This window comes from Salvelinus alpinus, chromosome 23 (genome assembly GCF_045679555.1).
Source record: "Salvelinus alpinus chromosome 23, SLU_Salpinus.1, whole genome shotgun sequence".
Taxonomy (NCBI): domain Eukaryota; kingdom Metazoa; phylum Chordata; class Actinopteri; order Salmoniformes; family Salmonidae; genus Salvelinus; species Salvelinus alpinus.
Genome location: NC_092108.1, coordinates 16493636 through 16637161, shown reverse-complemented (window position 1 = coordinate 16637161; position 143526 = coordinate 16493636). Strand labels below are relative to the sequence as shown.

General features: G+C 44.5%; 6 protein-coding genes and 1 pseudogene across 16 annotated transcripts; 3 read left to right on the top strand and 4 right to left on the bottom strand.

Annotated features, from left to right (window-relative positions):
* Positions 1–23820: 23820 nt before the first annotated feature.
* Positions 23821–52705, bottom strand: LOC139550360 (methionine aminopeptidase 1D, mitochondrial-like). 4 transcript variants are annotated; one of them, XR_011670009.1, is made up of 10 exons: positions 34763–35021; positions 33611–33771; positions 33060–33209; positions 32677–32868; positions 32420–32583; positions 32236–32333; positions 31922–31969; positions 31152–31230; positions 30900–31054; positions 23821–27490 (listed from the first exon to the last, which is right to left on the bottom strand). XR_011670009.1 is itself a non-coding variant. In XM_071361221.1 (9 exons), the coding sequence occupies exons 4-9, from the start codon at positions 32860–32862 to the stop codon at positions 30955–30957; spliced, it is 675 nt and encodes a 224-aa protein (XP_071217322.1). In that variant the 5' UTR covers positions 32863–32868; positions 33060–33209; positions 33611–33771; positions 52643–52705; the 3' UTR covers positions 30735–30954. The 4 variants fall into 4 exon arrangements, 2 of the variants coding, with proteins under 2 accessions (XP_071217322.1, XP_071217321.1); XR_011670010.1 differs by lacking the exon at positions 23821–27490 and adding an exon at positions 29973–30609; XM_071361221.1 differs by lacking the exons at positions 23821–27490; positions 34763–35021 and adding an exon at positions 52643–52705 and having other exon boundaries at positions 30735–31054.
* LOC139551397 (homeobox protein Dlx2b-like) lies at positions 27696–30288 on the top strand (annotated as a pseudogene).
* A 915-nt stretch (positions 52706–53620) lies between the features above and the next one.
* Positions 53621–78592, top strand: slc25a12 (solute carrier family 25 member 12). Its single transcript, XM_071361202.1, has 18 exons — positions 53621–53854; positions 54626–54679; positions 57922–58067; positions 60242–60357; positions 60849–60988; positions 61082–61228; positions 61319–61457; positions 62097–62190; positions 62331–62415; positions 67292–67376; positions 68001–68159; positions 71779–71831; positions 71985–72065; positions 76396–76536; positions 76638–76776; positions 76892–77050; positions 77158–77248; positions 77329–78592. Exons 1-18 carry the CDS (start codon positions 53843–53845, stop codon positions 77546–77548), a joined length of 2061 nt encoding a protein of 686 aa, XP_071217303.1. The 5' UTR covers positions 53621–53842; the 3' UTR covers positions 77549–78592.
* On the bottom strand, positions 77993–96512 carry LOC139550353 (dynein, cytoplasmic 1, intermediate chain 2a-like). Of its 7 annotated transcripts, none has more exons than XM_071361204.1 (17): positions 96303–96512; positions 89629–89749; positions 89291–89420; positions 88633–88762; positions 87224–87286; positions 85481–85605; positions 85125–85208; positions 84874–85036; positions 84084–84183; positions 83358–83483; positions 82977–83123; positions 82606–82719; positions 82385–82518; positions 81857–82001; positions 81635–81775; positions 81288–81413; positions 77993–81184 (listed from the first exon to the last, which is right to left on the bottom strand). In XM_071361204.1, exons 2-17 carry the CDS (start codon positions 89746–89748, stop codon positions 81071–81073), a joined length of 1962 nt encoding a protein of 653 aa, XP_071217305.1. In that variant the 5' UTR covers position 89749; positions 96303–96512; the 3' UTR covers positions 77993–81070. The 7 variants fall into 7 exon arrangements, with proteins under 7 accessions (XP_071217305.1, XP_071217304.1, XP_071217308.1 ...); XM_071361203.1 differs by lacking the exon at positions 96303–96512 and adding an exon at positions 91251–91507; XM_071361207.1 differs by lacking the exon at positions 96303–96512 and adding an exon at positions 91251–91506 and having other exon boundaries at positions 88633–88687.
* A 175-nt stretch (positions 96513–96687) lies between these two features.
* On the top strand, positions 96688–116181 carry LOC139550351 (serine/threonine-protein kinase tousled-like 1-B). 2 transcript variants are annotated; one of them, XM_071361200.1, is made up of 22 exons: positions 96688–97009; positions 99732–99847; positions 100062–100130; positions 100485–100523; positions 100649–100724; positions 103433–103476; positions 105095–105196; positions 105292–105378; positions 105486–105578; positions 107629–107739; positions 107830–107966; positions 108229–108423; positions 108550–108616; positions 108722–108819; positions 110810–110891; positions 111001–111092; positions 111187–111276; positions 111970–112139; positions 112482–112617; positions 112725–112836; positions 113707–113814; positions 113960–116181. In XM_071361200.1, exons 1-22 carry the CDS (start codon positions 96883–96885, stop codon positions 114107–114109), a joined length of 2301 nt encoding a protein of 766 aa, XP_071217301.1. In that variant the 5' UTR covers positions 96688–96882; the 3' UTR covers positions 114110–116181. The 2 variants fall into 2 exon arrangements, with proteins under 2 accessions (XP_071217301.1, XP_071217302.1); XM_071361201.1 differs by lacking the exon at positions 100485–100523.
* LOC139550354 (tubulin-folding cofactor B-like) lies at positions 115653–129685 on the bottom strand. Its single transcript, XM_071361210.1, has 6 exons — positions 129375–129685; positions 129153–129226; positions 128875–129038; positions 128579–128730; positions 117227–117318; positions 115653–117060 (listed from the first exon to the last, which is right to left on the bottom strand). The coding sequence occupies exons 1-6, from the start codon at positions 129415–129417 to the stop codon at positions 116836–116838; spliced, it is 750 nt and encodes a 249-aa protein (XP_071217311.1). The 5' UTR covers positions 129418–129685; the 3' UTR covers positions 115653–116835.
* A 1458-nt stretch (positions 129686–131143) lies between these two features.
* Positions 131144–139553, bottom strand: gorasp2 (golgi reassembly stacking protein 2). Its single transcript, XM_071361199.1, has 10 exons — positions 139365–139553; positions 138478–138558; positions 138113–138316; positions 137696–137782; positions 137455–137585; positions 137234–137369; positions 134604–134727; positions 132560–132646; positions 132351–132446; positions 131144–132180 (listed from the first exon to the last, which is right to left on the bottom strand). The coding sequence occupies exons 1-10, from the start codon at positions 139425–139427 to the stop codon at positions 131897–131899; spliced, it is 1293 nt and encodes a 430-aa protein (XP_071217300.1). The 5' UTR covers positions 139428–139553; the 3' UTR covers positions 131144–131896.
* Between the last annotated feature and the right edge of the window lie 3973 nt (positions 139554–143526).

Genomic DNA, 143526 nt, shown 5'->3' with positions numbered 1-143526 from the left:
CTGTACAGACCATTACAGTACAGACCCTTACAGTACAGACCTTTACAGTACAGACCTTTACAGTACAGACACTTACAGTACAGACCCTTACAGTACAGACCCTTACTGTACAGACACTTACAGTACAGACCCTTACAGTACAGACCCTTACTGTACAGACCCTTACAGTACAGACCCTTACTGTACAGACCCTTACTGTACAGACACTTACAGTACAGACACTTACTGTACAGACACTTACTGTACAGACCTTTACAGTACAGACCTTTACAGTACAGACACTTACAGTACAGACACTTACAGTACAGACCCTTACTGTACAGACCCTTACAGTACAGACCCTTACAGTACAGACCCTTACTGTACAGACCCTTACAGTACAGACCCTTACTGTACAGACCCTTACTGTACAGACACTTACAGTACAGACACTTACTGTACAGACACTTACTGTACAGACCTTTACAGTACAGACCTTTACAGTACAGACACTTACAGTACAGACACTTACAGTACAGACCCTTACTGTACAGACCCTTACAGTACAGACCCTTACTGTACAGACCCTTACTGTACAGACCCTTATTGTACAGACCTTTACAGTACAGACCTTTACAGTAGACACTTACTGTACAGACCATTACAGTACAGACCCTTACAGTACAGACCCTTACAGTACAGACCCTTACAGTACAGACCTTTACAGTACAGACCTTTACAGTACAGACCCTTACAGTACAGACCTTTACAGTACAGACCTTTACAGTACAGACACTTAGTGTACAGACGCTTACAGTACAGAACTTATTACTGTACAGGCTAGGTTGGGTTGGGCCGTGTTGGGCTAGGTCGGGCTGGGTTGGGCCGGGTTGGATTGGGCTAGGTTGGGCCGGGTCGGGCTGGGTTGGACCGGGCTGGTTTGGGTTGGGTCGAGTTGTGTTGGACTATGTTGAGTCGGGCTGGTTTGGGTTGGGTCGAGTTGTGTTGGACTATGTTGAGTCGGGCTGGTTTGGGTTGGGTCGAGTTGATAGTATTTCATAAAAACAGATCATTCTCAGGTCTGATGTGCCAGGTGGGCCAGGTATGTGGGGTGTAAGCGCGTGTGGGTGAGTCTATATCTCTGCTGAACTGAGAGAAATCTCACTGAGGAGGATTGTAGTAGTGAGAGCAGCGAGAGAGGGACGAAGAACTCAAATCACTAGCAGGTGATTTATGGACGTCAGACACCCCAAACTGTCACTCTCTCTCTCTCTCTCTCTAACGATGAGTTCTCGAGGAAGATTTACTCCTTTTAATCTCTCTAGTGACACTCATCAGTCATCTCTCATCAGTCATCTCTCATCAGTCCATCCTGTCTGGCAGTAGAGAGAAAGGGAGGGGCAGTGACAGCTAGAATGCATTCCCTAAGGGGATGTACACTGAGAGAGGTGGTACTCAGCACACACACACACACACACACACACACACACACACACACACACACACACACACACACACACACACACACACACACACTTAAAAGCATGAAAACATGCACTCACACACATTTGCCAAAGTACACAGTGTCTCCATTCCTCTCCACAACTTCCAATCTTCTGTTCGTCCCTCCCATCATATCATGGGAGTTCATCCCCCTCTCGCTCTGCCTTTCGCTGATAGTGAAGGTCACACATAAACACACCCATGGCCTTTAAGTTTGTATATTTGTATTGTTTCAAATGGCTCCTTTTTCATATTTCCATATATCCATATTCATCTTTTCAGTCTGATTTTCTTAGAGACAATTCATAAGCTAGGCATTTCTCAAAACTACTGTTTGTGTGTTCTGTAATAAATGGCATTACTATATTGTGCCACACTGATTCCATTCAAGATGATATGGAATTTACATTGACATTCATTTTCAAATAACTAGATAAGTCAACCACATATCTCATAGTAACTAAAATGTTCCTCAATAAAGTAGTTATCAGGGCAGGAGGGGGGTTATCAGTAGTTATCAGGGCGGGAGGGGGGTTATCAGTAGTTATCAGTAGTTATCAGGGCAGGAGGGGGGTTATCAGTAGTTATCAAGGTGGGAGGGGGGTTAACAGTAGTTATCAGGGCAGGAGGGGGGTTATCAGTAGTTATCAGGGTGGGAGGGGGGTTAACAGTAGTTATGAGTAGTTATCAGGGTGGGAGGTGGGTTATCAGGGTGGGAGGTGGGTTATCAGGGTGGGAGGTGGGTTATCCGTAGTTATCAGTAATTATCAGGGCGGGAGGTGGGTTTTCTGAGGTTTTCTATATCTGTTCTATTAATTCTGTTTCAATACTCTGTCCGCTCCCTCATCCTCGATGGCTGCTGTGTGTGTGTGAGGAGTGAAAACAGCCCCTGAGGCACATTCCACGCACACACCTTCACAAGCCAGCCCCAGCTCTGAGTGCACTTACCTGCAGTGCCACAAAGACAAGAGCTGTGTGTTGTCAGGGTGTGTCTGTATGAAACAGTACAAAGAAACAGCTGGAGGGCACCATTTTAACACAGTGAGTTGTTTCAACATCACATAAAGACAAACAGGTTTTAACACAGAGAGCAGGGTCACACACATACTCTGCCAATCTACAGATGTAGGATCTTAATTTGAGCAGGTTTTCTACAGCAGGAAAATAATCCTGCAGCAACAGGAAATGTGAATTATTATGTAGATTATAATTAATTAAAATTTTTGTAGGGGTTGATACATTTTTCGTTATGGCAAATCAAGTCTGAAATTTCAAAGTGGAAATTTCAAACTTTAGAAGCCTTTTAAAAACTCTAATATACTGCTTTCAAATACCCTTCACTTTATGGTATTTTGCCTGCATACGCATTTTCTACGTCCTGTGCGCATGCAGGCATGCTGGCCGGTAAGGAGTGGAAGTAGTGTTGTGCAGATGTGGGTGGGCCTCTATTTGAATAAATTCATTGAATTTACACCATCAAATGTATTTTCAAAACAATATAACGGCATATATCGTTTGAGTTTAATTATGTCATGTGTAAATGACTGAAATCAATAGTTCCTTATTTTGTTAATGAAGTTATTATTTTGTTCAAGACACACCTACCCCTATCACAGTCAACACACATATTTTTTGTAGTAAGAATATAATGAAACAGAATAAAACAGAATAAAATACAAATATTTTTCCCACACAATTTGCATCACGCAATGTGTGGAACTGCTGTCAAATAAAAAAGTGATATTTTGAAACAGAGGCCAAGGCAAGCCCATGTTCATTTTTTTGTTGTACTTTTCATCCCTTTATCTCCCCAATTGGTAGTTACAGTCTTGTCCCATTGCTGCAACTCCCGTACGGACTTGGGAGAGGCGAAGGTCGAGAGCCATGCATTCTCCAAAACACGACCCACCAAGTCGCTAGTGTGTGATGGGACAAGGACATCTAGGCTGGGCAAACCCTCCCCTAACCTGGACGACGCTGGGCCAATTGTGTGCCGCCTCATGGGTCTACCGGTCGCGGCCGGCTACAACACAGCCCGGTATCAAACCATGATCTGTAGTGACGCCACTCGGGAGAGACCATGCTTTTTTTTTCTTACCGTCACTCCTCTTTGTTGGGAGCAGCGGTAGGGTCTTATATCAAAGGTATCATCTTCATCATGATACCGATAGAAAATAACAGCTATCTATGTTTTCAAAAGCGTGTGAGTCTCGTGTTCATATTTCACAAACTCCGTAGGCTTTTGGAGTTGTCTATACATGATGGAGCAAAATAATAGGCTTTTGGTTGGGACTAGGCCTAGGCTACTGAGCAACTGCAAGTGAAAAGCAAATGATCCACTTGTTAAGCTACATAATATGCTGACAAAATGTTCTGAAAGCGCTAATAAATGAGCCAACTAGACAAGATGATCATGAGCAGCACTTAGGGCTGTTAAGGCCACACGAGTCATGAAGGTCACGAGTCATGACGGCAGTCAAAGTCCACGTGACCAATTAGTCACGGTAATTAGGCTTCTACGAGCTCTGATGCTGCTAATGGTCATTAGTAGCCTACCAAACTTGCTAACTGCCTGGTACTCAGCACTCTACTGTCCCTCTAATCACTCTGGCATCAATCAATTAAATGTATTTATAAAGCCCTTTTTACACCAGGAGATGTCACAACGTGCTATACAGAAACCCAGCCTAAAACCCCAAACAGCAAGCAATGCAGATGAGTTCATGGCCATTAAGGACAGATTTTTCTTCAAGATGTTCAAACGTTCATAGATGACCAGCAGGGTCAAATAATAATCACAGTGGTTGTAGAGGGTGCAACAGTTCATTACCTCAAGAGTAAATGTCAGTTTGTTTTTCATAGCCGAGCATTCAGAGGTCGAGACAGCAGGTGAGAGAGAGAGTTGAAAACAGCAGGTCCGGGATAAGGTAGCACGTACAGTGAACATGTAGGGTGCAATAGCCACAGGCAGAACAGTCAAAACTGGAGCAGCAGCACGACCAGGTGGACTGGGGACAGCCAGGAGTCATCAGGCCAGGTAGTCCTGAAGCATGGTCCTAGGGCTCAGGTCCTCTGGTTAGGGGAGGGAGAGAGGGAGAGAGAATTAGAGGGAGCATAATTAAATTCACAAAGGACACCAGATAAGACAGGAAAATTACACCAGATATAACAGACTGACCCTAGTCCCCCGGCACATAGACTATTGCAGCATAGATACTGGAGGCTGAGACAGGGGGGTGTCGGGGGACACTGTGGCATCGTCCCAGCAGTTTCACTGGCTGTTGAAGAGGTGGGACGCTAACGTCTCACGTACCCAAGAGAGGTTAAACAGTCCGTCTCCTTCCTAGGGTACCGCATTTCCACTTCAGGGGTGGAGATGGAGAGTGACCACATTTCAGCCGTGCGTAATTGGCCGACTTCCACCACGGTAAAGGAAGTGCAGCGGTTTTTAGGGTTTGCCAACTACTACCGGAGGTTTATCCAGGGTTTTGGTCAGGTAGCGGCTCCCATTACCTCACTGCTGAAGGGGGGACCGGCGCGTTTGCAGTGGTCGGCTGAGGCGGACAGGGCTTTTGGTCACCTGAGGGCTCTGTTTACCTCAGCTCCGGTGCTGGCTCATCCGGATCCCTCTTTGGCGTTCATAGTGGAGGTGGACGCGTCTGAGGCTGGGATAGGAGCCGTGCTCTCTCAGCGCTCGGGTACGCCACCAGAGCTCCGCCCCTGTGCCTTCTTTTCAAAGAAGCTCAGCCCGGCGGAACGAAACTATGACGTGGGGGACCGGGATCTGTTGGCTGTCGTCAGGGCTTTGAAGGCGTGGAGACATTGGCTTGAGGGGGCTAAACACCCTTTTCTCATCAGGACGGACCACCGCAATCTGGAGTACATCCGGGCGGCGAGGAGACTGAACCCTCGCCAGGCAAGGTGGGCCATGTTCTTTACCCGTTTTGTTTTCACCCTGTCCTCCAGACCAGGTTCCCAGAACGCAAAGGCAGACGCACTGTCCCGAAAGAATGACACAGAGGAGCGGTCCATGGATCCCACTCCCATACTCCCGGCCTCTTGTCTGGTGGAACCGGTAGTGTGGGAGCTGGACGCGGACATCGAGCGGGCGTTACGTACAGAGCCCAATCCCCTCCAGTGTCCAGCTGGGCGTCTGTACGTTCCGTTTGCTGTCCGCAACCGTTTGATCTATTGGGCCCACACGTCACCCTCCTCTGGTCATCGGGCATCGGTCGGACAGTGCGCTGTCTGTGGGAAGTACTGGTGGTCCACCTTGGCTAAGAACGTGAGGCTTTATGTTTCCTCCTGCTCGGTGTGCGCACAGTGCAAGGCCCCTAGGCACCTGCCCAGAGGGAAGTTACACTTTTCATTTTCCATTTGTTTTGTCTTTGTTTTCTACACACCTGGCTTCAATTCCCCCATTACATGTTCATTATTTAACCCTCTGGTTTCCCCCATGTTTGTGTGTGTGTTTGTTCAATTGTTTAGGCTGTTACTGACGGCTGGTATTTTGTTGCCGGGTTTTGTTATTACGCCCGTTTATTTGTTGGTACCGGTATTTTTCCCGCACCGTTGTATTGTGTTTATACTGGTGGTATCTTGTATTAAATACCTTGTCCACGCATATCAGCTCTCCTGCGCCTGACTCCTTTCACCAGTTACCCACAGCCTTGACAACATGTAATGGTCTTATTTAGCAAATAAGTGTTCAGTTTCAACTTAACCATGATCATATACAGTACCAGTCAAAGTTTGGACACACCTACTCATTCCAGAGTTGTTCTTTATTTTTACTATTTTCTACATTGTAGAATAATTGTAGAAGACATCAACACTATTAAATAACACATATAGAATCATGTAGTAACCAAAAAAGTGTTAAACAAATCAAAATATATTTTATATTTGAGATTCTTCAAAGTAGTCACCCTTTGCCTTGATGACAGCTTTGCAAACTCTTGGCATTCCCTGAACCAGCTTTACCTGGAATGCTTTTCCAACAATCTTGAAGGACTTCCCACATATGCTGAGCACTTGTTGGCTGCTTTTCTTTCACTCTGCAGTCCAACTCATCCCAAACCATCTAAATTGGGTTGAGTTCGGGTGATTGTGGAGGCCAGGTCATCTGATGCAGCACTCCATCACTCTCCTTCTTGGTCAAATAGCCCTTACACAACCTGGAGGTGTGTTGGGTCATTGTCCTGTTGAAAAACAAATGATAGTCAAAATGTGAATCTCCCTTCATGACATCCATGTTCTCTACTGTCACTATTCATATCCATGGTAACCAAACACAAACTTTTGGAAACTTTTATCATGTAATTTGCTTGTCGTGGTGGTAATGACACAATACTTAGAGACGACTGTATTTTGTTTATAAAAAGTAACAAATGGCTTATTGTAACGACGTGCGCTGAGAGTCGGGAAGCAAGTTCAGGGAGTGAGTGTTTTAATAAATAAATGGAACATAATACAAAACAAGAAACTCGTACAGCACACAGACATGAAACAGAAACAATGACGCCTGGCTCAAAATATGGAAGCGAAGCAGCAGGACAACAAACATCTCCCAGATGATCAATGAACAAGGTGACCTTCTTCGTCAACACCATGATCAGCTGGCTCAACTGGGGACGGCCATGGAAGAGTTTCTCCGCAGTCTACAACGTCTCAACAGCGGAGGATATTCTAGAGCCAGTCTACCCAACGAGTCAGCACACCAGCCCATTCAGCAACCCGCTCAGGTCAGCGATGCCCGTCTATCCCTCCTGGAGAAAAATGACGGGACACCATTCAAATGCCGTGGCTTCCTCCTTCAGTGCTCCCTCTATTTCGCACGTCAGATGGGAGCTCCCACCACCGAGAGTTGGTATTCTGTAACGACGTGCGTTGAGAGTCGGGAAGCACATTCAGGGAGTGAGTGTTTTAATAAATAAACGGAACATAATACAAAACAAGAAACCTGAACAGCACACAGACATGAAACAGAAACAATGACGCCTGGGGAAGGAACCAAAGGGAATGACATACAGTGGGGAGAACAAGTATTTGATACACTGCTGATTTTGCAGGTTTTCCTACTTACAAAGCATGTAGAGGTCTGTAATTTTTATCATAGGTACACTTCAACTGTGAGAGACGGAATCTAAAACAAAAATCCAGAAAATCACATTGTATGATTTTTAAGTAATTAATTTGCATTTTATTGCATGACATAAGTATTTGATACATCAGAAAAGCAGAACTTAATATTTGGTACAGAAACCTTTGTTTGCAATTACAGAGATCATACGTTTCCTGTAGTTCTTGACCAGGTTTGCACACACTGCAGCATTGATTTTGGCCCACTCCTCCATACAGACCTTCTCCAGATCCTTCAGGTTTCGGGGCTGTCGCTGGGCAATACGGACTTTCAGCTCCCTCCAAAGATTTTCTATTGGGTTCAGGTCTGGAGACTGGCTAGGCCACTCCAGGACCTTGAGATGCTTCTTACGAAGCCACTCCTTAGTTGCTCTGGCTGTGTGTTTCAGGTCGTTGACATGCTGGAAGACCCAGCCACGACCCATCTTCAATGCTCTTACTGAGGGAAAGAGGTTGTTGGCCAAGATCTCGCGATACATGGCCCCATCCATCCTCCCCTCAATACGGTGCAGTAGTCCTGTCCCCGTTGCAGAAAAGCATCCCCAAAGAATGATGTTTCCACCTCCATGCTTCACGGTTGGGATGGTGTTCTTGGGGTTGTACTCATCCTTCTTCTTCCTCCAAACACGGCGAGTGGAGTTTAGACCAAAAAGCTCTATTTTTGTCTCATCAGACCACATGACCTTCTTCCATTCCTCCTCTGGATCATCCAGATGGTCATTGACAAACTTCAGACGGGCCTGGACATGCGCTGGCTTGAGCAGGGGGACCTTGCGTGCTCTGCAGGATTTTAATCCATGACGGCGTAGTGTGTTACTAATGGTTTTCTTTGAGACTGTGGTCCCAGCTCTCTTCAGGTCATTGACCAGGTCCTGCCGTGTAGTTCTGGGCTGATCCCTCACCTGCCTCATGATCATTGATGCCCCACGAGGTGAGATCTTGCATGGAGCCCCAGACCAAGGGTGATTGACCGTCATCTTGAACTTCTTCCATTTTCTAATATCTGCGCCAACAGTTGTTGCCTTCTCACCAAGCTGCTTGCCTATTGTCCTGTAGCCCATCCCAGCCTTGTGCAGGTCTACAATTTTATCCCTGATGTCCTTACACAGCTCTCTGGTCTTGGCCATTGTGGAGAGGTTGGAGTCTGTTTGATTGAGTGTGTGGACAGGTGTCTTTTATACAGGTAACGAGTTCAAACAGGTGCAGTTAATACAGGTAATGAGTGGAGAACAGGAGGACTTCTTAAAGAAAAACTAACAGGTCTGTGAGAGCTGGAATTCTTACTGGTTGGTAGGTGATCAAATACTTATGTCATGCAATAAAATGCAAATTAATTACTTAAAAATCATACACTGTGATTTTCTGGATTTTTGTTTTAGATTCCGTCTCTCACAGTTGAAGTGTACCTATAATAAAAATTACAGACCTGTACATGCTTTGTAAGTAGGAAAACCTGCAAAATCGGCAGTGTATCAAATACTTGTTCTCCCCACTGTATATAGGGAAGGTAATCAGGGAAGTGATGGAGTCTACGTGAGTCTGACGACACGCAGGTGCGCGTAACGATGGTGACAGGTGTACCCATAATGAGCAGCCTGGTGACCTAGAGGCCAGAGAGGGAGCACATGTGACACTTATGCACATCTAATATATATATAGGTTCCATTTATTTGACTCATTTTTTAAACAAGTACATTAAATATTATTACTTTTGTAAGTGTAATACATAGCAGAAGGTCAAATGTCTGGGTGTGACACAGGACAAAAAACACGCAAAACAGTGAAATCCAGACATGAAATGCTTTAGAAAATACCATTTTTAAAAACATGTTGAAAGCTGAAAAGAAAAGTTTAAGGTTATTTTAGTCTCCACTTAATGGATGTGGGGGGAAAAAATCTAAATTTTACATAAAAATCTAACCCCGAGACATAAAAAGGTCCTTATTTGCAAAATCACACTCAAACAGGGGTTTAGATATTCAAATAAAATCAAATTTTGTTAGTCACATGCTCCGAATACAAGAGGTGTAGACCTTACAGTGAAATGCTTACTTACGAGCCCCTAACCAACAATGCAGTTAAAAAAAATACAGATAAGAATAAGAAATATAAGTAACAAGTAATTAAGGAGCAGCAGTAAAATAACAATGGCGAGACTATATGCAGGGGGGTACCGGTACAGAGCCAATGTGTGGGGGGACTGGTTAGTTGAGGTAATATTTACATGTAGGTAGAGTTATTAAAGTGACTATGCATAGATGGAAACAACAGAAAGTAGCAGCGGTGTAAAAGAGGGGGGGGGGGGCAATGCAAATAGTCTGGGTAGCCATTTGATTAGGTGTTCAGGAGTCTTATGGATTGGGGGTAGAAGCTGTTTAGAAGCCTCTTGGACCTAGACTTGGAGCTCCGGTACAGGTTGCTGTGCGGTAGCAGAGAGAACAGTCTATGACTAGGGTGGCTGGAGTCTTTGACAAGTTTTAGGGCCTTCCTCTGACACCGCCTGGTATAGAGGTCCTGGATGGCAGGAAGCTTAGCCCCAGTGATGTACTGGGCTGTTTGCACTACCCTTTGTAATGCCTTGCGGTCAGAGGCCGAGCAGTTCCCATACCAGGCAGTGATGCAACCAGTCAGGATGCTCTCGATGGTGCAGCTGTAGAACCTTTTGAGGATCTGACGACCCATGCCAAATCTTTTCAGTCTCCTGAGGGGGAATAGGTTTTGTCGTGCCCTCTTCACAACTGTCTTGCTGTGTTTGGACCATTCTAGTTTGTTGTTGATGTGGACACAAAGGAATTTGAAACTCTCAACCTGCTCCACTGCAGCCCCGTCGATGAGAATGGGGGAGTGCTCGGTCCTCCTTTTCCTGTAGTCCACAAGCAACTCCTTTGTCTTGATCACGTTGAAGGAGAGGTTGTTGTCCTGGCACCACACGGCCAGGTCTCTGACCTCCTCCCTATAGGCTGTCTCGTTGTTGCTGGTGATCACAACTGTTATGTCATCGGCAAACTTAATGATGGTGTTGGAGTCATGCCTGGCCATGCAGTAGTGGGTGAACAAGGAGTACAGGAGGGGACTGAGCACGCACCTCTGAGGGGCTCCAGTGTTGCGGATCAGCGTGGCAGATGTGTTGCTACCTACCCTGGGGGTGGTGAGGGTAGGTTTAGTCCCAGGATCCTTAGCTTAGTGATGAGCTTTGATGTACTATGGTGTTGAACGCTGATCTGTAGTCAATGAATAGCATTCTCACATAGGTGTTCCTTTTGTCCAGGTGGGAAAGGACAGTGTGGAGTGCAATAGAGATTGTATCATCTGTGGATCTGTCTGGGCGGTATGCAAATTGGAGTGGGTCTAGGGTTTCTGGGATGATGGTGTTGATGTGAGCCATTACCAGCCTTTCAAAGCACTTCATGGCTACGGACGTGAGTGCCACGGGTCTGTAGTCATTTAGGCAGGTTGCCTTCGTGTTCTTGGGCACAGGGACTATGGTGGTCTGCTTGAAGCATGTTGGTATTACAGACTCAATCAGGGACATGTTGAAAATGTCAGTGAAGACACCTGCCGAGTTGGTCAGCACATGCCCGGAGCACACGTCCTGGTAATCCATCTGGCCCCGCAGCATTTTGAATGTTGACCTGTTTAACTTCACTGCGCTACGGATCCCTTTTACGGGATCACTTTCCTAAACAACCGCTAGAATTGCAGGGCGCCAAATGCATAAATATGACAAAAAATATTTATAATCATGCAATCACAAGTGAAATATACCAAAACACAGCTTAGCTTGTTGTTAATCCACCTATCATGTCAGATTTTGAAAATATGCTTTACAACGAAAGAAATTTAAGCTTTTGTGAGTGTATCAATCAATGCTACAACAGGTAGCCCCAAATTAGCATGGTCACGAAAGTCAGAAAAGCAATAAAATGAATCGCTTACCTTTGATAATCTTCGGATGTTTGCAGTCACGAGACTCCCAGTTACACAATAAATGTTCTTTTTGTTCGATACATATTAGTTTTATAAAAAAAAAAACGCAATTTGGGTTGCGCGTTATGTTGAGAAAACCAAAGCCTTGTTCCGGTCCTGAAAGGAAGATGAAAATTCCCAAACGTATCAGATTAAAAAATATTACAAAAAATATTTATAATCATGCAATCACAAGTGAAATATACCAAAACACAGCTTAGCTTGTTAATCCACCTATTGTGTCAGATTTTGAAAATATACTTTACAGCGAAAGAAATCCAAGCTTTTGTGAGTGTAGCAATCAATGCTAGAACAGTTAGCCTTATATTAGCTTGGTTAGCTTGGTCACGAAAGTCAGAAAAGCAATAAAATTAATCGCTTACCTTTGATAATCTTCGGATGTTTGCACTCACGAGACTCCCAGTTACACAACAAATGTTATTTTTGTTCGATAAATATTACTTTTATCACAAAAAAAACGCCATTTGGGTTGCGCATTATGTTGAGAAAACCAAAGCCTTGTTCCGTTCGACAAATTCCAAAAAGTATCCGTAATGATCGTAGAAACATGTCAAATGTTTTTTATAATCAATCCTCAGGTTGTTTTTAACAAACATAATCGATAATATTTCAACCGGACCATAACCTATTCTTTAAAGGTCATACTCACGTCGGCTACGGAGAGCGTGATCACACAGTCGTCCGGAACAGCTGATGCAGTCATGCATGCCTCAGTGTTGCTTGCCTCAAAGCGAGCATAGAAGTGATTTAGCTCGTCTGGTAGGCTCGTGTCACTGGGCAGCTCCCGGCTGCGCTTCCCTTTGTAGTCTGTAATAGTTTGCAAGCCCTACCACATCTGACAAGTGTGGTCTTAGTGCCCGCATCTGATTGTGGTGGTAAATAAACAGCCACAAAAAGTATAGCTGAGAACTCTCTAGGCAAATACTGTGGCCTGCAATTTATCACAATATACTCTACTTCAGGCGAGCAAAATCTAGAGACTTCCTTAGATTTCGTGCACCAGCTGTTGTTTACAAATATGCACAGACCGCCTCCCCTCGTCTTACCGGAGTGTGCTGTTCTATCTTGCCGGTGCAGCGTGTATCCCGCTAGCTGAATATCCATGTCGTCATTCAGCCACGATTCCGTGAAACATAGGATATTACAGTTTTCGATGTCCCGTTGGTAGGATATTCGTGATCGTACCTCGTCTAGTTTATTGTCCAATGATTGCACGTTGGCGAGTATTATTGACGGTAACGGCAGCTTTCCTACTCGCCTTCTGCGGGTCCGAACGAGGCATCCGGCTCTTCTTCCTCTGCGTTGCTTCCTTTTGCGAATAATTGGGATGTCTGCCCTGTGGGGTGTTTGGAGAATATCGTGTGAGTCCTGCTTGCTGCTGCTGTTGTTGTTGTTGAAAAAAATCTTTGTCTAATCCGAGGTGAGTGATCGCTGTCCTGATATCTAGAAGCTCTTTTCTGCCGTAAGATATGGTTCTAAAAACATTATGTACAAAATAATTTCAAATATAGCGGGAAAAAAACACATAATAGCACAAATGGTTAGGAGACCGTAAAACGGCGGCCATCTCCTCCGACGCCATTTTCCATGTTGGCCCCTGAACGGGAGATGTGGAGACTGAAATGGTCCACCCACAGGGTGGTGAAGAAGGCGCAGCAGCGCCTCTTCAACCTCAGGAGGCTGAAGAAATTCGGCTTGTCACCAAAAACACTCAAACTTCTACAGATGCACAATCGAGAGCATCCTGTCGGGCTGTATCACCGCCTGGTACGGCAACTGCTCTGCCCACAACCTTAAGGCTCTCCAGAGGGTAGTAACGCATCACCGGGGGCAAACTACCTGCTCTCCAGGACACCTACACCACCCGATGTCACAGGAAGACCAAAAAGATCATCAAGGACAACAACCACCCGAGCCACTGCCTGTTCACCCCGCTTCATCCAGAAGGCGAGGTCAGTACAGGTGCATCAAAGCGGGGACCGAGAGACTGAAAAACAGCTTCTATCTCAAGGCCATCAGACTGTTAAACAGCCATCACTACTTGTTAGATATTACTGCATGGTCGGAACTAGAAGCACAAGCATTTCACTACACTCGCTTTAACATCTGCTAACCATGTGTATGTGACAAATAAATTTGATTTGATTTAGGAGCAATAGTAATGGCGCATTTTTGTATGCACTAACAGAGGCTAACTCCGTCATAGCTTGTTGGACAAAACCTATGGGGAAATCAACAAGGTTTGTTGGAGAGTTTTTGGATAAATGCCGAAAGTAAGGTCTGTGGTAAACACAGGCTTAGGAGATCCTGTATGTTTTGTTCTATGAGATAATCTCATCAGCTAACATCACTTTTTGTGAATTTTTAAGCATTTATGTCATCAAAACAAGTGAAAAGCTAATGATGAGCTAACATGTAAATAAATTGAATTACACATTTGACATTGAGCTAACAGGCTTAGCTTCCCTTATCAGATGGACCTAAAGTCTCCTCTGGACAACATCGTTCGTGAACCGATAAAACGAGCACCTTCCCGCTGAAGAGATATGGTTACAGCCTGGAGCAAAACAATATACCATCCTTGCGTTTTCGTTCGAGTTGGGAAGCAGAAAGCTAACTAATTTAACTAGCTTGCATAGTTGGCGTAGTGACGTGAAAAATGTTGCAACTAATGTTGTGGTTCCATTTCTTGGACAGTTAGCGAATCATTAGCAACTGACTTATTTTGAGCACATAAAGGCTTCATAATTCATAAAGATCATGTTAACTGACTAATATTATCTGATAGAACAAAATGTATAAGATCTCCTAAGCCGGTGTTAACCTCAGACCTTTTTTCACTGTACAGTGCATTCGGAAAGCATTCAGACCCCCTCACTTTTTCCACATTTTATTACGTTACAACCATTTTCTAAAATGGATGAAATCATAATTTTTGTTTTCATTTTTTTAATAAAAAATGAAATATCACATTTACATAAGTATTCAGACCCTTTACTCAGTACTTTGTTGAAGCAATTACAGCCTCGATTCTTCTTGGGTATGATGCTACAAGCTTGGCACACCTGTATTTGGAGAGTTTCTCCCATTCTACTCTGCAGATTCCCTGAAGATCTGTCAGATTGGATGGGGAGCGTTGCTGCACAGCTGTCTTCAGGTCTCTCCAGAGATGTTTGATCGGGTTCAAGTCCAGGCTCTGGCTGGGACACTCAAGGACATTGAGACTTGTCCCGAAGCCACTTCTGCATTGTCATGGCTGTGTGCTTTGGGTCGTGGTCTGGCTGGAAGGTGAACCTTCGCCCCAGTCTGAGGTCCTAAGCGCTCTGGAGCAGGTTTTCATCAAGGATCTCACTGTACTTTGCTCCATTCATATTTCCCTCGATCCTGACTAGCCTCCCAGTCCCTGCTGCTGAAAAACATCCCCACAGCATGATGCTGCCACCACCATGCTTCACCGTAGGGATAGTATTGGCCAGGTGATGAGCGGTGCCTGGTTTCCTCCAGACGTGACTCTTGGCATTCAGGCCAAAGTGTTCAATCATGGTTTCACGCAAAACTAAATGCTTCCCCAAGCTAGCTATCTAACATTTTTTATTAATTCTCAATTTTCCCATACTGCTAGCGCCAGTTCACTTGCTAGCTAACATTAGCTGAACGATAAGTATTGCCATTTAGCACAACAGCTAGCCAGCTACTCCACTGACTCTGGACATCTTACAGGCAGCCTCTTCATTCAAAAATTAATCCATTGTGATTTAATTATAATGTGGCTAGCTAAGCTAGTTATCTAGTTGTGGCCATCTGGTTAGTATCAACAAGGGCTTACTACCAATTTTAGCTAGCTAGCAACAACATTAGCACAGCTTGCTAGTTAGCTTATGTTAGTTACAGCAGGCACAAGCCAAACAAGCTACTGCCACATTGGGGTCTGGAGTATTTAAACAAAGCAAATCGGAGGTAGAACTGTTCAATGTGAACAACAAAAAGTTAACTGCCGACACTCTGGGCAGAGCTGCTAAGTAACTATCGGCAGTCAGATTTCTCGGTGTGTCTGACCCTTTGATTCACAGTAAGTCAACCAAACTAAGGCAGGATTCAGAGGTAACAGTTAGTGTGCTTTAGGTCTCAAGGGCGATCTCGTCACACCACAACAGGACTATGCTCGCTGCAAACAAGCCCCAAACACATCAGTGAGATCTACCCCCCCCCCTCCTGAGGGCTGAAATGTGACATTGTGTGTGTGTGTGTGTGTGTGTGTGTGTGTGTGTGTGTGTGTGTGTGTGTGTGTGTGTGTGTGTGTGTGTGTGTGTGTGTGTGTGTGTGTGTGTGTGTGTGTGTGTGTGTGTGTGTGTGTGTGTGTGTGTGTGTGTGTGTGTGTGTGTGTGTGTGTTGGGGGAATGTCCAGGTGTGGTCCTGCTGATCAATCCATCTAAGAACAGAGGACATGCAACAGGTAATCTGAATGAGGGAGAGCATGCAATATTCATTCCTCTACTGACAGATTCAGGTCATTGGTAGCTAGTGACTACAGATGTAGGATCTTAATTTGATCAGCCTGTTGCAGCAGGACTCGTAGTGTATTTGAGGTTTAAAAAGGCTTCTGAAGTTTGTAATGTTTAAAAAGGCTTCTGAAGCTAAAAAATGTATTCACATTTTCTGTTGCTGCATGATTATTTTCCTGCTGTAACAAACTGGCTCAAATTAAGATCCTACCTCTGTATGAGGGTGTGTTTGCATGTGTGTGCATGCATGATATGTGTTCCTCATCCACATACTTGCTATATCCCCCCCCTTACCCTAACCCATCTTAAATCTATCACTTTGCCAGGCATAAATCTTCTCTCAATCTCTAACCACACCCTGTAATAAACCCAGTCTCTTCTCTTAAGTAGTTTACAGTAACTAGGGTTGCAAAAATCCAGTAACTTTCCCCAAATGTCCTGGTTTTCCAGAAAACCTGGTTAGAAGATTCCCAGAATCAGGAGGGAATGAGCAGGAAATCCACAATCCTCCAGCCAGGATTTCTGGAAAACCTGGGAATTTCTGGAAGGTTACAGGATTTTTGTACCCTAACAGTAACTTACTTTCACTGAGTTGGTTTGCTTTAACAATGACAGTGCTCTCACTTCAAATGATCCTGTTAGGTTCTAATTCTCAGAGTAAAAACTCTACGGACACTATGAAAGCTTAACCAAGTTTATTCTTCCCAGAGGAACAATACAGCTGCATTGAACAAAGACATGTTCACACAAGCACTGATATTTAACCCTTTCTCCTATATACCTTCCTCCTACAGATAACCATTAACTTCTGGTGTAGCCCCTCTAAACCTAAGCACTCAATATTTCAATAGGATACCTGATAATTAACCCTATCCCAAGTTTAGGAGTTAGTACCCAGAATTCATCAGTCCAATGACAACGCATGTGGCCTGTATACACCCCTTAGAGACAGGCTCTTTGCAGGCTAAATGTTATGGGCAGCAACAGGAAACCTGATTCCTCTGGTCTCCTCTTTGTACACACACGCACGCACACACAGGCCACCCCCCCATGCTGTTAATGAACTGGACGTTCCCCTTGGCATGTGACTGTGCATGTGTGGGTGTTCTGACAGAGGGATGAGTGAGTGCGTATCTGGCGACTGTCAGACGCTCACACTTGCCTCAACCTGCCCACAGGTTCTGTACTCCCACAACATAGTCAGATCAAGGTGATGTGTCCTCATTACGGTATGTTCTGACTGGAAAGGAGAGGTTATCCCATCTGCAGACACACCCTACCTACAGCCTGTCTACAGCGCTCTCGCGCTTTCACTCACTCACTCACTCACTCACTCACTCACTCACTCACTCACTCACTCACACACACACACACACACACACACACACACACACACACACACACACACACACACACACACACACACACACACACACACACACACACACACACACACACACACACACACACACACACACACACACACACACACACACACACAGGTTCACATGTTTTTAATCAGTACCTGCCCACAGAACTCCCCCGGAATGTCCAGTAACTACGACGACCAACGATTCCATGGAGACCAAGGGCAGTCTCAGGTAAATGTGATATCACAGGATGACTAACACACACACTCAGACACACACTTCTGTCATGCACCATATACACAACTGTACTGAGAAGGTCTGATATATTTATTCATTATTTAACATTTGATGAGTGGAGAATTATCTTTCATTAGCGGTTTGAGATCATACAGACGGACGGGCAGACAGACATCCCCTCTAGTTGGGCATGCTAATCCTCAGGGGACGGTCACTCATAACGTTCCTATAATCTCCATTCCTCACACTCCGCCTACCTTGTGGGAGTGTGTGCGTTTGTGCATGTGTGCATACTGTATTTGTGTGTTACACCTAATCCCCCTTATCCTCATTTGGGAGAAAAGACCATAACTAATATAGTCCTAAATGCACAGTAACATTGGGCTGCCTTTCCACGTATCATGGAACAGCGCAGTGAATATCTGTTCTACTTGTTCCTAATTCTATAGCTGGTGACCCCTCCACATAGTGGGGACTGTGCACCTTTTCCTGCCTAGAGCAGCTGGGTATGAGACGGGGAACATCCTCTCTTAACCTATTTAATCCCAAATTTTTCCCAGACATGAAAATATCCAAATCAAGTGTCATTAGTAACCCTTTGAAGTAATCAATCATTATTTTTCGAAATTTTAATGGAAAAGTAGGTGAAAAAGTGTGTTTTATGGTCGGTCACAATTGTGACCCGTGGGATAATGTTACATATACTAAATTAACATATTTCTCCTATGCAGTTATCAAAGTTCTTATTTATCCCAGCCCAGTTATTAACACATTTAAAACTCTGTCACTGGCTGTCCCCAGCCCAGTTATTAACACATTTAAAACTCTGTCACTGGCTGTCCCCAGCCCAGTTATTAACACATTTAAAACTCTGTCACTGGCTGTCCCCAGCCCAGTTATTAACACATTTAAAACTCTGTCACTGGCTGGCCCCAGCCCAGTTATTAACACATTTAAAACTCTGTCACTGGCTGTCCCCAGCCCAGTTATTAACACATCTTAAACTCTGTCACTGGCTGTCCCCAGCCCAGTTATTAACACATTTAAAACTCTGTCACTGGCTGTCCCCAGCCTTGCCTCTAGAATGCCCCGTCACATTCTAGTGTGACTATTTTACACATCAAAAACCCTTATACAACACCGATATGAATACTAAGATCAAAGACAAAAAAACAACCATCAATGTATTTCAACATTGTTACTTTATTGTAACATTGTTACTTTAGTGCAACATGTATTGAAACATTAATATTGTAACTTTATTGTAACATTTGAACTTGTACTTTAGTGCAATACTCATTGTAACATTGTCATTGTGACATTTTAGTGCAACATTCACTAACAACTGTATAGCAGTCCTGTATTTCATTCCCACTGAACATAAAGGTAACATTTAGGATAGAGGTAGCCTGTAGAATATGCATTCAAGTAGAGGCCTACACTGAACAAAATACAATTATATATATAAAAGGCGCCACTGCACAATGAGTGCTTATATATACACTGCTCAAAAAAATAAAGGGAACACTTAAACAACACAATGTAACTCTAAGTCAATCACACTTCTGTGAAATCAAACTGTCCACTTAGGAAGCAACACTGATTGACAATAAATGTCACATGCTGTTGTGCAAATGGAATAGACAACAGGTGGAAATTATAGGCAATTAACAAGACACCCCCAATAAAGGAGTGGTTCTGCAGGTGGTGACCACAGACCACTTCTCAGTTCCTATGCTTCCTGGCTGATGTTTTGGTCACTTTTGAATGCTGGCGGTGCTTTCACTCTAGTGGTAGCATGAGACGGAGTCTACAACCCACACAAGTGGCTCAGGTAGTGCAGCTCATCCAGGATGGCACATCAATGCGAGCTGTGGCAAGAAGGTTTGCTGTGTCTGTCAGCATAGTGTCCAGAGCATGGAGGCGCTACCAGGAGACAGGCCAGTACATCAGGAGACGTGGAGGAGGCCGTAGGAGGGCAACAACCCAGCAGCAGGACCGCTACCTCCACCTTTGTGCAACGAGGAGCAGGGGGAGCACTGCCAGAGCCCTGCAAAATGACCTCCAGCAGGCCACAAATTTGCATGTGTCTGCTCAAACGGTCAGAAACAGACTCCATGAGGGTGGTATGAGGGCCCGAAATCCACAGGTGGGGGTTGTGCTTACAGCCCAACACCGTGCAGGACGTTTGGCATTTGCCAGAGAACACCAAGATTGGCAAATTCGCCACTGGCGCCCTGTGCTCTTCACAGATGAAAGCAGGTTCACACTGAGCACATGTGACAGACGTGACAGTCTGGAGACGCCGTGGAGAACGTTCTGTTGCCTGCAACATCCTCCAGCATGACCGGTTTGGCGGTGGGTCAGTCATGGTGTGGGGTGGCATTTCTTTGGGGGGCCGCACAGCCCTCCATGTGCTCGCCAGAGGTAGCCTGACTGCCATTAGGTACCGAGATGAGATCCTCAGACCCCTTGTGAGACCATATGCTGGTGCGGTTGGCCCTGGGTTCCTCCTAATGCAAGACAATGCTAGACCTCATGTGGCTGGAGTGTGTCAGCAGTTCCTGCAAGAGGAAGGCATTGATGCTATGGACTGGCCCGCCCGTTCCCCAGACCTGAATCCAATTGAGCACATCTGGGACATCATGTCTCGCTCCATCCACCAACGCCACGTTGCACCACAGACTGTCCAGGAGTTGGCGGATGCTTTAGTCCAGGTCTGGGAGGAGATCCCTCAGGAGACCATCCGCCACCTCATCAGGAGCATGCCCAGGCATTGTAGGGAGGTCATACAGGCACGTGGAGGCCACACACACTACTGAGCCTCATTTTGACTTGTTTTAAGGACATTACATCAAAGTTGGATCAGCCTGTAGTGTGGTTTTCCACTTTAATTTTGAGTGTGACTCCAAATCCAGACCTCCATGGGTTGATAAATTTGATTTCCATTGATAATTTTTTTGTGATTTTGTTGTCAGCACATTCAACTATGTAAAGAAAAAAGTATTTAATAAGAATATTTCATTCATTCAGATCTAGGGTGTGTTATTTTAGTGTTCCCTTTATTTTTTTGAGCAGTGTATATCTCATAGAGGTAGGCTTCATACCCAAGTGCAAGATTAGTTTGTGCATCACTATTTTAAACTGTGATCAGTTAGTCCTACTGTCATACAGTATGTCTTGAATCAATTGACCTTCTTTTCCAAAAACATTTCAGTCATTTTGATTGTCTTTTTCATCATCTTTTCTTTTCTTCCTAGAGTCCATTGTACTGCTTCTCCTCACCCTTTATCGACTTTTAAATTAAAATTTTATTGTCTTTTTCAGCCCTTTTTCATTCGCTCTTATCTCCTTTTCTACTGTCCGTGGTATATCTTGTAGCACTCAATGTGCAGTGGCGCTTTGCATTTCTCACATGCATAGGTAGTACGTTTATCACAATGACGACTTCTCTGGAACCGGTGCATCGTGTTGACTGGCCAGTGAGAAGCTTTGTCATATCTTGCCTGGTCTTCAACAGTAGCAGCCAGTAAAGATCTCCTTCCGTGGCTCAGTGGTTTCGTGCCAAACTTTTGCATATTTGGGCTGTATACTATGTGTTTTGGAATCACATCGGTGGCAGGCCTCTTCGATCGTTTGAACACTCAATCTTTATTTTTGACCACCTGCAGCTTTCCCTTGGCTCTTCTGACTGACCCCTATGGCTTGTAGAGGCCCTTGGCTCTTCTGACTGGACCCTCTGGCAGGTAGAGGCCCTTGGCTCTTCATTATCAACTATGGAGGGGGGTGGGGAAGGTTGTGGATGGGGGGGAGGGGCAGGGGTAGGTCATCATCACTGATAACGTTGTTCCTGTCATGATGTTTGCATAGGTTCAGCATATGCATTCAACAGCCTGGCTGGCAAATGGCCTGTCCATAGTCCATATCTGAACCATCGCTATCACCATCGCTCATTTTGAGGGATAACTGCAATGTTGCATGCCTTGTCTGGGCAGTCACCTAGATCCAACATATCCAGAACTTGACTCAAAGTGAAACTAAAAGAAAGAACAGAGTAGAAAGTTAGGTAAAACAAGAACTATGTATGTGTATAACTATGTGTATACCTAGATGCACTGTGCTATCTCGCCGGTCACTATTGTTTCCGTCAACATGTTTACTCATTCTATGACCACACTGAACAAAGTTGAGTAATTGCAAATGCATATATCAACACTACACACCTTAAAGATGATGTGTACCAAAAATCTTTGTCCTCTCTTTATGTTAACATACTTTACTAACCTTCTGTTTGGGAGCTTTGATGCAGCCATCCTCCTCTCATGGTGCAACCAGGAAGTAAACAGCTCTGGTCATGTGACAATTTACACTAAACATGTGACACTGCACATCTTTCATTGAGACCCTTTATTATTTCAATATTTGCTGGAAATGCGTTGATAGATCATTCAGTAAAAGTTTTAGAGCCTTATAACTGAAAACGTTTTTTACGTTCACAATAGGGATTAAATCCTCCCCGTCATATGGAGTTTACACACATTCCGTACCTGGCTCTGGCTCTGTCATATGGATCATATTGAGCTTAAGCATGCAGTATGCAGTATTCAGTATGCAGCATGCTGTATTCAGTATGCGGTACTTCATATGCAGTATTCCGTATTCAGTACACAGTAAGCAGTATGCACAGGGCTTGTGCGCAACTGTACATAGATTCCAGTGTGTGAAAAGAACATATGTTTACCCATACTACTGAGTGTGCAGGGGTCAGCGGCTAGGTCAAAACACAGTAGGACCAAAAGGTTTTTGGAATAGACAAAAATCACGCTTCTACCCATAACATACTAACTAGACTGTCATCCTAGAGGAATGATTCTTGGTCCACCTTGAGCAAACACTTCTTCACAGCATTGACTGACACACCCTAAAGTTATTGTGAATCTAAAAATGTGTGTGTGTGTGTGTGTGTGTGTGTGTGTGTGTGTGTGTGTGTGTGTGTGTGTGTGTGTGTGTGTGTGTGTGTGTGTGTGTGGTGAGAAAGAGAGAGACATTCCCTTGGTTTACAGCCCCCTGAGGCAGGGATGGAAAGGGACCAGAGACAACAGAGAAGAGAGCAGAGGATCTGTTCCAACATGCAGAGAGAAAATAAATTCCCTGAGCGCAATCCAAAGCCTCACCCTACCCCTCTCTACTCTGTAGTTACTCCTCCCTCCCTCTCCCAAACCTCACCCTACCCCTCTCTACTCTGTAGTTACTCCTCCCTCCCTCTCCCAAACCTCACCCTACCCCTCTCTACTCTGTAGTTACTCCTCCCTCTCCCTCCCAAAACCTCACCCTACCCCTCTCTACTCTGTAGTTACTCCTCCCTCCCTCTCCCTCCCAAAACCTCACCCTACCCCTCTCTACTCTGTAGTTACTCCTCCCTCCCTCCCTCTCCCAAACCTCACCCTACCCCTCTCTACTCTGTAGTTACTCCTCCCTCCCTCTCCCTCCCAAAACCTCACCCTACCCCTCTCTACTCTGTAGTTACTCCTCCCTCCCTCCCTCTCCAAAACCTCACCCTACCCCTCTCTACTCTGTAGTTACTCCTCCCTCCCTCCCTCTCCCAAACATCACCCTACCCCTCTCTACCCTGTAGTTACTCCTCCCTCCCTCCCTCTCCCTCCCAAAGCCTCACCCTACCCCTCTCTACCCTGTAGTTACTCCTCCCTCTCCCTCCCAAAACCACACCCCCCCCCCCCCCCCTTATTATTCTTATTCCACAACGTGTTGTGTTACAGGCTGAATTCAAAATAAAATTATTTTTGGGGGGGGATAGACATTTTTTTTAGACATTTGTGCAAATTTATTGAAAATGAAATGCAGAAATTTCTCGTTTACATACATTTTCATACCCAAGTCAATACTTTGTAAAAGCACCATTGGCGGTGATTACAGATTTGAGTCGTCTTGGGTCTGTACCAGCTTTGCACATCTGGATTTGGGGATTTTCTCCCATTCTTCCATTCTACAGATTTTCAAAAGGATTCTAGTCTGGGCTTTGGCTGGGACACTCAAGGACTATCACGTTCCTTTTCTTGTTATTTTTATTTTTTAATTGACACTTTTTGTCCCCAATTTTGTGGTATTCAATTGGTAGTTACAGTCTTGTCTCATCGCTGCAACTCCCGTACGGACTCGGGAGAGGCGAAGGTCGAGAGCCGCGCGTCCTCCGAAACACAATCCAACCAAGCTGCACTGCTTCTTGACACAATGCCCACTTAACCCGGAAGCCAGCCGCACCAATGTGTCGGAGGAAACACCGTACACCTGGCAACCGTGTTAGCATGCACTGCGCCTGGCGTGCGTGATGGGACGTGATGGGAGTGTGATGGGACAAGGACATCCCTACCGGCCAAACCCTCCCCTAACCCGGACAACGCTGGGCCAATTGTGCGCCGCCCCATGGCTCCCATGGAGCCTGGACTCGAACCCAGAATCTCTAGTGGCACAGCTAGCACTGTGATGCAGTGTCTTAGACTACTGTACCTAAGGACAGTTCCTTGGACTTCATGGTATAGTTTTTGCTCTGACATGCACTATCAACTGTGGGACCTTATATAGACAGGTGTGTTTCTTTCTAAATCATGTCCAATCATGTTGTAGTGATATCCCAAGAATGATCAAAGGATATTGGATACACCTGAGATCAATTTGGAGTGTCATAGCAAAAGGGTGAGAATACTTATGTAAATAAGTAAACATTTGCAAAAAAATTCTAAAAACATATTTTCACTTTGTTATCATGGGGTATTATGTGTAGATGGGTGAGAAAAAATATAATTAATACATTTAGAATTCAGGTTGTAACACAACAAAATGTGGAATAAGTCAAGGGGTCTGAATACTTTCTGAAGGCACTGTAAAACCACACCCTGTTATCTTATCCAAATTGAGATACAACACATTTCTGAGGAAACCAATTGCCCCAACCTGGTCTCAGGGGTAAACATAACATAGTAAATGTAAATCCGGGATACTCCAATTACTATGATATGTTACAATTTACAATTCATATGATATATTACGAATTGAAATTTGTTGTGGCTAATGCTAACGGTAGCTAGGTGCCTAACGTTAGCTAGGCTAGGGGTTAGGGGTTAAGGTTAGGAGTTAGGTTAAAGGGTTAAGGTTAGGGGAAGGGTTAGCTAACATGCTAAATATTGCAAAGTAGCTAAAAACTAGTAAGTAATTGCAAAGTTACTAATTAGCTAAAATGCTAAAGTTATCCGTGATGAGATTCGAACAAGCAATCTTTGGGTTGCTAGACATTTGCGTTATACGCCTAGCCATTCACCCTGACTTACCACCCTACTTTTCAAACACACCAAGAAAGTTGTGAAGGCACAACAACGCCTTTTCCCCCTCGGGAGACTGACAAAATTTGGCATGGGTCCCCAGATCCTCAAAAGGTTCTACAGCTGTACCATCGAGAGCATCCTGACCGGTCACATAAGGCAACTGTTCGGCATCCGACCATAAGGCACCACAGAGTGTAGTGCGTACGGCCCATCACTGGGACCAAGCTTCGTGCCGTACAGGATCTATATACTAGGCGGTGTCAGAGGAAGGCCCCAAAATATTGTCAGACTCCAGTCACCCAAGTCATAGACTGCCAAGTCTAGGTCCAAAAGGCACCATAACAGCCATAAGACTGCTAAACAATTAATCAAATGGCCACCCGGACTATTTGCATTGACACCCCCCTCGTTTGTTTTTACACTGCTGCTACTCGCTGTTTATTATCTATGCATAGTCACTTTACCCCTACCGACATGTAAAATCTCCTTAGCAAGGTGTCACTTAGATAAATCTGATCATCTGATCTATAAATCACCTAATTTACATTTTACTGAGCATGACCAAATCAATCAATGAAATGTATTTACATCAGTAGTTGTCGCAAAGTGCTTATACAGAAACCGAGCATAAAACCCTAGAGAGCAAACAATGCAGATGAAGAAGCATGGATCCCTACGACATTGAGATGAGTGAATCTGCACAGAGAGGACAAACGAGCAATATATCTACTTCCTTTGATCCTGCCATTCCCACAGGAAGAACACACCCTCGTGACTGGCACACTGGCACTAGGTACAAACACACCCAGGGGGCAAGGAGTTTCTCTCAAATGTTTAAGTCTGGCTACTATAGCCTCGAAGTGGAGTTATTTTACACAACACTGTACTATAGGGATACTATAAATATATTGTATGGATTGTCTATACCAGGTCAAAGCAAAACTTTCACATCACACCCAGTCAGCTCTCCTTTGATCAAATATTGAATAGGTAATTAATTTAAAAAAAGACTTAGTTACCAAATAAATACAAAAGGATGAAGAATGCACCAACTGCCTCTCAACTATTCCAGGAATTTGCCCTGCAAAAGATTCTTGGTGTTTCTTGATAACTGTAAACCTTGATTTGAAATGTCATTTTATGATTCATGATTTTATTCAGATACCATTAGCTGTTGAAGAAGCAGCAGCTGCTCTTCCTGGGGTCTACACAAAACATGAAATAATACTGAACACCAATAGACAAAAACAGCAACACAAATTTAAAAACTAAGAACAATACAACTAAAGTATCTAACGTTTCATAATTAGACCTTCCCATTGAGGTATCAGTGTGGCTTACATTACTTTGACAATGTAATAGCAGTAAATGTTATGTTTGTGTTTATCTTCCTCCTAAACAACACACTGTAGCAACAGCCAGAGCTGCGTTTGAACCAGCAACCATGCGGAAATATAGCTAGTGCACTACCACAAGTGCCATAAAGCTCCTGACATGTTGGTAAAGGGCCTTGGCTTATATGCATACAGGGATACTGTTATTACTAAGGCTACAGGCTGTACATAAATAGCAGTGCAAGGCCATCTAGTGGCCAAGTGGTTATCAAGTACAGTAAAATGCCCCCCATGACTCAACACTAATGTGAAGTAAAGGAAATGGAGGGGTCCATATTGATAGTCTTGATATGGACAGGTGATGATATATTCATGGTGCGCTTCAACTAGCCTGTGTTTTCAGATAAAGGCAGATGAAGGAGAGGAAGCAATTTCAGACTATTGAGACACAGCCTAGCCTATACCCCACTTGCAGCTGCTGCTGTGGTCTGAAGATCATGATTTATATTTACAGTGGAGTCGGAGGTAAGCCTTAATGCGTGGTGGGCACACATAGACAGTGTAAATATACCCTCAGTCATCTCAGTCAGCCTTAATGGTTGTTTTGCTCGCCTGTGTGGGTGAGCACTGGCGCCGTCGGTAATTATGAAGTGTGTAAGGTGGAGTAGACTATTGGTATGTGTCTGCCGGGTTGTAGCAACATCACACAAAGACCCCCAGATGGCGCCATAACCTCTCGCTGATCCGAAGGTGAGTGCGAGCTGAGAGCGCACTGAGGGCGAAACAAATATCCAAAAGCTTACAACATTCTTTGCAAGTGAAAAGGTTATACAAAATTAAAATAAACTACAAAATATATAAAACCTTTGTCATAATAATAGATTGTATAATAAGGGTATTGAATCATAACATGAAATGGTATTAAGGTGTACAAGGTGTCACACGAAGTCACAGTCAAGGGGATTTTTCTTTGGCTTCTTGCCCACCCATCAGTCTCCTGGTTCACGTCACACCAGACCGTCTCATCCAGAGGAGCAGACACCTGATGCTTCAGTCATTCCATGTCTTGAATATGAGAAGATGACACCACTCCAACATATCTAGGATATGGGGTAGAAACAGATAAACAGTTAATTTATTGACAACTCTCATAATAACAGTGGGCTATTTGATCATAATTTGCCACGTGTAGGCAATCATTGGAGACTTAGACAGTGGATCATTACCTTGGAGAACTACTTTTAGAATAGAATGGAATAGAAATATTATCCTAAAAGAGTCAATTTAGGCAGTTGTTTGCAGGTCTGCATAGCGTTATGGTGCCATAACTGGAGTTTTACAAACTGCTGACACAGCTATGCAATCAACTCAGACTACCTCGATTCACTACGCCATGCACGAATCACAGGAATCTCAAATCTTACCGATTTCAAGGGCTACAGGATGCAACTTCTTCCCTAACCAACCAACCGGACACTGCTCGGATCCGCCGCACGGCCAGCTGAAGTTTGACTCTCATTCTTTTCTGGAATATAATGGTAGTAACGGTCTCTACAGTCCCGGGATGTATGAGTTTGGGTTCCCCACCTCTTACGGTTGTTACGGATCTTATATGGGCTCTTCACCTCTCACTACGGACACAGGTGGGTAACATTATCACAGTATTTCCCTATTTGTTGATTCGAATGTGGCTGTGCCCTTGATCATTGAATGCCACTATTTGTCTGCTCCTAAGTGTGGACCGAGGTAAAAGTAGTTTGATATTGGATATTTGGTGGATAGTGTGTTTTATTTCATCAATAGCTATTGAACCAAGCGTGCCATGACTATGAAAATGTTATATTCTGAATCAGGGAAGGATAGACAAAAATCCACGGCTTTATACAAATAAAAAGTGGATTTTTCTCTATCCTCCCGATTCAGAATATATCATTTTCATAGTCATGGCACGCTTGGTGTAAGAGCTATTGAAGACCCCCCCCCCCAAAAAAAGTATAATCATTTGAATAAAAGAAAAAGCAGTGGATTTTTGTCCCTCCTCGCTGATGAAGAATACACTGAGTGTACAAAACATTAGGAGCACCTGCTCTTTCCATGACACAGACTGACCAGATGAATCCAGGTGAAAACTATAATCCCTTATTGATGTCACTTGTTAAATCCACTTTAATCAGTGTAGATGAAGGGGAAGAGACAGGTTGAAGAAGGATTTTTAAGCCTTGAGATAATGGAGACATGGATTGTGTGCGTGTGCCATTCAGAGGGTGAATGGGCAAGACAAAATATTTAAGTGCCTTTGAACAGGGTGTTTGCAGGCTCATCGGTTTGAGTGTGTCAACAACTGCAACGCTGCTGGGTTTTTCAAGCTCAACAGTTTCCTGTGTGTATCAAGAATGGTCCACCACCCAAAGGACATCCAGCGAACTTGACTCAAGTGTGGGAAGCATTGGAGTCAACATGGGCCAGCATCCCTATGGAACACTTTCTACACCTTGTAGTCCATGCCCTAACAAATTGAGGCTGGTCTGCGGGCAAAAGAGAGTGCCACATAATTTTCATAGTGATGGCATGCTTTGTGTAAGAGCCATTGAAGATTGAAAGCCAACCCCCCCCCCCCCAAAAAAAATCCCCATGGCATGCTTGGTCCAATAGCTATTGACGAGAGAAAACAGAATATCCAATATAATTTTTTTTTATCTTGGTAAAATGTGTATGTATCAATTATGTGCAGTTATGCAAATCCAAATGTGTACGCAAACGTGTAATACTCTCCTTTTATAAATAACCCATCATTTCCCTATCATTTGGTAATTTCTGTACTTTTCAGAAACATTCTGTTGGCTCTTTATGCCAGGTTTTGTTTTAATTATAGTACAGGATCCATTGTGTTAATCAATGATAGTCCTACTATTAATGGTCATACACATTTTCTCAGAGAAAGAGGAGAAGGAGCCAGAAGTCCGAATGGTAAAGGGAAAACCAAAGAAAGTCCGGAAGCCCAGAACCATCTACTCCAGCCTGCAGCTGTGCGCGCTCCAGTGCAGGTTCCGAACGAGGCAGTATCTGGCTCTACCTGAGCGTGCGGAGCTGGCCGCTTCACTGGGACTCACGCAGACACAGGTGCGCCATGTTCATTTTCTGACCATGATGGACTTCAATGATAATCATTTATGATTTAAAATAGTATTATTTTCATTATATGCTAAATGTATTTCATATGTACAGTAAGTGCATTGTATTGTATACAAGTGCACTACGCTTTCTGCCAAGAGGTCTGGAGTTGTAAGGCACTTGTCTGGAGGTAGCAGTGTGCTTGTATGACGGGAATTTCAAACACCATCTATACTTCCTCTCCCAGGTGAAGATTTGGTTCCAGAACCGTCGCTCAAAGTTGAAGAAGCTATGTAGAAACGGCCAGATGCCACCGGAACAGCCGGAGACCCCGTGTGACTCCCCTAGGTCCAGCAGCTCTCCTCAGGCTACAACGGTGCACTGGGCCCCCCATGGGATTACCGAGACAGGAGGCTCAAGCAATGAGCAGAACTGTATCCCTCCAAGCACCCCATCCTTTTACAGTAACTACTCTTGGTACTGAGCAACAGACTCTGTGGCACTCTCCCAGCAGAGTCCAGTACTATATCAGCCACAGAACCCTTCAGCTGATGTGGGTTCAATTTATTGATATACAGGACTAAAAATAATGAAAACCTGCTAATGGGAAAATCTATGTGTGGACTCTACTTTCACCTGGCAGGAATATGAGCAATTTTTATTTAGCAGATAAACAGTTTATGACCAGTTTATTTCAACGAATTCCTGTATGTTTGAGAATAACATTGATATTGAATATTGTGTAATAAATGTGCCATATTGTACATATGACAAGAATGTGGCCTAAGGAACTTAAAAGGCATCGCTTCAATAGAATTAGTGGAAATACCTAAAGCACGGTATCTAATTGGTCTAGAGGAAAAACGAAATAAGTTACTAACAATGTAGAGCTGGAGGTTGATGTGATTAGAGACTATTAGTAGGGCTGAATACGTCACGCAGCCAAACAACGCAGCATCAATAACATCAACTCATGACATAATCAGCCCAGCGGACTTACGATACTCTGCAAACCTTGCAGTCCTAACAACGTTAACACAAGATAATCTTATGATGCCGTCAGTCAGAGAGAAGAATGTGCTCCCCAGATTAGAATTCATTTGATTTCCTGAAACATAAAGTCAAATGTGTTATAGTAACATTGCAATGACCACATATTGTTTCCTAATATTTTGTCAGACAAAAAAGTGAAAGGTAAATTATGATATGCTAATGATTCAAAGACAGACACTGTTTCTAATTAAAAGTGAACTAAAGCTTTATTTAAATAATAAAATGTATTTTCTACACAGAAGTCCTACAAAATACTGCACTAGTGCAGTCTCATTTGAGTCAATATCAATGCCCAGTTTCTTAGTCTCTCTCTGGTGCTAACCCTGGGTCAGTTTGGGGTTTTACCTCTTCATAGATGTTGATGTGACTGGGGTGTGAACAGCTGATCTGAAAAGAGGGATTAGACTCCTATTGGCGATGGCTCATCCTCCTCGGGTAGTTTGGTGAGAATATCCACACCGTCAGTGGTGATGACTACTGTGTGTTCAAACTGGGCTGACCTGAACACACACACACATACAGGTTAAGCCGGGGTATCAGTGACACTTTGGGCTATAACCCTTTATGTCAGTCGTATGAAGGCTGTCAGTGGCCTACCTCTTGTCGTCTGCAGACACTGCTGTCCACTTGTCCTTCAAGATTCTGAACTCTGACGATCCTTCCATCAATATGGGCTCTGCATACACAGATTTAACATTAAAAGGATACTTCGGGATTTTGGCACAATGACTGGAAGTCTACGGGTATCTGCTAGCATGCTAGTAGATACCCATAGACTTCCCGTCATTGCGCTAACACGAGTTAGCATTGGCTCTACCTCTAACTTCCTTCATACTGGATGTAGAGACATAAAAACTGCATTCATGAGTTCATCTGACTCTGGGGAAGTAGATAAAGGGCCTCATTGGGGCAGCAGGTAGCCTAGTGGTTAAAGTGTTGGACTTGTAACCGAAAGGTTGCAAGATCGAATCCCCGAGCAGATAAGGTCAAATCTGCCTTTCTGCCCCTGAACAAGGCAGTTAACCCACTGTTCCTAGTCCGTCATTGAAAATAAGAATTTGTTCTTAACTGACTTGCCTAGTTAAATAAATAAAGGTGAAATAAGGCAAAATCCTGACGTATCCCTTTAACACACCTGCAGCTAGATACACACACTCCTATTCATCATAAGATGCAAAATTCATCATACTGGCTTTATGTCTGTATTTTGAAAGTTATATATCTTCAAACTTGACTGCTGACATGCTAAACATTTTGGAACTATATCAACATTGGACTAACTCCACCCTAAAACAAATACCAAAAGATTGTTTTAGGGTGGAGTTTTCCTTTAACATACACTGACAGACATAGGACATGTAACTGACCTATAGTGAAAGCCATCCCTTCATCCATGGTCATATCATTGGTATTAGCTGTCAGATAAATGAGAAAGTGATATTTAGGTCCAATATACTATAGGTAGGGTTGCAAAATTCCTGGATCTTTCAATAAATTCCCCAGTTATGCAGAAATCCGGGTTGGAGGAGTCTGGATTTCCTGCTTATTCCTACAACTGGGATTTCAGGAAAACCAGAGAGTTTATTAAAGGTTCCTGTAATTTTGCAACCCTAACTCTAGGTAATGGTGAATGAGTGGACCATATAAAACTGTAGGATTGCTGTGAGATACCAACTCTTACCATGGTGCCAGATCTCAGGATGGCAATGGAAGTAGGAGCCTATGCCATGCCCAATGAAGTCGGGACACACATGGAAACCATTGGAATGGGCTATTTCACTGTCGGAGGAAGAGAGGGCCAGTAGATTATACTAAACAACAAAGGGGTTGGTTGTGTGTGTGTGTGTGTGTGTGTGTGTGTGTACCTGATAGTGTTACCTATAACACACAGTGGAGCCCCAGGTTTACAGGCAGCAATGGCCTCATCTCTACACTTCCTGGCTGTCTTCACTAGCTTTAGCCCCACCTCGTCCACACAGCCAATCAGGAACGTCTCTGAAGTGTCACCATGGTAACCCTCCAGATAGACCTGATGAAGGGGTTGGGGGGGGGGGGGGGGGGGTAAGGAATGTGGAACAGTGAATCGTGCCCATGTGTGTATGTGAAGGGGGGTAAAACTCACAGTCACATCAACGTTGATAATGTCTCCATCTTGCAGTTGCCGGGTGTCAGGTATGCCATGGCAGATCACATTATTGACAGAGGTGCAGACTGATTTGGGGAAGCCCCCATATCTCAGTGGGGAGGGGTACGCGTTGTGACGAATCGTCTCCTGGTGGACGATGAAATCTATCTCGTCTGTCATCATGCCAATCTGGGGGTCAGAGGTAAAAGCTATGACGTTATTAACTTGTAATGTCAGCAAACAGACAGACACACTCTCTTACTCTCTATAACACACACACACACACACACACACACACACACACACACACACACACACACACACACACACACACACACACACACACACACACACACACACACACACACACCTACACCTACCTTGAGACTGCGTCCGGCCAGCAGCAGTATCTGTCTGGCTAGCTGGCAGGCTCTGGTCAGGCCCTGGATCTGCTCCTGGTCTTTGATCTCTATGTAGTCTGGCCAGTCTGGGACCTGACCACTGTTCACATAGTCAGGCCTCAGGATGTGCTATAGACAGACAGAGAAAGAGAGAGAGAGAGAGAGACAGAAAGGGAGAGCGAGGGAGAAAGAGAGAGGAGGGGGAAGAGTGAGATGGAGAAAGGGGGGGGGGGGGGAGAGGGCAGAGGACAGTCATTTTATTGTATCACAAGGGCTGTGTTTGAGAGCATCAAAACTGTGATATATCATGGGTCAATTGTGATTGACTGACTGATCTACAAATCATATTGAGTAGTTATTCATGATGCAAAGTGATTTGTAGATCAGTCAGTCTCGACTCGCCTTTCAAGTCAGCTGCAATGTTGAACGCGCCCAATGCATGAGGTAAGTGATCCATTGTAACTTGGGCAGTAACTGGCAGAGCGAGAAATGTGATGTATTGTGGGATATTGAGTACATACTGTACCTACCTTGGGCACTGAATAGGCTGGTCTGACGACAGCCGGACTGACTACACTGTGAGAGCTCTTCCACTTCCTCCAGAAGAACTGCCGGTGCTGCTGGGATTGGACACCCCAGGGTGAGCCACACCCCCACAGTCCACACACCCTCTGGAGGAAACCCCCCAATCCTGAAAAGAGACAGACACACATACAGATAATCAGACTGAAAAGGAAACGAAGCACCTAAATTGCCATTATGAAAATTGCTAAACAGTAGATCACTTTTTTACTTTAAACCCACACACACACACACACACACACACACACACACACAGCTCTCCTCTAGTACATGATCACCTAATAGTACTGCTTGTGGGTCTTTGTGGAGTATTCCAGTGGTACACTCCCACCAATTACAGAGCGAAGATAATATTATTAGCCAATAAGGATTAATGTAGTCAAAATATAACTATGACACGGCAGACATCTATATGGCTCTGGACTACAGACAGTCATTCCATTATAGACTCTCTGAGAGGGTTCTAATAGAAAGTAATATCTTTAAATATTAGCTCGTCCACTCATGGTTTGCCGGCAGCTTAACTAATTGATCAGTCACATGTGAAAATCAGGTGACTTTGACACTGATTGATTTGACTCAATATGACATGTAAAGGCCTATATTAATCAACTCAAAGCAAATTGAGACAACATTTGCAAACGTCAGCTTAGCCCATAAACTGATCTAAGGATAGTAAATCTGGTTTCCACCCTAATGGCAAAGGTTAGGATTGGGGGAAGAGTACTAATCCTAGATCTTTCGTCAAGGGCCACTTATACAAGGTGCAGACACGACAGGCGCCCCACGTTTGTTTACATCCGCAAAAGACAGCACCCACCTGACAGGCCGTCAAGCCTGCCAATCCCATAGGTCTAAAGTCTGTCCAAATGAGACATGTAGTTTTATTTCAATTACACAACTGTCAGTATAGATTACAGCTGTCAACCTCACGTTATGAAACACGCGTCCTCTGATCAGTGTAATAGTGCTTTTCAGAGGTTGTCATCTTTTAATTTGAAGTTCTATTAGAAGCATTGTTTTCATATCGCTCATTCGCCATCTTCGGATCAACATATGTTGGTGGTTATCTGATTATTGACTTATTCGCGAATTCTTACCTGCTCTTGATAGAAGTTTAGCACCACTGGGCGCCGCCATATTGTTTGTAGTGGATGATCACATTACATTGCGTCATGGATTGGATTTGCATAGATTCACTCAGAGCCATAAAATGATGTTCAAGACAAGCAAGCACACACAAATAGTTTTGGAGGGAAATGCCATAATTTAGTCCATCTCCCAGTCGAATGTATTGACCAATCAAATATTGAATGTCTTACGAGAGAAATACGATCTATTCCTTCTTCGAGGAGGAGGTTTAATGGCGGTTGGCATCCAACAAATGTTGCATTACCGCAACCTACTGGACTGGAGTAAAAGCCCCATATACCTTGCTTGAATTTTTATTTGATATTTTATAAGTAAAACAAATACCCTACCATCTAATACTACACTCACAAAAAAAAATTGTGGCCTACAGCCTGAAAGGATGGGATACCACCACTTAACACACCCTGTAACTCTTCTGATGTCAAATCTCGCACACACAAATACCTTGAATACATCTCTGCAGCTGCCACCACAACCTCTCTTTTCTGTGACTTACGCTCCATCCCTGCAGTACAGTTGATAACTATGCCAAAAATCCAATCTTGCTGAAACATATATCACTTGTTGGTTTATCCCTCTCTACCGGTACAGATCTACTACTCACACCACTCCTCTCGGGATCTCTCCCTCTTGACCCATCTTCCTGTACTTTCTTCACTGCCTCAGCATATGACATTTTCTGCATTACTCTAACCCTGGAAACCTCAACCTGCCTCTCTCGCAAGGGACATTTCTGATCCCAGGCCCCATGGGCACCCTTGCAATACCACTACTTTCCCCAATGCTACAAAATCCTTTGTCTCATGCCCTTCTGCACACTTCTCACACCTAGGAACCTCCCTCCTACACACTGCTGCCACGTGCCCATAAGTGTGACACCTGTAACAACGTAATGTATTCGGCACAAAGCTCATACAGGATAACTTATATATCCTAACATCACTTTGTTGGGCAAAGACTCAACATCAAAACTCAAAAGAACAGACAATGACTCTTCTGTTTCACCACTCACGCCACCCTGTCTGCGTCGCACCAAACGGCAAGCATCACAAACACCGTGAATCTTCCCCTTCAGTTGGTCAGCTTTCACATTTACACCTACCCCAGTGATCACTCCTTTCAATGGCACACTTTCCTTGACAGCAACACAATTAAAATCTCCTTCCCCCATTTGTTTAACACTGAGTTCCTGCACCCTCTGACCAGCAGAATCACAAACAATTATCACAAGATCTCTTCTGGTTACCCTCACCGATTCCACAGCACCCAACTCGGTTTTCACCCACCCTGAAACCACAAATGAATCAGCCAGAAGGCAAGGGTCCATTTTTTCCTAAAACTTCACTCCTACTGTCAGAGACTCATCTTTATCCTAACCCTTGTTGCATACCTCCGATAACTTCACTACACCTACCACCTCCGATAACTTCACCACACCTACCACCTCCGATACTTCACCACACCTACCACCTCCGATAACTTCACTACACCTACCACCTCCAATACTTCGCCCTCATTCACTTCCATTTCTCCTCCTGTCTTAAACTCACTCTGCTTACACTTTCTACCATTCTTCTTTAACAAGCCATCTCCCTTTTGTTCGCCATTTTGAACTAACTCAAGCTCACCCTCTTCCTCTCTCTCTCTCTTAGACCTCCTCTGCCTCTATTTTTTCCTCCACTCCTCCGTATTCCAAGTATAAGTCTACTGCATTTCTCCTGACATACTTCTTGTTCTTGCCTTGTCAAGGGACGCTATTTAACCAGCTGTCACGGGATGTAGCGCTCAACAGTGCATCCCACTTGTAAAGCCTACAATCTATTCCAGAGGCTCATCAGCTTTTTATAGAGTGCAAAAGCATGTTCCTTCGCTTACGGCCATACCAGCCTGAATACGCCCAATCTCGTCCGATGTCAGAAGCTTTACAGGGTCGGGCCTGGTAAATACTTGGATTGGAGACTGCCTGGGAATTCCAGGTGCTGTAAGGTTTTTGTCCAGTAGGGTGTACTGGTCTCGGGTATTATAAAGGAGCAACTGATGAGCCTTTTATTCATAACAGTAAAAATATTATGATGTTGGTCTGTCCTGCTGATGTCAAAACCAAAAATGATTGGTAATTTAGGCTAGAATTACCAGTGAGGATATCAATTTAGGGTTCAAACAGCAGGATCAACACCTCAGTATCAGGTCACCATGTGAGTGAAGAGGTTGGTGACCACCAATAGCAGGCCTACTTGTCACATATTGCTTTATCCTCTCTAGTGAGTTAACAAAAGTCGCCAACAAGCATTTTCTTTTTAAATGTTGTTTGTTGGGATTATTTCGCCTACACATAAATCACTTTTTCCCTAACATTTGACAGATAAAAATGAAAACTGTTCAGTAAAACAATAATTTTCACCCTTTATCATCATTCAGATAAATAAGATCCATTAAACTAACCCCCAAGGGCTTTCAACCACTATTAGACTACTACTACACAGGATCTTGGTCAGTATAGGCCTACAGAGGACAGTATTTCCCTCTATAGCAGTCAGCACAAACATTAGTTACAATTTGTAACACATAGACAAGACCAACTAGAAGTGTACAATGAGAATGTAGGACAACAACCCTGTTCTTCTCACTTACAGACACCTCGACAAGGTTAGAAAGACACCACTAGTTCTACTGAAAATATCTTTTTTTTCTACTGGCAATTACTCAAGTCAAATATTGGCCTCGCCTTCCAAAATCCTGTCTATTTTACTTACTTCCCCAGGCTTAGGAACTACTGAGAAAAGCTTTGGTTTCTGAGGATAGTCAAACATTAAACTGCATGCTGTGTAGCAGAAACATAATTTGTAAAGTGATCAACCAAAGAAAAAGCATCTCAGCTGTGCTCTTTTTGGATGTGTGTGTGTGTGTGTGTTTTTGACTGTTTGACCCTACAAACATTGCGTGAAGACCATTATCAACAATACTCTGGATGTTTGTCAGCAGGAAACCTGTATAGCCTTCTATTCTACAGTCTCTGCCAAGAGGTCTAGATCTAGAACTTTATGGCACAGGAGAGAGAGAGCGAGAAAGGGAGAGAGAGAGAGAGAGAGAGAGAGAGAGAGAGAGAGAGAGAGAGAGAGAGAGAGAGAGAGAGAGAGAGAGAGAGAGAGAGAGAGAGAGAGAGAGAGAGAGAGAGAGAGCGAGAGAGAGCGAGAGAGAGCGAGAGAGAGCGAGAGAGAGCGAGAGAGAGCGAGAGAGAGAGCGAGAGAGAGAGAGAGAGAGAGAGCGCGAGAGCGAGAGAGAGAGAGAGAGCGCGAGAGAGAGAGAGAGAGAGCGAGAGAGAGAGCGAGAAAGAGAGCGAGAGAAAGAGCGAGAGAGCGAGCGAGAGAGAGAGAGAGAGCGAGCGAGCGAGAGAGAGAGAGAGAGAGAGCGAGAGAGAGAGCAAAAGAGAGAGAGAGAGAGCGAGAGAGAGAGCGAGAGAGAGAGCGAGAGAGAGAGCGAGAGAGCGCGAGAGAGAGCGAGAGAGAGCGAGAGAGAGAGAGAGAGAGAGCGCAAGAAAGAGAAAGAGAGAGAGAAGGGCAGTAGCTACATATGAGGACATTGGAGTCTCAACTTACTGTTGAGAGTTATAACAGTAGAATACACAAGGTGCAATTTCGAACATGGTTGAACACAGCAGCTTTCCACTTATTATATGTCACTCAGTTAGCCCATGTCAGTAGTTAGTCTAGCCAGCTATCTAAACTTATAGTAATCATGTTTGAATTACCGACTGGGCACGCATGGCACATGCAGGAAATTCACTTTAAAACTCCCCCCCCCAAAAATGTCTGCTAACAGATCAATAAACTCAGACCCTAGCTATGGCCTTGAGAGAGAGAGATGGACTCAAATGGGAAATATATACAAGAAAATATACTTTTTCCCAAACACATAGTGTAGAAACTTTAATGTCCAAATAACCAGACCTTTTGTCTGAGGACCAACTAGGGTCACCCAGCCACATAATAATTCACACAGGCACAAACAACTTGAGAATACAGCAGGAAAGGGTGGCCACAGCAGGAAAGGGATTGATTGAAAAAGTTTCCTACTTTCCCCAATGCACAAGTGGTTATCTCCACCCTGCTACCATACAGCGGGTAAACGCAAGTATTTCCCGTGACCGTGCCTCAAAACCACAAGTTTACCTGGCCCACCACTCCACCCTGGACTTGAACAGCCTCTATGACCAGGTCCACCTCTACAAGGCAGCAGAGCGCACCTTCGCCAGGACCCTAAAGGACATCGCCCTCAACCACAGCCCCAACACTTCACACAGGAGCAACAGATCAACAAACACCCCGCCCAGACCAGCGAGACACTCTCCCAGACCTGCGGGACCCCCCCTAAGACCTACACATAGAGGACCCACGCCGAGAGGACCTAAAATACCAGTCAAAAGTTTGGACACAAAGTTTGGACAAAAACAAGGGGTTTTCTTTATTTTTACTATTTTCTACATTGTAGAATAATAGTGAAGACATCAAAACTATGAAATAACACATATGGAATCATGTAGTAACCCAAAAAGTGTTAAACAAATCAAAATGTATTTTATATTTCATATTATTCAAAGTAGCCACCCTTTGCCTTGATGACAGCTTTGCACACCCTTAGCATTCTCTCAACCAGCTTCATGAGGAAGCTCCTGGAATGCATTTCAATTAACAGGTGTGCCTTGTTAAAATAATTTATTTCCTTCTTAATCCGTTTGAGTCAATCAGTTGTGTTGTGACAAGGTAGGGGTGGTATACAGAAGATAGCCCTATTTGGTAAAAGATCAAGTCCATTTTACAGCAAGAACAGCTCAAATAAGCAAAGAGAAAACAACAGCCCATCATTACTTTAAGACATAAAGGTCAGTCAATACGGAACATTTCAAGAACTTTTAAAGTTTCTTCAAGTGCAGTCGCAAAAACCATCGAGGGGTGTGATGAAACTGGCTCTCATGAGGACCGCCACAGGAAAGGAAGACCCAGAGTTACCTCTGCTGCAGAGGATAAGTTCATTAGAGTCAACTCCACCTCAGATTGCAGCCCAAATAAATGCTTCACAGAGTTCAAGTAACAGACATATCTCAACATCAACTGTTCAGGGGATATTGTGTGAATCAGGCCTTCATGGTCGAATTGCTGCAAAGAAACCACTACTAAAGGACACCAATAATAAGAAGAGACTTGCTTGGGCCAAGAAACATGAACAATGGACATGTCCAATTTTGAGATTTTTGTTTCCAACAGCAGCGGTCTTTGCGAGATGCAGAGTAGGTGAACGGATTATCTCCGCATGTATGGTTCCCACCGTGAAGCATGGAAGAGGAGGTGTGATGGGGCTTTGCTGGTGACATTGTGATTTATTTAGAATTCAAGGCACACTTAACCAGCATGGCTACCACAGCATTCTGCATCGATACCATCCCATCTGGTTTGCGCTTAGTGGGACTATCATTTGTTCAACAGGACAGTGGCCCAACACACCACCAGGCTGTGTAAGGGCTATTTGACCAAGGAGGAGAGGGATGGAGTACTGCATCAGATGACCTGGTCTCCACAATCACCCGACTTCAACCCAATTGAGATGGTTTGGAATGAGTTGGACCGCAAACTGACGGAAAAGCAGCCAACAAGTGCTCAGCATGTGGGAACTCCTTCAAGACTGTTAGAAAAGCATTCCAGGTGAAGCTGGTTGAGAGAATGTCAAGAGTGTGCAAAGCTGTCATCAAGGCAAATGGTGGCTACTTTGAAGAATCTCAAATATAAAGTATTAGATTTGTTTAACACTTTTGGTTACTACATGATTCCATATGTGTTGTTGCATACAGTAGTTTTGATGTCTTCACTATTATTCTACAATGTAGAAAATAGTAAAAATAAAGAAAAACTCTTGAATGAGTAGGTGTCCAAACTTTTGACTGGTACTGTACATCCAGACCATAGCACCACATCCATACGTCCACCCCTGTTACGCACGCCTCTATGAAGAGGGAACGCAACACCCTGCTACAACTCAACTCTCTGTGAAGTGAAAGAGGTATGGGACTGTAGGTGTGAGAAAGGACGACAAAAGGCAGAATTGACCGTTTACTAGGATTTTATTCCTTTACACGGTAATATGGGGAAAAGGGGCTGGACAGAACCAAAGAAAGTAAATGTCAAAGCTCCCCCTCTCCTATCTAACCTGCCTACCCACTACTTACCTAACTTAGCACCACCTGGTGGACTAACCAAAATACAGGGGGTGGTCCACCCAGGTCTTACCTAGTGTGCCTAGACAGTGAATATACTACGGGTATATGTATGCCCACGGGCCTCTTGCCTAAGCACTCCCTAGGTGCCTTCCCCTTCCCCCCTGGCAACAAATGAAACAGAACATCAAACAATTACTCAAACTAAGAAACCAAGGACATCAAATAAGCTCTATCTGAGCAACAATCTCACACAGAACATACCAACTGCTCCCAGCAACAACTAACACAGTACATACCAACTGCTCCCAGCAACAACTAACACAGTACATACCAACTGCTCCCAGCAACAACTAACACAGTACATACCAACTGCTCCCAGCAACAACTAACACAGTACATACCAACTGCTCCCAGCAACAACTAACACAGTACATACCAACTGCTCCCAGCAACAACTAACACAGACCATACCAACTTCTCCCAGCAACAACTAACACAGTACATACCAAATCGCTTTCTGATAAACAACCAACACTATATATGACCCTCAGCCATGACCTCTCTAAATCACAATCAATATTTCTGCAATCTCCTCAGCCTGCCAATGATCTCAGCCTGCCAATGATCTCTCTCTCCTGAACAGAACACTGGCTTTTATAGCTTCATAAGGCATTGGTAATTAGAGACAGCTGCGTCTTGACGAGGGGGCGGGGTCAGCTCTCCAATCATCAATTGGGGCCGACCAATCAGCTGCTTGGGGAGAATTTCAGGAAGCCATCTCCTGAAACACACACACTCAAAAACAAACTACAACACAGAAACTGGGGAACGTAACAACCCCAAACAATCAATACCCCCACCCAAAGCAACCATGCCCACACCCCATAGGCCCCCTCAGCTCAGACCTTTGCCCCTCCTGCCCACCCCATGCCGCCCACTCCTGCAAAGAGGGCCTCAACATGAAAGTCACACATACGGCCAGGCCGTGAGCAGGTAAACAAGCCCAAACCCCACTCTTACACTAGCCCAAGCCAATGGCATGTACCAGATGCTCAGCAGGCTCTGCTCACACTTACTAGTCTGAGGCCGAACCACACAAAAACAACACTAGACACAATGGAACACATAGCTTTTACTATTGCATCCTGAAAAATACTAGGTCTGAGGTCATCTGCCTTCGGCCTAAAGAGCAGTAACCCAGACTTCATCAAATAAATTGGATATACAGACATTGTCATCCTACAAGAAACATGGTATAAATTAGATGGACCCACTGGTTGCCCTCTAGGTTACAGAGAGCTGGTAGTCCCATCCACCAAACTACCAGGTGTGAAACAGGGAAGCAACTCAGGGGGTATGCTAATTTGATATAGAGCAGACCTAACCCACTCTATTAAATTAGTCAAAACAGGAACATTTTACATCTGGCTATAAATGAATAAGGAAATTATCTCAATAGAGAAAAATGTCCTCATGTGTGCTACCTATATCCCCCAATAGAATCCCCATACTTTAACGATGACAGCTTCTCCATCCTAGAGGGGGAGATCAACCATTTCCAGGCCCAGGGACATGTACTAGAACAAGAACCTGACACACTCAGCACACATGGGGGTAAACACCTACCTGGAGGTGACAGCAGTCCCTCTCCCATATGCCCCGCTAGACACAACACATGACCCAAAAAAAGGGTCACAACTCCTGCAGCTCTGTCAGACGCTGGGTATGTACACAGTCAATGGTAGACTTCGAGGGGACTCCTACGGTAGGCACACCTATAGCTCATCTCTTGGCAGTAGTACTGTAGACTACTTTATCACTGACCTTAACCCAGAGTCTCTTAGAGCGTTCACAGTCAGTCCACTGACAGCCCTATCAGATCACAGCAAAATCACACTATTTGAACAGAACTGAGCTCAATCATGAGGCATCAAAGCCAAACAAACTGAATAATATTAAGAAGTGCTATAGATGGAAGGAAAGTAGTATGGAAATCTAGCAAAAACAATTATCCCTTCTAGACAATTTCTTGGACAAGTGAAGCTGTAATAGTGAAGGTGTAAACTTGACAGTAGAAAATCTTAACAGTATATTTGAGCTCTCAACGTACATATCAAATCTAAAAATGTCAAGCAGACAACCTAAGAAAATTGACAAAACTGACAAATCGTTTGATGAAGAATGCAAAAACCTAACAATGAAATTTAAAAACCTATTCAACCAAAAACATAGAGACCGAGAAAACCTGAGCCTACGCCTTCACTATGGTGAATCACTAAAACAATACAAAAATACCCTACGGAAAAAGATGGAACACCATGTCAGAAATCAGCTCAATGTAATTGAAGAACCCATAGAATCTAACCACTTCTGGGAAAATGTGAAAACTCTAAACAAACAACACGAAGAGTTATCTATCCAAAATGCAGATGTATGGATTAACCACGTCTCCAATCTTTTTGGTTCTATAACAAAGAACAGCAAAAACATAAATGATCAAATACAAGTCTTAGAATAAACTATTAAAGACCACCAGAACCTACTGGATTCTCCAATTACACTGAATGAACGACAGGACAAAATACAAACCCTCCAACCAAAAAAGGCCTGTGGGGTTGATGGTATCCTAAATGAAATTATAAAATATACACCCCACAAATTCCAATTGGCTATATGTAAACTCTTTAACATCATCCTCGACTCTGGCATATTCTCCAATATTTGGAACCAAAGATCACCCCAATCCACAAAAGTGGAGAGAAATTCGTCCCCAATAACTAACATGGGATATGCGTCAACAGCAACCTTGGGAAAATCCTCTGCATTATCATCAACAGCAGCCTCGTACATTTCCTCAGCGAAAACAATGTACTGAGTGTCACGATCGTCTAAGGTGGAAACAGTGGACCAAAGCGCAGTGTGGTGAGCGTACATACTTCTTTATTTTTAGATGTCGCCAACAAAACAATAAACATCAAACCAAAAACGTGACGCCAACGTAGTGCTCACAGGCAACTATACATGGACAACTACCCACAAATATAGGTGGGAAAAAGGCTACCTAAGTATGGTTCTCAATCAGAGACAACGATAGACAGCTGCCTCTGATTGAGAACCACACCCGGCCAAACACACAGAAATACCAATCATAGAAAAAAGGAACATAGAATGCCCACCCAAATCATACCCTGACCAAACCAAAATAGAGACATAAAAAGCTCTCTACGGTCAGGGCGTGACACTGAGCAACTGTCAAATTGGCTTTTTGCCAAATTAATGGTACGACAGACCACGTATTCACTCTGCACACCCTAATTGACAAACAAACCAAAACAAAGGCAAAGTCTTCTCATGCTTGTTGATTTCAAAAAAGCTTATGACTCAATTTGAGTCTGCTATACATGAGGGCCTGCTATACAAATTGATGGAAAGTGGTGTTAGGGGAACAACATACAACATTATAAAATCCATGTGCACAAACAAACAAGTGTGTGGTTAAAACTGGCAAAAAACACACACATTTCTTTCCACAGGGCCGGGGGGTGAGACAGGGATGCAGCTTAAGCCCCACCCTCTTCAACATATATATCAACAAATTGGCGAGGGCACTAGAACAGTCTGCAGCCCCCGGCCTCACTCTACTAGAATCTGAAGTCAAATGGCTACGGTTTGCTGAGGATCTGGTGCTTCTGTTCCCAACCAAGGAGGGCCTACAGCAGCACCTAGATCTTCTGCACAGATTCTGTCAGACCTGGGCCCTGACAGTAAATCTCAGTGAGACAAAAATAATGGTGTTCCAAATAAGGTCCAGTTGCCAGGACCACAAATAAAAATTCCATCTAGAGCACACAAAAAACTATAAATACCTCTGCCTAAACATCAGCGCCACAGGTAACTTCCACAAGCTGTGAACAATCTGAGAGACAAGGCAAGAAGGGCCTTCTATGCCATCAAAAGGAACATAAAATTAGACATACTAATTAGGATCTGCCTAAAAATACTTGAATCAGTTATAGAACCCATTGCCCTTTGTGGTTGTGAGGTCTGGGGTCTGCTCACCAACCAAGAATTAACAAAATGGGACAAACACCAAATTGAGACTCTGCATTTAGAATTCTGCAAAAATGTCCTCTGTGTACAACGTAAAACACCAAATAATGCATGCAGAGCAGAATTAGGCCGATACCCAATAATTATCAAAATCCATGAAAAAACTGTTAAATTCTACAACCACCTAAAAGGAAGCTATTCCCAAACCTTCCATAACAAAGCCATCACCTACAGAGAAATGAACCTGGAGAAAAGCCCCCTAAGCAAGCTGGTCCTGGGTTTAAATGTTTTATTTTTTATTTCACCTTTATTTAACCAGGTAGGCTAGTTGAGAACAAGTTCTCATTTGCAACTGCGACCTGGCCAAGATAAGCCAAAGCAGTTCGACACATACAACAGAGTTACACATGGAATAAGCAAACATACAATCAATAATACAGTAGAAAAATCTATATACAGCATGTGCAAATGAGGTAGGATAAGAGAGGTGAGGCAATAAACAGGCCATGGTGGCAAAGTAATTACAATAAAGCAATTGAACACTGGAATGGTAGGATGTGCAGAAGATGAATGTGCAAGTTGAGATACTGGGGTGCAAAGGAGCAAGATAAATAAATAAATACAGTATGGGGATGAGGAAGATTGGATGGGCTATTTACAGATGAGCTATGTACAGGTGCAGTGATCTGTGAGCTGCTCTGACAGCTGGTGCTTAAAGCTAATGAGGGAGGTAAGAGTCTCCATCTTCAGAGATTTTTGCAGTTCGTTCCAGTCATTGGCAGCAGAGAACTGGAAGGAGAGGCGGCCAAAGGAAGAATTGGCTTTGGGGGTGACCAGTGAGATATACCTGCTGGAGCGCGTGCTACGGGTGGGTGCTGCTATGGTGACCAGTGAGCTGAGATAAGGCGGGGCTTTACCTAGCAAAGACTTATAGATGACCTGGAGCCAGTGGGTTTGGCGACGAGTATGAAGCGAGGGCCAGCCAACGAGATCATACAGGTCGCAGTGGTGGATAGTATAGGGGGCTTTGGTGACAAAACGGATGGCACTGTGATAGACTGCATCCAATTTGTTGAGTAGAGTGTTGGAGGCTATTTTGTAAATGACATCACCGAAGTCACGGATCGGTAGGATGGTCAGTTTTACGGGGGCATGTTTGGCAGCCTGAGTGAAGGATGCTTTGTTGCGAAATAGGAAGCTGATTCTAGATTTAATTTTGGATTGGAGATGCTTAATGTGAGTCTGGAAGGAGAGTTTACAGTCTAACCAGACACCTAGGTGTTTGTAGTTGTCCACATATTCTAAGTCAGAACCGTCCAGAGTAGTGATGCTGGACGGTTGGGCAGGTGCGGGCAGCGATCGGTTGAAGAGCATACATTTAGTTTTACTTGCGTTTAAGAGCAGTTGGAGGCCACGGAAGGAGAGTTGTATGGCATTGAAGCTCATCTGGAGGTTAGTTAACACAATGTCCAACGAAGGGCCAGAGGTATACAGAATGGTGTCGTCTGCGTAGAGGTGGATCAAAGAATCACCAGCAGCGAGAGAAACATCATTGATGTATACAGAGAAGAGAGTCGGCCAGAGAATTGAACCCTGTGGCACCCCCATAGAGACTGCCAGAGGTCCGGACAACAGGCCCTTCGATTTGACACACTGAACTATATCGGAGAAGTAGTTGGTGAACCAAGCGAGGCAATAATTTGAGAAACCAAGGCTGTTGAGTCTGCCAATAAGAATGTGGTGATTGACATAGTCAAAAGCCTTAGCCAGGTCGATGAATACGGCTGCACAGTAATGTCTCTTATCGATGGCGGTTATGATATCGTTAGGACCTTGAGCGTGGCTGAGGTGCACCCATGACCAGCTCTGAAACCAGATTGCATAGCGGAGAAGGTACGGTGAGATTCGAAATGGTCGGTAATCTGTTTGTTAACTTGGCTTTCAAAGACCTTAGAAAGGCAGGGTAGAATAGATATAGGTCTGTAGCAGTTAGAGTCTAGAGTGTCTCCCCCTTTGAAGAGGGGGATGACCGTGGCAGCTTTCCAATCTATGGGAATCTCAGACGATACGAAAGAGAGGTTGAACAGGCTAGTAATAGGGGTTGCAATAATTTCTGCAGATAATTTTAGAAAGCGAGGGTCAGATTGTCTAGCCCGGCTGATTTGTAGAGGTCCAGATTTTGCAGCTCTTTCAGAACATCAGCTATCTGGATTTGGGTGAAGGACAAGTGGGGGTGGTTTGGGCGAGTTGCTGTGGGGAGCGCAGGGCTGCTGACCGGGGTAGGGGTAGCCAGGTGGAAAGCATGGCCAGCCGTAGAAAAATGCTTATTGAAATTCTCAATTATTGTGGATTTATCGGTAGTGACAGTGTTTCCTAGCCTCAGTGCAGTGGGCAGCTGGGAGGAGGTGCTCTTATTCCCCATAGACTTTACAGTGTCCCAGAACCTTTTTGAGTTTGTACTACAGGATGCAAATTTCTGTTTGAAAAAGCTAGCCTTAGCTTTCCTAACTGCCTGTATATATTGGTTCCTAACTTCCCTAAAAAGTTGCATATCACGGGGGCTATTCGATGGTAATGCAGAACGACACAGGATGTTTTTGTGCTGGTCAAGGGCAGACAGGTCTGGAGTGAACCAAGGGCTATATCTATTCCTAGTTCTACATTTTTTGAATGGAGCATGCTTATTTAAGATGGTGAGGAAGGCACTTTTAAAGAATAACCAGGCATCCTCTACTGACGGGATGAGGTCAATGTCATTCCAGGATACCCCTGCCAGGTCAATTAGAAAGGCTTGTTTGCAGAAGTGTTTTAGGGAGCGTTTGACAGTGATGAGGGGTGGTCGTTTGACCGCAGACCCATTACAGATGCAGGCAATGAGGCAGTGATCGCTGAGATCTTGGTGAGGTGTATTTGGAGGGCGAGTTATTTAGGATGATATCTATGAGGGTGCCCGTGTTTACGGATTTGGGGTTGTACCTGGTAGGTTCATTGATAATTTGTGTGAGATTGAGGGCATCAAGTCTAGATTGTAGGATGGCCGGGGTGTTAAGCATTTCCCAGTTTAGGTCACCTAGCAGCACGAGCTCAGAAGATAGATGGGGGTCAATCAATTCACATATGGGTTCCAGGGCACAGCTGGGGGCAGAGGGTGGTCTATAGCAAGCGGCAACGGTGAGAGAGTTGTTTCTGGAAAGGTGCATTTTTAGAAGTAGAAGCTCGAATTGCTTTGGTACAGACCTGAATAGTAAGACAGAACTCTGCAGGCTATCTCTGCAACACTGCCCCCTTCAGCAGTTCTGTCTTGGCGGAAAATATTATAGTTAGGGATGGAAATGTCTGGGTTTTTGGTGGTTTTCCTAAGCCAGGATTCAGACACGGCTAAGACATCCGCGTTGGCAGAATGTGCTATAGCATTGAATAAAGCAAACTTAGGGAGTAGGCTTCTAATGTTAACATGCATGAAACCAAGGCTTTTACGGTTACAGAAGTCAACAAATGAGAGCACCTGGGGAGTAGGAGTGGAGCTAGGCACTGCAGGTCTGGATTAACCTCTACATCACCAGAGGAACAGAGGAGAAGTAGGATAAGGGTACGGCTAAAGGCTATAAGAACTGGCCATCTAGCACGTTCAGAACAGAGAGTAAAGGGAGCAGGTTTCTGGGCTCGATAGCATAGATTCAAGGCATAGTGTACAGACAAAGGAATGGTAGGAAGAGAGTACATTGGAGGTAAACCTCGGCATTGAGTAATGAAGAGAGAGATACGGTCCCGTGTGGCTCAGTTGGTAGAGCATGGCGCTTGCAACGCCAGGGTTGTGGGTTCATTCCCCACGGGGGGACCAGGATGAATATGTATGAACTTTCCAATTTGTAAGTCGCTCTGGATAAGAGCGTCTGCTAAATGACTTAAATGTAAATGTAAAAATATAGTCTCTAGAGATGTTTAAACCAGGTGATGTCATCGCATATGTGGGAGGTGGAACAACATGGTTGGTTAAGGCATAGTGAGCAGGGATATAGGCTCTACAGTGAAATAAGACAGTAATCACTAACCAGGACAGTAATGGACAAGGCATATTGATATTAGGGAGAGGCATGCATAGCCAAGTGATCGTATGGGTCCAGTGAGTGGTTGGGCTGGCTGGGGACACAGCGATTCAGACAGTTAGCAGGCCAGGGCTAGCATAAGGGCCTTAGAGAGACGTCGCGATGGGGGAAAGTCTGTTTTTGACTCCTCGTGCGGTGACGTCGATAGACCAGTCGTGGAATTAGTAGGGTTCCAAGTAGCAGAGGGGTCCAAGTCCAATTGGAAAAATGGGTATAGTGGTCCAAGAAACTGGCCGGTGGATCAGCTAACAGTTCAATATGCTATAGATAGATAGCAGGCTGCGGTTAGCAGAATGGGCCTTCAGGGGACGTCGCGCCTGAGGGGCCTGTTGGGATCCTAGGGCAGATTATGTCGGTATTCCAGTCGTGAAGGATCGGCGGGGTTCCGTGCCCCGTACCGGCAGTAGAAGGGGTCCAGATATTGTAGCCGAGGAGTGGGCTTCAGGACTAGCCCAGGAGCCCAAGCCGGGAGATGGGTCTAGCATGGGCTAGCCCCAGGCTAGTTGGTGCTTGCTCCGGGACAGAAACGTTAGCCAGGAGTAGTCAACCCGGATTGCGGTTAGCTGCGCTGCCATGGTCCAGATGAAAGGGTTCAGAGTTTGCGGTAGGAATCCGGTGATATGGACAAACACAAACAGAACCCACAGAGCCCAAGGACAGCAACACAAGACCCAACAAAATCATGACAAAACAAAAAGATAATTACTTGACACATTGGAAAGAATTTACAAAAAAACAGAGCAAACTACAATGCTATTTGGCCCTAAACAGAGAGTACACAATGGCAGAATACCTGACCACTGTGACTGACCCAAAATGAAGGAAATCTTTGACTATGTACAGACTCAGTGAGCATAGCCTTGCTATTGAGGAAGGCTGTCGAAGGGAAGACCTTGCTCTTAAGAGAAGACAGGCTATGTGCATACTGCCAACAAAATGAGGTGGAAACTGAGCTGCACTTCCTGACCTCCTGCCAAATGTATGACCATATTAGAGACACATATTTCCCTCAGATTACACAGACCTACAAATAAATGTTGATAAACTCCCATATCTATTGGGTGAAATACCACAGTGTGCAACCCCAGCAGCAAGATTGGTGACCTGTTGCCACAAGAAAAGGGCAACCAGTGAAGAACAAACACCATTGTAAATACAACTTATATTTATGTTTATTTATTTTCCCTTTTGTACTTTAACTATTTATCATTTCAACACTGTATACAGACATAATGACATTTGAAATATTTTTATTATTTTGGAACTTTTGTTAGTGTAATGTTTACTGTAAAATTTGTATTGTTAATTTGACTTTTGTTTATTATCTATTTCACTTTCTGTGCCACTGTAAACATATGTTTCCCCTTAAGTTGAAATTGAATTGAGAGAGAAGAAAACAGGACAGAGCAGATAGAGCAGTGGTTCTTAACCTTGTTGGAGGTACTGAACCCCACCAGTTTCATATGCGCATTCACCCAACCCTTCTTCATTGGAAAAATAAAATGTGATTTTTTTTCAAATTCAAAACATAGGTATATATTTTACTGGTGCACAAAATGAACCGTGCATCAACATCAACACCGTGTGTTCAAAGAACAAAATCATCAAAACATGATTTTCACACACAAACAAAAACATAATAATGAATATTTACTGCAAATCAGTGTGACTTCTGCTGTTGCCTTTCAGAGACTGCTGTTGTCTCTGTTCCTTTTCTTCGTTTTTATGTCCAGCATCCTCGAAAAGGATTGCTCGCAAAGATATGTTGTAACAAACGGTATGAAAATCTCCAGAGCTTTCTTAGCAATAACAGGGTACGTCACCATTTGTTGACACCAAAACGTTGAAAGCGTTGTTGTTCTGAAGAGTTGCTGTTGAACCTGGCTCTGCTGAATTTCAATGATTTCATCGAGGTATTCATCATTGACATCTGTTGTCTCAACACTAAACGTGAACGGCTGTCTCACCCATGCTGGATATGACTCTCTTGTAGGGAAGAATCCGTCGAGAGACTTTGCAAGCTCATCTAAGTGCATGGCAATTGCTTGCTTCAGTTCCGCGGGTACAGAAATGTCTCCGATTCCAGATACATCTTCGATCTTACTTACACAGTCGTCCAGCAGGGGAAAGTTTGCGAAGTTATCGTTCTCTGTTCGTTGTTTCCATAACGGTAGCTTTTTTTGAAAAGCCTTCAGGTTTTCCTCCGCTTCGATGATGTTGACTCCACCGCCCTGCATCTTTTGATTGAGATGATTGAGAGCTGCGAAGATATCAGCCATGTACACTAAAATGAGAATGAACTCAGAATTTTTTAAGCAATCTGCATGACAATGTTGGTGCTCTTGCAAAAACAGGGCTAATTCCACACGCACGGCAAAAACACGATTCAGCACCTGTCCCCGGGATAACCACCGAACGTTAGAATGGTACAGAAGTACCTCGAATTCAGAGCCCATTTCTTTACACAGCTCACTGAAGATGCGGTGCCTCAGAGCACTAGTTCGCACATAGTTCACCCATTCCACTACATTTTTAATACTTCTGCCAGTTTTGGAGGCAAGGTTTTTGTTGCCAACGCATGCCTGTGCAGAATACAATGCGTAATAATGATGTGTGGTGCATCGGCTTTCACTAGCGCACCAAAACCAGACTTTCTTCCCAGCATGACTGGAGCTCCGTCCGAACAAACTGCAGAAACCATATCCCACAAAAGATTGTTGTCTTTGAAGAAGTCATCCACAAGTTTCTTCACATCGGCTGCCTTAGTTGTTGTTGTAAGAGGCTTACAAAATAAAAAATCTTCCTTTATCACGTCGTCTTTCACATAGCGCACGAATACAGCAAGCTGGCTTAGATTGGAAACGTCTGTGGTCTCGTCGAGTTGAAGGCTGAATTTTGCCGGGCTTGAAATCAGATCTGCAACTACTTGAGCCAAGATGTCTTTGCTCATGTCCTCTATTCTGTCGCTGATGGTGTCATTTGAAAGAGGAATTTGGGATAACTTAACTTCAGCCTCTTTTCCCAGGATGATATTCGCCATCTTCAACACAGCTGGTTTTATGAGTGTTTCACCAATGGTGTGTGGTTTGCCCTGCTTTGCGATCAAGTAAGCAACTTCGTACGATGCTGTGAGGATCGGTTTGTTGATGGGTACAAAACCGAGAACAGGCAGAGTAGCCTTTTCATCGAATCTGGCTCTCTTCACCTTGAATTCAGCGAGCGTTGTGTTCTTTTATTTTCCATCTCCATGCAGCTTAAGGAAGTGTTCTCTTAGTTTTGCCGGTGCTAGACTAGAATTGCTCAACTTGGCATTGCAAATCATGCAGTTAGGACGCTGACTCCCATCACGTTCCGTTATACATGTGAATCCATATTGTACATATTCGTCCGACCACTTTCTTTTTTTGCTCGACATAGTAAGTATGAAGGGATTAAAATATTAAGAAAGAAATCACAAGACGTACCATCACGACAGTCACAAGTCGACTACTGAGCGCACCAAATTCCCTGCAGCACAGATAGGCCAAGCGATGTAGCGTGATCACCTGCAGCCAACGATGGCCAAGCGGGGCGTGTCATCACGAATCATATGAGTCGGATGTGTGTCTTGACCTCCGCCGAACCCCTGAGACTGACTCACCGAACCCCTGGGGTTCGATCGAACCCAGGTTAAGAACCACTGAGATAGAGTGTCCCAGTTGGCTATTCTCCTCTTTCCTCGTTACACATGAGACAGTTCCCATTAAAGCCCTCTGCACTTAACTGGATTACAGCAGAGTTAAGGCACACATGCTCTGTGTTCTGGCCTGGGCTTGGCAAAAGGGTGTCAGCTTTAAACTGATTTCAGATCTTCGAAAAGGGGGGAAGGTTACACACATTGCTTATAGGTTTGGTTTCCACATTTTATTTCAACCTGGGGAACAATGGGATGGGAAAACTTGCCATTTGAATTTAGGCCCTATCAATAAACTAGTCAACATAACCTTTAGTTGAAATGGCTTTCACAAGTTAGGCCTAACATAACATTACAAGATGTATGTTATTGGTTTACGCTCCTGCTTCATGTTTTTTTCTCGGTCAATCAGGTTGAGTGAGTTTCAGTCTCTGAGAGAGCCAACAGGTCATTCCATGATTGAATGATGTGTAGCATATTAGTATATGCAACATAGGAAGTAGTTTGCAGGAGAATTAAAGCCTCAGTGCAAAAATATTAATTTCAAAAATATTAATTTATATATATATATATATATTTTTTTTTTAAATAAATTATTATGATTTTTCAGGGGGTGCTGCAGCACCCTCAGCACCTCTACTTCCCACGGTTATGCTATGCAATATTTGTTCTCCCACAAATAGGCTACTGTATTTGTGTGGCCAGGTTAATTATTCGATTGGTCTGAATAGCTAGCAGTCTGTTTTCACTTTTCACTCAGGCTTAGAAACGTGTCCTTACGTCACCCTTGGAAGGCTCGAACCACGACCGCTACAGCTGAAGAGACACACACTTTTAGAACAGAGAGTCAGAGGGACACGCACTAGACTAGAATAGTGGGGTTGATGCAATCGTCTCAGATTAGACCGGAGTTTGCTTTTCATTTAATTTATTTGGAATTCTGCAGTGAAAGCGCCTGCGCTAGCTAACTGTACGTGACGTCAAAACCAACATGGCAGTCAAGGTGACTTCGGCATCGCTTGCTTTACGTTTCAGAAATTGCTTTTAATGTTGTCTGCATGTTTTATCTGTTTTGTATTGGGTATATTGACTATATCGTTTAAGGGATTATTTGAGTCTCTTTTTAGCGGGTGTAGGGCATTCATTGTTCCGTGCATCACTGCGGTAACGCCCGGTCTCTGGCCTTGAATGAACATCCACTAGGCGGAGTTAGCGATAAGGCTAGCATCTACATCTGATTAACATTGCGATACTAGCTCTACTAACTCGCAAGATTGTGCAATAATGACAACCGCATCACTCAACTACCATCGTGTGTCTAAATACCCTCTTATCCGCTCTGCTCTTTGCTGTTTTAAACCTAACGAGTAATTTGAAGAAGGGTTTATGTCTTCATCTTTTGAGTAACGTTACTGTAGCTAACTAGCCAGTAGCTAGCTAATTAGCAGTAGCAGTGTTTCCTGGTCAACTCACCTGCAGTAACAGTTGGTGTGATACTTTGCATTTGCATTCGTTTTGACAATAATTATATGTCTTGTAGGATAGCAGTCTTTCAAGTCCTCTGTTTGCTTTTGGAATCTTTTCATTTGTAATTTCCAATTGCAAGGAGACACACTTTATCCCAGTGTCAGCTAGCTAGTATTGATTACAAAACCAAACAGCTAGTTAGTTAACCGTTTACATTATGTAAATGTAACTAGCCGCTGTGTATTTGTTTTTGCTGCAGGACGAGTTATTACCTTAACATTTTTATCTTAATCATATTGCTTGGCAGGTGCAATCCACCAAACGGGCAGACCCGAGCGAATTGAAGGTTATCTTTCAGAAGGTAAGAACAACTCTTTGGCCTTCAACTTTAGCCTGCCTCAAATGATCACTATGCACAGTTTATATGCAAAGTGACTCACAATCACAGCTTGGAATCAGCTACCCTCCCTAAATCCTAACCTCCACCATCCGGAAGATGATGCGAAACGGACTATAGTTCAGTTCCTTGGGGAAACATCTAGGGTCACTATCCCCCCAGGGTGAACTGAAGTCATGATTTAGCTTGAGGGAATCTTGTGGGGAGCTAGGTCACTATGCTCTTTAATTAAAGACCAACCCACACATGTTATGTAGTTCTGTCCTTGAGCTGTTCTTGTCTATTAATGTTCAGTATTATTCAATGTTTTGTGTGGAACTTAAGATGAGTAGCTGCGGCTTTCGCAACAGCTAATAGGAATCCTAATAAAATACCAAAATACACACAACACAGTAATGGTGAAAGGTGTATCTCAATAGTGTTTCCTCTTCATCTGTTCTACATGGAGAAGAGGCTATAGAGTAGAATGCACCCTATGCATTAAATCACTGAGAAGGGCAGGCTGTATCATGTATGGGCATGGCATGAGTGCCCGGGCTGGTAGCAAACATCAGTGTCAGTTAACCTTGCCACAAGAAATCCCTCTGCCATAGCTTGAGTCATGTGACATTTGCCTGTGTTTGAATGTGGCAGGCATTCTGTGATGGAGTAAGCAAGCATCTATCGGCTGAATTACAAAGCTAATTGCCTGTGTGTTCACACTGTGTCATCGTCGGCATGGGAGGGCTGTCAGTTCTGCCTGTTTCCCTCCCTGGCAGGGCACCTATACACAGTGTACAAAACATTAGGAACACCTTCCTAATATTGAGTTGCACCCCTTTTGCCCTCAGAACAGGCTCAATTCATTGGGGCATGGACTCTACAAGGTGTCAAAAGAATTCCACAGGGATACTGGCACATCTTGACTCCAATGGTACCCATAGTTGTGTCAAGTTGGCTGGATGTCCTTTGTGTGGTAAACCATTCTTGATACACACGGGAAACTGTTGAACGTGAAAAACCCAGTAGCGTTGCAATTTTTGACACACACAAACCAGTGGGCCTGGCACCTACTACCATACCCTGTTCAAAGGCACTTAAATATTTTGTCTTGCCCATTCACTCTTTGATTGGCACACACAATGTCTTAAGGCTTACAAATCCTTCTTTAACCTTCTTTAACATTGAAGTGGATATAACAGGTGACATCAATAAGGGATCATAGCTTTCACCTGGTCAGTCAGCAGATGGTACATTAGGCTATACAAAGGGGGGGGGGGGGGGGTTATTCACATGACATACAGTATGTAAAATGTGTGAGTTAGAGGTCATGTATTAGTCAAAACATTGAAAGATTGTACAGCATTTAGTATTCAGCATTTCTCAGAACCCGCTGAAGCTGTGAGTTCCATGTTGAACATAAATAATGGCACTTCTAAAGTGTATTTACAGTTGCACACTGTTGTGCTTGATCCTTCATGGCTCTGTGGATGAAACAGCAGTCAGTGCCTCGTATGGGCTAATAGAGCTACTGAAAACATAACATAAAGCCTAAGATGGCTTAGCTCACAAAGGTAGTCCGAGCCGACTAGATGAAAAATTGGTCAGTGTCCCCTGGAGCTAGGTTCTTAACCCTACTTGCTCCTGTAAGTCGCTCTGGATAAGAATGTCTGCTAAATTACTAAAATGAAAGGTTAGGTAAAGAGACCTTACCCAAAATACTTTCTGGAAAGTTCTTATTCCTTTAAGGAATCGGAATCTTTGTAAATAGGCTAGTTCACCTTTAGTTGTCAGTCGGACATGTCAAGTCATATGCATAACTGCGGGTAGGTGTGCTGAGGGTGCTTTAGCACCCCCTGAAAATTTTATTTTATTTTTTGACTGTATTAAAAAAGTGGTGCACTGGGCCTTTACTAGTATTAGCGGACCAATATAGATGTCTGTTGCGCAGCAAAAAATCATTAAATCTCTGCTTTGGCAAAAAAGGTAGTTGTATGATGAAGAACAGTATCTTGCAGGATTCAATAGTTGGAATTGTAAGAGTTGTTGCTATGTCCCTTTCTCTGTGATTCTGTGATTCTAATGGAATCCAGAAAGAACAAAACCCTGTTCTCAAACATTTACATCAAAAGGTGCAAATTTATGGGCAAAGACACAAAACATCCACATCAAATTAAATATTTTTCTTGATCAAATAACATGAAAAACAACCACTTTGTACAGTATTCATTTAGCGTCCTTACAAACCACTTAATGTAAATGTATATTACTGTATTGTACATAGGCTGGTCATCTTGGATTGTACCTGTAGACTTTTCATCACCATGATGGAAAAACATTTAGTACATTGAGACATCAAGTGGTTTGTGGTGATGTGGCTCAGTTGGTAGAGCATAGCGCTTGCAATGCTAGGGTTGTGGGTTCGATTCCAATGGGGGGCCAGTATGAAAATGTATACACTCACTACTGTTATTTGCTCTGGATAAGAGCATCTACTAAAATGTAAAAGAAACTGAAATGGTCATTTTAACGTAGAAAAAGTTGCATTTGCAAAGTATTTCAAGAGACTGAAAAACATTTCAAGGAAGTATTTTTATATTAACTGTTTTTTACAGATAATTATCAAACTCAAGTCACATGCTAGTGAAAACTCACACATTTAGTTTAAATTATTTTCACAAAAGTAGTGCACTGGGCCTTTACTAGTCCTGTGTTAGTGGTCTGGTATAGACAGGGGCAAGAAAAAATCGCAGCACCCCCAAACTACTTCCTGTGGCTATTGTCATACGTAGTTATATTTGGAGAGTGATGCTCATTGATTGAGCATATCTGATGTATATAGGCTTTCGAGTTGTTCACACATTGTCTACACACAGTGCACAGTTTATACTGCCAGAGTGTGAGGCCTTAACAAAATCAATGCCCTTATCGTGTGTCTACCCGGGAAGAAGTAAGAGCCACATTATAGCGTCACATTTAGAACCACCTTAGCGTGCCAGTGTGATGGATAAGAGTTAAGTCAGGAACCCAAACTCCCCCTGTATGCATTCTGTCCTAACCCCCCTCAACATGTCAGTGTTTAGCAGGAAACTCAAAATGATGTGATGTGGGTTTCTGTCGTAATTCTTCTAAGCATGACAGAGGAGTTGATAATGCTCAGGGTTATGATTGTTATAACAACACAAGGAACGGACCCAGTGTGACTCTGTCTGTCATAACCCCTCCAGCATGCCAGTGTGGTGGATGCAGATGGCGAGAAGTTAATGACCCCGGGGGACTTTGTGCAGAAATACCTGGGCCTGCACACACAGATCCACCACAACCCCAAAACTGTACAGCTCATCGCAGGTGTAGCTGATACCACCAAGGACGGGTAAGGAGCTGCCTACATTCACCCTCTCTCTGTCATCCTCTTTGTCTATCTTTATTTCACACACCCTCTCTTCACCAAAAGATGGGTAAAGAGCTGCCTCCTCTCTCTCTGTTCTCTCTTTCTGTGGAACAGTTGCTCAAGCATCCTGCCTTGTCTCCTTCCCTTTCTATTTATCTCTCTCTCCTGTGTCTCATTTCAATTCAAAGGGCTTTATTTGCATGGGACATATGTTTACTAGAGGTCGACCGATTATGATTTTTCAACGCTGATACTGATTTATTGGAGGACCAAAAAAAGCCGATACCGATTAATCGGCCTATTTATTTATTTGTAATAATGACAATTACAACAATACTGAATGAACACTTGTTTTAACTTAATATAATAAATCAATAAAATAAATTTAGCCTCAAATAAATAATGAAACATGTTCAATTTGGTTTAAATAATGCAAAAACAAAGTGTTGGAGAAGAAAGTAAAGTGCAATATGTGCCATGTAAAAAAGCTAATGTTTAAGTTCCTTGCTCAGAACATATGAAACCTGGTGGTTGCTTTTTAACATGAGTCTTCAATATTCCCAGGTAAGAAGTTTTAGGTTGTAGTTATTATAGAACTATTTCTCTCTATACCATTTGTATTTCATATACCTTTGACTATTGGATGTTCTAATAGGTACTTTAGTATTGCCAGCCTAATCTCGTGAGTTTATAGGCTTGAAGTCATAAACAGCGCAATGCTTGAAGCACAGCGAAGAGCTGCTGGCAAATGCAGGAAAGTGCTGTTTGAATGAATGCTTACGAGCCTGCTGCTGCCTACCACCGCTCAGTCAGACTGCTTAATCAAATCATAGACTTAATATAATAACACACAGAAATACGAGCCTTAGGTCATTAATATGGTCAAACCTGGAAACTATCATTTCGAAAACAAAACGTTTATTCTTTCAGTGAAATACGGAACCGTTACGTAGCAAGTCTAATATTGCTGTTACATTGCACAACCTTCAATGTTATGTCATAATTATGTACAATTCTGGCAAATTAATTACCGTCTTTGTTAGGAAGAAATGGTCTTCACACAGTTCGCAACGAGCCGGGTGACCCAAACTGCTGCATATACCCTGACTCTGCTTACACTGAACGCAAGAGAAGTGACACAATTTCCATAGTTCAAAGAAATTCATGTTAGCAGGCAATATTAACTAAATATGCAGGTTTAAAAAATATATACTTGTGTATTGATTTTAAGAAAGGCGTTGATGTTTATGGTTAGGTACACATTGGTTCAAAGACAGTGCTTTTTTCGAATGCGCTTGTTAAATCACCCGTTTGGTGAAGTAGGCTATGATTCAATGATAAATTAACAGCCACCGCATCAATTATATGCAACGCAGGACAAGCTAGATAAACTAGTAAAATCATCAACCATGTGTAGTTAACTAGTGAGTGATTTGTTTTTTATAAGACAAGTTTAATGCTAGCTAGCACCTTACCGTGGCTCCTTGCTGCACTCGCATAACAGGTAGTCAGCCTGCCACGCAGTCTCCTCGTGGAGTGCAATGTAATCGGCCATAATCGGTGTCCAAAAATGGCGATTACCGATTGTTGTAACTTGAAATCGGCCCTAATTAATCGGCCATTCCGATTAATCGGTCGACCTCTGTTATAGAATAATAGTGAAGACATCAAAACTATGAAACAACACATATGGAATCATGTAGTAACCAAAAAAGTGTTAAACATATCTAAAAATATGTTTTTATATTCTTCAAAATAGCAAACCTTTGCCTTGATGACAGCTTTGCACACGCTTGGCATTCTCTTGCAGGGTGCAGAACCACACATCTGTGTCATTCAGAGCTGATTAAAAGTAATGACCTACAAGCAGCCAATCCCCACAGAACCTTCTAATTTTAGTTCAGTCTAGAGAAATGAACTGAAATCCATGACAATTGGTTAACAGTATTTTAAATAGATGGGGTATTTTTAGAAATACTGCATGGTCTAATCTCACCCTACGTCATTGTTGACATTTTTCTGATGTTTCAGCGAAAGCTGAGCCTTTCTCCTTCTGATTGGATGTTGTGTAAGTGAAGCTTTGTCCTGCATGGCTTCATGTGTGTAATGTGTTTTAATGTTGCCTCTCTTTCTCTCTTTCCACAAAACACACACAGGCTGATCTCGTTCCAGGAGTTCTTAGCGTTTGAGTCGGTGCTGTGTGTTCCGGATGCCCTCTTCATCGTAGCCTTCCAGCTGTTTGACAAGACTGGCACTGGAGACATCTCTTTTGGTACGTTACTGTGTGTACATGCTTTCGTCAACTGTTCCCATGATTTCAGCCCAGAAAATGTTGCAATCATTTAATTGTTGATAGGATTACGATTTAGCACACTTACGTTCTCTCTAAATCACTCTCACACACACTTTTTAGTGCTTGAGAGGGGGTGGGTGTGTGTGTGTGTGTGCCTGGCATGCCTAATAATTAAAGGGAACCAATTCTGGTTTGTTAGTATACTCACTCAGCCTAAAGGTTACTGTAATTCTAAATCTGACGAATGTGGGCTATTAATTGTCTGGCATAGAATTAGAATGAGTTGAACAGATTGTCCCTGTTTCACAGATACACAGAAAGAAACAGAATTCTGAGATGTGAAGACATTTTAAAATGGTACACCCAATATGGCCGCCTTTTCTCCCAACACAACATTGCATTCAATGGCAAACCCATTCTACTCATTCCAATTCTATGGCGCTCTCTCACTTTATCCTCCCCTTTAACAGAGAATGTGCGGGACATCTTCAGCCAGACCACAGTGCACCACCACATCCCCTTTAACTGGGACTGTGAGTTCATCCGCCTGCACTTTGGACACGATCGCAAAAAACGCCTTAGCTACCTCGAGTTCACCCAGTTCCTACAGGTATTAACACACACACACACACACACACACACACACAACACACACACACACACACACCACACACCACACACACACTGTCTTCTTTGTCTACAGGAGTTACAGTTGGAACATGCGCGCCAGGCCTTTGCCCAGAAGGACAAGAACAAAAGCGGCACCATCTCTGCCATGGACTTTAGTGACATCATGGCCACCATCCGACACCACGTGCTCACACCGTTCGTGGAGGAAAACCTGGTTTCGGTAGGAGCGTGTGTGTACTGTAAATGTGTTGGGGAGGAGGTCAGGGGGGAAGACTGGATGTTCTAACCCTCTGTGTGATTGTTCTCCCAGGCTGCGGGGGGCAGCACCTCTCACATGGTCAGCTTCTCCTACTTCAACGCATTTAACTCTCTCCTAAACAACATGGAGCTGATCCGCAAGATCTATAGCACACTGGCCGGTACCCGCAAGGACACACTGGTCACTAAAGGTAACACACTGGTCACTAAAGGTAACACACTGGTCACTAAAGGGAACACACTGGTCACTAAAGGGAACACATGTATTCCCATCCATACCAATTGTATACCCTTCCACACACACTGTACTGTACCGACACACCAGGGTTCTCCCCAAAGAATGTGAGAGGCACTGCTCCACCTTTGTGGACTGGCTACTCCACTATGTAATAAAACAAATTAAAATTAACTACTTTTATTTAATATTTGCTTTTTTGTTGCGTTTTTCTCATATAAGGCATTTTTTTGCTCTAGATTGCGGGAAATGGCAGTTACAGGTGTTAAAAAACGCCCAAATCTCTGAGTCCAAAGGGGGGCACTACCACCCTCTGGGTCTCCTCCCCGGCCGTACTCAGCAGAACCACCTTGTTAAAATATTTTGGGGAGTACCCTGTTCCAGACATGTTAGAGTGAGAGGAGTAGTGGGATCACCCTTTCCAGTCGTCTGTTAGCTGCCAGCAGAGGAACTGTTATGTTGAAGAGTCTTGGCGAGGTCTCTCAATCTCTATGTAGTATGTCTGTGTTATGCAGACTTGTTAACCCATCTCTTTTTCACTCTCACACACTGTTTCTCTTCCCCTCTTCCTCCCTCTTGATCTCCCTCTCTCTAGAGGAGTTTATCTTTGCTGCTAACAAGTTTGGCCAGATCTCTCCCATGGAGATCGACATCCTGTACCAGTTATCAGGTCTTCACTCCCACTCTGGGTAAACACATGCATGAGTATCGCTCTTCAGCCTTGCATTGTATGCATAATATATGTGTGCCTTACACAAACATACCTGTTCAGAATGCTGGGGCAAGCTTATTGAATATTATGTGGTAATTGTGCTGTGTTTTGTCTCAGACGTCTGAACGTTTCTGACATTGAGAGGATAGCCCCACTGGAGGAGGGAGCACTGCCCTATCACCTGGCTGAGATACAGAAACAGGTAAGAGACCTGTCTGTGTGTGTGCGTGCTAGTGTGTGCGTGCTAGTGTGTGCGTGCTAGTGTGTGCGTGCTAGTGTGTGCGTGCTAGTGTGTGCGTGCTAGTGTGTGCGTGCTAGTGTGTGTGTGCGTGCTAGTGTGTGTGTGCGTGCTAGTGTGTGTGTGCGTGCTAGTGTGTGTGTGCGTGCTAGTGTGTGTGCGTGCTAGTGTGTGTGTGCGTGCTAGTGTGTGTGTGCGTGCTAGTGTGTGTGTGCGTGCTAGTGTGTGTGTGCGTGCTAGTGTGTGTGTGCGTGCTAGTGTGTGTGTGCGTGCTAGTGTGTGTGTGCGTGCTAGTGTGTGTGCGTGCTAGTGTGTGTGTGCGTGCTAGTGTGTGTGTGCGTGCTAGTGTGTGTGTGTGTGCGTGCTCGTGTGTGTGTGTGTGCGTGCTAGTGTGTGTGTGTGCGTGCTAGTGTGTGTGTGTGCGTGCTAGTGTGTGTGTGCTAGTGTGTGTGTGCTAGTGTGTGTGTGCTAGTGTGTGTGTGCTAGTGTGTGTGTGCTTGCGTGTGTGCTCGTGTGTGCTCGTGTGTGCTCGTGTGTGCTCGTGTGTGCTCGTGTGTGTGCTCGTGTGTGTGCTCGTGTGTGTGCTCGTGTGTGTGCTCGTGTGTGTGCTCGTGTGTGTGCTCGTGTGTGTGCTCGTGTGTGCTCGTGTGTGTGCTCGTGTGTGTGCTCGTGTGTGCTCGTGTGTGTGCTCGTGTGTGTGCTCGTGTGTGTGCGTGTGTGTGCGTGTGCTCGTGTGTGTGCGTGTGCTCGTGTGTGTGCGTGCGCTCGTGTGCGTGCGTGTGTGTGCGTGCGCTCGTGCGTGCGTGCGCTCGCGCGCGTGTGTGCGTGCGCTAGCGTGCGTGTGTGTGTGCGTGCGCTAGTGTGTGGGTGTGCGCGCGCTAGTGTGTGGGTGTGCGCGCGCTAGTGTGTGGGTGTGCGCGCGCTAGTGTGTGTGCACGCGCTTGTGTGTGTGTGTGTGCGCGCGCTTGTGTGTGTGGGTGTGTCAAATCAAATTGTATTGGTCACATACACATGGTTAGCAGATGTTAATGCGAGTGTAGCGAAATGCTTGTGCTTCTAGTTACGACCATGCAGTAATATCTAACAAGTAATCTAACCTAACAATTTCACAACTACCTTTTACACACAAGTGTAAAGGAATGAATAAGAATATGTACATAAAATTATATGGATGAGCGATGGCCGTGCAGCATAGGCAAGATGCAGTAGATGGTATAGAGTACAGTATACATATGAGATAGTAATGTAGGGTATGTAAACATTATATAAAGTGGCATTGTTTAAAGTGACTAGAGATACATTTATTACATCCAATTTTTCCATTATTAAAGTGGCTAGAGTTGAGTCAGTATGTTGGCAGCAGCCACTCAATGTTAGTGATGGCTGTTTAACAGTCAGATGGCCTTGAGATAGAAGCTGTTTTTCAATCTCTCGGTCCCAGCTTTGATGCACCTGTACTGACCTCGCCTTCTGGATGATAGCGGGGTGAACAGGCAGTGGCTCGGGTGGTTGTTGTCCTTGATGATCCTTTTTGGCCTTCCTGTGACATCGGGTGGTGTAGATCAGAGGTCAACCGATTAGGATTTTTCAATAACGATACCGATTATTGGAGGACCAAAAAAAGCCGATACCGGTTAATCGGACAATTTTTTTGAATGTATTTGTAATAATGACAATTACAACCATACTGAATGAACACTTATTTTAACTTAATATAATACATCAATAAAATAAATTGAGCCTCAAATAAATAATGAAACATGTTCAATTTGGTTTAAATAATGCAAAAACAAAGTGTTGGAGAAGAAAGTAAAAGTGCAATATGTGCCATGTAAGAAAGCTAACGTTTAAGTTCCTTGCTCAGAACATGAGAACATATGAAAGCTGGTGGTTCCTTTTAACATGAGTCTTCAATATTCCCAGGTAAGAAGTTTTAGGTTGTAGTTATTATAGGACTATTTATCTCTATACCATGTGTATTTCATATACCTTTGACTATTGGATGTTCTTATAGGCACTTTAGTACTGCCAGTGTAACAGTATAGCTTCCGTCCCTCTCCTCGCTCCTACCTGGGCTCGAACGAGGAACACATCGTCAACAGCCACCCTTAAAGCAGCGTTACCCTTGCAGAGCAAGGGAACAACTACTCCAAGTCTCAGAGCGAGTGACGTTTGAAACGCTATTAGGGCGCACCCCGCTAACTAGCTAGCCATTTTACATCGGTTACACCAGCCTAATCTCGGGAGTTGATAGGCTTGAAGTCATAAACAGCAGAGCTGCTGGCAAAACGCACGTAAGTGCTGTTTGAATGAATGCTTACGAACCTGCTGGTGCCTACCATCGCTCAGTCAGACTGCTCTATCAAATATCAAATCATAGACTTAATTATAACATAATAACACACAGAAATACGAGCCTTCGGTCATTAATATGGTCGAATCCGGAAACTATCATCTCGAAAACAAAACATTTATTATTTCAGTGAAATACGGAACCGTTCCGTATTTTATCTAACGGGTGGCATCCATCAGTCTAAATATTCCTGTTACATTGCACAACCTTCAATGTTATGTCATAATTACGTAAAATTCTGGCAAATAGTTCGCAACGAGCCAGGCGGCACAAACTGTTGCATATACCCTGACTCTGCGTGCAATGAACGCAAGAGAAGTGACACAATTTCACCTGGTTAATATTGCCTGCTAATTTCTTTTAGCTAAATATGCAGGTTTAAAAAATATATACTTCTGTGTATTGATTTTAAGAAAGGCATTGATATTTATGGTTAGGTACCTTTTTCGCGAATGCGCACCGCATCGATTATATGCAGGACACACTAGATAAACTAGTAATATCATCAACCATGTGTGGTTAACTAGTGATTATGATTGATCGATTGATTTTTTTATGAGATAAGTTTAATGCTAGCTAGCAACTTACCTTGGCTTCTTACTGCATTCGCGTAACAGGCAGGCTCCTCGTGGAGTGCAATGAGAGGCAGGTGGTTAGAGCGTTGGACTAGTTAACCGTAAGGTTGCAAGATTGAATCCCCGAGCGTACAAGGTAAAAATCTGTCGTTCTGCCCCTGAACAAGGCAGTTAACCCACCGTTCCTAGGCCATCATTGACATTAAGAATGTGTTCTTAACTGACTTGCCTAGTTAAATAAAGGTGTTAAAAAAACAACAAAAAAACGGCCAAATACTGATTTACTTGAAATCGGCCCTAATTAATCGGCCATTCCGATTAATCGGTCAACCTCTAGTGTAGATGTCCTGGAGGGCAGGTAGTTTGCCCCCGGTGATGCGTTGTGCAGAACTCACTACCCTTTGGAGAGCCTTACCGCTGTGGGCGGAGCAGTTGCCGTACCAGGCGGTGATACAGCCCGACAGGATGCTCTCGATTGTGCAGCTGTAAAAGTTTGAGTGTTTTTTGTGACAAGCCAAATTTCTTCAGCCTCCTGGGGTTGAAGAGGCGCTGTTGCGTTTTCTTCACCACGCTGTCTGTGTGGGTGGACCATTTCAGTTTGTCCGTGATGTGTAAGCCGAGGAACTTAAAACGTTCCACCTTCTCCCCAGTGTTGAGGATCAGCGGGGTGGAGATGTTGTTTCCTACCCTCACCACCTGGGGGCGTCCCGTCAGAAAGTCCAGCACCCAGTTGCACAGGGCGGGGTCGAGACCCAGGGTCTCAAGCTTAGTGGCGAGTTTGGAGGGTACTATGGTGTTAAATGCTGAGCTGTAGGCGATGAACAGCATTCTTAAATAGGTATTCCTCTTGTCCAGTTGGGATAGGGCAGTGTGATTGCGATTGTGCCGTCTGTGGACCAATTGGGGTGGTAAGTAAATTGGAGTGGGTCTAGGGTGTCAGGTAGGGTGGAGGTGATATGATCCTTGACTGGTCTCTCAAAGCACTTCATGATGACGGAAGTGAGTGCTACGGGGCGGTAGTCATTTAGCTCAGTTACCTTAGCTTTCTTGGGTACAGGAACAATGGTGGCCCTCTTGAAGCATGTGGGAACAGCAGACTGGGATAAGGATTGATTGAATATGTCCGTAAACACACCAGCCAGCTGGTCTGCGCATGCTCTGAGGACGCGGCTAGGGATGCCGTCTGGGCCAGCAGCCTTGCAAGGGTAAACTCGGTGAAAATGTTTTACTCACATTGGCTGCGGTGAAGGAGAGCCCGCAGGTTTCGGTAGCGGGCCGTGTCAGTGGCACTGTATTGTCTTCAAAGCGAGCAAAAAGGTTTTTAGTTTGTCTGGGAGCAAGAGATCGGGGTCTGCGACGGGGCTGGTTTTCTTTTTGTAGTCCATGATTGACTGTAGACCCTGCCACATACCTCTCGTGTCTGAGCCGTTGAATTGCAACTATATTTTGTCTCTATACTGACGCTTAGCTTGTTTGATTGCCTTGCGGAGGGAATAGCTACACTGTTTGTATTTGGTCATGTTTCTGGTCGCCTTGCCCTGATTAAAAGCAGTGGTTCGCTCTTTCAGTTTTGTGTGTGCTAGTGTGGGTGTGTGTGCTAGTGGGTGGGTGTGTGTGCTAGTGGGTGGGTGTGTGTGTGTGGGGGTGGGTGTGCTAGTGGGGGTGGGTGTGCTAGTGGGGGTGGGTGTGTGTGTGTGCTAGTGGGGGTGTTAGTGTGTGCTAGTGGGTGGGTGGGTGTGCTAGTGTGTGGGTGGGTGGGTGGGTGGGTGGGTGTGCTAGTGTGTGCGCGCGCGTGCTGGTGTGTGTGTGTGCGCTCAAGTAAATGAGCATACATGTGTGACTCTCTCCCTCTCCCTCTCCCTGTCCCTGTCCCTCTGTCCCTCCCTCTCTGTCCCTCTCTGTCCCTCTGTAGCAGAGCCAAGGTGATGGTTCCAGGTCAGTGTTGCTGCAGGTTGCAGAGTCGGCCTACCGTTTCAGCTTGGGCTCAATTGCTGGAGGTAAGGGACTGGGGAGGGGGTGATGCGGTAAGGGACTGGGTGAGGTAAGGGATGGTACATTTTAAATATTTCCAGTTTCAATAGCACACTTAGAAGCTCATATTTGAGATGGTTCATATCTTCTGTGTATGTTGACAGACATGTTTAACTATAGAATAATTTAACTATAGCATATTAAACAAAACAGAAGTTCTACCAACTGGGGACATTTTGGCTATTTTTAGGCGGTTTAGGGTTTAAATTAGGGGGCCTCCCGAGTGGTGCAGTGGTCTAAGGCACTGCATAGTAGTGCTAGGTGCGTCACTACAGACCTGTGTTCGATCACGAGTTGTATCACAACCGGACGTGAACGGGAGTCCCATAGGGCAGCATACAATTGGCCCAGCTTCGTGGGGGTTTGGCGAGGGGCTTTACTTGGCTCAACGCGCTCTTGTGGCAGGCCGGCAGTGAGACGAGATCAGAAAAGGGGGTCAAATACAACCAAAAATAAAAACAATTGGGCTTGCTTGTTGAAGGTTAGGTTTAGGGTTAAGGTTAGGTTTTGGGGTTAGTGAAAATAAGATTTTGAATAGGAATCAACTGTGTCCCCACAAGGTTAGTAAAACCTACTGTGTGTGTGTGTAGCTACGGGAGCCACGGCGGTGTATCCAATAGACCTGGTTAAGACCAGGATGCAGAACCAGAGGAGTACAGGCTCGTTCGTAGGAGAACTGATGTACAAGAACAGCTTTGACTGTGCCAAGAAGGTGCTGCGCTATGAAGGCTTCTTCGGATTCTACAGAGGTACGGACAGACACCTCTTCCCCTCATAGCTGCTCTCCTGATCGCTCTTCTTCCCCTCATAGCTGCTCTCCTGATCGCTCTTCTTCCCCTCATGGCTGCTCTCCTGATCGCTCTTCTTCCCCTCATGGCTGCTCTCCTGATCGCTCTTCTTCCCCTCATGGCTGCTCTCCTGATCGCTCTTCTTCCCCTCATTGCTGCTCTCCTGATCGCTCTTCTTCCCCTCATGGCTGCTCTCCTGATCGCTCTTCTTCCCCTCATGGCTGCTCTCCTGATCGCTCTTCTTCCCCTCATGGCTGCTCTCCTGATCGCTGTTCCCTTCTTGGCTGCTGTTTTCCCCTCTATCCATCTCTTCTGCTCTTTATCTCTCTTTCCATCCCTGTCTCCTTCACTCTTTTCTCCTGGTCCACATATTTTTCATATCCTGCTCTTCTTTTACCTAAACTCAGCAAAAAAAGAAACTCGCCTCTCACTGTCAACTGCGTTTATTTTCAGCAAACTTAACATGTGTAAATATTTGTATGAACATCACAATATTCAAATACTGAGACATAATCTGAACAAGTTCCACAGACATGTGACTAACAGAAATGTAGTAATGTGTCCCTGAACAAAGGTGGGGGTAAAAATCTAAAGTAACAGTCAGTATCTGGTGTGGCCACCAGCTGCATTAAGTACTGCAGTGCATCTCCTCATGGACTGCACCAGATTTGCCAGTTCTTGCTGTGAGATGTTACCCCACTCTTCCACCAAGGCACCTGCAAGTTCCCGGACATTTCTGGGGAGAATGGCTCAATGGGATTGAGATCCGGGCTCTTCGCTGGCCATGGCAGAACACTGACATTCCTGTCTTGCAGGAAATCACGCACAGAACGAGCAGTATGGCTGGTGGCATTGTCATGCTGGAAGGTCATGTCAGGATGAGCCTGCAGGAAGGGTACCACATGAGGGAGGAGGATGTCTTCCTCTTCCCTGTAACGCACAGCGTTGAGATTGCCTGCAATGACAACAAGCTCAGTCCGATGATGCTGTGACACACGGACCCTCCACCTCCAAATCAATCCTGCTCCAGAGTACAGGCCTCGGTGTGACTTTCATTCCTTCGACGATAAACGCGAGTCTGACCACGTGAGACAAAACTGCGACTCATCAGTGAAGAGCACTTTTTGCCAGTCCTGTCTGGTCTAGTGACGGTGGGTTTGTGCCCATAGGCGACGTTGTTGCCGGTGATGTTGTAAGGCACGTCCTGACCAGACAGGCCTACAAGCCCTCAGTCCAGCCTCTGTCAGCCTATTGAGGACAGTCTGAGCACTGATTGTGCGTTCCTGGTGTAACTCGGGCAGTTGTTGTTGCCATCTTGTACCTGTCGCGCAGATGTGATGTTCGGATGTACCGATCCTGTGTAGGTGTTGCTACACGTGGTCTGCTCCTGCGAGGACGATCAGCTGTCCGTCCTGTCTCCCTGTGGTGCTGTTTTAGGCGTCTCACAGTACGGACATTGCAATTTATTGCCCTGGCCACATCTGCAGTCCTCATGCCTCCTTGCAGCATGCCTAAGGCACGTTCACGCAGATGAGCAGGGACCCTGGGCATATTTATTTTGGTGTTTTTCCAGAGTCAGTAGAAAGGCCTCTTTAGTGTCCTGTCGTGTCTTTGGCATCATTAAACTGAAGACTTATTTATCAAATAACTCTCTGTAATTATTATTACGCGATTAAACTGATTAATCATGTAACTAATTAACTAGGAAGTCGGGGCACCAAGGAAAATATTCAGATTACAAAGTTATAATTTTCCTAATATAACTTTTCTGATATTTTATATCTGATCAATTAGTCTTTGAATTAATTAATTACTTATTTTACCTCACGTTAGTCTCATTCCAAACGTCGTATATTGTTGGTTATCTGCACAAACTCAGTCTTCACTGAGTCATCCATACATCAATTGTCTTAAATCATTTATTAACTAAGTAATTCACAGAACTGCATAAACAAACAGTAGATATTTACAAGGAAATGATAACGGAGTTTCCCTAGTGGGATAAACCGGTATCGCGGCTTGGTGGACAAAAAGGGAAGTGGGGGTCAACTGAGATGAGACACTACAACGTTGATAATTATAACAATTGAAATGCTGATCCTTTGCACATGAACGCTCACTCATTCGGGAACAATTGCAATCAATATATATATTTACGCTCAGTGTGTCGTCGGGATCTCTGCGGAAAAGTTAGTTTCTGTTGGAGTTTCCGTCCTCTCTCTCTCTCTCTCTGTTGTGGTTAGAGTGGATAGTTCAGAGTGACATTCATTCATGTCGTTATGGATAGGTGTTTCGGCGGTTGTCGTTCTTCGCGTTCAATGATACCTAATTCCTAGCTGCAGACTAGTAATTAATATCAAAGACTTGTTCTTATTCTGTCGGTATCGATAGTCTAAGAGTTTAACCACGTGGAATGGTTAAAATATTCAGCAGTCTGGTCTCAAACCTTGGCCCTCTCGTTATCGAGGTAAGCTGGTCTGCAACCTTTGTCCTCTCATGTTTGGGAGAAACATGGTCTGGTGATGGAAAACCCGAGTGGGGGTTTTATTCGGAAGTTGCAGAAAAGGGCCTGTCCCAGGATGCCCGACCCTAACTGGGCTCATGGGCGGTCCTCTGATTTAGTTAAACTCAAAAGGGAATTGGAGTTTCCTTCATTAAACAGTCCAAAATCACATTACACAATTTTACAAACAGTATCATCCTCACTCATTCGTCTTATACAACAATTAGATGTAAACCTCATATCTGAGGCTATTATATAAACAGCGTTATGGTAATGTGGCCGCACCATCTCTCATGAGTTTTACAAACTTGTAACAAACGGACCAGTTCGTAGCTGGATTCTTCACCAATCTTTTATACCTACTCCGGAACATAAATGTTGTTCGGACCTCAAGTTCTGTGAGGTGGAAGAAATTACTTTGTTCTCTATGAAAATTCACTCTGTCTCTATACTGTGTGGCCATGAGGCAGGCTCTTCCCTAGGAATTTACGACCTCTCTGACCACAGCAGCCTGGTTGTAGGAGGCAGAGAGGGGGATGGTGCTCGCTGTACCCAAAGACGGCAACGTCATGACAGTCCTAAGTTTTCATAACTGTGACCTTAATTGCCTACCATCTGTAAGCTGTTAGTGTTTTAACGACCGTTCCACAGGTGCATGTTCATTAATTGTTTATGGTTCATTGAACAAGCATGGGAAACAGTGTTTAAACCCTTTACAATGAACATCTGTGAAGTTATTTGGATTTTTACAAATTATCTTTGAACGACAGGGTCCTGAAAAAGGAACGTTTCTTTTTTTTGCTGAGTTTATATTCACTGCTCTCCTCCTTCTGCTCTCTCTTCTGTTGATGGGAAAAGGACTGAAGTGTCTCCCATCTAGTGTTGGCTCACCCACACTGCAACACTAAACCTGCATCCGTCCATCCACTTCTTCCTTTGTCCTTTTAATTCTCCCCTTTCCTTCATTCTCATCCCTGCACTCTTCTCCTCCCTTCTCTCCTTCTACCCTGAGAAACTAGTCATCGTGAGATGTGGTTCATGTCATATGTGGACTCAATCTCCCATGCTGCTCTCCAGGTCTTCTTCCCCAGCTCATAGGCGTGGCTCCAGAGAAGGCCATCAAACTCACAGTGAGTCAAACTCCTCCCCCTCCTGTTCACTCAGCCAATCACTATGGAGATGAATCCTTAATTAACACTAAATTCTTTCTCAGACGTTCCTGGCTATTCCCCCTGTAGTATCTCTGCTGATTCCCTCTCTCTCTACCCCCTCTCTCCCTGTAGGTGAATGACTTTGTGAGAGATAAGTTCACCGGTAAAGGCGACACCATTCCCTTTGCTGCTGAGGTGCTGGCTGGAGCCTGTGTGAGTAAGACTGGTCAATCAATCAATCAAATGTATTTATAAAGCCCTTTTACATCAGCCGATGTCACACAAGTGCTGTACAGAAACCCAGCCTAAAACCCAAAACAGCAAGCAATGCAGAAGTACGGTGGCTAGGAAAATCTCCCTAGAAAGGCCAGAACCTAGGAAGAAACCTAGAGAGGAACCAGGCCAGTGAACAGGTCAGGGTTCCATAGCCGCAGGCAGAACAGTTGAATCTGGAGCAGAAGCGTGACCAGGTGGACTGGGGAGAGCAAGGAGTCCTCAGGCCAGGTAGTCCTGAGGCATGGTCCTAAGGCTCAGGTCCTCCGAGAGGAGAGAGAGAATTAGAGGGAGCATACTTAAATTCACACAGGACACCGGATAAGACAGTAGAAATACACCAGATATAACAGACTGACCCTAGCCCCCCGACGCAAACTATTGCAGCATAAATACTGGAGGCTGAGACAGGAGTGGTCGGGAGACACTGTGGCCCTGTCCGACGATACCCCCCGGACAGGGCAAAACAGGCAGGACACCACTAGAGGGATATCTTCAACCACCAACCTACTACGCTGAGACAAGGCCGAGTATAGCCCACGAAGATCTCCCCCACATTCTAGGGACAGTAAGGAGGCCTGTGTCTTGTGACCGAAGCGTACGTGTAGGTATGTACGGCAGGACCAAATCGGAAAGACAGGTAGGAGCAAGCCCATGTAATGCTTTGTAGGTTAGCAGTAAAACCTTGAAATTAGCCCTAGCCTTAACAGGAAGCCAGTGTAGAGAGGCTAGCACTGGAGTAATATGATCCAATTTGTTGGTTCTAGTCAAGATTCTAGCAGCCGTGTTTAGCACTAATGTTACGAAGATGGAAAAAAGCTCTCCTTCGTCAAAAGAGAGATCAGGGTCCAGAGTAACGCTGAGGTCCTTCAGTTTTATTTGAGATGACTGTACAACCATCAAGATTGTCAGATCCAACAGAAGATCTCTTTGTTTCTTGGGACCTAGAACTAGTATTTCTGTTTTGTCCGAGTTGAAAAGTAAAAAATGTGCTGCCATCCACTTCCTTATGTCTGAAACACAGGCTTCCAGGGAGGGCAATTTTGGTGCTTCACCATGTTTCATCGAAATGTACAGCTGTGTATCGTCCGCATAACAGTGAAAGTTAACACTATGTTTCCGAATGACATTACCAAGACGTAAAATATATAGTGAAAACAATAGTGGTTCTAAAGCGGAACCTTGAGGAACACTGAAATGTACAGTTGATTTGTCCAGAAGACAAACCATCCACAGAGACAAACTGATATCTTTCCGACAGATAAGATCTAAACCAGGCCAGAACTTGTCCGTGTAGGCCATTCTCCAAAAGAATGTGGTGATCGATGGTATCAAAAGCAGCACTAAGGTCTAGGAGCACAAGGACAGATGCAGAGCCTTGGTCTGACGCCATTAAAAGGTAATTTACCACCTTCACGAGTGCAGTCTCAGTGCTATGATGGGGTCTAAAACCAGACTGAAGTATTTCGTATACATTGTTTGTCTTCAGGAAGGCAGTGAGTTGCTGTGCAACAGCTTTTTCAAAAAATGTTGAGAGGAATGGGAGATTTGATATAGGCTGATTTTATTTTTTTCTGCGTCAAGGTTTGGCTTTTTCAAGAGGTTTGATTTCTGCCACTTTTAGTGAGTTTGGTACACATCCGGTGGATAGGGAGCCGTGCATTATATTCAACATAGGAGGGCCAAGCACAGGAAGCAGCTCTTTCAGTAGTTTAGTTAGAATAGGGTCCAGTATGCAGCTTTAAGGTTTAGAGACAAGACTATTTTCATCAATGTGTCAAGAATTACAAAACTTGAGTGTCTCCCTTGATCTTAGGTCCTGGCAGTGTTGTGCAGACTCAGGACAACTGAGCTTTGGAGAAATACGCAAATTTAAAGAGGAGTCCATAATTTGCTTTATAATGATCATGATCTTTTCGTCAAAGTTCATGAAATTATTATCACTGCTGAAGTGAAAGCCATCCTCTCTTAAAGAATGCTGCATTTTAGTTATCTTTGCGACAGTATCAAAAATAAAGTTTGGATTGTTCTTATTCTCCTCAATTAAGTTGGAAAAATAGGATGATCGAGCAGCAGCGAGGTCTCTTTGATACTGCACAGTACTGTCTTTCCAAGCTAGTTGGAAAACTTCCAGTTTGGTGTAGCGCCATTTCCATTCCAATTTTCTGGAAGCTTGCTTCAGAGCTCGGGTATTTTCTGTATACCAGGGAGCTAGTTTCTTATGACAAATGTTTTTTGTTTTTAGGGGTGCGACTGCATCTAGAGTATTACGCAAGGTTAAATTTAGTTCCTCAGGTGGTTAACGGATTTTTGTATTCTGACGTCTTGGGTAGGTGGAGGGAGTCTGGAAGGGCATCTAGGAATCTTTGGGTTGTCTTGCGAATTTATAGCACGACTTTTGATGCGCCTTGGTTGGGGTCTGAGCAGATTATTTGTTGCGATTACAAACGTAATAAAATGGTGGTCCGACAGTCCAGGATTATGAGGAAAAACATTAAGATCCACAACATTTATTCCACGGGACAAAACTAGGTCCAGAGTACGACTGTGGCAGTGAGTAGGTCCGGAGAAATGTTGGACAAAACCCACTGAGTCAATGATGGCTCCGAAAGCCTTTTGGAGTGGGTCTGTGGACTTTTCCATGTGAATATTAGTCACCAAAAATGTGAATTATCTGCCATGACTACAAGGTCCGATAGGAATTCAGGGAACTCCGTGAGGAACGCTGTATGAGGCCTGTAAACAGTAGCTATAAAAAGTGATTGAGTAGGCTGCATAGATTTCATGACTAGAAGCTCAAAAGATGAAAACCCAGTCATTTTTGGGGGGGAAATTGAAATTTGCTATCGTAAATGTTAGCAACACCTCTGCCTTTTGTGGGATGTGCGGGGGATATGGTCACTAGTGTAACCATGAGGAGAGACCTCATTTAACACAGTAAATTCATCAGGCTTAAGCCATGTTTCAGTCAGGCCAATCACATCAAGATTATGATCATTGACTATTTCCTTGGAAGTGAGGGATCTAACATTAAGTAGCCCTATTTTGAGATGTGAGATCACAATCTCCTTCAATAAAGACAGGAATGGAGGAGGTCTTTATTCCAGCGAGATTGCTAAGGCGAACACCGCCATGTTTTTAGTTTTGCCCAACCTAGATCGAGGCACAAACACTGTCTCAATGGGGATAGCTGAGCTGACTACACTGACTATACTAGTGGCAGACTCCACTAAGCTGGCAGGGTGGCTAACAGCCTGCTGCCTGGCCTGCACCCTATTTCATTGTGGAGCTGGGGGAGTTAGAGCCCTGTCTATGTTCATAGATAAGATGAGAGCACCCCTCCAGTTAGGGAGGGGTGAAGGACTTGGTCCTGATTGTGGGGGAGTCCCAATTATCTCAAATGATATCTTTTGGGAGGGCCAAAAACAGTTTCAACCAGCGATTGAGTTGAGATTCTGCTGTAGAGCTCATCACTCCCCCTAACTGGGAGGGGGCCAGAGACAATTACTCAATGCCGACACATCTTTGTAGATGATTTACATGCTGAAGCTATGTTGTGGTTGGTGACCTCTGACTGTTTCATCCTAACATCATTGGTGCCGACGTGGATAACAATATCTCTATACTCTCTACACTCGCCAGTTTTAGCTTTAGCCAGCACCATCTTCAGATTAGCCTTAACGTCGGTAGCCCTGCCCCCTGGTAAACAGTGTATGATCGCTGGATGATTCTTTTTAAGTCTAATACTACGGGTAATGGAGTCGCCAATGACTAGGGTGTTCAATTTGTCAGAGCTAATGGTGGGAGGCTTCGGCGTCTCAGACCCTGTAACGGATGGAGGAGAGACCAGAGGAGACTCTGACTCGTTGCTTAATGGGGAGAACAGGTTGAAAGTTTCTGTCGGCTGAATGAGCGACACCAGTTGAGCCTTCCTATAGCATTTCCCTCCAGAAGCCATGAGAAAGTTGTCCAGCTGCGGGGACTGTGCGGGGGGATTTATACTAACGTTACTATCTGTACTTACTGGTGGCACAGATCCTGTTTCATCCTTTCCTACACTTACCTTTGCCTAACGATTGCGTCTGAAGCTGGGTTTGCAGCACGAAACGTTAGCAACAAACCGCACAGCAGCACATAAACAAGTCTGTTCCATCTCGCTCAAACTTCCCAACCCTAAACCCCACCCATTCTATTCTACCTAATCCTACTTAAATGGGAGGCTGTGGTAGCAACCCTCCCTTCCTCATGTACCCTATGTCACTCTCCGCAGGCAGGGGCTTCCCAGGTGGTCTTTACTAACCCGCTGGAGATAGTCAAGATCAGATTGCAGGTGGCAGGAGAGATCACCACAGGACCCAGAATCAGCGCCCTCAGTGTCATCCGAGACCTCGGCTTGTTCGGCCTCTACAAGGTGTGTGTTTGACCATTACGTCTGGTGGCATTGTGCTTGTATTTTGGGAGACAAAGGCCTTTTGATTGAAAATGTCTGTCACTTACCCTTTGTGTGTGTAGGGTGCTAAAGCGTGTTTCTTGAGAGACATCCCTTTCTCAGCCATCTTCTTCCCAGTGTACGCCCACACCAAGGCTCAGTTCGCCGACGAACAGGGAAGACTGGGCGCATTACAGCTGTTAGCTGCTGGAGCCATCGGCGGTACACACACACGCACTACACACACACCTACCCAGCGATGCAATTCAATTCCATTTTATTTGACTGACAAAAACAGTCATAGCCACAGGTGATACCCTTTGACTACATTTCCCAGGTATCCCTGCTGCCTCCCTGGTGACGCCTGCTGATGTCATCAAGACGCGCCTGCAGGTAGCAGCGAGGGCGGGACAGACCACCTACACTGGAGTCACGGACTGCTTCAGGAAAATCATGCATGAGGAGGGATTCAGAGCACTGTGGAAGGGAGCTGGAGGTGTGTGTGTGTGTGTGTGTGTGTGTGTGTGTGTGTGTGTGTGTGTGTGTGTGTGTGTGTGTGTGTGTGGAAATGGGAATTTGCTTACACTCTGTCTCTCTCCCCAGCTCGTATGTGTCGATCCTCTCCTCAGTTTGGGGTGACTCTGGTGACCTATGAGCTTCTACAGCGGTGGTTAAATGTGGACTTCGGAGGGCAGTAAGTACACACACTCTCCCCACTGTTATAACGCAAGTTATCATACAATGTCTCCCATTTCCCTATCTTTCTCTCTCCAGTCGTCCGTCAGGGTCTGAGCCCACTCCTAAGTCTCGTATCTCGGAGCTTCCTCCGGTCAGTGCTGACCACGTGGGCGGTTACCGTCTGGCTACGGCCACCTTCGCTGGCGTGGAGAACAAGTTTGGCCTCCACCTGCCCAAGTTCAAGTCCTCTGGAGTGGTCTCCATTCACCATGATACCCCTTCTGCCTCCCCTCAAGAGGAGGCTGCTGCACCCTAAAGACTGGGCCTCTAACTACCTGCCCACTCCACTAGGGAGTATACACTTAGACACACACTCCCAGGGGCCATGCAACAGAAATACATACACACTGTTTGTATGGCCATGTAACCAGAAATACACACACACTCCCAGGGTCCATGTAACCAGACATACACACAGACGTACACACTGCCCCCCACTCCTCCCAGGGACTAATTCAGTGCACTCTCTCCCTGGTCCTGGAGAGCTGACTGTAGGTCAGTAGTTAAAGCTCAGTCAGTAACATGAACACTGCACTGTGTTGTACTGTACTGTGTTGTATCTCCAGTGGCTGCATGCTCCTCTTTACTTCTCTCATCCCTCTTTTCATCTGAAACATGTATTTGAAAAGGAGCCTCGTCTCCCCCCTGCATTCCGGTTGCTCCCCCCCGCATTCCGGTTGCTCCCCCCCACATTCCGGTGGCTCCCCCCCCCACATTCCGGTTGCTCAGCTCTCCCCCACGCTGCGCTCTCTCTCTCTCCCACACGCCTCTCTCTCTCTCTGGTGGCTCCTCTCTTCTCATTAATAACTGATTTAGATTTTTTTGTTTTTCTTTCGGATGCACATTGTGTGTAAGGCTACTTTGGTTGGACAGTGTGTAGGGGATATTTGATTGGACAGCGTGTGTAAGGCTTTACTCTGATTGGGCCTTGCACAGGAAGTTACTGTACATATTGTAGATCTGCTGTACAGAGACGTGACTCTGCTGGAAAGGAATTGTTACTGTAAGGTTGGACAACAATGTTATGGTAATGTTAGAGCAACACCATGAGGATAATGAGAGAAACATTTGTTACAGAAGCGTTGCAGTAATGTTAGAAAGCAACGTGACGGTAACGTCGAAGTGACGTTACTGTTATGTTAGAATGACGTTGGGACTCTGTCTCTTGAGAATCACTGATGTACAGACCTTTTCAACATAAGTGTTTATTGAGGAGAATCATGAGCAAAGGATTAGATAACTTAAATCCATTTCAATTCATTGTGTATTTTATTGAAATAAAGCATATGTATGGTTTTAATTCTAGAGGTTAAAGTGTTTATTTCAAGGGGAATAAACAGCAAAAAGGGACAAGCAAAACCTTACCAGGAGTTTTGGCGTAATACTAGACTTGGTCACTTCATGTTATACTGATACAATTTTACAAAATGTCCTATCATATCAAATTCATTTTATAAGCAGCACAGAGTGCATTCGGAAAGTATTCAGACCCCTTCCCTTTTCCACATTTTGTTACGTTACAGCCTTATTCTAAAATTGATTAAATTAAACATTTTCCTCATTAATACACCATAATAACAAAGCAAAACTTTTTTTTTTGGTACTCAAAAAATATGAAATACCTTATTTACGTTTTACGTATTCAGACTCTTTGCTATGTGACTCGAAATGGAGCTCAGGTGCATCCTGTTTCCATTGATCATCCTTAATGTTTTTACAACTTCTACAATTCAATTGATTGGACATGATTAGGAAAGGCACACACCTGTGTATAAGGTCCATCAGTTGACAGTGCATGTCGGAGCAAAAACCAAGCCATGAGGTGGAAGAAATTGTCCGTAGAGCTCTGAGACAGGATTGTGGCGACACAGATCTGGGGAAGGGTACCAAAAAATGTCTGCAGCATTGAAGGTCCCCAAGAACACAGTGGCCTCCATTCTTAAATTGAAAAGGTTTTGAACCACCAAGGCCGCCCAGGCAAACTGAGCAGTCGGGGGAGAAAGGCCTTGGTCAGGGAAGTGACCACGAACCCAATCGTCACTCTGACAGAGCTCCAGAGTTCCTCTGTGGAGATGGGAGAACCTTCTACAAGGACAACCATCTCTGCAGCACTCCACCAATCAGGCCTTCATGGTAGAGTGGCCAGACAGAAGCCACTCCTCAGTAAAAGGCGCACAAGAGCCCGCTTGGAGTTTGCCAAAAGGCACCTAAAGGACTCTCAGACCATGAGAAACAAGATTCTCTGGTCTGATGAAACCAAGATTGCCCTCTTTGGCCTGAATGCCAAGCCTCACGTCTGGAGGAAACCTGGCACCATCCCTACGGTGAAGCATGGTGGTGACAGCATTATGTTGTGGGGATGTTTTTAAGCGGTAGGGACTGGGAGATTAGTCCGGATCGAGTGAAAGATGAATGGAGCAAAGAACTGAAAGATCCTTGATGAAAACCTGCTCCAGAGCACTCAGAACCTCAGACTGGGGTGAAGGTTCACATTCCAAAAGGACAACGACCCTAAGCACACGCAGGAGTGGCTTCGGGACAAGTCTCAATGTCCTTGAGTGGCCCAGCTAGAGCCCGTACTTGAACCCAGTCGAACATCCTCTAGAGAAACCTGAAAATATCTGTGCAGCGACGCTCCCCATCCAACCTGACAGCGCTTGAGAGGATCTGCAGAGAAGAATGGGAGAAACTCCCCAAATACAGGTGTGCCAAGCTTGTAGCATCATACCTAAGAAGACTCAAGGCTGTAATCACTGCCAAAGGGGCTTCAACAAAGTACTGAGTAAAGGGTCTGAAAACTTATGTAAATGTGATATTTCAGTTATACATTTTTTATAAATTTGTTCACATTTCTAAAAACTGCTGTTTTACCTTGTCATTATGGGATATTGTGTGTAGAATGATGGGGGGGACTATTTAATCAATTTTAGCATAAGGCTGTAATGTAACAATGTGGAAAAAGTCAAGGGGTCTGAATACTTTCTGAATGCGCTGTATCTATACAGAGTTTGGTAAACTCCTTCCAACAGAGAATTGTGTAATGGACGATGTTCCAACAACAAGTCTAGTTGAAATGCTCATTAGAATGTGGTGCATTTGGTGCCAACATGGTGGATAGTTGGCCAAACTCTGTATGCATCTATGGCTCTACTTAGGTCCACATCTTCATATGAGGAAATACTTCATTAACATCCTTTCAGGAAGTAGAGAGACACTGGGTTTATATTAAGAGACCTACAGGTACAGTACATTTTTAAATGGATAAAGTAATATTAACTTAGTTTTTTTCAAAAACCACTAACATATTCAGTCAAGGCAAGTAAAGTTTAAAAAGCACTTTTTGTCTTGTAGTGGTATGAGCTTAGGTGTAGTGCTAATGTTAAGGGATATAATAGTAAAGCTATCCACAGACATGTTTAAATAATGTGCAACCGCATATGATAAATAAGAGCATGGATAAATAAAATTGACGCTAAAATCTAAGGACATTGCTGACCTAGTCTATAAAGGTTGGAATGGGTCATCTTGTTTCTTTCTCTTCACCATTAAACCCACATGGTCAGGCTTTAGGGAATACACATACGCCTCCAAAGACGTACAAATACAAGAGATGCAAAGTAGTAAAAAGGTGCAAAGGTACAAAGTTTTGCATATTTAGGGAAGAGCTGTGGACAGAACAAGCAAATGTTCTAGAACCTGAGAGGATAAACATCACTCCTGTTCCAACTGGAGGGAGGATTTGGAAGCAAGTGCAGGACGGGAGTGGTTAACATGGTGATCAGGCGACTAGGCGCTGCGCGGCCAGCTCCTCTCCTTCATCGCGGTTCTCGTTGATCTCCACCAGCGTGTGCACCAAACGGGTCCATTCATCTGCCTTGGGCACACAGATTTGCTGTGGAAACACACACAGGTTAAACAAATTGCAGGTTTGACACGTGATTTATTTCAGTGCAGGAATATAAGGGTTTTACTAGATGAATGAATAGATCTCTCACCTCCCCTACGTCATAGACCAGCACCTGTCCGTCTGAGTCTCCTGTAGCGATCTCTCTCCCTGAGTGAGCCCACCGCACACGGTTCAGAGCAGGAGACCCATTCACACACACACTTGCACTGGGCACCTAGGACACACACAGTGTTTATGTTGCATTGTTCATTGCGTGTGTATAAATGTGTGTTGGGGAGGAGCTATAGGAGGACAGGCTCATTGTAATGTCTGGAATGGAACGTTTGGAACGGAGTCAGATGAGGTTTCCATATGTTTAATACCGTTCCATTACAGCCATTACAATGAGCCCGTCCTCCTATAGCTCCTCCCACCAGCCTCCTCTGGTGTGTGTACCTCTGTGTCGTTGTTGAGGTTCCACAGGTCCAGGCGTCCAGATCCATCTACACAGGCGAAGAGGGCGGGGTGTGTGGGAGACCACATGACATCATACACATAGTCACAGCTGTCCTCAAATGAATACAGAGGACGGGTACTCTACAGAGAGAGAGAGAGAGAGAGGGTACTGTTAGAGAATGACGTAGGGTTGATGTTTCTGTGTGTGTGTGTGTGCGTTACCTTGGTGGTCCACAGCTTGACGGTCCAGTCGAAGGAGGAAGAGATGAACAGATGGGAGAAATCCACGGGACCCCCGGCACTGTGACAGCTCAGTCCAGTGACCGGGCCATGATGTCCCTCAAACACATCACTGATACCTGCTTTACTGTAACACAGACCATGGTGTCCCTCAAACACATCACTGATACCTGCTTTACTGTAACACAGACCATGGTGTCCCTCAAACACATCACTGATACCTGCTTTACTGTAACACAGACCATGGTGTCCCTCAAACACATCACTGATACCTGCTTTACTGTAACACAGACCATGGTGTCCCTCAAACACATCACTGATACCTGCTTTACTGTAACACAGACCATGGTGTCCCTCAAACACATCACTGATACCTGCTTTACTGTAACACAGACCATGGTGTCCCTCAAACACATCACTGATACCTGCTTTACTGTAACACAGACCATGTGCACAAAGCAATCGTTACTCCCCATCGCTAAATAAAATCACACACACACACTCACGTACCTCCCGTGGCGGCAGGCGGTGTAGACTGATCCATCTTCACTCCCGACCACAAAGTTGTTCACATCACCCAGAGGAAAAGCCATGGAGGTCACTGCTACTGCCTTCGACTGCTTAAACACCAGCTCCAGACTGTCCTGGAAAGGACACACACACACACACAGCATTAACACTAGCTCTGCGATGTCTTAGAACTCAGACACACACACACGCTGCAGTAGTACCTGTGGTTGAGACAGCATGTCCAGGCTCCAGGAGCACATCTTTCCATCAGTCGAGATGCTGATGAGGTTGTGCGCATTCTGGGTCCCCACCACGTTCACACAGTACACTGGGTGCTGAACATCACAGGACACAGACACAGTTCAGTCTCTGGGCGGCAGGTAGCCTAGTGGTTAAGAGCGTTTGGCCAGTAACCGGAAGGTTGATGGTTCGAATACCTTAGGTAAAATGATTTGCTGATGTGCCCTTTAGCAAGGCACTTAACCCTAGTGGCTCCTGTTAAGAGCGTATGACAAATGTCAGTAGCTTGTAAGCTAATATAATGTAAACAACTTCACAATTTGAAAGCTATTGAGCACTCTGCGTGTGTTACCGTGTGAGCGGATGCAGAAAGAGGAGTTCTCTGTACAGGTGTTCTCTTGTTGCTCCTGTTGTCCCATAGGACGATCTGGCCTGAGTAAGTCCCACCCACGACCAGGTTAGGATGGAATCTGGCGAACGCTGCTGACATCACTGCAGACTGGAGGGCAGGCAGAAGAAAAGGATTTTCGCAGAGCAGTGTGTGTGTGTGGTGGCGCCTTAATTGGGGAGGACGGGTTTGTGGTAATGACTGGAGTGGGATTGTATCAAACACATGGTTTCCATTTGTTTGATGCCATTTCATTCTCTCCGTTCCAGACATTATTATGAGCCGTCCTCCCCTCAGCAGCCTCCACTGGTGTGTATGTATGCGCACGTTCATGCGTTTGTGTACCTGGCAGTGGAAGGTGTATTCAGGTGTTGTCTTCTTGAACTTCATGTTCCAGACCAAAGCCACTCCGTCAGGCTCATGAGGAGCATCCTCGTTGTTGTTGTAGGAGGCCACCAGCAGCTCAGGGTACTGAATCAAACAGGAGTCGAACACGAGATGAATATGAATCCGACAGTTACATACAGTATATACACTGAGAGTACAAAACATTAGGAACACCTTCCCTTTGCCCTCAGAACAGCCTCAATTCATCAGTCAGGGCATGGACTCTACAAGGTCTCAAAAGTGTTCCACAGGGATGCTGGCCCATGTTGACTCCAATGCTTCCAACAGTTGTTTCAAGTTGGCAAGATGTCCTTTGGGTGGTGGACCATTCTTGATTTACACGGGAAACTGTTGAGCACGAAAAACCCAGCAGCGTTGCAGTTCCTGACACACTCAAACCGGTGAGCCTGGCACCTACTACCATACCCCGTTCAAAGGCACTTCAATCTTTTGTCTTGTCCATTCACCCTCTGAATGGCACACATACACAATCCACGTCTCAAGGCTTAAAAGTCCTTCTTTAACCTGTCCCCCCCTTCATCTACACCGATTGAAGTGGATTTAACAAGTGACATCAATAATGGATCATATCTTTCACCTGGATTCACCTGTTCAGTCTATGTCATGGAAAGAGCAGGTTTTGTACACTCAGTGTATATTTACAATCATTGCACACTGTCTTACCTGAGGAGACCAGTCCAGACAGGTGACCACTCTGTTCTTGGACCAACGTTCGTCAGAGAACGCCCTGTTCAGAGATATCTTAGCCCCCGCCTGCATCTCACTGGAAAAAAAGAACGAGAGAGAGGAGGGGGTAGAGAGGAGGAGGGGGTAGAGAGGGAGAGAGGAGGTGGTCGAGTGAGGAGCAGGGGGGGAGAGAGGAGGGGAGAGGAGGTGGTCGAGTGAGGAGCAGGGGGGGAGAGAGGAGGGGAGAGGAGGTGGGGGAGAGAGGAGGTGGTCGAGTGAGGAGCAGGGGGGGAGAGAGGTTGGGGAGAGAGGAGGTGGTCGAGTGAGGAGCAGGGGGGAGAGAGGAGGGGAGAGGAGGTGGGGGAGAGAGGAGGTGGTCGAGTGAGGAGCAGGGGGGAGAGAGGTTGGGGAGAGAGGAGGTGGTCGAGTGAGGAGCAGGGGGGAGAGAGGAGGGGAGAGGAGGTGGGGGAGAGAGGAGGTGGTCGAGTGAGGAGAGGGAGAGAGGAGGTGGGGGAGAGAGGAGGTGGTCGAGTGAGGAGCAGGGGGGGAGAGAGGAGGGGAGAGGGAGAGAGAAGGGGAGAGAGGAGAGGAGAGAGTAGTTGGGGGAGAAGGGGGAGGGGAGAGAGAGGCCATTAGTGAGAGAGGAGGTGTTATTATTCATAGTGATTATTGTACTACAGTGTTGAGGGAGCTAGCACACAAGCATTTTGCTGCACCTTTTATACCAGCTGGGAAGTGTGTGTGACTAATAATTATTATTATTATTTTACAGTTCGGGGTGTCTCACCCCTCCTTGTCTTCCAGGTCTCTGCCACTGTAGTCAAAGCAGACGTCCACTCGTTCAGACAGAGCGCGCTCCACAATCCTGCTCCCTCGATCGAAGAACGTCATGAATTCCTCCGAGTGGAGAAGCTGCATCTTCTCCTCTTCAGTCAGATCTTTGGGAGGGACTACACACACACACACAAATATCAGCTGTGGTGTAAGCAGGGCAAGCCAACTTACAGGTCACAGGTAAGAGGTTAAAGTCAGTCTCACCTTCTTCCTGCTTCTCTTCCTGATCAGCTTTTTCCTCCTGGGACTCCTCTGCTGGCTTGGGCTCGGCCATCTCCTCCTCCTCCTCTGCCACACACACACACACACACACACACACACACACACACACACACACACACACACACACACACACACACACACACACACACACACACACACACACACACACACACACACACACACACACACACACACACACACACACACACACACACACACACACACACACACACACACACACACACACACACACACACAGGTTCAATATCATGCTCACAACAACACAACATACTTAAAAGTCTGTAAATTGCTGGTAACACATAAAACACAAGGACTACCTGGTTTGGCCTGTGTGTGTGTTTGTGTACAGGTGGGGGTCTGTGTCTCCTTGGAGTAGGACACAGACTGTTTGGGTGGGAAATCCACCTGGGTCACCTTTGCCATGCCAAGCCTCAAACCACGCCTGGAGACACATACATAGTCAGGGAGACACATACAAACCTAAAAACACAGCCACAAGATTATACAGACTCTCTCATGCACGCACACACAAGGTCAGAGACTCTTCCACATCCAAACACACCATCGGAAAGACAAACACTCTACATGCGCTAGCAGACAGCAATGTGCATGATGCAAACATGTCCACCAAGGAAAAGACCAGGAGGAACAGAAGAGAGGAGCAGTACCCCAGCCAAGTAGGGGATGTGTCTTAGATAGTAAGAGAGAGAGGAGCCGTACCCCAGCCAAGTAGGGAATGTGTCTTAGATAGTAAGAGAGAGAGAGAGGAGCAGTACCCCAGCCAAGTAGGGAATGTGTCTTAGATAGTAAGAGAGAGAGAGAGGAGCAGTACCCCAGCCAAGTAGGGAATGTGTCTTAGATAGTAAGAGAGAGAGAGAGGAGCAGTACCCCAGCCAAGTAGGGAATGTGTCTTAGATAGTAAGAGAGAGAGAGGAGCAGTACCCCAGCCAAGTAGGGAATGTGTCTTAGATAGTAAGAGAGAGAGAGAGGAGCAGTACCCCAGCCAAGTAGGGAATGTGTCTTAGATAGTAAGAGAGAGAGAGGAGCAGTACCCCAGCCAAGTAGGGAATGTGTCTTAGATAGTAAGAGAGAGAGAGGAGCAGTACCCCAGCCATGTAGGGAATGTGTCTTAGATAGTAAGAGAGAGAGAGGAGCAGTACCCCAGCCAAGTAGGGAATGTGTCTTAGATAGTAAGAGAGAGAGAGGAGCAGTACCCCAGCCAAGTAGGGAATGTGTCTTAGATAGTAAGAGAGAGAGAGGAGCAGTACCCCAGCCAAGTAGGGAATGTGTCTTAGATAGTAAGAGAGAGAGGAGCAGTACCCCAGCCAAGTAGGGAATGTGTCTTAGATAGTAAGAGAGAGAGGAGCAGTACCCCAGCCAAGTAGGGAATGTGTCTTAGATAGTAAGAGAGAGAGGAGCAGTACCCCAGCCAAGTAGGGAATGTGTCTTAGATAGTAAGAGAGAGAGAGGAGCAGTACCCCAGCCAAGTAGGGAATGTGTCTTAGATAGTAAGAGAGAGAGGAGCAGTACCCCAGCCAAGTAGGGAATGTGTCTTAGATAGTAAGAGAGAGAGAGGAGCAGTACCCCAGCCAAGTAGGGAATGTGTCTTAGATAGTAAGAGAGAGAGGAGCAGTACCCCAGCCAAGTAGGGAATGTGTCTTAGATAGTAAGAGAGAGAGAGAGGAGCAGTACCCCAGCCAAGTAGTCTTAGATAGTAGGAGAGAGAGGAGCAGTACCCCAGCCAAGTAGGGAATGTGTCTTAGATAGTAAGAGAGAGAGAGGAGCAGTACCCCAGCCAAGTAGGGAATGTGTCTTAGATAGTAAGAGAGAGAGGAGCAGTACCCCAGCCAAGTAGGGAATGTGTCTTAGATAGTAAGAGAGAGAGAGAGGAGCAGTACCCCAGCCAAGTAGGGAATGTGTCTTAGATAGTAAGAGAGAGAGAGGAGCAGTACCCCAGCCAAGTAGGGAATGTGTCTTAGATAGTAAGAGAGAGAGAGGAGCAGTACCCCAGCCAAGTAGGGAATGTGTCTTAGATAGTAAGAGAGAGAGAGGAGCAGTACCCCAGTAGTTCGGAGTCAGAGTGCAGCTGCAGAGTAGAGGGGTCAGGATCCCAGTGTAACGTCCTGATACAGCCACAATACACCACCAGGGGGCAGCAGAGAGGGAGAGCGGGAGAGCGAGACAGAAAAGTTAGATGAGAGAGAAGTAGACAAGAGAAGGAGCGGAGTAGGAGAGAGAGAGATGGAGAAAAAGAGAAAACAACAGGGAGTGAGAGAGAGAGAGAGAGAGAGAGAGAGGTGTGGAGTGGAGTGGGAAGTGAAAGAGAGAAAGCAGACAAGTCAGAATTGACAAACCTTTTGTTAATAAATACTGAGCCAGGAAGTACACTGAACTAAAATATAAATGCAACATGCAACAATTTCAAAGATTTTACTGAGTTACAGTTCATATAAGGAAATCAGTCAATTGAAATAAATAAATTAGGCCTTAATCTATGGATTTCACATGACTGGGAATCCAGATATGCATATGTTGGTCAGAGACATCTTTAATAAAAGTAGGGGTGTGGATCAGAAAACCAGTCAGTATCTGGTGTGACCACCATTTGCCTCATGCAGCGCGACACATCTCATTCACAATGTTGACATCAGCATAACACTCGCCCACAAGAAGCCATACGCGCTTTCTTCCATCTGCCCGGCACAGTTGAATCCAGGATTTATTTGTGAAGAGCACACTTTTTCATTGTGCCGGTGGCCATCGAAGGTGAGCATTTGCCCACTGAAGTGAGTGACGACGCCGAACTGCAGTCAGGTCAAGACCCTGGTGAGAATGACGAGCACGCGTCCCTGAGGTTTCTGACAGTTTGTGCAGAAATTCTTTGGTTGTGCAAACCCACAGTTTCATCAGCTGTCTGGGTGGCTAGTCTCAGACGATCACGCAGGTGAAGAAGCCAGATGTTGAGGTATCACGCAGGTGAAGAAGCCAGATGCTGGCATGGTTACATGTGGTCTGCGGTTGTGAGGCCGGTTGGATGTACTGCCAAATTTAAAAAAAAACTGGAGGCAGCTTATGGTAGAGAAATTAACATTAAATTATCTAGCGACAGCTCTGGTGGACATTCTTGCCATCAACATGCCAACTGCATGTGTTGTGTGACAAAACTGCACATTTTTGAGTGGCCATTTATTGTCCCCAGCACAATGTGCACCTGTGTAATGATCATGCTGTTTAATCAGCTTCTTGATATGCCACACCTGTCAAGTGGAGGGATTATCTTGGCAAATGAGAAATGCTCACTAACAGGGATGTAAACACATTTCTGCCCAACATTTGAGAGAAATTAGCTTTTTGTGCGTATGGAAAATTTCTGGGATCTTTTATTTCAGCTCATGAAACATGGGACCAACACTTTACATGTTGCATTTATATTTTTGTTCAGTGTAGTTAAACACATAGACACACATACCTAGAGTTTCCATCTCCAGAGTCCTGGCTTCCTGTCTCGCTGCACATTGATTTGGCTGAGGGAGACATAGGGGCGGGGACTAGATAGTGAAACAAACACGTATCCTCTGTTATTACTCTCAGAGGCTGGGCTGTTGAGGGTGTGAGTGAGTGAGTGAGTGTGTGAGTGAGTGAGTGAGTGAGTGAGTGAGTGAGTGAGTGAGTGAGTGAGTGAGTGAGTGAGTGAGTGAGTGAGTGAGTGAGTGAGTGAGTGAGTGAGTGAGTGAGTGGTCAGTTGGTTAGTCATAAAATAAAAAAGGGGAAGATACAAAAAAGCAAAATAAATAAAAGGAGAAGAGAGAGAAAAAGTAGGTGTAAGTGACATGCTGAGGCTTCATGCAGAAAGGTTTATTCAAAACCAGAAGAGAAAACAACAGAAAATATGTGAAGAATTCTTTAACAATTCAACAAAACCAAGACAGGACAAGGAAATTATATTGGTGTAACACTCAAATGTTAATCACAGACGATGAACGTTAAATTAGAATACAAAACTGTGTGTGTGTGTGTGTGTGTGTGTGTGTGTGTGTGTGTGTGTGTGTGTGTGTGTGTGTGTGTGTGTGTGTGTGTGTGTGTGTGTGTGTGTGTGTGTGTGTGTGTGTGTGTGTGTGTGTCCTTACCATTGGTTATATCAGGGGCGATCCCCATGCTCTGCAGTAGAGCTTCAGCCTCTCTCCTCTTCTTCTCCAGGTCAGACGAGTCTGGCGCCCCAGCTGCACCGCCCTCCCCTCCCCGCTTAGAGTCAGACCCCTACAGGGGGAGAGAGGGGAAGGGGGAGAGGGCGAGGTACCGTGAGGGGATTTGTTGAATGGCAGGAACAGGGAGACAGTAATATAATAAATACTGCATGTTGGCTATAACATGATACTGTAATAATCATATACTGATAGCCCCCACTCCTCTGCATCAGGCCAGCAGTCAGCAGGTTCTACATCATTCTTCTATTCCCTCTACTCACATCCTTCTTCTTGTTCTTCTCCTCCTCCTTTCTCTTCTTTTCCTCTCTGATTTGGGCCAGACGTTGTTTCTTCCTCTCCAGCTCCGCCTTCAGCTCACTCTTATCCTGTTTATCTGCCATGCTATAAGAGAGAGGGAGAGAGAGAGAACCAGTCAATATGAGTTTGAAGATGTGTGTGTGTGTGTGGATAGTAGCTACTGGGGGTGTCACACTGGAACCATGTGAACACAAAGGGATAACTATTCATGACAATGTGTCCTTTATCTGGGAAATGGAAAACAAGAAACAACTAGTGACAGTATCTATGTTAAGCTGGGTTGTTATTAGCGCTCGAAAACTCTAGGCGGCATTCTGCCTTCTCCCTTCAGTTCTCAGCCATTAGCTTCGCCCATGACTGCCGCATGTGAACTACAACCTCGAAGCTGTGTATTAATGTTTAGAAACTTGAATAATCATCACTTGCGATGCGGCTTTCGAAACATATGGCCTTTATCTTTCAGCAGGAAAGAATTCTTCAAATGAAAAAGGTAGACTTACTGTAGCAGTTACAGATCCATACAGCTATGGGGCCTTACTGTAGCAGTTACAGATCGAAACAGCTATGAGCCTTACTGTAGCAGTTACAGATCCATACAGCTATGGAGCCTTACTGTAGCAGTTACAGATCGAAACAGTTATGAGCCTTACTGTAGCAGTTACAGATCCATACAGCTATGGGTGCCTTACTGTAGCAGTTACAGATCCATACAGCTATGGAGCCTTGCTGTAGCAGTTACAGATCCATACAGCTATGGGTGCCTTACTGTAGCAGTTACAGATCCATACAGCTATGGAGCCTTGCTGTAGCAGTTACAGATCCATACAGCTATGCACCTTACTGTAGCAGTTACAGATCCATACAGCTATGCACCTTACTGTAGCAGTTACAGAACCATACAGCTATGACCTTACTGTAGCAGTTACAGATTCATACAGGTATGGGTGCCTCGATCTGACGAAAATAAACTTCCGTACACTTCCTGAGTTATGTTTACACACACTTCCTGAGTTATGTTTATTAATACCAAATTAATTATATGGTTGATAAGAATGGTCAAAAGGGTTGAGCGGGTCATGGCTGATTGGCCACATCCCAGTTTCATCTGATTCTGCGATGGAGCAGTAGTTCGCTCGCCCGCTGGCCAACAGTCAACGCCATCTGTGTCCTGGCAGTCAACGTCATCTGTGTTGGCAGTCAACGTCATCGGTGTCCCGGGAGTCAACGTCATCGGTGTCCTGCTCGATCTTCTTTTTAGAGTCTATGTGCTCGATGCCAAGCTAGCCAGCTAACGGAGCACACGTTGACTGAAGAGAAAGCCGCAACCCTTAATTTAAACTCGCTTAATTGTACAATGGTAATCTGATTATCCACATGTAGATTTACTTTTGACAATAATCTCCTAGCAATTCTTGCAAGGCAAGGGCGTTAGCTAGCTAGCTAGCCGGCGATAAGCCTGACAGTGACAGCTAAATTAGCTAATTTAACCATCCTGTTACACGGTGACCGACTCCGACATGATCAAATCGCGTATCACGGTTTTAAAATACTAAAACATTAAAGTAGCTAGTATATTTGCACTTACTTGATATAATGTTTTAAATGAAATCCAATTTGTATGTAGTTACAGTAGTTAACGTTGCAGTACTAGGTCGGTGATGGAACTGACAGCTCCACAAACAATGAGTGGATGATGTCATTCCGAGTAAGGAATCATTTTCCCCAGACGCTGATCTAAGGCCAGTTGAGTGTTTATTCCCTGGTTAAGGTTGGAATTCGGGGTGGATAATCTGATCCTAGGTCTGTGAATACGAGCAATTTCCAGACATATTTCTCTACACGGATGGGACCTGAGGAAGGACAAAATTGTTAACGTGCATTTGAATCGTGTTCCTTGCGAGCATTTGGCGCTAGATGGCGCCAATGGTTCATTCAAAGATATCAGCTTGACCCTGGCTCAATCTCTTGCACTCATCAAGGAGTTAGGCTAGAGAGTTATCCCTTGTAAACCCTTGTAAAGCTCTCATCAACATTAAAGTCTGGGCTAGACATGATATTTCAAGGTAGATCAGATTTCAGGCATCTGTATTTTGGGGTCATTATTTCCCCTTTCTGATGTAACATGCCTTTAAGTTTGTAAACCTGTGTCCATAACACATGATTAATAGCTATATGAAATAAGAGATTAGTGGATTCACATAAGACCTTCAACTGTTGTTCAGTTTATTGCTTTGTATATCTACTAAAAAGGATAAACTATTATATCAACAGAACTATTGAGCAAGTATATTTGTTAAGGGTCATGGGTTGGGGTAAAAGTTAATGGTTTAAATTATGTTGGTTTGAAAGCATTGTACTTTGATCTTCCTCTTGAGCATGGCCAGATACTGATGACCCCACGTTCCTTATCCACTGGCTCATTGCAACTGCTTTTCAAAATGGCTGCCACCTTTCCCTCTCTGACTTTCTTATAGACCGGCAGACATTTGATGCTCTTGGAATGCCCTGGCTCTGGCTCTCATTACATGGCAGTATGCAGTAGTTTTTCTCTCTCTCCCCCTCTCTCTCCATTAATTAACTCAATTTCTATAGGGAATAGGTTATTTAAGCAATAAGGCCTGAGGGGATGTGGTATATGGCTAATATACCCCGACTAAGGGCTATTCTAAAGCACGACGCAACGAGGAGTGCCTGTAGATATATAGTAGTGTAATAATGTTATATGATGTACTGTTTTATCTTTTGTTTTATGTGTAATGTAAGTGCCTTATTGCGTTTGGACCCCAGGAATAGTAGCTGCTGCTTTGGCACAAACCCCCGAGCTGACTTATTGCTATTATAAACTGGTTACCAATGTAATTAGAAGACTAAAAAGAAATGTAATAAGTCAAATGTAATAAGTCACCTCTGGGGTTTGTGGTCTATTGTCAATATAACATGGCTACGAGCTGTATCCAGGCAATCTGCATTGCGTCATGCACAAGAACAGCCCTTAGCCGTGGTATATTGGCCATATACCACAAACCCTTGAGGTGAGTTATTGCTATTATAAACTGGTTACCAACGTAATTAGAAGAGTAAAAATAAATGTTTTGTCATACCCGTGGTATACGGTCTGATATATCACTGCTGTCAGCCAATCAGCATTCAGGGCTTGAACCACCCAGTTTATAATCCTGTTTACACAACATGAACTGTAATTTTATTTTGGGCTCTTTTTGTGTGGATGGGAAGATAATAGGATTGTGTGCATTTCTGTTCACTCTACTGTACTTATTAAATATTCCTCTTCCTCTGTAACAATGCCTGTAAAGGGCTATCACTCTGTAACAATGCCTGTAAAGGGCTATCACTCTGTAACAATGCCTGTAAAGGGCTATCACTCTGTAACAATGCCTGTAAAGGGCTATTACTCTAACAATACCTGTAAAGGGCTATCACTCTGTAACAATGCCTGTAAAGGGCTATCACTCTGTAACAATGCCTGTAAAGGGCTATCACTATGTGACAATACCTGTAAAGGGCTATCACTCTGTGACAATACCTGTAAAGGTATATCACTCTGTAACAATGCCTGTAAAGGGCTATCACTCTGTAACAATGCCTGTAAAGGGCTATCACTCTATAACAATGCCTGTAAAGGGCTATCGCTATGTGACAATACCTGTAAAGGGGTATCGCTATGTGACAATACCTGTAAAGGGCTATCACTCTGTAACAATGCCTGTAAAGGGCTATCACTCTATAACAATGCCTGTAAGGGGCTATCGCTATGTGACAATACCTGTAAAGGGCTATCGCTATGTGACAATACCTGTAAAGGTATATCGCTCTGTAATAATGCCTGTAAAGGGCTATCACTCTGTAACAATGCCTGTAAAGGGCTATCACTCTGTAACAATGCCTGTAAAGGGCTATCGCTATGTGACAATACCTGTAAAGGGCTATCGCTATGTGACAATACATGTAAAGGTATATCGCTCTGTAATAATGCCTGTAAAGGGCTATCACTCTATAACAATGCATGTAAAGGGCTATCACTGTATAACAATGCCTGTAAAGGGCTATCGCTCTGTAATAATGCCTGTAAAGGGCTATCACTCTGTAATAATGCCTGTAAAGGGCTATCACTCTGTAATAATGCCTGTAAAGGTATATCGCTCTGTAATAATGCATGTAAAGGGCTATCAATCTGTAATAATGCCTGTAAAAGGCTATCACTCTGTAACAATGCCTGTAAAGGGCTATCACTCTGTGACAATACCTGTAAAGGTATATCGCTCTGTAATAATGCCTGTAAAGGGCTATCACTCTGTAACAATGCCTGTAAAGGTATATCGCTCTGTAATAATGCATGTAAAGGGCGATCAATCTGTAATAATGCCTGTAAAGGGCTATCACTATGTAACAATGCCTGTAAAGGGCTATCACTCTGTAATAATGCCTGTAAAGGGCTATCACTCTGTAACAATGCCTGTAAAGGGCTATCGCTATGTGACAATACCTGTAAAGGTATATCGCTCTGTAATAATGCCTGTAAAGGGCTATCGCTCTAACAATGCCTGTAAAGGGCTATCGCTCTGTAACAATGCCTGTAAAGGGCTATAGCTCTGTAACAATGCCTGTAAAGGGCTATCGCTATGTGACAATACCTGTAAAGGTATATCGCTCTGTAATAATGCCTGTAAAGGGCTATCACTCTGTAACAATGCCTGTAAAGGGCTATCGCTATGTGACAATACCTGTAAAGGTATATCGCTCTGTAATAATGCCTGTAAAGGGCTATCGCTCTGTAACAATGCCTGTAAAGGGCTATCGCTCTGTAACAATGCCTGTAAAGGGCTATCGCTCTGTAACAATGCCTGTAAAGGGCTATCGCTATGTGACAATACCTGTAAAGGTATATCGCTCTGTAATAATGCCTGTAAAGGGCTATCGCTATGTGACAATACCTGTAAAGGTATATCACTCTTTGACAATGCCTGTAAAGGGCTATCGCTCTGTAACAATGCCTGTAAAGGGCTATCGCTCTGTAACAATGCCTGTAAAGGGCTATCACTCTGTAACAATGCCTGTAAAGGGATATCAATCTGTAACAATGCCTGTAAAGGGATATCAATCTGTAACAATGCCTGTAAAGGGCTAGCACTCTGTAACAATGCCTGTAAAGGGATATCAATCTGTAACAATGCCTGTAAAGGGATATCAATCTGTAACAATGCCTGTAAAGGGCTAGCACTCTGTAACAATGCCTGTAAAGGGATATCAATCTGTAACAATGCCTGTAAAGGGCTATCACTCTGTTACTGTTACCATGGAAACTCATCTCATGACTTAAAAATCAGGTTACCACGAGCAGGTGCATATCGTGTGTGTGTGTGTGTGTGTATATATGTGTACCTCACTCGCTTTCTCAACCAAATACAACATATTTCCTGATGTAACTTACTTGGAACACACACACTCTCCATCAAATATATCAAACCTTCCAACAAACAAGCTCCCGTTCAGAGAAAAAAATATGAAATATGAATATGAAATATTCAAAAATATGAAATATCCACACATTGTTTCATTCAAGCCTGCTGATGTAATGTATTCATTGGCATAAAACAGTGAGTTTAGTGATTGTAAATAATCTCATGCTTATCCTCTACCCCCAGACCTACTGTAGGTGCAAGAGTCAAAACAAATCACATTTTATTCGTCACATGCTTCGTAAACAACAGGTATAGACTAACAGTGAAATGCTTACGGGCCCTTCCCAACAATGCAGAGAGAAAGAAAATAGAGAAACAATAGATAAGTAATAATAAATACACAATAGTGAGTGCGTGTGTGATGATCATCTTAACCATTCTCTATAACTTTGTGCTGTCAGAATCATATAGACTAATCTGTTACAGAGAGAGCTCGTCAGTGGAACCCACAGTTAGTCTGTTGTTATGTTATTTTACCTTTATTTTATCAGGGAGTCATACTGAGACCAAGTTCTCTTTTACAGATGAGCCCTGAATATCAGAAATTATAGAAAATACACACATCAACATTGTTCAGTCTGCCATTAACCTGCCTTCGCCTGGTCGGCTCCATTTGGGTGTAAAGAGTTAAGTCACCCAATGACCAACACAAACACATCCAAATAAAAGTGTGTGTGCGCATGTGAGTGTGTGTGTGAATTCCACAGTGACGTCACAAAAGCTTCACCACAACAACATAACATATAGACCTAGCTGGCTGATGCATTGCACCAGATTTGGAACAAAGCATTTTCTCCATCTGTAGATCATAACATTGTCCTCCTTCATCAAGCATGTTCACTTCTTTTTTTATAAGATTCATTTTTAATATGGGCCAATACAACAATATGCATGTTTTCAACTTGCCAGTGTGTAGTGGAATTCAACCATGCACACAGCCCACACACACTAAGTGAACAGCCTTCGCAAACAAATCCTGACATCTGAAAATGCCTGTAGTCAGAAGCCCTTTTTCAATGGATGTGTAGACCTGAAGGCATTCATATTTTTATACGAATAAAAGTATAAAGAAAATAAATTGTAGTCATGTAATTTTTCCTCTACCATTTCATTCAATATTTTGTTCGTGCGAGGAGAAATGAACTTGTGTGACTTACGGCCATTTTTGGGGTGTCGCTTCATTGTTTTCGCATCATCTCATCCACAGCACGAGCGAGGTGGGCGCCAATCATAGATATAGGCTTAGTAGATATTTTGACCCATGCATTTTTTGGGTGGTACATTTCTGGTAGCTGATCTGTAAATTGGTACATCATCCAACATGGCTGAACAATAGAAAATTGTCATTTAAATACACGTTATTCAAATGTGGCACAGAATTTTGAGATGATAATGATTGACCATACATTCTTCGAACGGTCTAATTGGATATCGGTTCTATTGATATATTGCTATGGCGCTAACCTCGCGATAGCCTATTCTAGGATTGGAGCGCTGTTCGCGAACTGATGCTGACAGCCGCTCGATCGATGCAAAGGTTACATTTTATCCTAGCATGCTACTTCAAGACGCATACGCACTGCAGAGCTTACTGAAATATAAATGTTTAAAAAAAATGGTAAAAATTAGATTGATTTCCGTGGCTATGTAGCAGTTGCCTGATGGTGGATGCACTTTTGGGATTTCGGATTTGCACGGACGCCCGTGTGTCTGCTCTCTCACTAGTAAAGTGGCTTCATGAGTGTCCAAAGTAACAGTGGAAGTGGTGGTGGAAGTTTGGAGGCGACGCCATCTTGGTCGCAGCTATCCTCGTCCCTAACGATTTCTCAACAACACATAACGGCGACCACCAAGACCAAGGAAGGTAAATTCAGCAACGATGTCATTCGTCGAAGTCTGTTCGATGGGAAATGGATACTGTTTCCAGTTATATCGCCCCAATTCGACGGGAATATGGATGTCAATGGATGCCGCGAATTGATGGCCGAACCTTGTCAGTTACAGTCAGTACAGTAGCTAGCTAACGTTACCTCGCTATAAAGGTGTCAGCACTCAGCTACAGTAGAACAATAGCGATGGAATATTCAGACAGGAGCAGACCGATTGAGTGAAAACAAGTAGGACTGAGAGCAGTCTAGACCGCTGGACCGACAGATGGCCAAGCCCAAGGCATTGTTGTTTATGTAGTTAGCTAGTGATGTTGCCGAGACCTCTGATAAACAGCTGTGGGTAGCTAGTTGCCTTTAGTCTTCCGTCGAACAGCAATGCTAATGCAGGTCCATGCGAATCCACTGAGTTATGATGAATTCAAATTCCTTGTTCTTTGCCAAACAAAGAAGTTTAGGCCTATATTCTGATCACTTCAACATCAGAACAAGAATAGAATGTTGCTGTCATGCAACAGAACTAAAGTCTGTGACTCTGATGCCATCGGAACGGAAGTTTGTCACAGAGGCTCACGTTACTTTAGTATATTAGTGTGTCACAATTGTTACTGTTGCAAAATATTCCAATTGGGATTGTAATAACAATGTAACTATGGCTTCCTGCTGGACTGGGGTCAAGATGAGGCCTGGATGTGGTATTCCTGTGGACATATTTAGTGTATTTAGTGCTTGTCAGTTGTCAATGCTTTATAACTGTTGTCTGGTTTCACTTTACTTGCACCTCTGTCATAGGGTGTGTGTGTGTGTGTGTCAGTGTCAGACATTGAGTTGAAGTTCAGGCCCACAGCTCAGCTGTTGAATCTGAGCTAATGTGCTTGTACCAGTACCCAATACTGACTGCTAAGTCGTATTGGTCACACAGTCTAACATACTGTTGACACCTGATACATACTACAGTACCAGTCAAAAGTTTGGACACCTACTCATTCAAGGATTTTTCTTTATTTTGACTATTTTCTACATTGTAGAATAATAGTGAAGACATCAAAACTATGAAATGACACATGGAATCATGTAGTAACCAAAAAAGTGTTGAACAAATCAAAATATATTTTAGATTCTTCAAAGTAGCCACCCTTTGCTTTGATGACAGCTTTGCACACTTTTGGCGTTCTCTCAACCAGCTTCACCTGGAATGCTTTTCCAACAGTCTTGAAGGAGTTCCCATATATACTGAGCACTTGTTGGCTGCTTTTCCTTCACTCTGCAGTCCAACTTATCCCAAACCATCTCAGTTGGGATCAGGTTGGGTGAATGTGGAGGCCAGGTCATCTGATGCAGCACTCCATCACTCTCCTTCTTGGTTACATAGCCCTTACACAGCCTGGAGGTGTGTTGGGTCATTGTCCTTTTGAAAAACAAATGATAGTCCCACTAAGCGCAAACCAGATGTGATGGCGTATCGCTGCAGAATGCTGTGGTAGCCATGCTGGTTAAGTGTGCCTTGAATTCTAAATGAATCACTGACAGTGTCACCAGCAAAGCACTATTACTCCTCCATGCTTCACGGTGGGAACCACACATGCGGAGATCCTTTCTCCTACTCTGCCTCTCACAAAGACATGGTGGTTGGAACCAAAAATCTAAGGACAGATTTCCACCGGTCTAATGTCCATTGCTCGCGTTTCTTGGCCCAAGCAAGTCTTATTGGTGTTCTTTAGTAGTCGTTTCTTTAACAGGAATTTGACCATGAAGGCCTGATTCACACAGTCTCCTCAGAACAGTAGATGTTGAGATGTGTCTGTTACTTGAACTCTGAAGTATTTATTTGGGCTGCGTTTTCTGAGGCTGGTAACTCTAATGAACTTATCCTCTGCAACAGAGGTAACTCTGGGTCTTCCTTTCCTGTGGCGGTCCTCATGAGAGCCAGTTTCATCATAGAGTTTGATGGTTTTTGCAACTGCACTTGAAGAAACTTTCAAAGTTCTTGAAATGTTCCGGATTGACTGACCTTCATGTCTTAAAGTAATGATGGACTGTCGTTTCTCTACTTATTTGAGCTGTTCTTGCCATAATATGGACTTGGTCTTTTACCAAATAGGGCTATTTTCTGTATACCAACCCTACCTTGTCACAACACAACTGATTGGCTCAAACGCATTAAGAAGGAATGAAATTCCACAAATTAACATTTAACAAGGGACACCTGTTCATTGAAATGCATTCCAGGTGACTACCTCATGAAGCTGGTTGAGAGAATGCCAAGAGTGTGCAAAACTGTCATCAAGGCAAAGGGTGGCTACTTTGAAGAATCTCAAATATAAAATATATTTTGATTTGTTTGATGCTTTTTTTGGTTACTACATGATTCCATGTGTTATTTCATAGTTTTATTGTTTTCACTATTATTCTACAATGTAGAAAATTGTAAAAAAAATAAAAATAAAAACCCTTGAATGAATAGGTGTGCCCAAACTTTTGACTGGTACTGTAAGTGCTATAGCTTAGTGCTGTCCATAATGTGTTCACTAAATGCAGATAGGCTAAGTTGATGTGGGACTGGTGAGGTGCACTGCACTCAAACCGTTTGCACTTATCTGATGTGCACTTATTTGAAGTGGATAGTAGTGTGAGACAGTCGGATACAGTTTGCTGTATCCTTACATAGCCATATGTAGCCTTGTCTTATGTTGTGTTTAGGCCCCATGGAGGAGCTGCACAGCCTGGACCCTCGCAGGCAGGAGCTTCTGGAGGCTAGGTTCATGGGTGCGGTCAGCGGCAACACCGTAGGAAGCAGCGCCAGCGGCGGGGCCAAGGTGACAGACACACCCGTTATTACGCAATTACTATCTCACACATAAATACTATAACGCACACGTGCAAGTTTTTACTCATACCAGACACACCAGAAAGTTTTTTGAATGACAAGCACATGAAAATCACACATTACACACACTCTTAAACATTTATGTCTGACTTGTCTGTATGTCCACTCTTAAACATTTATGTCTGACTTGTCTGTATGTCCAGGGTCTGGCCAACGAGTGCTCCAACCACAGCTATGGCAGTCTCGGCTCTTCCAGCGACAAAGAGTCAGAGGTGAGACACACACACTATGCAGAGACGATGTCAGTGAGGGACAGGTCTGGCCTAGTTTCAGTGATTAGATGTCACACCATATCACCGACACACAGGTGGCTTACTCGCTGTTTAAAGAAAAGACGCCATTTTGTTTGAGTGGAGACAAGGAAGGCAGGCATTTTGTCTATGTAGCCATTTACATTTTTGGAACCATGGACAGTTAATCAGGAGACTGAATGATATCTTTGTTTGTCCTTGCATGACCCACCTCAATCTTTCTCTTTCCTCCCTCTTTTAACCGTCCTCGCTCTCTTTCCTCCATCCCTATCTCACCCTCTCCTCACTCTTTTTAATGTATCTTTCTCTCCCTAGAACTCTGATATGAAGAGGGGGAGTTCTCCTGCATATTCTGTACGTACTCTTCCTTCCTACTGCCCCCCCCCCCCCCCCCCCCACACACACACACATTCATACACTCTCTTCCTAAGGGGACACGCGAATGTCAGAAAAGTGATTTACTATTTGTTTATTCTCAGACCCCTGAGAAGAAGCACTCTGAGTCGCCCAGAGGAAGGAAGAGGAAAGCTGACATCCAATCGGAGAACAGCCAGGGTATGACACATACATACAGTGCCTTCAGAAAGTATGCACACCCCTTGCAAAAAGGCATTCAAATTGGAAGAAATTTGGCAAAGAAACCAACTTTGTGTCATGAATTCAAAGCATTCAATTTAAGGCAAATCCAAAACAACTCTGAATAGCCTAGTTACACTTTTGACTAAATCTGCTTTAAGATCTATGGCAAGACTTGAAAATGGCTGTCTAGCAATGATCAATAACCAACTTGACAGAGCTTGACTTTTAAAAAGAATAATATGCAAATATTGTACAATCCAGGTGTGCAAAGCTCTTAGAGACTTACCCAGAAAGACTCACAGCTGTAATCGCTGCCAAAGATTATTCTAGCATGTATTGACTCAGGGCTGTGAATACTTATGTAAATAAGATATTTCTATTTAACTATGCAAGTCGGTTAAGAACAAATTCTTATTTTCAATGACGGCCTAGGGGGGTTAACTGCCTTGTTCAGGGGTAGAATGACAGATTTTTACCTTGTCAGCTTGGGGATTCGATCTTGCAACCTTTTGGTTAGTAGTCCAACGCTCTAACCACTAGGATACCTGCCACCCCATTTTCAATACATTCGCTGAAGTTTCTAAACATGTTTTCACTTTGTCATTATGGGGTCTAGATGGGTGAGGAGAAAAATCTATTTAATCCATTTTGAATTCAGGCTGTAACACAACAAGATGTGAAATAAGTCAAGGGGTATGAATACTTTCTTAAGGCACTGTACCTGTTTTCTATGATTGTGTTTTGTAATCCTGTCTTGCATTTTATATTTGTATGTGATGTGTGTGTCTTTGTAAAAGAGACCTTGGTCTCAACTTGACTCCCTGTCAAAAATAAATAAATGTTTAAATAAAATAAAACTAAAAACAACAGTCATTATAAACAGGGGTGAAATGATCTGGTCAGGATTTTTAGATTCTCCTTGGTACTTGATTTATTTTCATTTCAAAGTCACTCACTCGCAAGCTCCCTGTCGGTAGTCGGGGCCTTCCATTAGACAATGTATATTCTGAATGTCACATGGTATCACTCAGTTAAACAAGATATATTGAATGTCACATGGTATCACTCAGTTAAACAAGGTAAACTATACATACAAAAGTATGTGGACACCTCTTCAAATTAGTGGATTAGGCTATTTCAGCCACACCTGTTGCTGAAAGGTGTTTAAAATCGAGCACACGGCCATGCAATCTCCATAGACAAACATTGTCAGTAGAATGGCCTTACCGAAGAGCTCAGTGACTTTCAACGTGGCACCATCAAAGGATGCCATCTTTCCAACAAGTCAGTCCATTAAATTTCTGCCCTGCTAGAGCTGCCCCGGTCAACTGTAAGTGCTGTTATTCTGAAGTGGAAACATCTAGATGAATGTAACAGTTTAACATTACGTCCGTCCCCTCGCCCGACCCGGGCGCGAACCAGGGACCCTCTGCACACATCAACAACTATCACCCACGAAGCATCGTTACCCATCGCTCCACAAAATCCGCAGCCCTTGCAGAGCAAGGGGAACCACTACTTCAAGGTCTCAAACCGAGTGATGTAACCGATTGAAACGCTATTAACTAGCTAGCCATTTCACATCCGTTACAGATGCAACAATGGTTCAGCCGCGAAGTGGTAGGCCACACAAGCTCACAGAACGGGACCGCCAAGTGCTGAAGCTCATAGCGTGTAAAAATTGTCTGTCTTTGGTTGCAACACTCACTACGAGTTCCAAACTGCCTCTGGAAGCAACGTCAGCACAATAACTGTTCGCCGGGAGCTTCATGAAATGGGTTTCTATGGCCTAGCAGCTGCACACACACACAAGCCTAAGATTACCATGTGCAATGCCAAGCGTCGGCTGGAGTGGTGTAAAGCTCTCCTCCATTGGACTCTGGAGCAGTGGAAACGTGTTCTCTGGCGTGATGAATCATACTTATCCATCTGGCTGTCCGACAGACTAATCATGGTTTGGCGGATGCCAGGAGAAAGCTAACTGCCCCAATGCATAGTGCCAACTGTAAAGTTTGGTGGAGGAGGAATAATGGTCTGGGTCTGTTTTTCATAATTCGGACTAGACCCCTTAGTTCCAGTGAAGGGAAATCTTAACGCTACAGCATACAATGACATTCTAGACGGTTCTGTGCTTCTAACTTTGTGGCAACAGTTTGTCGAAGGCCCTTTCCTGTTTCAGCATGACAATGCCCTCATGCACAAAGCGAGGTCCATACAGAAATTGTTTGTCGAGATCTGTGTGGAAGAACTTGAGTGGCCTGCACAGAGCCCTGACCTCAACCCCATCGGACACCTTTGGCATCAATTGGAACATTGACTGCGAGCCAGGCCTAATCACCCAACATCATTGCCCGACCTCACTAATGCTCTTGTGGCTGAATGGAAGCAAGTCCTGGCAGAAATGTTCCAACATCTAGTGGAAAACCTTCCCAGAAGACTGGAGGCTGTTTTGGCATCAGAGGGGAACCAACTCCATATTAATGCCCATGATTTTGGAATGAGATGTTTGACGAGCAGGTGTCCACATACCTTTGGTCATGTAGTGTATATTCTGAATGTCACTCTCCGTTAAACAAGGTCATTGTTACATTCTGTTGTAAGGTCCCTGGGCTGTGCTAACCTCTGTAGCTGTGTTAATGCATTGCTAACCCACGGTATCTGCTCTGTGTTCTCCTCTACCACAGGGAAGACTTCCACACGGGGGCCCAAGATCAGTGACTACTTTGATGTGAGTGTCGTATTATGTAGTTGTTCCAGACTCGTTATTTATATGCACTTTGTGTTCTCTCTGTGTAAGTTAAACTAAATGGGCCAAGCTGGTTGGTCTTGACTCGCAAGATGTCTAGTGAGATGCAGCCTATGTGGAGTTGCCAGAAAATGCTAACATCCTGTTTTCAGGGATACAGTATTTTCAATCTAACTTCCATTTCCCCTGAAAAATGGAAGTAGGGACTCGGCTCAGGCATCTTTCTACGCCTGCTATGTTAGGTTAAGTGAGATGATTGTGATTAGGTCGTGGTGTGATCATTGTGATTGGTTGACATTGTGAATTTCCCAACTTGAGGCATTCTTCTATACGCTATGAAAGTCCCATCTACTTCCTGGATCATGTCCCTTGCTGTTTTAAGAATGGGATTCCACAAATTTGTCCTCAAATGTATGTATGTCCTCAAATATTTGAGAAAGCAGTCATTTAAGATGCATGTAAAATTATATTCCTGTTAGTGTATTATTTACCCAATGCCTTTAAGGTTTTCCATAATGAAAAATAAAATGCAATGGAAACCCTTTATTATTATTATAATTATTGTAATAATATATTTATATATTTTTTTCTATTTCACGTTTTATTTTGAGATTTGTATATATATATATATATATATGTGTATGTGTATATAAAAAAATATATATATATAAAAATGTTGGTAATTTTTACCCCTTTTTCATGATATCCAATTGGTAGTTACAGTCTTGTCCCATCGCTGCAACTCCCGTACGGACTCGGGAGAGGCGAAGGTCGAGTGCGTCCTCCGAAACACAATCCAACCAAGCCGCACTGCTTCTTGACACACTACCCGCTTAACCCGTAAGCCAGCTGCACCAATGTGTTGGAGGAAACACAGTACAACTAGCGACTGAAGTCAGCATGCATTGCGCCCGGCCTGCCACAGGAGTCACTAGAGCGCGATGGGACAAGGACATCCCGGCCAGCCAAACCCTGCCCTAACCCGGACGCCGCTGGGCCAATTGTGCGCTGCCTCATGGGTCTCCCGGTCACGGCCGGCTGCAACACAGCCTGGGATTGAACCTGGGTCTGTAGTGACGGCTCTAGCGCCTTACACTTCGAACACACTGACAGCGTCATTGCATTTTGGTACACCAGAATTACATTCATTTCCAATGAAACGCTATGTTTGCCTTGCAGTGTTGCAGAGGCAGCTGCAGTGCGTTCATTGTGGTGCATACGTTGGATTTATCGAACGTATGCGTCAAACTATATGTGTAGACAGCTTGACAGAAATGGTAGCAGAGGGTGAATGTTGAACTTTTGTTGCATACATATCCAGATGATGCTGCGACTATTTTGCGCAAAGACGCTGTCGGTGTGTTGGAAGCATTAGACCGCTGCGTCACTTGAGAGAATGGAAAACGTTAATGAAAGCCATTAGGTAGAACAAAATTAATCCACAAATACAAATATAATTGTACATATATCTTAAATGAACGCATTCAAAAACAGTATGGGGCATGATCCAAGAAGTAGGCGGGACTTTCATAGTGTATTGCTGGGCAATATGTATGTGATGTCACTTCCTGCTCCTCACCCTGCTGTTTCCTGTGTGTAGTTCCAGGGGGGGAGTTGCTCCAGTCCGGTGAGGGCTCTACCCCAGTTCCTCCGCTCACCACAGAACTCTCACCACGGTGCTCACTCTGCACCTGGCTCTAACGTATGTATACACACGTGGTAGGACCTTTTTGGGCTTTGGTGTGTGTTTCATCACCTTGTTTATAACAGTGTTGTATGTGTGTTGCCTCTCTGTAGATCAGACAGAACAGCTCCTCTCCTACCAGTCTGTGTTTCGGAGATCACCTGATGAACCACAAAGCCTCCTCCAGCAAGTGTGTTCAGGTAAGACTTGCACACTCTCTCTTTCTTCACACTCTTATCGCATCTCCTTACGCTCCTCACACCTGTCACACTTTTTTCTCACCTACTCCTCTCCTGTCTCTCTCCAGACAGAGTTGACAGGTCTGAAACTGGCTGCTCTAGAGAGCAACAAGAGTCTGGACCTGGAGAAGAAAGAGGGACGCATAGATGACCTGCTTAGGGTGAGTTTAGGTGCTAGTTAGGGTACTACAGGTGATGTGTAGAGGTTGTACTAGTTAGGGAACTACAGGTGATGTGTAGAGGTTGTACTAGTTAGGGAACTACAGGTGATGGGTAGAGGTTGTACTAGTTAGGGAACTACAGGTGATGGGTAGAGGTTGTACTAGTTAGGGTACTACAGGTGATGGGTAGAGGTTGTACTAGTGAGGGTACTACAGGTGATGGGTAGAGGTACTAGTTAGGGTACTACAGGTGATGTGTAGAGGTTGTACTAGTTAGGGAACTACAGGTGATGGGTAGAGGTTGTACTAGTTAGGGAACTACGGGTGATGGGTAGAGGTTGTACTAGTTAGGGAACTACAGGTGATGGGTAGAGGTTGTACGAGTGAGGGTACTACAGGTGATGGGTAGAGGTTGTACTAGTTAGGGAACTACAGGTGATGTGTAGAGGTTGTACTAGTTAGGGAACTACAGGTGATGGGTAGAGGTTGTACTAGTTAGGGAACTACAGGTGATGGGTAGAGGTTGTACTAGTTAGGGAACTACAGGTGATGGGTAGAGGTTGTACTAGTTAGGGTACTACAGGTGATGGGTAGAGGTTGTACTAGTTAGGGTACTACAGGTGATGTGTAGAGGTTGTACTAGTTAGGGAACTACAGGTGATGGGTGGATGTTGTACTAGTTAGGGAACTACAGGTGATGGGTAGAGGTTGTACTAGTTAGGGAACTACAGGTGATGGGTAGAGGTTTTACTAGTTAGGGAACTACAGGTGATGGGTAGAGGTTGTACTAGTTAGGGAACTACAGGTGATGGGTAGAGGTTGTACTAGTTAGGGAACTACAGGTGATGGGTAGAGGTTGTACTAGTTAGGGAACTACAGGTGATGGGTAGAGGTTGTACTAGTGAGGGTACTACAGGTGATGGGTAGAGGTTGTACTAGTGAGGGTACTACAGGTGATGGGTAGAGGTTGTACTAGTTAGGGAACTACAGGTGATGTGTAGAGGTTGTACTAGTTAGGGAACTACAGGTGATGGGTAGAGGTTGTACTAGTTAGGGAACTACAGGTGATGTGTAGAGGTTGTACTAGTGAGGGTACTACAGGTGATGGGTAGAGGTACTAGTTAGGGTACTACAGGGGATGTGTAGAGGTTGTACTAGTTAGGGAACTACAGGTGATGTGTAGAGGTTGTACTAGTTAGGGAACTACAGGTGATGTGTAGAGGTTGTACTAGTTAGGGAACTACAGGTGATGGGTAGAGGTTGTACTAGTTAGGGAACTACCGGTGATGTGTAGAGGTTGTACTAGTTAGGGAACTACAGGTGATGGGTAGAGGTTGTACTAGTTAGGGAACTACAGGTGATGTGTAGAGGTTGTACTAGTGAGGGTACTACAGGTGATGGGTAGAGGTTGTACTAGTTAGGGTACTACAGGTGATGGGTAGAGGTACTAGTTAGGGTACTACAGGTGATGGGTAGAGGTTGTACTAGTGAGGGTACTACAGGTGATGGGTAGAGGTTGTACTAGTGAGGGTACTACAGGTGATGGGTAGAGGTTGTACTAGTTAGGGTACTACAGGTGATGGGTAGAGGTACTAGTTAGGGTACTACAGGTGATGGGTAGAGGTTGTACTAGTGAGGGTACTACAGGTGATGGGTAGTACCCTCACCTACAGGTGATGGGTAGAGGTTGTACTAGTTAGGATACTACAGGTGATGGGTAGAGGTTGTACTAGTGAGGGTACTACAGGTGATGGGTAGAGGTTGTACTAGTTAGGGAACTACAGGTGATGTGTAGAGGTTGTACTAGTTAGGGAACTACAGGTGATGGGTAGAGGTTGTACTAGTGAGGGTACTACAGGTGATGGGTAGAGGTTGTACTAGTTAGGGTACTACAGGTGATGGGTAGAGGTACTAGTTAGGGTACTACAGGTGATGGGTAGAGGTTGTACTAGTGAGGGTACTACAGGTGATGGGTAGTACCCTCACCTACAGGTGATGGGTAGAGGTTGTGTACTGTTGTGCGTTGATACATGTATTGTTTTCCCTCCAGGCCAACTGTGACCTGAGGAGACAGATTGATGAACAGCAGAAACTCCTGGAGAAATACAAGGAGAGACTGAACAAATGCATCACCATGAGCAAGAAACTACTCATAGAGAAGGTGTTGTTTTGTTCGTGTGGATGTCTGTTACTGACACAAGCCCATGTGCGATTGTGTGTGTGTAACTGGCGTTTATTTGTGTGTATGTAGAGCACCCAGGAGAAGCAGTCGTGCAGAGAGAAGAGCATGCAGGACCGTCTCAGACTGGGTCACTTCACCACTGTACGACATGGAGCCTCCTACACTGAACAGTGGACCGACGGATACGCATTCCAGAACCTTGTCAAGTGAGAATACACACACTTCACAAACCCACATATAATATACTGTATGTACATGGGTCTGCTCTCCAGAGCATAATGAAACGATAACATTTCCTATGACCTGTTATGTGTGATATGACCTTCCTATGACCTGTTGTGTGATATGACTTTCTTATGACCTGTTATATGTGATTACTTTCTTATGACCTGCTATAACACTTTATAACCCCCCCCCCCCCCCACACACACACACACACACACACACACACACACACTCTGTGTGTAGGCAGCAGGAGGGTATCAACCAGCAGAGAGAGGAGATCGAGCGTCAGAGGAAGCTGCTAGCCAAAAAGAAGCCTCCCAACCCCTCCTCCTCCCCCTCCCTCTCCTTAGCAACCACCTCCGAACCCAAACAACGCAAAGCCAAGGTTGTAAACGGCAATGACCCCGACCCCTTCCTCAAACCCTCCCTGCCTCAGATGTGAGTACACACACACACTGAGGGACACACACACTTGTACATACAGGCATGCATGCGCATGGGCAGATGGATACACATGCTTTTGCGTTGTTGGTGCAGTGACGTTTATCACCAGGGTTTTTTTAGGTTGACTCTGGCTGAGTATCATGAGCAGGAGGAGATCTTCAAGCTTCGCCTGGGACACCTGAAGAAGGTTGGTTTCACTATGAACACAAACATGTTTGTTAATAGTACTATTGTCCGAATCCCAAAATGAATAAGATTGACTGTCTGAGTAATGTGGTTGACTGTCTCTCAGGAGGAGGCTGAGATCCAGGCAGAGCTGGAGAGGTTGGAGAGGGTGAGGAACCTCCACATCCGAGAGCTAAAGAGGATCAACAATGAGGACAGCTCATCGTAAGTACAGGACAGGAAGACGCAATCATATACAGTGGGGAGAACAAGTATTTGATACACTGCCGATTTTGCAGGTTTTCCTACTTACAAAGCATGTAGAGGTCTGTAATTTCTATCATGGGTACACTTCAACTATGAGAGACGGAATCTAAAACAAAAATCCAGAAAATCACATTGTATGATTTTTAAGTAATTAATTTGCATTTTATTGCATGACATAAGTATTTGATACATCAGAAAAGCAGATCTTAATATTTGGTACAGAAACCTTTGTTTGCAATTACAGAGATCATACGTTTCCTGTAGTTCTTGACCAGGTTTGCACACACTGCAGCAGGGATTTTGGCCCACTCCTCCATACAGATCTTCTCCAGATCCTTCAGGTTTCGGGGCTGTCGCTGGGCAATACGGACTTTCAGCTCCCTCCAAAGATTTTCTATTGGGTTCAGGTCTGGAGACTGGCTAGGCCACTCCAGGACCTTGAGATGCTTCTTACGGCGCCACTCCTTAGTTGCCCTGGCTGTGTGTTTCGGGTCGTTGTCATGCTGGAAGACCCAGCCACGACCCATCTTCAATGCTCTTACTGAGGGAAGGAGGTTGTTGGCCAAGATCTCGCGATACATGGCCCCATCCATCCTCCCCTCAATACGGTGCAGTCATCCTGTACCCTTTGCAGAAAAGCATCCCCAAAGAATGATGTTTCCACCTCCATGCTTCACGGTTGGGATGGTGTTCTTGGGGTTGTACTCATCCTTCTTCTTCCTCCAAACACGGCGAGTGGAGTTTAGACCAAAAAGCTCTATTTTTGTCTCATCAGACCACATGACCTTCTCCCATTCCTCCTCTGGATCATCCAGATGGTCATTGGCAAACTTCAGACGGGCCTGGACATGCGCTGGCTTGAGCAGGTGGACCTTGCGTGCGCTGCAGGATTTTAATCCATGACGGTGTAGTGTGTTACTAATGGTTTTCTTTGAGACTGTGGTCCCAGCTCTCTCCAGGTCATTGACCAGGTCCTGCAGTGTAGTTCTGGGCTGATAACTCACCTTCCTCGTGATCATTGATGCCCCACGAGGTGAGATCTTGCATGGAGCCCCAGACCGAGGGTGATTGACCGTCATCTTGAACTTCTTCCATTTTCTAATAATTGCGCCAACAGTTGTTGCCTTCTCACCAAGCTGCTTGCCTATTGTCCTGTAGCCCATCCCAGCCTGTTGCATGTCTACAATTTTATCCCTGATGTCCTTATACAGCTCTCTGGTCTTGGCCATTGTGGAGAGGTTGGAGTCTGTTTGATTGAGTGTGTGGACAGGTGTCTTTTATACAGGTAACGAGTTCAAACAGGTGCAGTTAATACAGGTAATAAGTGGAGAACAGGAGGGCTTCTTAAAGAAAAACTAACAGGTCTGTGAGAGCCGGAATTCTTACTGGTTGGTAGGTGATCAAATACTTATGTCATGCAATAAAATGCAAATTAATTATTTAAAAATCATACAATGGGATTTTCTGGATTTTTGTTTTAGATTCCGTCTCTCACAGTTGAAGTGTACCTATGATAAAAATTACAGACCTCTACATGCTTTGTAAGTAGGAAAACCTTCAAAATCGGCAGTGTATCAAATACTTGTTCTCCCCACTGTAGAAGTCCTGACCCCAGCACTGTCTCCTGGTTCAAAACCCATCCCTAGTGCCTACCTATCCGTAGGCCAGTAGCTATAGTGTGGCTGACTGCCCAGTTCATACTTTCTAGGTATTCAAAAGATAATAATTGTAATATATGCCATTTAGCAGACACATTTATCCAAAGCAACTTTATGTGTGTATACATTTTATATATGGATGGCCCAAGCGGGAATCGAACCCACGACCCTTGGCGTTGCAAGCGCCATGCTCCACCGACTGAGCCACAGCTCTTGTAGGTGTTATTTGGGTAAACTATCCCTTTATGCTATAGGAAGCAGCCTGTTCAGTCTTTCTGTCTGTCTGTCAGGTTTAAAGACCACCCCACTCTGAATGAGAGGTACCTGCTGCTGTATCTGCTAGGCAGAGGAGGCTTCAGTGAAGTCTATAAGGTATGGATTGTCTGCTGGTATGTGCTTGTGAATTATTAGTAAGTGATTCTAGATCCATACTGTACCTGTGCTTGTGAGTGTTTGTCTGATGTGTGTTCTGTGTCTTCAGGCCTTTGACCTGTTTGAGCAGCGCTACGCAGCCGTTAAAATCCACCAACTCAACAAGAACTGGAGAGAGGAGAAGAAGGAGAACTACCACAAGTATGAGACGCAGAATTTACAACCAAGTTTACATCCAAGTTTTAAACGTTATTTGACCAGACTTGCTTACACACAATATTGTTTTCTGTCCCAGGCATGCCTGTAGAGAATACCGGATACACAAACAGCTGGACCATCCCAGAATAGTCAAACTCTACGACTACTTCTCCCTGGATACAGACACGTAAGTGACATTTTACCCCAAACCTAGTATAGTTCTTTCACATCAGTGCCGATGAAGGAGAGGAAGCCATTTTAGACTGTTGAGATGCCTCTTAGGTTATAGTTAATGGAGTCCATTGTCTTCTCTGTTTCTCTTGCTCACGCTCTTTCTCTGTTTTTCTCCTGTGGTGGAATTATTGTAATCAAAAGGAGAGACTTTTAGGTTTCTTCAAAACAATCTAACTTAATTATTTAATTAGTGCAGTAATGGAGCTGGTCGGTAATCACCCCTGGAGGTGATCACTGAGAACTCAACAAGCTGGTTTGAGCCACAGCCTTTTATAGCAAAGTCCATCCTCCTTCAATCTACATGACAAACAACAGATGTATGGAATGGGTCAAAAGGTTAAGATTTGTATGAAAGATGCTTATAATTCACAACAGAAAGTATCGGCTGTAAAAACTGTTCTCATTGTGTAGAAACCAGGGTCTGGCCCCGAGACATCTCCCTGGTATCACCCAAAGACATCATAAATCTCCTGTCAGTGTTGAATCTCCCAGAGGGCCACTTTCAGTTCACACAAACACAATAGAGTTATGAGAACCCTCTATTCTGTTGCAAAAACAACAATTTGATGCAATTACAGCATTATAACATAATCTTGCAATTTTGCTCTCACGCTTTCTCTTTCTGTCTCTTTCTCTCTGTCTTTAGGTTCTGTACGGTTCTAGAGTTTTGTGAGGGGAACGACTTGGACTTCTATCTGAAACAGAACAAGCTGATGTCAGAGAAGGAGGCGCGGTCTATCGTCATGCAGATAGTCAACGCCCTGCGATACCTCAACGAGATCAAACCCCCCATCATACACTACGACCTCAAACCAGGTACACACACACACCCGCTACGACCTCAAACCAGTTACACACACACCACAGGAGGCTGCTGAGGGGAAGACGGCTCATAATAATGTCTGGAACGGAGTAAATGGAATGGCATCAAACACCTGGAAACCATGTGTTGGATGTATTTGATACCATTCCACTGATTGCACTCTAGTCATTACCACAAACCCGTCCTCCCCAATTAAGGTGCCACCAACCTCCAGTGACACACACACTACAACCTCAAACCAGCCACACACATACACACACACTCGTTCACACAGTGACTCATGTTTGTGTAGGTGACATATACACATACTCAACCCACGCCTCTTGTCTGTGTAGGTAATATCTTGCTGGTGGATGGGACTGCATGTGGAGAGATAAAGATCACAGACTTTGGGCTGTCTAAGATCATGGATGATGACAACTATGGTGTGGATGGCATGGACCTCACCTCACAGGGAGCTGGCACATACTGGTGAGACACGGACACACACACACGACACACAACACATGACACACAAATAGTTGTATTAGGTTTTTTTCTATTGTATATTGCTTTCTTCATGTTTTCCTCTTGTCCAGGTACCTTCCCCCAGAGTGTTTTGTAGTGGGCAAGGAGCCTCCTAAGATCTCTAACAAGGTGGACGTCTGGTCGGTCGGGGTCATCTTCTTCCAGTGCCTCTATGGACGGAAGGTAAGCATTCACACTCATTAGGGTACCTCTGAAGTGTACTAATTTTATTTTTCTCAGTGATCAGGGCCTAAAATTAACACCTGCCAAATGCGGGTAGATTTTGGCATTGGCGGGTAAGATGTCTATTTCACCAGCCACGTTGGCGGGTGGTCAGGGCTTCACAGTTTGAGCATTTCACTCGCATTTGTGAATAAAAAAACGTTAATTATGATCAAATTTATAGTCAAATAAATACCGCAGTAGCTGTTTTCAAAGTATTTCTGCCGTTTTGTTTCATAGCTGGTAATTTAATCGCACAAAGTCAAAGAACTACGAATCCTATATAGCCTATCCCACATTGCGCTACAAAACTTCATGGCTGGGGGCACGTGAAGAGTTGGGTGAAAGATTCATTTTTAGAAGCATAAAAGTTGGTCTAATTTACTTAAAGCAAAAATCTACTGAAATGAGACTTTGTCCTTATGTTTCTTGGCTATTTCCATTGTTTTGTTCACAAGCGAGGTTGTTTTTCTATGTTTGAGTTTCTACTGTTAGGGAGAGAAGACAATGCTTCCACTAACTAGTCAAACTCAATCTCACAGGAACAAACATGACTGGAGGTTACCTCCCGCCCTTAAAGGGGCAGGTGAACATTTTTGTCTCATCTGTGACATTTCGGTTAAAAGACTGGTCACAAAAAATTAAATTAAACAATATACCACATTACTTCTTATTAATAATGCATTTATTGTTTTAGAAAGATTGCAAAGCATGCTCATCTGTAATTTTTTGTAAAATAATTTACCACAGTGGTTGGTGGATCAAAAGCTGAATTTTAGGCCCAGTCAGTGATACCTCAGTTTTGTTTTAACTGTGTGTGTGTTCATGCAGCCATTTGGCCATAACCAGTCTCAGCAGGACATCCTTCAGGAGAACACCATCCTCAAAGCCACCGAGGTCCAGTTCCCTGCCAAGCCCCAGGCCAGCACAGAGGCCAAGGTGACTCATACTCACTCTGAATTGTACACTCGTCAGGACATGTCTGAATGTGACTAGGACAGACAAAGCATGAGAAGCTGATCCATATTCTATAGATGAACTAACATCTCTCGCTCCATCTTTCTTCTCTATCTCTCCTTGTCAGGCGTTTATCCGGCGCTGTCTGGCCTACCGTAAGGAGGCTCGTTTCGACGTTCACCAGCTGGGCACTGACACGTACCTCCTCCCTCACATGAGACGCACCAACTCCTCAGGCTCCCTTCAGCCCGCCTCCTCCTCAATCTCCTCCTACTGACTGGCTGATGGACATGACTGACAGGCCCACCGGCCAATCCTATAGCAGAACTGATCCTAATATGGGAAATTGAGTGGTGTTGGGTATTCAGAATCCCCCAGCCACTGTGAAAGGGACGTGAATTTGTTTGGCTGAATAGAATGGAATGGATGACACGTGAGACAGGGAAAGAGAAAGACAGAGTGGAGGTGGAGACACTTTGCTAATGTTTCCAAGTAGCTTTGCAGAAACGTTGCACTTTGTTCTGATCTTGAAGGTGTACATGGTTTACAGAGAGAGAGAGAGAGAGAGGAAGGAAGAGAAGCTCTACCCCTTGTGCATGCCATTGGACATGCTGTGTCTGTTGCCATGGGGACTTAAGTGGGGCTAGGCCACACCCCTTGCTAGTGTTGAACTGGGCTCTTATTGGTGGAGAGGTAAACTGTAAACAAAAAGCAACACGTTTTGTTGTTTATTGGAATCCCCATCAGAAGTCCATTCCTAAATAGACCACTAGCTTCTACTATAGAAGGCACTTCCTGTAGATCTGAAGGGATTGGATAGGCATTAAACTATCTGCACCTTGTGCCTGGATAGGCCAAGTGGAATGTTCTCCATATTGCTTAGACCTCTGCAGTCAGTTCAGATCTACACCAGTATGTTGGTGCTAGAGATCGATTTGGGATGTGGCTTGAATCCCCAGAATAGATCAGTTGGTTTGCCAGACTCACAGTAAACCTTGGACTAAATTGCACTTCTAATCAAGATGATTTGGTTTCATGGACATGACTTCTTGAAATAGTCCTGGACTAAGGCTAAGCCTCAGTCCCAGACTGTCGGACAGAAGCTCATATTTAATATGTTCATAAAGTCACGTTTTTAGAACTTGAATCAAGAATGAAATCTACTCCTGGATGAATATAATCTGGCTGTGTGAAAGAAGTTGGTTTTAGGCAGTTTAGGTCCTCCGTGGATCCATCCCTCTACAATGTGCTGAGTGCTAGGCCTGTTCAGGCAATGAAGTCTGTTTAGCAGAACACAATGAAACCATATAAGGATCAGCGTTATTGTAAAGATTAAGGTTTCAATACTCAAATCATCTGGAGGAAATTCAATATACATTTCATGTGTAGGACTGACATATCTGCAATCTCAGTCTGTACAGAGGGTCAAACACACTCAATTGACTGAACTCTCACTAGGCAGTGCCCCGTTTGCACCTGTCTTCTCAAATAAATAAAAGACAAAACGCCTAGAAACATAATTCTCTTATTTCCCACTTTTCTTTGAAATTGTACCCTTCCCTTCCTCTGTTTTATTGTCTATTCTACCTTCACGTTTTCTATTCTAGATGGGAAATAACAGGTGAAACGTTGAGCACATGCAAGTTTCTCATGTATCCTTGTTCATTTGTGCTCCGAAAGGCATTTTTATTTTGCTGCTATATAGATGTGGCTTTTAGTTAAGATCTATCTGTATGAGATACCTCAGGTACAGATAGTGCAGACCCGTGCGAACAGGAACACTCTAGGGCCCTGAAGTGTATAGCCTACTCTTTAGGGGCCCTTTGAAGTGTACACTCCACTGTGGTGAGAAGAATAATGCTTCTGTATGCCAGGAGTTCCAATAACGTCAAAATGTTTTACCACAGCAATGTTTATTAGTAGTCTGGAAACCATGTGTCATATATATATATATATAAAGTTGTATAAAACTGTTCATGACATATATGAAGGAAAAGCGCAGTTTGATGAAGGCTCTCTTCTGTTCACTAACACTTTACTTGAAGTCTGTCATAAGGCCTGCGTAACACTGACATAACAGGTGTCATAAGGAGTTATTACAGCATATTGGTAGTGTGCCGAATGTAAAGTGTTTATATTGGAAGACTGTGGAGCGTTAAACAGACGACACTTGTGTTTCAGATTGGGCTTAGTGAGAACATCATGGCAGACCATAAAGCAGGAGCCACAGCAGTTCAACACCATGTAAACAGGTTTCACCACTGTCTGATACATACAGATACGAGAATGAATGGGAGGCAATGTCAGGTCCTGTCATTCATATGCAATAAAGATTGCCCTACCAAGGTCGCCGCCTTTGGTTTGTGTGCATAATGTCTCCCACAGACAACACACGTTTATCTATAAAAGTTTTTCCTGATCCAAGACTTGGATCGGTCAGATGCAGTAGTGGTCAGTTACACCTGATGAAAGCATGGCAGACAGATGCCATTTGTCAAAAGGCTGGGAGGTCAGTTACAACCATAGACTTGAATAACATCGCATCATTCTATCTGTTCCATTATGGCGTCTGTGAGCATCTCCATTTTGAACTAATCAACTTTCATCTACGAGATGGCAAAAAGGGTGCATACTGCCACCTAGAGTGTGTTGTTTGAACAGATAAAAAGCCAAGGTTGGAGATTTACTGCCACCTGGAGTTATGGACTGTTTCCTCACTAGTATAATTCATTGGCTGATCCCTCCTGATGACCTGGATGGAATAATGTGATCCTTCCTTAACCCATAGGAGGCCCCACCCAGTTGAAGTCCTCAATGGCGCTGCCTACACTAAAACAAGTCCTCTCTCTATAGTTACATGCTGGAAGATTGAAGAAGACTTCTTCAGCATGTTGTCTAGTGAGTATACACTCATCAGGAGAGAAAGGGGAAAATGTAAGGCTGTAGATTGAGTGATTAGGAGAGGAGTGTCAGGCCAGTCCAGGGGTATGTGATGGCGCAATGTCAGTCCAGTCCAGGGTTCTCCACTGTAGTCTTGTCTCTGGGTCCTCCTGGCTCTGAATGGACCTGAGCTCTAATGTCCATCTGGTTCCAGGTCCTTCTGAGCCCTTTCCTGCTCCTACTCCCAACGCTCTGGCTGCTCCTCCCCATTGCCACTGCAGAGCTCCCCGGCCCAGAGTCACTAGAGTCACCCTCCTCTGGAGGTTTGGAGCGGGATGATCGAGAGAGCTGTGGTGGGGAGAAATGATATTGCATAATATCACTATTACTGTAGTGACAGTTACATTATTACTATCACTTTTACTATTAATGTAGGCCTGCTAGTAGTTTAGTCATTGATTAATTAATCAACTACAAGCCTTTCTACATACTGTGTGTGTGGTTTAACGCTTACCTTTCTGATCCCCGTGATGGTGGTGAATGTTCCATGGTTGGGCTTACACCTGAAGTACCTGTTACCATGGAGACTGCCTTCATTTTCTCCACCTAAAGTTGAATTGGAGCAGGTGTTACCAGGGCTGGCTCCAGGAATAAGCAACATAAGTGGCCCCCCAAAGTAAGAAATGTATAAGTATTATTTAAAACATTAGAAGCTCAGTCGAGGTCTCAACATACTGTTGAGAGTTAAAATAGTAGAATACACAAGGTGCAAGTTCAATATGTGTTTGTGCATCAGTAATCTTTCTCTTATGTCAGTCACAAAGTCACTCACTTGCCATGTCAGCTAACAATTTGTAGATTGGTAAATTAGCCAGCTATCTAAACTTGTAATCATAGCCGAATACCGACCAGGCACGCAGGGCATGTGCCCAGAGGCCCTGAACTCCAAAGGACCCCCATTGAATTTGTTAGTCGCTCTCACTTTGATACACTACATCACCAAAAGCATGTGGACACCTGCTCATCGAACATCTCATTCCAAAATCATGGGCATTAATATGGAGTTGGTCCCACCTGTGTTGCCATAACAGCCTCCACTCTTCTGGGAAGGTTTTTCACTAGATGTTGGAACATTGCTGCAGGGACTTGCTTCCATTCAGTCACAAGAGCATTAGTGAGGTTGGGCGATTAGGCCTGGCTTGCAGTCGGCGTTCCAATTAATCCCAAAGCTGTTCGATGGGGTTGAGGTCAGGGCTCTGTGCAGGCCAGTTAAGTTCTCCCACACCGATCAACAAACCTCGCTTTGTGCACGTGGGCATTGTCATGCTGAAAGGAAGGAAAGGGCTTTCCCGAACTGTTGCCACAGAATCATCTAGAATGTTATTGCATGCTGTAGCGTTAAGATTTCCCTTCACTGCAACTAAGGGAACCATGAAAAACAGCCCCCAGACCATTATTACTCCACTATTATTACTTATTTATTTAATTTATTTGTTACATGCGCCGAATACGTAGACCTTATAGTGAAATGCTTACTTACAAGCCCTTAACCAACAATGCAGCTTTAAGAAAAATAAGTGTTAAGTAGAAAATAAAAGTATCAAATAATTAAACAGCAGCAGTAAAACAATAGTGAGGCTATATACAGGGGGTACTGGTACAGAGTCAATGTGGGGGGGCACAGGTTAGTCGAGGTAATTGAGGTAATATATAGGTAGAGTTAGTGACTGCATAGATAATAAACAAAGAGTAGCAGCAGTGTAAGAAGGGGGGGGGGGGGGGGGCAATGCAAATAGTCTGGGTAGTAGCCCTTTGACTAGATGTTCAGGAGTCTTATGGCTTGGGGGTAGAAGCTGTTTAGAAGCCTCTTGTACCTAGACTTGGCGCTCCGGTACCTCTTGCCGTGCGGTAGCAGAGAGAACAGTCTATGACTAGGGTGGCTGGAGTCTGACAATTTTTAGGACATTCCTCTGATACCGCCTGGTATAGAGATCTTGGATGGCAAGAAGGTTGGCCCCAGTGATGTACTGGGCCGTACGCACTACACTCTGCGGTCGGAGGCCAAGCAGTTGCTATACCAGGCAGTGATGCAACCAGTCAGGATGCTCTCGATTGTGCAGCTGTAGAACCTTTTGAGGATCTGAGGACCCATGCCAAATCTTTTCAGTCTCCTGAGGGGGAATAGGTTTTGTCGTGCCCTCTTTATGACTGTCTTGGTGTGTTTGGACAATGATAGTTTGTTGGTGATGTGGACACCAAGGAACTTGGAGCTCTCAACCTACTCCACTACAGCCCCATTGATGAGAATGGGGACGTGCTCGGTCCTCCTTTTCCTTAGTCCACAGTCATCTCCTTTGTCTTGATCACGTTGAGGGAGAGGTTGTTGTCCTGGCACCACACGGCCAGGTCTCTGACCTCCTCCCTATAGGCTGTCTCATTGTTGTCGGTGATCAGGCCTACCACTGTTGTGTCATCGGGAAACTTGATGAGTGTTGGGGTCGTGCCTGGCCATGCAGTCATGAGTGTACAGGGAGTGCAGGAGGGGACTGAGCACGCACCCCTGAGGGGCCCCCGTGTTGAGGATCAGCGTGGCGGATGTGTTGTTATCTACCCTCACCACCTGGGGGCGGCCCATCAGGAAGTCCAGGATCCAGTTCCAAAGGGAGGTGTTTAGTCCCAGGGTCCTTAGCTTAGTGATGAGCTTTGAGGGCACGATAGTGTTAAACGCTGAGTTGTAGTCAATGAATAGCATTCTCACATAGGTGTTCCTTTTGTCCAGGTGGGAAAGGGCAGTGTTGAGTGCAATAGAGATTGCATCATCTGTGGATCTGTTGTGTCGGTATGCAAATTGGGTGGGTCTAGGTTTTCTGGGATAATGGTGTTGATGTGAGCCATGACCAGCTTTTCAAAGCACTTCATGGCTACAGATGTGAGTGCTACGGGTCGGTAGTCATTTAGGCAGGTTACCTTAAGTGTTCTTGGGCACAGGGACTATGGTTGTCTGCTTGAAGCATGTTGGTATTACAGACTCAGTCAGGGACAGGTTGAAAATGTCAGTGAAGACACTTGCCATTTGGTCAGCGCATGCTCAGAGCACACGTTCTGGTAATCCATCTGGCCCTGTGAATGTTGACCTGTTTAAAGGTCTTACTCACATCGGCTGTGGAGAGCGTGATCACACAGTCGTCCGGAACAGCTGATGCTCTCATGCATGTTTCAGTGTTACTTGCCTCGAAGCGAACACAGAAGTAATTTAGCTCATCTGGTAGACTCGTGTCACTGGGCAGCTTGCGGCTGTGCTTCCATTTGTAGTCTGTAGTAGTTTGCAAGCCTTGCCACATCCGACGATCATCAGAGCTAGTGTAGTACGATTCAATCTTAGTCCTGTATTGACGTTTTGCCCATTTAATGGTTCGTCGGAGGGCATAGCGGAATATCTTATAAGCTTCCGGGTTGGAATCACGCTCCTTGAAAGCGGCAGCTCTACCCTTTAGCTCAGTGCGGATGTTGCATGTAATCCATGGATGACGTCATTGATGCACTTATTAATGAAGCTAGTGACTGATGTGTACTCCTCAATGCCGTTGGAAGAATCCCGGAACTTATTCCAGTCTGTGCTAGCAAAACAGTCCTGTAGCTTAGCATCTGCCTCATCTGACCACTTTTTTATTGACCGAGTCACTGGTGCTTCCTGCTTTAATTTTTGCTTGTAAGCAGGAATCAGGAGGATAGACTTATGGTCAGATTTGCCAAATGGAGGGCGAGGGAGATTTTTGTAAGCATCTCTGTGTGTGGAGTAAAGGTGGTCTCGAGTTGTTTCCCTCTGGTTGAACATTTAACAAGCCGGTCGAAATGAGGTAAAACAGTTTCCCTCATTGAGTGCGGTCTTAGTGCCAGCATCGGGTTGTGGTAGTAAATAGACGGCTACGAAGAATATAGATAAACTCTCTTGGTAAATAGTGTCGTCTACAGTTTATCATGAGATACTCTACCTCAGGTGAGTAACCCTAACCCTAACCCTAACCCTAACCCTAACCCACCAGCTGTTGTTTACAAATATACATAGACCACCAACCCCTTGTCTTACCAGTGGCCGCTGTTCTATCCTGCTGAAAAAGCGTAAAACCCACCAGCTGTATGTTATTCATGTCGCTGTTCAGCCACAACTCGGTGAAACATGAGATATCACCGTTTTTAATGTCTCGTTGGTAGGATATACGTGATCGTAGTTAGTCTATTTTATTATCCATTGATTGTACGTTGGCTAATAGGACCGATGGTAAAGGGAGATTACCCACTCGCTGTCGGATCCTTACAAGACACCCAGACCTTCGTCCCCAATATCTCTGTCTCTTTCTCCTGCGAATGATGGGGATTAGAGCCTTGTCGGGCGTCTTAAGTAAATCCTTTGTGTCCGACTTGTTAAAGAAAACGTGTTCCTCCAGTACGGGGTGAGTAATCGTTGGCCTGATATCTAGAAGCTCTTTTCGGCCATAAGACACAGTGGCAGAAACATAATGTACAAAATAAGTTGCAAAAAAACACATTAGCACAATTGGTTAGGGGACCGTAAAACGGCAGCCATCTCCTCCAGTGCCATTCATTATGCATTGGGGCAGGTAGTGTTCTCATGGCATCCGCCAAACCCAGATTTGTCCGTCGGACAGCCAGATGGTGAAGCGTGATTGATCACTCCAGAGAACACATTTCCACTGCTCCAGAGTCCAATGCCGTGAGTTTTACACCACTCCAGCCGACGCTTGGCATTGTGCATGGTGATCTCAGGCTTGTGTGCGGCTGCTCGGCCATGGAAACCTATTTTAAGATGCTCCTGACAAACAGTTATTGTGCTGACGTTGCTTCCAGAGGCAGTTTGTAACTCGGTAGTGAGTGTTGCAGCCAAGAACAGACACTTTACACACTTCAGCACTCTGCGGTCCCGTTCTGTTAGCTTGTGTGGCCTAATACTTTGCGGCTGAGCCGTTGTTGCTCCTAGATGTTTCCACTTCACAATAACAGCACTTATAGTTGACCGGGGCAGCTCTAGCAGGGCAGAAAATTTGACGAACTGACTTGTTTTGCCCACGTGGTGGTGGCGGGTCCCCAAAAGGCTAGAGCCAGCCCTGGGTACTACCACAGACAAAAGGGGGAACCCAGACACATCACAAGGGGTATAAATCTGAAGCATCTGTTTAGAACCCCCACTCACCACCAAATATTGTGATGAGAGGAAGTCTAGTGGCGGGAAGTGGGAGGAGATGGAGCTAGATGAAACTTGACCGACATTGAATGTTTCATCGATGATAAAATTAGCACAATCTCAAGACAGTTTTCTGTTTACAAAACGAGAATCTGTTATGAACTGAGAGCAAAGTTTTATAGACTTGACCCTTTACCAACGTTTAAAAAAAAATTGCGCTGTTTAGAAGTAGTGCAAGGGTGAATTGAGTTATTGCACACCCACACTTCAGAGTAGGCGTTCCCTAATGGAAATATGCTTGCTAAAATGCACCAATAGGATCTCACTTGTGCTTGGCTCTGCCCACCTTCTTGCTTGTTCTGCCCACTATGCTTCATTTGCTCCCATTGGAAATGACCCCAATGATAAGTCTTGGGTTAGGGCTAGGTTCAATCAGATTGACAATTTTTACATCCACATAGCGTTGTTTTGGCTGTGTGTGGTGGTAGAACTGCATTAGAGCTGTCAAACCCACAAGCGGCTCGTTGCGTTACCTTATCACGGATACTGCCGTTGGAATGCCACGAAACCACACACGGCTATAATCTGACAAATCCCAAACAGCTGCATTAGAAGTTCATGCAGCCTCATTACAAGTTCAAACACTCCAACTTGACTGATAAATCCCCCCCCCCCCCCCCCCATCCAAATGAACATCAAATCAAATGTTATTGGTCGTATAAACATATTTAGCAGATGTTATTGCGGGTGTAACGAATTGCTTGTGTTCCTAGCTCCAACAGTGCAGTAGTATCTAACAATACACATCAATACTCACAAATCTAAAAAATAAAAGGTAATTAAGAAATATAGGACGAGCGATGTCGGAGTATGTATATACAGTTGAAGTCGGAAGTTTACATACACTTAGGTTGGAGTCATTAAAACTCCTTTTTTAACCACTCCACGAATTTATTGTTATCAAACTATAGTTTTGGCAAGTCGGTTAAGACATCTACAACACAAGTAATTTTTCCAACAATTGTTTACAGACAGATTATTTCACTGTATCGCAATTCCAGTGGGTCAGAAGTTTACATACACTAAGTTGACTGTGCCTTTAAACAGCTTGGAAAATTCCAGAAAATGATTTGCATACACCTTAGCCAAATACATTTAAACCCAGTTTTTCACAATTCCTAACATTTAATCCAAGTAAAAATTCCCTGTTTTAGGTCAGTTAGAATTACCACTTTATTTTAAGAGTGAAATGTCAGAATAATATTAGAGAGAATGATTTATTTAATCTTTTATTTCTTTCATCACATTCCCAGTGGGTCAGAAGTGTCCTTACACTCAATTAGTATTTGGTAGCATTGCCTTTAAATTGTTTAACTTGGGTCAAACGTTTCAGGTAGCCTTCCAAAAGCCCACCAAAATAAGTTGGGTGAATTTTGGCCCATTCCTCCTGACAGAGCTGGTGTAACTGAGTCAGGTTTGTAGGCCTCCTTGCTCGCACACGCTTTTTCAATTCTGCCCTCACATTTTCTATAGGATTGAGGTCAGGGCTTTGTGATGGCCACTCCAATACCTTGACTTTGTTGTCCTTAAGCCATTTTGCCACAACTTTGGAAGTATGCTTTGGGTCATTGTCCATTTGGAAGACCCATTTGTGACCAAGCTTTAACTTCCTGACTGATGTCTTGAGATGTTGCTTCAATATATCCACATAATTGTCCTACCTCATGATGTCATCTATTTTGTGAAGTGCACCAGTCCCTCCTGCAGCAAAGCACCCCCACAACATGATGCTGCCACCCCCATGCTTCACGGTTGGGATGGTGTTCTTCGGCTTGCAAGCCTCCACCTTTTTCCTCCAAACAAAACGATGGTCATTATGGCCAAACAGTTCTATTTTTGTTTCATCAGACCAGAGGACATTTCTCCAAAAAATACAATCTTTGTCCACATGAGCAGTTGCAAACCGTAGTCTGGCTTTTTTATGGCTGTTTTGGAGCAGTGGCTTCTTCCTTGCTGAGCGGCCTTTCAGGTTATGTCGATATAGGACTCGTTTTACTGTGGATATAGATACTTTTGTACCGGTTTCCTCCAGCATCTTCACAAGGTTGTTTGCTGTTGTTCTGGGATTGATTTGCACTTTTCGCACCAAAGTACGTTCATCTCTAGGAGACAGAACACGTCACCTTCCTGAGCTGTATGACAGCTGCGTGGTTCCATGGTGTTTATACTTGCGTACTATTGTTTGTACAGATGAACGTGGTACCTTCAGACATTTGGAAATTGCTCCCAAGGATGAACCAGACTTGTGGAGGTCTCCAATTTATTTTCTGAGTTCTTGGCTGATTTCTTTTCATTTTCCCATGATGTCAAGCAAAGAGGCACTGAGTTTGAAGGTAGGCCTTGAAATACATCCACAGGTACACCTCCAATTGACTTAAATTATGTCAATTAGCCTATCAGAAGCTTCTAAAGCCATGACATAATTTTCTGGAATTATCCAAGCTGTTTAAAGGCACAGACAACTTAGTGTATGTAAACTTCTGACCCACTGGAATTGTGATACAGTGAATTATAAGTTAAATAATCTGACTGTAAACAATTGTTGGAAAAATGACTTGTGTCATGCACAAAGTAGATGTCCTAACCGACTTGCCAAAACTACAGTTTGTTAACAAGAAATTTGTGGATTGGTTGAAAAACTAGTTTTAATGACTCCAACCTAAGTGTATGTAAACTTCCGACTTCAACTGTATGTATATATATATATATATATATATATATATATATATATATATACACATATATATATGTGATGTATAGACAGTATATGGTCCAGATAATCTGGACCCTTTCTTTCTAAAACTATCTGCTGAAATTGTTGCCACCCCTATTACTAGCCTTTTCAACCTCTCTTTCGTGTCGTCTGAGATTCCCAAAGATTGGAAAGCAGCTGCGTTTATCCCCCTCTTCAAAGGGGGGGACACTCTTGACCCTAACAGCTACAGACCTATATCTATCCTACCCTGCCTTTCTAAGGTCTTCGAAAGCCAAGTCAACAAACAGATTACCGACCATTTCGAATCCCACCATACCTTCTCCGCTATGCAATCTGGTTTCAGAGCTGGTCATGGGTGCACCTCAGCCACGCTCAAGGTCATAAACGATATCTTAACCGCCATCGATAGGAAACAATACTGTGCAGCCGTATTCATTGACCTGGCCAAGGCTTTTGACTCTGTCAATCACCACATCCTCATCGGCAGACTCGACAGCCTTGGTTTCTCTAATGATTGCCTCGCCTGGTTCACCAACTACTTCTCTGATCGAGTTCAGTGTGTCAAATCGGAGGGTCTGTTGTCCAGGCCTCTGGCAGTCTCTATGGGGGTCCCACAGGGTTCAATTATTGGACCGACTCTCTTCTCTGTATACATCAATGATGTCGCTCTTGCTGCTGGTGATTCTCTGATCCACCTCTACGCAGACGACACTATTCTGTATACTTCTGGCCCTTCTTTTGACACTGTGTTAACAACCCTCCAGGCGAGCTTCAATGCCATACAACTCTCCTTCCGTGGCCTCCAATTGCTCTTAAATACAAGTAAAACTAAATGCATGCTCTTCAACCGATCGCTGCCTGCACCTGCCCGCCTGTCCAACATCACTACTCTGGACGGCTCTGACTTAGAATATGTGGACAACTACAAATACCTAGGTGTCTGGTTAGACTGTAAACTCTCCTTCCAGACTCACATCAAACATCTCCAATCCAAAGTTAAATCTAGAATTGGCTTCCTATTCCGCAACAAAGCATCCTTCACTCATGCTGCCAAACATACCCTTGTAAAACTGACCATCCTACCAATCCTCGACTTCGGTGATGTCATTTACAAAATAGCCTCCAAAACCCTACTCAATAAATTGGATGCAGTCTATCACAGTGCCATCCGTTTTGTCACCAAAGCCCCATATACTACCCACCACTGCGACCTGTACACTCTCGTTGGCTGGCCCTCGCTTCATACTCGTCGCCAAACCCACTGGCTCCAGGTCATCTACAAGACCCTGCTAGGTAAAGTCCCCCCTTATCTCAGCTCGCTGGTCACCATAGCAGCACCTACCTGTAGCACGCGCTCCAGCAGGTATATCTCTCTGGTCACCCCCAAAACCAATTCTTCCTTTGGCCGCCTCTCCTTCCAGTTCTCTGCTGCCAATGACTGGAACGAACTACAAAAATCTCTGAAACTGGAAACACTTATCTCCCTCACTAGCTTTAAGCACCAGCTGTCAGAGCAGCTCATAGATTACTGCACCTGTACATAGCCCATCTATAATTTAGCCCAAACAACTACCTCTTTACCTACTGTATTTATTTATTTATTTTGCTCCTTTGCACCCCATTATTTCTATCTCTACTTTACACTTTCTTCCACTGCAAACCAACCATTCCAGTGTTTTTATTTTTTTTACTTGCTATATTGTATTTACTTCGCCACCATGGCCTTTTTATATTTTTATTTGTTTATATATATATTTTGTTTGCCTTCACCTCCCTTATCTCACCTCACTTGCTCACATTGTATATAGACTTATTTTTCACTGTATTATTGACTGTATGTTTGTTTTACTCCATGTGTAACTATGTGTTGTTGTATGTGTCGAACTGCTTTGCTTTATCTTGGCCAGGTCGCAATTGTAAATGAGAACGTGTTCTCAATTTGCCTACCTGGTTAAATAAAGGTGAAATAAAATAAAATAAATAAAATGGATAGAATATGTAGTATATCTGAAGAACACATGGATAGAATAGTATATGTACAGCAATAGTTAATTAGGTTTGCCTTGACGAGAATACAGTACATACATATGAAATGGATAAAATAGTATGTAAACATTATTAAAGTGACCAGTGATTCCATGTCTATGTACATAGGGCAGCAGCCTCTAAGGTGCAGGGTTGAGTAACCGGGTGGTAGCTGGCTAGTGACAGTGACCAAGTTCAGTGCAGGGTACTGGGTGGAGGCCGGCTAGTGATGGTTATTGAACAGTGTGATGGCCTTGAGATAGGATCTGTTTTTCAATCTCTCATGTACCAGCTTTGATGCACCTGTTCTGACCTCGCCTTCTGGATGGTAGCGGGGTGAACAGACTATGGCTTGGGTGGCTGAGGTTTTGATGATCTTTTTGTCCTTCCTGTGACACCGGGTGCTGTATGTGTCCTGGAGGGCAGGCAGGCAGTGTGCCCCCGATGATGCATTGGGCAGACCGCGCTACCCCCGGGAGAGCCCTGTGGTTGCGAACGGTGCAGTGGCCGTACCAGGCGGGGATACAGCCCGACAGGATGCTCTCAATGGTGCACCTGTAAAAGTTTGTGAGGGTCTGCCTTAGGGGCCAAGTCCAATTTCTTCACCATTCCTAGGATGAAGGTGCTGTTGAGCCTTCTTGTCCACGCTGTCTATGTGGGTGGACCATTTCAGATTGTCAGTGGTGTACGCCCAGGAACCTGAAGCTTTCCACCTTCTCCACTGCAGCCCCGTCAATGTGGATGGGGGCATGCTCCCTCTGCTGTCTACTGAAGTTCACGATCAGCTTCTTCATTTTGTTGACGTTGAGAGAAAGGTTATCTTCCTGGCACCACTCTGCCAGGGCCCTCAATTCCTCCCTGTAGGCCGTCTCGGCGTTGATGGTAATCAGGCCTACCACTGTTGTGTCGTCTGTAAACTTGATGATTGAGTTGGAGGTTGGCCTCCAACCGCGTGCATGGCCACGTGGTCATGGGAGTACATGAGAGGCTGAGCACGCACCGTTGTAGGGCCCCCGTGTTGAAGATCAGTATACTGGAGGTGTTGTTGCGTACCTTCGTCACCTGGGGGAGGCCCGTCAGGAAGTCCAGGACCCAGTTGCACAGGGCGGGGTTCAGACCTAGGGCCCGAGCTTAATGAGCTTGGAGGGTACTATGGTGTTGAATGCTGAGCTACAGTCAATGAACAGCATTCTTACAGGTATTCCTCTTGTCCAGATGGGAAAAGGCAGTGTGCAGTGCGATGGCACTCCAGTGTTAATCTGCTAAATTGTAATTATTCGATTTATTGCCTACCTCATGCCTTTTGCACACATTGTATATAGATTCTCTTTTTTTCTACCATGTTATTGACTTGTTTATTGTTTACTCCATGTGTAACTCTGTGTTGTCTGTTCACACTGCTATGCTTTATCTTGGCCAGGTCGCAGTTGCAAATGAGAACTTGTTCTCAACTAGCCTACCTGGTTAAATAAAGGTGAAATAAAAAAATAAATAAAAAAATGGCGATTGCATCGTCTGTGGATCTATTGAGGCGGTATGCAAATTGCAGTGGGTCTAGGGTGCATGAAAACATGCATTAGCCTAACATCAATGGTTTGATATTTGAGAATAATTATTTCTAACATCGATAGAGCCTAAACTTTCTAGCACTGTTTTTGAACTGACGCAGTAGGGATAATAAGGGAGTGGTTTGTGACAGACAAGAGCAGCCGCTCACCTATATGTCAGCTCATACCACAGTTACACCTCCAACACCGCCAAAACATCTGCTATGCGGATGTCGACCAATGCTGGTTAATGCTCGATCTGATTGAATCCAGAGAATGCCAGACATTCACACACACACTGCGCACACACAAACTCACTGGATGTGTCCAATTCCACTCCGATATAGATGTCTGTAGACTCAGTGTTTTCCAGTGGTCCGATAAACCTCACAGCTCCTCTTCTCCTCTCCTCTCCTCGCCTCCTTCTCTCCAGCACTACACGGTCATTCACACACAGACGGTGCTTCTTCCTGATATGCACATGCATGCACGAACAGACATACGCACCACACACAGTTAAGTTCTTTAAATCACAATTATTGTGAAATGAGTCATTAATACAGTATAATACGGTAATAAACAGAAGAGAAACTAAAGCAAGAATAGAAGTGTACCTGGTGGTTAATGCCCTGGGGTCCAGCCCCCCTGCTGCTTGGACTGTGGACGAGGAGTCAGGACAGTCTGGGGCCAGACACCACCTCTCCTCCTCTTTTGTCTCGTCCATCTCTCCCCTCAGAGGTCCACATGAGGCACTTCTCCTTAGGACTTTCTCTCTTTTCTGCTCACAAACAACAATATCAATGACCACAAACAAACCACCACAAAAACAGCTCATCATAAAGGCTGTGACATCCTCATGTGTCCATTGTGAAGTATGATAATGAGGTCCAACCTTCAGCGTGTGTTTTCGGTCCGATGTCTGTCCACCCTGCTCAGACGACAGGTTGCCCTTCTCCCTCCTCCTGACTGAAACACAAACACACACAATGTCCTGACATGGTGAGCACACAGCAAAGCCAGACTGAAGCTTCACATTCTCCTTGGTCATAATTTCCATGAATAAAACAGACATTCCAATTCAAAGCACTGCTTCATTATGTAAAACGATTGACACCTCTTTCTCTGGGAATGCTGCCACTATGGGAGGAGTGAGGCATGATGGGTAGGGGTTGTGATCCCAGAGCTTCTACAGAGGGTAGAATAAGACTGTTGTTGTCTTCTTGTCTCCTTTCTCCCCCTCTGGTCTTCCCCCTCTCATCTCCTCTCCTGCCTTCCTTTCCTCTCCTCTCATCTTCTCCTGGATCCTCCTTCTCATACTCTTTCACACAGGGCAGAACTGCTGTCTGACACACAGAGAGAGAGGGTGGGGTTGTTTGTGTGTATATGTTCACGTGAGTGTTGACTTGTGAGAGAGATAATGTGTGTCATACATACCTGTCTCCTCTGAGGGGTGAGGTTGTGAAGGGGGACCAGAGGTGGGAGGCAGGGGGGTGTGGTGCTAAAGGACAGAGGGGGGAGGCAGGGGGGTGTGGTGTTAGAGCACAGGCTGCCCCTCCCAGAGCTGTATAAGGAGGACACACTGGGGGAGACACTGGCTGGGGGAGAGGGGAGGTAGGGGGAGGAGGCGGCGAGAGAGATGGAGGGGAGGCAGGAGAAGGGAGAGGTGGAGTTGGTCTGGGATCTGTTGGAATCTGATGGACCCACGGGAGCAGCCGGAGCAGTGGACAGAGAGCACATCAGCTCCTCTATTCGGACCCTCTGTACCTCTACGGTCCTGTGCAGACTAAGATATGAGAGGAGGCGCACACACACACACAGCAGAGTTAAGCAAAGGTCAGACAAACTCAACCGAAACAGTAAATGGTTAACTTTCTCATAGAGGAGGCAGCTGAAAACTGGTGTGAATCAGGCATGTGACAGTGGGAATTTGTTTGATACAACAGGCCTATGGTTCTCACCGTTGATTCTCGCGCAGTATCTCGGCTATACTCGAGCACAGGTGCACTGCACCTCTCCTCGACCCATTGATGAAGAACAGGACAGCTTGCGAGGCGACCTCCTTGTCCTCCTCAAGACCCCCTGCCGAACTGCCCACTTGGTATAGGAAGGCAGAAATACTACAGTAGTAGAAAACTATTTGTCTATCACTTTATTACCTTTATTCAGTGGTTTTGTGGCAGTTATTTCAGCACAGCAAACGTGTAGCACAACACACAAATAGCTTACACAAATTGTCCCCATCACAGGTGTTCCTATTAAAAAATAATTACTAGCTATATCGAATGTAGGCTACTTTACCAGTTTGACATGGTTTAGTGACGTTAACTTTAATCAAATCTTTCGTATTCAAAGAAAAGCATAACTTCCAAAGCTGTAGCCTAGGTACCCGTGCGAGTCCCACCACGACTGAGTGAGCTCCAAATCAATGTTTCCATACCTGTATGGGACGCACGCGAGTCAAGGTCCGAATCCAACGACCAGGTTCGGTTTCTACTGCGCTCGCGACCACTCATATCCCAGTGCTCTCAATTACAAATGTCTATTGATTTGTTATTGTACTACTCTACTGTAAGCCATGTGTTGCGTTTTTTCACTAACCCTAGCCGACGTAACTCCACTTGGGGTGCGTAACACCCAATGGAACGCACAGGTGCGCTCGGTTGGCTCGCAATAGTACAGATAGCTTCATGCTTTCTTGGTGAGGGTTTTAGCCTATAATTATTGTAATACGCTTGCTCTGTCTGGTCATTTTAAGCAGGATAATGAAATATGCAAGGTAAAAGCTTAAAACAAGTAGGCTAATCTATAGACAACCTATACATTTTTGAAAGCAACGAAAGTGCATATTTTGAAATAATAGAGAAACACGCACAAATAAAAAAGTATTTTAAAATTCCATTGGCTTTATTGCTTGAGTATGTTTACAGGGTGTTTTCATAAAGTTGTAACACAGCGCCCTCGTGTAGTTGAAAAGCCTCACTTCGCCTTCATTTCCTATCTCTTCAACCCACCATGCCAGAGGACGGCACAGGAAGCGCTGTCTAACCCCCAATACGATATTTACCACAAACCCTAGCCCAGCCACAAATAGTTCATGTTCATAGTTCTGACGATATCCCTGCCTATTTCGGTCCCCTCTGGCATGGCCATCTAGTAACTACCACCCTCACACAACGTTTAAGGGTAGGCTATAGAGTTCTGTTATAAACGAAAGGTGCATGGAGAGAAGAGTACACAGGGACAAACATGCCTAATATTTTTCTAAACATGTGGTGCAAAATAATGCAGATTTCATTCTTTAACAGAAACAATCAAAGCAATTTAACAAAAAAAGTATATATAAAGGAATATCTAGCTAATATATGTCTGTGTTTACTAAAGGGTACTGAAGAGAATTAGAATTTTGAATGAAACTAAGGCAGTGTGGGTCAGACAGGCAGGCAGGGCTACCCTGCTTGTTGCCACTCAGCCACTCCTTTATTCCTCTGCTCTGTTTCCAACTGACTGCACCAGCCTCACCGTGGCAAATTATTCTGTCCCTCCTGGCTAAATAAATATGAGAGAGAGTGAGTGAGAAAGAGAACGAGACAGAGAGAAACCGGCAGGTTCGATTCTGGGTATGAGACTTTTCCTGTGTTACGACAACGTCTTCGTGGCAGCCTTTGATTCCATGGTCTCCGAGGCGATGGCTGGTTCTGTGGCGGCTGAAGCGGGAACTGTGGCACCAGGAAGGGTCTGCTGCTCTGGGGCGGGGGTGACTGTGGAAAGGGTGAGGGGGGTGAAGGAGGAGACGTCGACAGGTGGAAGGGATGTTACCCCCTGGGGCAGGAGGGGGAGCTGGGACAGCATGGCAGGCAGGGGGGGGGGGGGGGCTAGACTGGGCAGGTTCAGAGGAGGGAAGGGTGCGAGTGGAGGGAATCCTGAAATGGAGGGGGGAGGAAGGGGCAGGTGAGAGAGAGGTGAGAGATCTGTAGTTGAACACAGGAATAATCACACTGGTACATAATACGTTAATGCCTGGGGGTGGAAACCCACTGTTAGCATTAGCTGTATAAACCTGCTGTTCCAGGTGGCAGTAGCCCGCTAATACCTGCTAGCGATACAGCGCTGAGGTCTGGTAGTGCGGTGAGGTTGAGGTTGGGGAGGTTTGGGAATGGGGGCAGGCCGCCCGGGAGAGGCAACAGACCTACATTAGCACACAAATAAACATACTTAATCAGTGTAGAAAAGGTATTGTGTGCAAGATTAGATCGTTTCAATTCGATCTTGAAATATAATTCTGAAGAGGCATGTACTGACCTGGTAGCGTGGTGGCGGGGTTGAAGGTCGTGGAGGCTGGGTTTAGGGGGCTAAGGGAGGTGGGCAGCAGGGGAACGGTGGGGAGACCTGGAAAAGAAAGAGTGAGAATATGAGCAGTTAGGACACAGTTGTATAGTAGAGAGGACCAGGGGTTGGCAAACTACGTCCCGCAGGCGCCAGCAGGAAGTTTGAGTAGAAAATGTCATAAATAAGTAATTATTTTGTGTAGAAAATTTATATTTTAAATACTCCAGGCCCCACTAACATTTAAAACTAAATAGAACTTAATAAATGATAAAGGACCTACAGCGCATTCAGAAAGTATTCAGACCCCTTGACTTTTTCCACTTTGTTAAGTTACAGCCATATTATTTTCCCTTATCTACACATAATAGCCCATAATGACAAAGCAAAAACAAGTTGAGATATTATTGCAAATGTATTAATAATAAAAAAACAGAAATACATTATTTACATAAGTATTCAGACCCTCTGCTCTGACACTCGAAATTGAGTTCAGGTACATCCTGTTTCCATTGATCATCCTTGAGATGCTTCTACAACTTGACTGGAGTTCACCTGTGGTAAATTCAATTGATTAGGAAAGGCACACACCTGTCTCTATAAGGTCCCACAGTTGACAGTGCATGTCAGAGCAAAAACCAAGCCATGAAGTCGAAGGAATTGTCTGTAGAGCTCTGAGACAGGATTGTGTCGAGGCACAAAACATTTCTGCAGCATTGAAGGTCCCCAAAAACACAGAGGCCTCCATCATTCTTAAATGGAAGAAGCTTGGAACCACCAAGACTCTTCCTAAAGCTGGCCGCCCTGCCAAACTGAGCAATCGGGGGAGAAAGGCCTTGGTCAGGGAGATCACCAAGAACCCGATGGTCACTCTGATAGAGCTCCAGAGGTCCTCTGTGGAGATGGGAGAACCTTCCAGAAGGACAACCATCTCTGCAGCAATCCTCCAATCAGGCCTTTATGGTAGAGTGGCCAGATGGAAGCCACTCCTCAGTAAAAGGCACATGACAGCCCGCTTGGAGTTTGACAAAAGGCAACTAAAGGACTCTCAGACCATGACAAACAAGATTCTCTGGTCTGATGAAACCAAGATTAAAATCTTTGGCCTGAATGCCAAGCGTCATGTCTGGAGGAAACCTGGCACCTCCGCTACTGTGAAGCATGGTGGCGGCAGCTTCATGCAGTGAGGATGTTTTTCAACGGCAGGGATTGGGAGTATTCAGGAGAGGGAAAGATATACGGAGCAAAGTACAGAGTTTCCCTTGATGAAAACCTGCTCCAGGTTGCTCAGGACCTCAGACTGGGGCGAAGGTTCACCTTCCAACAGGACAACGACCCTAAGCACACAGCCAAGATGACGCAGGAGTGGCTTCGGGACAAGTCTCTGAATGTCCTTGAGTGGCCCAGCCAGAGCCCGGACTTGAACCCGATCTAACATCTCTGGACAGACCTGAAAATAGCTGTGCAGCAACGCTCCCCATCCAACCTGACAGCGCTTGAGAGGATCTGCAGAGGAGAATGGGAGAAACTCCCCAAATACAGGTGTGCCAATTTTGTAGCGTCATACCCAAGAAGAATCAAGACTGTAATCGCTGCCAAAGGTGCTTCAACAAAGTAAAGTAAAGGTTCTGAATACTTATGTGCATGTGATATTTCCATTTATTATTTGTAATAAATTTGCAAACATTAAAAAATATATATTTAAATTTTGCTTTTCATTATGGGGTATTGCGTGTAGATTGATGAGGGGGGGAAAACTAAGCAATTTTAGAATAAGGCTGTAACGTAACAAAATGCGTACAAAGTCAAGGGGTCTTAGTTTCCCCACCCCTCTTAGACCATCTGTAGCATTTCCACTGCAAATATTCATTTCCACTGGGAGTTTGAAGGGGGTGGGGAGGCCATCTGGACCCATATTAAAAATGATTAGTCTAACCCTGGTGCCACATTCCATTCCAGACATTTCCTAACACTTTGATACCATATTATGTTGAGAGAGAGAGCAAGAGAGATTAAGTACCTGTCTGAAGCTCACTTGGAATGGTGGGTGGAGCTGAGTTGATTGACAGGCTGGACAGCGAATCTTCTAACCCCGTGGGGACAGAGGGCACAGCAGGGGGTGGGGTTACAGCAGAGAGCTGAACCTGAGTGGGAGGGAGAAATAAGGCAAAAGCAGAGAGAAAGATGGAGAGGAATAGAGAAATATGTGAGGGGTGGATGATGAACAGGGAAGGTCAAGTGCATTTAAAACTAGTAATTCATAATTCTAATGAAAACCTTTCCTTTCGGGCTCGCCTGTCTGCACTGGGAGGGACAGTCATACATACAGTATCAGTCAAAAGTTTGGACACCTACTCATTCAAGGGTTTTTCTTTATTTTCTACACTGTAGAATAATAGTGAAGACATCAAAACTATGAAATAACACATATGGAATCATGTAACCAAAAATGTGTTAAAGAAATCAAAATATATTTTACAAGTTTCTTCAAAGTAGCCACCCTTTAGGCGCCCAGTGGTGCAGCGGTCTAAGGCATTGCATCTTAGTGCGAGGCGTCACTACAGTCCCTGGTTCGAAACCAGGATGTATCACATCCGGCCGTGATTGGGAGTTCCATAGGGCTGCGCACAATTGGTCCAGCATCGTCCAGGTTTGGCCGTCATTGTAAACAAGAATTTGTTTTTAACTGACTTGCCTAGTTAAATAAAACTTTTTTTTAGTCTTGATGACAGCTTTGCACGCTCTTGGCACTCAAGCAGCTTCGTCTGGAATGCTTTTCCAACAGTCTTGAACGAGTTCCCACATATAATGAGTACTTGTTGGCTGCTTTTCCTTCACTATGCGATCAACTCATCCCAAACCATCTCAATTAGGTAGAGGTCAGGTGATTGTGGAGGCCAGGTCATCTGATGCAGCACTGCATCACTCTCCTTGGTCAAATAGCCCTTACACAGCCTGGAGGTGTGTTGGGTCATTGTCCTGTTGAAAAACGAATTCTTGTCCCACTTAGCGCAAACCAGATGGGATGATGTATCGCTGCAGAATGCTGTGGTAGCCATGCTGGTTAAGTGTGCCTTGAATTCTAAATAAACCACTGACAGTGTCACCAGCAAAACACCCCCACACCACCATGCTTCATAGTGGGAACTACACATGCAGAGATCTTCCGTTCACCTACTCTGCATTTCACAAAGACACGGCGGTCAGAACCAAAAGTCTCAAATTTGGACTCATCAGACCAAAAGGACCGATTTCCACTGGTCTAATGTACATTGCTCATGTTTCTTGGCCCAAGCAAGTCTCTTCTTATTGGTGTCCTTTAGTAGTGGTTTCTTTGTAGCAATTCGACCAAAGGCCTGATTCACACAGTCTCCTCTAAACAGTTGATGTTGAGATGTGTCTGTTACTTGAACTCTGAAGCATTTATTTGGGCTGCAATTTCTGAGGTTGGTAACTCTCATGAACGTATCCTCTGCAGCAGAGGTAACTCTGGGTCTTCCTTTCCTGTGGCGATCCTCATGAGAGCCAGTTTCATCATAGTGTTTGATGGTTTTGGCGTCTGTACTTGAAGAAACGTTCAAAGTTCTTAATGTTCCGGATTGACTGACCTTCATGTCTTAATGAAGTAATGATGGACTGTCGTTTCTCTTAGCTTATTTGAGCTGTTCTTGCCCTAATATGGACTTGGTCTTATACCAAATAGGGCTATTTTCTGTATACCAACCCTACCTTGTCACAACACAACTGATTGGCTCAAACGCATTAAGGAAAGAAATTCCACAAATTAACCTAACAAGGCACACCTGTTAATTGAAATGCATTCCAGGTGACTACCTCATGAAGCTGGTTGAGAGAATGTCAAGAGTGTGCAAAGCTGTCAAGGCAAAGGGTGGCTACTTTGAAGAATCTCATAAAATATATTTGGATTTGTTTAACACTTTTTTGGTTACTACATGATTCCATATGTGTTATTTCATAGTTTGATGTCTTCACTATTATTCTATAAAATGTAGAAAATAGTAAAAATAAAGGAAAACCCTTGAATGAGTAGGTGTGTCTAAACTTTTGACTGGTACTGTACATGCATAATGAGCCTTTCATAGCTCATAACCTAGCCCTGACCGGGGGGGGGTCTTTTTGCCCTCAGAACAGCCTCAATTCATCAGGGCATGGACTCTACAAGGTGTCAAAAGCGTTCCACAGGGATGCTGGCCCATGTTGACTCCAATGCTTCCCACAGTTGTGTCAAGTTTGTGTGAGAAATCCAGCAGCGTTGCAGTTCTTGACACAAACTGGTGTGCCTGGCACTCTCTACCGTACCCCTTTCAAAGGCACTTACATCTTTTGTCTTGCCCATTCACCCTCTGAATGGCACACATACACAATCCTTCTTTAACTGATCTCCCCCCTTCATCTACACTGATTGAAGTGGATTTAACAAGTGACATCAATAAAGGATCATAGCTTACACCTGGATTCACCTGGTCAGTCTGTCATGGAAAGAGTTCTTAATATTTTGTACACTCAGTGCATGTCATACTAGAAGGATTACAAAAGAGCATAAAGTGACAGTGTCCACTGACCGTCCAGGCAATTATAGCTGTTCTGATTCTGGGCTCTGTTTTGGTCGAGTTCTGGGTCGATACTAACCTCAGTGAATCCGTCCTTGAGCGCGCTGATGGGCTCACCACTGGGAATGTGACCCGGAAAACTAATCTTCTTCCCTTCTTCAAATGGCCGGGTGGGAATTCTGTGCAGGTAACCGTATCCAATCCCACATCCCAGACTGTAACAGGGGAACAGGAGATAGCATTAGTGCGATGTCACTTGTCAGACTGAAGTGTGTAGCGTGTGTATTGTATGTTGGTTACCTGCCCTCCCCTCCCCAGGAACTGTTGGGGGTGATGACCACCTCTCTGCAGTTGTCTGTGTCTGTGTTATAGACATATAGCTTCAACCCCTTCCCCTCATGGGTCTCAATCAGAGAAAACAGGTCCTCTGACTGAGGAGGGAGATAGAGATCAACTTCAATGACATGTACCCAAATGCTGATTGGCTAGTCTTAACTCCTAGTGTAGAATGCATGGAATAGTAGTGTCAGTGTGTGCGCACCTCATTCATAACGGTGTCGGCTCCTATGATGTAATCAGTGTGGGGCCGCAAGCCAGCCAGGGCTGCCGGAGAGTTAGGCTCCACCTCCTGAGAAAGAGAGAGACCCTTGGTTAATTGTACTTTATATAACAAAGCAAGTCAGTTAAGAACAAATTCCTATTTACAATGACGGCCTACCCCGGCCAAACCCTAACGACGCTGGGCCAATTGTGCTCCACCATATGGGACTCCCAATCACGGACGGTTGTGATACAGCCTGGAATCGAACCAGGGTCTGTAGTGATGCCTCTAGCACTGAGATGCAGTGCCTTAGACCGCTGTGCCACTCGGAAATCCTACCTTATATCAAGAGTTAGACCTGCTCGGTACACTGGGGCGAGCTAAATTGGGCACACCCATTGGCTACTGGCTACTCACCAGCACATGCCAGATGTTCTCATTGGCTCCCTCGAAGCTGCAGAAGCGTATGGAGACACCCAGCAGGCCCTGGCCACCCCAGAGGTTGCTTGGGGTGACGGTGGATTCCCTGAGCTCCAGGGTCTTAGAGGAGTAAACCAGCATTCTAACTGGCTTCTCCACACTGGCCTTCAACAGGTCCTTCAGAGTGTCATTGTCCTTGTTCTGAAACACACACAGGGTAAATTATAGAATTAGAATAAGTAGAATGGACAATCAGAGCTATACAGTACAAGACAGCATCCTCATTGTCAGTGGGGGTTTGTGTATGTGCATGTAGTAAGTGTGTGTTGAACATACCGATCCAACAGCATGTCTTTGCTTACCAGTCTTTCGTTGTTGATGGAGACAATGAAGTCAAAGAAAGGCTCCAGTCCTGCCCGGTGTCCTGGAGAATTCTCCTGAACCTGAGGAGAAGAGAGAGGAGACATGACTTGTAACAACTCTATTTTGTGATTGAAGGGGAGCACCTGGAGCGAGGCTTGAACAAGGACCATGGAAGTTACAGGGTATTCACACCACCGCCTGTGACATGAGATCCAGCCAAGGTCCAGTCTTCTTGGCAAATGTTAGGGCGTTGCACATCATCTTTGAACTTTTAGCAGTAGCCTTAGAATGAAATAGGTATTACAAACTACACCTGTAATACCAGAAGGTTGGCTACCTGTCTGTCTCAAGATCAAACGGATCCTTGTCACATCAACATATTGAAGATGGAGGTCTATACATTTAGGGAGCAATGAGACATTCAGGTGGTCTGACAAATGTGTAGATTAAAGACATGACTCTGTGATGTTGAGGATTCTGTCAGCAACGCGGCAGCACCTACAAAAGTTGACATTATGACAGCTAACTAGCATTGAGCTGGCTAGCTCATTTAAACACCATTCACGCTATCTAGCTGTCTGGTTGTTTTGACAGCTAACCTTGTTGACCAAACAATACATGCAACCAATAACACGCATATACCTTTCAAAGCTGCATGTAAAATGATACATGCAAATATTTAACTTGGACAATTCCACAATGCAACTGTAGCAAATGCTGGGGAAAATAGCGTTAACAATGTCTATTAGCATTAGCTGCATCTAGGCCGGAATGTGATCCCCGGCCTCTATCTGACGGTGAGGCCACAATTAGATCCTGCTGTGGGAGCATTCTTACGGATGCTAACATTATTTTGCAGACGTCAAAAAAATTAATAAACACATACCCGAAGAACATGGTAGCCTTCGGATCCTCCTCCCGGTATCTCGACACTCTGCGACCCCCCCATGACACGGCTGGTTTATATCGTAGTTAGGATTTAATGCTTGATATTTTTCTGCTCAGGTAATATTGATAACTGGCTAGCTTCAACTCTACTACGGCGTCCTGCCAGCTGAGCACTTGTGTTGTTACGTGGCAGTCCACCAGGAAACAGGGCTGATGGGAGTTTTCCCATAGCCGCAGATCTGGAATCAGTTTATCCACCTAAATCCTGTAATTATTAATTAGTGGGAAAATTGCAAAACTGACCAAAGACCAGTGTCTATGGCCAAGTGTAGGCTGGTGACATGCGCAAGTCTAGGGCTTCAGGTGCTGCTTTTGAATTGTGATATGCAGTATACTCAGACAGTAGTATTAGTATTGGCATATTGTACCATTATATCGCAATTGACTGTAAAACCTAGCAGCTGTTTTTCACCCCCCAGAAAAGTGGGTAACAGATTGATAAAGTAACACTGGTAATATTCGGCAAGCGCTACCGGAGTGCCAAGTCTAGGACCGAAAGGCTTCTTAGCAGTTTCTACCCCCAATCCATAAGACTGATGAACAAATAATCAAATGCTTCCCCCAAAGATGGCGCCGGAGAAGAAGGCAGACGTTTTACATGCCCCCAGCCTATTGTGTTTTTTTGTTCGTTTATTTGCGTTTTTCGTAACTTATTTTCTTACTTGTTTTGTACATATTGTTGCCACTACCGTCTCTTATGACAGAAAATAACTTCTAGACATCAGGACAGCGATTACTCACCATGGACTAGCAGAATCCTTTTTTTCCGTTCACGACTCTGACGAGCCCGATGCGAAGGATATACAGCTTCCTCGGGAACAGGCCCCGATCCCTGTGATCTGCATGAAGAGGAGGTGGAGAAAGAGGGGCCGAAGGTCGGGCTGCCTTCTGAGAATTCGTCGGCGATCGAATAAACCCCCACTTCCCTCCATTCTGCTAGCAAACGTGCAATCTTTGGAGAATAAAATCGACGAGTTACGAGGAAGACTAAACTACCAACGGGACATTAAAAACATTAAATAAAAAGAGTTTTCATCTGTATTCTTTGTAGCTCTTTACATACCACCACAGTAAGAGGCTGGCCCTAAGACAGCATTGAATGAGCTGTGTTCCGCCATAAGAAAACAAAAAAACGCTCACCTAGAGGCTGCGCTCCAAGTAGCCGGGGACTTTAATGCAGGGAAACTTAAATCCGTTTTACCAAATTTCTATCAGCATGTTAAATGTGCAACCAAAGGAAATAGAACTCTGGACCACCTTTACTCCACACACAGAGACGCTTACAAAGCTTTCCCTCGACCTCCATTTGGCAAATATGACCATAGGTCTATCCTCCTGATTCCTGCTTACAAGCAAAAATTAAAGCAGGAAGCACCAGTGACTTGATCAATAAAAAAAGTGGTCAGAGGAAGCAGATGCTAAGCTACAGAACTGTTTTGCTAGCATACTGGAATATCTTCCAGGATTCCTCTGACTGCATTGAGGAGTACACCACATCAGTTATTGGCTTCATCAATAAGTGCATCGATGACTCCAACCCCACAGTGATCATATGGACATACCCCAACCAGAAGCCATGGATTACAGGCAGCATCCTCACTGAGCTAAAGGCTAGAGCTGGAGGAGCGGGACCCGAAAGGAGCGGGACCCGAAAGCTTATAAGAAATCCCACTATGCCCTCCGACGAACCATCAAACAGGCAAAGCATCAATACAGGACTAAGATCGAAACGTACTACACCGGCTCTGATGCTCGTCGGATGTGGCAGGGCTTGCAAACCATTACAGACTACAAAGGGAAGCACAGCCGAGAGCTGCCCAGTGACACGAGCCTACCATGAGCTAAATTACTTCTATGCTCGCTTCGAGGCAAATAACACTGCAACATGCATGAGAGCACCAGCTGTTCCGGAAGTCTGTGTGATCACGCTTTCCGCAGCCGATGTGATTAAGACCTTTAAACAGGTCAACATTCACAAGGCCGCAGGGCCAGATGGATTACCAGAATGTGTACTGTGAGCACACGCTTACCAACTGGCAAGTGTCTTCACTGACATTTTCAACCTCTCCCTGTCAGAGTCTGTAATACCAACATGTTTTAAGCAGACCACCATAGTCCCTGTGCCCAAGAACACTAAGGTAACCTGCCTAAATGACTACCGACCCGTAGCACTCACGTCTGTAGCCATGACATGCTTTGAAAGGCTGGTCATGGCTCACATCAACAACATCTTCCCAACAGATCACAGATGCTTCAATTTCTATTGCACTCCACACTGCCCTTTCCCACCTGGACAAAGGAACACCTATGTGAGAATGATATTCAATGACTACAGCTCAGCGTTCAACACCATAGTGCCCTCAAAGCTCATCACTAAGCTAAGGGTAGGTAACAACTCATTCACCACGCTGATCCTCAACACGGGGTCCCCTCAGGGGTACGTGCTCAGTCCCCTCCTGTACTCCCTGTTCACTCATGACTGCACGGCCAGGCACGACTCCAACACCATCATTCAATTTGCTGATGACACAACAGTGGTAGGCCTGATCACCAACAACGACGAGACAGCCTATAGGGAGGAGGTCAGAGACCTGGCTGTGTGGTGCAAGGACAACAACCTCTCCCTCAACGTGATCAAGACAAAGGAGATGTTTGTGGACTACAGGAAAAGAGGACTGAGCATGGCCCCATTCTCATCGACGGGGCTGCAGTGGAGCAGGTTGAGAGCTTCAAGTTCCTTGGTGTCCACATCACCAACAAACTAATATGGTCCAAGCACACCAAGACAGTCGTAGAGGGCACGAAAAAGCCTAATCCCCCTCAGGAGACTGAAAAGATTTGGCATGGGTTCTCAGATCCTCAAAAGGTTCTACAGCTGCACCATCGAGAGCATCCTGACGGGTTGCATTACTGCCTGGAATGGGAAGTGCTCTGCCTCCGACCGCAAGGTACTACAGAGTGTAGTGTGAACGGCCCAGTACATCACTGGGGCCAACCTGCCTGCCATCCAGGACCTCTATACCAGGCGGTGTCAGAGGAAGGCCCGAAAAATTGTCAAAGACACCAGCCACCCTAGTCATAGACTGTTCTCTCTGCTACCGCACAGCAAGCGGTACCGGAGCACCAAGTCTTGGTCCAAGAGGCTTCTAAACAGCTTCTACCTTCTAGTCAAATGGCTACCCAGACTATTTGCAGTTCCCCCCCCCTCTCACCTCCTCTTTACACCACTGCTACTCTTTACACCACTCGCACTGCTTTGCTTTATCTTGGCCAGGTCGCAGTTGTAAATGAGAACTTGTTCTCAACTGGCCTACCTGGTTAAATAAAGGTGAAATAAACTCTCTGTTGTCATCTATGCATAGGCACTTTAATAAGTCTACCTACATGTACATACTACCTCAACTAACCAGTGCCCCCGCACATTGACTCTGTATTGGTACCCTCCTGTATATAGTCTCGCTTTTGTTATTTTACTGTTGCTCTTTAATTACTTGTTACTTTTATCTCTTATTCAAATCCATTTTTTTTTTTACTATATTTTTGGTTAGGGGCTCGTAAGTAAGCATTTCACTGTAAGGTCTACACCTGTTGAATTCGGGGCATGTGACTAATAACATTTGATTTGATTTGCAATACCCCCCTGTTTTTTACACTGCTGCTATTCGCTGTTTATTATGCATAGTCCCTTTACAAATTATCATGACTAACCTTGTACCCCCGCAGATTGACTCGGTACCGGTATCTCCTGTATATAGTAAATATTTTTTTATCTCTTTTTCTTGAACTGCATTGTTGGTTAAGGTCTTGTAAGTAAGCATTTCACGGTAAGTATTTGTATTTGGCGCATGTGACAAATAACATTTGATTTGATTTGATAAGGGAATATGAATCTAAACTCTCACTGATAATATACACAGTTTAAACCTTTGGAAACCTGTGAAAACCTTTCAATCATAAGGTATTTAATAATGTATGTTTTTATGGTTCTACTACTACCACTAACTAGCCTACCAGTGTAATCTTTCACCTAGCCGCCTTCTGGGGTGTTAAAAACTAACTAGATGCGTGTGAATGTGTACATGTACACCTACTCTTTCCAT

Bases quoted from the DNA above. Each gene is read 5' to 3' on its own strand.
- LOC139550353 (XM_071361204.1), bottom strand. From the start codon at position 89,748: ATGGCAGATAAACAGGATAAGAGTGAGCTGAAGGCGGAGCTGGAGAGG. The intron at 84,184-84,873 runs GTGAGACACCCC...CTTTTTTTCCAG, and splicing joins GACCTGGAAGACAAGGAGGG to TGAGATGCAGGCGGGGGCTA. The intron at 81,414-81,634 runs GTACACACACCA...TGTGTGTCCTAG, and splicing joins ACCTCAACAACGACACAGAG to GTGCCCAGTGCAAGTGTGTG.
- LOC139550351 (XM_071361200.1), top strand. From the start codon at position 96,883: ATGAGTGTCCAAAGTAACAGTGGAAGTGGTGGTGGAAGTTTGGAGGCG. The intron at 111,093-111,186 runs GTATGAGACGCA...TTTCTGTCCCAG, and splicing joins AAGAAGGAGAACTACCACAA to GCATGCCTGTAGAGAATACC. The intron at 112,618-112,724 runs GTGAGACACGGA...CCTCTTGTCCAG, and splicing joins CAGGGAGCTGGCACATACTG to GTACCTTCCCCCAGAGTGTT.
- gorasp2 (XM_071361199.1), bottom strand. From the start codon at position 139,427: ATGGGGGGGTCGCAGAGTGTCGAGATACCGGGAGGAGGATCCGAAGGC. The intron at 134,728-137,233 runs GTTAGTATCGAC...CCTCCCACTCAG, and splicing joins TCAAGGACGGATTCACTGAG to GTTCAGCTCTCTGCTGTAAC. The intron at 132,647-134,603 runs GTACTTAATCTC...TTTCTTTTCCAG, and splicing joins TCCAAGTGAGCTTCAGACAG to GTCTCCCCACCGTTCCCCTG.
- slc25a12 (XM_071361202.1), top strand. The intron at 67,377-68,000 runs GTAAGGGACTGG...GTGTGTGTGTAG, and splicing joins CTTGGGCTCAATTGCTGGAG to CTACGGGAGCCACGGCGGTG. The intron at 76,777-76,891 runs GTACACACACAC...TACATTTCCCAG, and splicing joins AGCTGCTGGAGCCATCGGCG to GTATCCCTGCTGCCTCCCTG.
- LOC139550360 (XM_071361220.1), bottom strand. From the start codon at position 34,802: ATGGCGGCGCCCAGTGGTGCTAAACTTCTATCAAGAGCAG. The intron at 32,869-33,059 runs GTAGGTGTAGGT...TCTGACCCCCAG, and splicing joins TGGCCGGACGCAGTCTCAAG to ATTGGCATGATGACAGACGA. The intron at 31,055-31,151 runs GTAGGCCACTGA...GTGTGTGTTCAG, and splicing joins GTGTCTGCAGACGACAAGAG to GTCAGCCCAGTTTGAACACA.
- LOC139550354 (XM_071361210.1), bottom strand. From the start codon at position 129,417: ATGCCTCACTCCTCCCATAGTGGCAGCATTCCCAGAGAAAGAG. The intron at 128,731-128,874 runs GTACACTTCTAT...TGTGCATATCAG, and splicing joins CCCAGGGCATTAACCACCAG to GAAGAAGCACCGTCTGTGTG. The intron at 117,061-117,226 runs GTAAGCGTTAAA...TCCCCACCACAG, and splicing joins CCATCACGGGGATCAGAAAG to CTCTCTCGATCATCCCGCTC.